Below are 144,179 nucleotides of genomic sequence, written 5' to 3'. Positions count from 1 at the left end.
TAGGACTTGTGTTGAAGAGACATTCGGCATCTGTCAAGCGTTGTAAGTATACAACCGGTTTCATCGATAACTTTACATCCAGCTTTTGAGAGTTTAAACATTCATAAACATCAAAGTGTCCACTACTGAAATCATCACCTGTCAATCTAAGATGTTTAAGAGGCATTGGCGGTTGTCAAAAGGTGTAAAATATTTGGCCATTTCGGTACACTTGAAAGCGACAACCAAACAATTCACCGGCAGCCATCAACTCACATGCAGAACCATAGGTGAAGTGCTTAAGCATTTCACTCTTCTAGTGCTCCTGTGTAGAATAATTATCTCCTGCACCGTCATCAGTCCAAACCTTGAACCTGTCCCAGTCATTCAATACATAAGACACAATGTTCCTCCGGATATATCAAGAGTGAACCTGATATGGCCGTGCAATATGTAACAAAGAGAATGGAAAAGGTAGGTGCCATCACCGGGCATGGAAACCACTCAGTAAGTGACAGTTCTTTGATCGATGGTGATCACCTCGATAGACATGTTAATGGGGGTACGGTTGGAATGATAAAGGAAATGGATACCTGAAAAATGCTAAGTAAGTCTAAAATACCTACACAATAACTATAATTGTAATAAATGAACAATAAAACAGCGAAGAAGCCGTGGATTAAATAAAAAGGCTGTAGTTATCAGCAGGGAGACGTGAACCCGTGGCGAAACAAGGAAGGGAATGTAGAGACTGGAGCGACGGACGGCCTTATATAGGCAGGCAGCCAACAACGTGGTCCCCCAACCCAACGCCACCTCACACGGTGACCGAGCTGCAGGCTATGGACGTATATATGTACGTAAGTAGGAATGAGTTAGTGTTAGGAACCCGCGTACCAAATTTCTTGAAGATGGGCCCATAAGTAACAAAGACCGTTGAAAAGTTCAATATGGTGCCTGACAGTGGCATCATACCACCGAAATAAGTACCAAATTTCAGCCTTCTACCTACACGGGAAGTTGGAGAATTAGTGACGTTGGAAAGTTCAATATGGCGGCTGACAGTGGCGTCATACCGCCGAAATAAGTTCGTACATTGGTTTTCGGTTAGCGCAGGGAAGCTGCCTACCAAATTTCGTGAAGATGGGGCCATGAATAAGAAAGTTCAACATGGCGGATGTTGTTGACCGTTATGACCGTTACGCGTAGAATTTCGAAATGAAACCTACTTAACTTTTGTAAGTAAGCTGTAAGGAATGAGCCTGCCAAATTTCAGCCTTCTACCTACACGGAAAGTTGGAGAATTAGTGACATTGGAAACTTCAATATGGCGGCCGACAGTGGCATCATACCACTGAAATAAGTACGTACATTGGGTTTGGTTAGCACAAGGAAGCCACCTACCAAATTTCGTGAAGATGGGGCCATAAATAAGAAGGTTCAACATGGCGGACTTTGTCGACCGTTATCGACCATTATGACCGTTATGTGTAGAATTTCGAAATGAAACCTTAACTTTTGTAAGTAAGCTGTAAGGAATAAGCCTGCCAAATTTCAGCCTTCTACCTACACGGGAAGTTGGAGAATTAGTGATGAGTGAGTGAGTGAGTGAGGGCTTTGCCTTTTTATTAGTATAGACTAGCAAAATACCAAGGCTTTCTCGCGGAGAAGTAGTGTGTTAAAGAAGTAATGAAAAAGAAAAGGAAACATTTTAAAAATAACATAACATGATTGACATTGTCATGAGTGTTGCTGTCATATATATACAGTGGAACCTCTAGATACGATCACCTCTGTATACGAGAAATTCAAGATAAGAGGAAAGTATGAGCGAAAAATTCGGATCTAAATATGAGCATTGGCACTCATCACTAATTCTCCAACTTCCCGTGTAGGTAGAAGGCTGAAATTTGGCAGGCTTATTCCTTACAGCTTACTTACACAAGTTAAGCAGGTTTCATTTCGAAATTCTACACATAACGGTCATAACGGTCGACAACGTCTGCCATGTTGAACTTTCTTATTTATGGCCCCATCTTCACGAAATTTGATAGGTGGCTTCCCCGCTAACCAAAATCGATGTAGGGCGCCTTCTCCCAACAGCAATTTTGAGATCTCTCCATAAGTGTTCAATCGGATTTAGATCCGGACTCATTGCTGGCCACTTCAGAACTCTCCAGTGCTTTGTCTTCAACCATTTCTGGGTGCTTTTAGAGGTATGTTTGGGGTCATTGTCCTGCTGGAACACCCATGACCTCTGACGCAGACCCAGCTTTCTGACACTGGGCCCTAAATTGCACCCCAATATCTTTTGGTAGTCTTCAGATTTCATGATGCTTTGCACACAGTCAAGGCATCCAGTGCCAGAGGCAGCAAAACTTCCCCAAAACATCTTCGAACCTCCACCGTGTTTGACTGTAGGTACTGTGTTCTTTTCTTCTTAGGCCTCATTCCATTTTCTGTAAACAGTAGAATGATGAGCTTTACTAAAAAGCTCTACCTTGACCTCATCTGTGCACAAGACGTTCGCCCAGAAGGATTTTGGTTTCCTCAAGTAAATTGTGACAACATCAAGTCTGGCTTTTTTATGTTTCTGTGTCAGCAGTGGAGTCCTCCTGGGTCTCCTGCAATAGCGTTTAATTTCATTCAGATGTCGACGGATAGTTTAAGCTGACACTGTTTCACCCTGAGTTTGCAGAACAGCTGGAATATGTTTTGAAGTTGAATGGGGCTATTTATCCACCATTCGGACTATCCTTCATTGCAGTCTTTTCTCATTTTTTCTCTTCCGTCCACGTCCAGAGAGATTAGGTACAGTGCCATGTGTTTTGAACTTCTTGATTATGTTGCGTACAGTGGACAAAGGAACATGAAGATCTCTGGAGATGGACTTGTAGTCTTGAGATTGTTGATATTTTTCCACATTTTTTGTTCTCAAGTCCTCAGACAATTCTCTGCTCTTCTTTCTGTTCTCCATGCTTAGTGTGGCACACTCAGACACACAACAATAAGGTTGAGTCAACTTTTCTCCATTTTAACTGGCTTCAGGTGTGATTGCTATATTACCAGCTCCTGTTTCTTGCCACAGGTGAGTTCAAATGAGCATCATATGCTTGAAATAAAACGATTTACCCACAATTTTGAAAAGGTGCCAATAATTTTGTCCAGCCCATTTTTGGAGTTCTGTGTGACATGATGTCAGATTTGGCTTTTTGTCTTTGTTTTTTTGTGATGTTCCAATGCACATAAAGGAAATAAACATGCGTATACCAAAACATTTGTAATTGCAATAATTTTCTGGGAGAAATGGCGCATTTTCTGGGAAAATTCCAGGGGTGCCAATAATTTCAACGATGACGGTACGTACTTATTTCGGTGGTGTGACGCCACTGTCAGCCGCCGTATTGAACTTTCCAACGTCACTAATTATCCAACTTCCCGTGTAGGTAGAAGGCTGAAATTTGGCAGGCTCATTCCTTACAGCTTACTTACAAAAGTTAAGCAGGTTTCATTTCGAAATTCTACGCGTAACAGTTCTAACGGTTGACAACGTTCGCCATGTTGAACTTTTTTATTTATGGCCCCATCTTCACGAAATTTGGTAGGTGGCTTCCCTGCGCTAACCAAAACCGATGTACGTATTTATTTCAGTAGTATGATGCCACTGTCGGCTGCCATATTGAAGTTTCCAATGTCACTAATTCTCCAACTTCCCATGTAGGTAGAAGGCTGAAATTTGGTACTTATTTCGGTGGTATGATGCCACTGTCGGCCGCCATATTGAGCTTTTCAACGGTCTTTGTTACTTATGGGCCCATCTTCAAGAAATTTGGTACACGGGTTCCCAACGCTAACTGAATCCTACTTACGTACATATATACGTCCATAGCCTGCAGCTCGGTCACCGTGTGAGGTGGCGTTGGGTCCTCCATCCCAACGCCTCCCACGTTGTTGGCTGCCTGCCTATATAAGGCCGTCCGCCCAGTCTCTACATTCCCTTCCTTGCTTCGCCACGGATTCACGTCTCCCTGCTGATAACTACAGCCTTTTTATTTAATCCACAGCTTCTCCGCTGTTTTATTGTTCATTTATTACGATTATAGTTATTGTGTAGGTATTTTAGACTTACTTAGCATTGTTCAGGTACCTATTTCCTTTATCATTCCAACCGTACCCCCATTAACATGTCTATCGAGGTGATCACCATCGATCAAAGAACTGTCACTTAACAAGTGGTTTCCATGCCCGGTGATGGCACCTACCTTTTCCATTATCTTTGTTACATATTGCACGGCCATATCAGGCTCACTCTTGATATATCCGGAGGAACATTGTGTCTTATGTATTGAATGACTGGGACAGGTTCAAGGTGTGGACTGATGACGGTACAGGAGATAATTATACTATACAGGACCACTATAAGAATGAAATGCTTAAGCCCTTCACCTATGCATCTGCATGTGAGTTGATGGCTGCCGGTGAATTGTTCGGTTGTCGCTTTCAAGTGTACCGAAATGGCCAAATATTTTACACATTTTGACAACCGCCAATGCCTCTTAAACATCTTAGATTGACAGGTGATGATTTCAGTAGTGGACTCCTTGATGTTTATGAATGTTTAAACTCTCAAAAGCTGGATGTAAAGTTATCGATGAAACCGGTTGTATACTTACAACGCTTGACAGATGCCGAATGTCTCTTCAACACAAGTCCTACAAACACTGTCGTAATTGAAACAAACCATGAAACTCAAACCGATTATGACAGCAGCAATCCAAGCTGTGAGATTTGAAACAGTATTACTGTTCACATGGCCAACTGTACGTTGCATGTCCAAGAGTAAGCTCAGCGCACAGCTTGGTCATACTACAACCGGAGGGCCGAACTCACAATGTGGTATACAAAGAGATCCTTAACAAATAATTATTGGTATATTTTCCCTCAGTTGAAAAAGGTTTCATTTTCTTCTTAATAAAAATTTTAAGGCAGTAGTTCGCCGCTGCGAAGCGCGGGTATTTTGCTAGTATACTAATAAAAGGCAAAGCCCTCACTGACTCAGTGACTCACTCATCACTAATTCTCCAACTTCGCGTGTAGGTAGAAGGCTGAAATTTGTCTGGCTCATTCCTTACAGGTTACTTTAAAAAGTTAAGCAGGTTTCATTTCGAAATTCTACGCGTAACGGTCATAACTGAATCCTACTTACTTACATATATACATCCATAGCCTGCAGGTCGGTCGCCGTTACGTCCCCCATCCCCATGCCTCCCACGTAGTTGGCTGCCTGCCTATATTGCGTCCCCCATCCCCACGCCTCCCACGTAATTGAGTGCCTGCCTATATTAGACCGTCTGTTGCTCCGGTCCCCTTCCTTGCTTCGCCACGATATTCATGTGCGTCCCCCTTCCCCAACATCTCCTACGTAGTTGGCTGCCTGCCTATATTGCGTCCCCCATCCCCACACCTCCCGCGTAATTGGCTGCCTGCCTATATAAGGCCATCCGTCACTCCCGTCTCTTCATTCCCTTCCTTTGCTTCGCCACGGTATTCATGTCTCCCTGCTGATAACTGCAGCCTTTTTATTTAATCCACCGCTTCTCCGCTGTTTTATTGTGCTGATAACTGCAGCCTTTTTATTTAATCCACGGCTTCTCCGCTGTTTTATTGTTCGTTTATTACGATTATAGTTATTGTGTAGGTATTTTAGACTTAGTTTACTTTGTTCAGGTACCCATTTCCTTTATCGTTCCAACCGTACCCCCATTAACATGTCTATCGAGATGATCACCATCGATCAAAGAACTGTCAGTTACCGAGTGGTTTTCATGCCCGGAGATGCCGCCTGCCTTTTCCATTTTCTGTGTTACATATTGCACGGCCATATCAGGCTCACTCTTGATATCTGGAGAAACATTGTGTCTTATGTATTGAATGACTGGGACAGGTTCAAGGTGTGGACTGATGACGGTACAGGAGATAATTATACTACACAGGAGCACTAGAAGAGTGAAATGCTTAAGCACTTCACCTATGGTTCTGCATGTGAGTTGATGGCTGCCGCTGAATTGTTCGGTTGTCGCTTTCAACTGTACTGAAATGGCCAAATATTTTACACCTTTGGAGAACCGCCAATGCCTCTTTCACAAGTGACGATTTGAGTAGTCTACGGTGGGCTGGCGCCCTGCCCGGGGTTTGTTCCCTGCCTTGCGCCCTGTGTTGGCTGGGATTGGCTCCAGCAGACCCCCGTGACCCTCTAGTTAGGATATAGCGGGTTGGATAATGGATGGATGGATGGATTTGAGTAGTGGACACTTTGGTGTTTATGAATGTTTCAACTCTCAAAAGCTGGATGCGAAGTTATCGATGAAACCAGTTGTATGTTTACAATGCTTGACAGATGCCGAATGTCACTTCAACACAACAAGTCCTGCAAATACTAACGTAAATGAAACAAACCATGAAACTCAAACCGATTATGACAGCAGCAATCCAAGCTGTGAGAAAACAGTAAAAATGAGGCGTGTCAGACGCAGTGGTACATTTTCTGATGCAGCTGGATGGAAACAACTTCGTGACGCTGCCGAAAAATACTCGCAGGCAAATCCACAAGTTCATAGAGACGCTGTCGCTTAATACTTGCAGGCAAATCCACAACTTAATAGAGACGCTGTCACTAAATACTCGCAGGCAAATCCACAACTTAATAGAGATGCTTTCGCTAAATACTCACAGGCAAATCCACAAGTTCATAGACACGCTGACGCTAAATATTTGCAGGCAAATCCACAAGTTAATACCGGGAATGCCTGTTAAACATCTTCGATTCACGAGTAGCGATTTGGGTAGTGAACACTTCGATGAATAAAACCTGTTATCTTTACAACGGTTGACAAACACGGAATGTAACTTGAACACAACACGTCCTCCAAATATGAACCTGATTGAAAGAAATAATGATAATCAAATCCTTGATGACAGCAACACTCATAACAGTGACAAAACAATTACATTGACAATCATGTTACGTTATTTTTAAAATGTTTCCTTTTCTTTTTCATAACTTCTTTAACACACTACTTCTCCGCTGTGAAGCGTGGGTATTTTGCTAGTATATATATATATATATATATATATATATATATACTGTATATAAATAAATATGCCTGGTGTGGTAATGGAACAGAGATGACTGTTAGGATCAGAGGAAAATCCCCAAGCACATTGTTTATGCTGCAAAGAATGTAAATTGGGTTTGTTGATCTTGATACAAAAGAGACATTTTTAAAATCTACATGCTATGAAAGTAAAAGAAGAAGTAGAAGACCTTGGTGCCTAGCTGCCTTTTAAAGCAATGTGTACTAGGCTAATACTGGTTTCAGGAAAAGGAGTAGAGTAAGCAAAAATTATACTGAGGATTGGAAGCAAAAAAGGATATGTAGGGGTGGAAACCCCAGCTAAACTAATGGAGGTAAGTTTGTCTATTGACAGAGGTGTGCCCTTCACAGCCCCAATGTTCATTTTGCCAAGTGAAAAGAACCTACTTGGCATGGACTTTTTGAAAGGTCAGAATATTTAGACGGAATGGGATCATTGAATGAGTGCTGTTAAAGAGATGAAGGGTGGACATGCCAATGGATATTTCTTGTAATTTCTCCTTCAGAGCAGGTGGTATGTAAAGCATACAGGAGAGACAGTGCAGGAATTATTAAGGGTACCCCTTATAAGACTTGCTACTCTCAGGTGAGGCTGGATGGCTCCTGACACATGAGTGTCTGATCATGAGAGCAGTACTATTGACTGCTGCTGTACCATACATCATGACTGCAGTGGAGAACATGATGGAGAGAGGCCAAGAGTGTCTCTCTTTTCTGCTCCACTAGATCCTGGAAATCAGGATCAATTTGCATTTATATGGTTCAACAAACTGTACACATTTCAAGTGCTACTACAGGAATATTTGCATAACCTGTGTTTGTGAAATTGCAAATTGACCAGGGTTCAGTGAAGGCTTGGAACAGGGTGAAGTGTTTGACTTGATTGATTCGATTTGATATAATTTGTTAATTTTCAAGGAGACATTGTGTTTTTGAATGACCCTTGAGGGTCAGAGAAATTATGGAGAAATTGTTTTTATAAATTGTCTTTGTTAAATTGCTACATGAGAAAAAGAGGATGGTTTGCTACTGAAGACAAAATGCAGGACTGTGCAGAAGAAGTGAAATTCCTAGAGGTGGTGCGTGAATAAAGAGAAGGGCATCCACAGAAAGTGACTGAGAGCATTTCTGAACGCACCAGTGCTAACTGACAAAGAGGTAGCTCAGTCTTTGAAGGACTGTTAGGCTATTGGGGAAATTTTATTCCTTTGCTAGTGATATTGTTGAGACTGAATTATGATGTGACTAGGAAAGAACTGGACTGGAAATGGGGCCCCGAGGAGAAAGTGGCTTTTGAGAAAGTATCAGGCATTATAGACAGCTGTAGGCAGGACAGCCTTTTGACTTGGAATTGCAGGAGCTGTCAAATGTCCCATCTGGAGTTGCAGTAAAGTAAGACACGAGGGTGCTGATTGGATTCTGAAGTGAACAATTGACTGGAGCATGATAAAGGTACAGAGCTTTGGAGAAGCAGTTGGTTGCAGCAAGGTTATCATCATAAATGAAAACTAAATCAAAGATGAAAACTATTAATAACAAATCATTTTCATAAGTCCTGTCCTTTTTCCCCCTTTACTGTTGTCTCTGAAATAACTCATCCAACATTAGTCACACACATATGTCATCCCAGACTTTATGCGTCTCTTGTGAACAGTGGTTAGTGATAGAGGTAGGCCATTTAAACAGCGTTTGTTGTGGCAGGAGAGCTGAATATGGGATATCACAGTGCAAAGAGCATGACAAAGAAAGATGTTTTTGTGTTTAATTAATAGTGATAGCTTTTTAGAAACTGAAAGTAACTGTGTGATAGTTTCTAGCTTCAGTGGTAGTAAAGGAAATGGAGTTTTGAGTTTGCTCAACCAGTTAATGGCCGTGGTGTAACAAGAGAGCTGGGCAACTTCCAAAGCTGCCATTCACAGGATTTCCAGAGTGCAAGGCAGATTTATCAAATTAAGGGATTCCTTTACAGGATTTCAGGCTACTTGAAAGTGATGGTAGGGGCAGACAGACATCCACAGCAACAGGTAAGCAGCGCACAATTTCAGGGTGCACATATGGTCTGATATTTCTTGTATATTACAGTTTAATTTAAAACCTTGAAGCTTGAATATATTAGTCAACAGAACATTTAGTTTCTGGACAAAAAATCACAAGTGAATTTTTTTTAGTTTAATTATTAGGAATGTAAATTTTCTGGGCAACAGCATGCTTGTCATTTTGCATAACAGAAATCCTTTTTCATAATAAAACCGTTCTTTAACATACTAATAAAGAGATTCACTAGAATTGACATACCTGATTTAGAAATGTCATGTTGTAGCAGCGCTACTTAAATGGCCTTCATATCCCAGCAGCCCTGGTAGTATCACAACATTGGGTACCTACAGAATGGCTCAAGGGTTGCCAGGAAGAAAGAGGATTTGGCACTATCTTTAAAAAGGAATCGAAAGATCCATCCATCCATCCATCCATTATCCAACCCACTATATCTTTACTACAGGGTCACGGGGGTCTGCAGGAGCCCCCCCAAGCCAACACAGGGCACAAGGCAGGAAACAAACCCTGGGCAGGACACCAGCCCACCACAGGAGCCGAAAGATGCCGAAACGATTCACAATTATCTGTATCTATTTATTTCTTTGCTTCTCATCTATTGGAATACAAATACAAACAAAGTGGATAACAGTTCTTTAATAGATTTATGGGCTTATCCGGTGTTTCCTAGTTCATGTCATTTTGTCTTGGTTAGATAGGTCTTCATTTCGAGAGCGCTCCCAATCATGCAGCAACTAGGACAAAATTATACGTTTAATTCAAAGGGCTGTTCACAGGGGTTTTTCATAGTCATCCGCACCTGCTGTACTTGACCGTGTTTGGACTGTGTGGGGCCTCCTATTCCTTAAGTACCACCTATACATTTTCGTGATCATTTCTGTAAAACTGGGGCGGCATGGTGGCGCAGTGGGTAGCGCTGCTGCCTCGCAGTTAGGAGATGATTCTCGGGTCCTCCCTGCGTGGAGTTTGCATGACTCCCCGTGTCTGCGTGGGTTTTCTCCGGGTGCTCTGGTTTTCTCCCACAGTCCAAAGACATACAGGTTAGGTGCATTGGCAATTCTAAATTGTCCTTAGTGTGTGCTTGGTGTGTGTGTGCCCTGCAGTGGGCTGGCACCCTGCCCGAGGTTTGTTTCCTACCTTGCGCCCTGTGTTGGCTGGGATTGGCTCCAGCTGACACCTGTGACCCTGTAGTTAGGATATAGCAAGTTGGATAATGGATTTCTGTAAAACATAGAAAATTCAATTTTCTTATTTATCCTAACTTTTCAGGTCTGCGAAAAGCAAAATAAACTTTCTCAACATGGTTGGTAGAAAACAACAAAGCCATATATGAGGTTTATATACTGTATATATATATATATATATATATATATATATATATATATATATATATATATATATATATATATATATATATATATATATATATATATATATAGTGTGTGTGTGTGTAATAGAATGTTTTTGTGGGGTAAATTCTAAATTAAAACTAAAAATACATTATGAACAAAAACTAAAGAATTATTTACAGGAAAAAAATACTTTTTTTATTATTTGGTTGACACCGTTTTTCAAGGCAACTTTCACATTTTTGAGAAACAATTGGTTACATTTCTTTTGTCTTTTTCCCAGTGGGAGCACAGGCAGGTGAAGTGACTTGCTCATGGTCACACAGTGTCAGCACCAGGATTTGAACCAACAGCCTGAGGGTCCAAAACATATGTTCAAAGCTTTAACCACTAAGCCACAATGCCTTCCTTCACTAGTCAAGACAGAGTAATTTATTGTGGATAATTTTCTGATACTAAGCACAGACCTTCTCATTTAGAGGTGGGTCAGGCATGTTACCCAGGTGGGAAGAACAGGTTCTAAAATGTTGCTAGAATGAAAATGGTATTTGCAAGCTAGGGCTAAACTGGAGGGAAAGCAGCCTAGTCTATTACAGTGAGCCATGGCAGTCACTGTGCAGTTCGAGGACCCAGATCATGTTGAAGGAGTATCATATCTATATAGAACACTCTTTAAAGAGGCTCCTAGTATTTTGAACCTCAGTGCAAAAAGGTTCACTGATGGGCCATTGCAATTGCATAAGAAAATGGAAGTCTGCTGCATTTTGTTCCATGACAGGTCAGAAAGAGACAGAGCAGGGGGACAGAAGCTTCAGCCAATGGGCTGCCAACTTTGGCAGCAAATACTGAAAGGAAACGGCTAGTGGATATTTACATTGACAGCTTGGCAGTGTATCATGGACTCAGAGTTTGGGTGAAAAAAATGGAAAAATCACAACTGGCAAATTACTAGGAATAAGTTTTGGGGAAGTGTCCATAGGTAGGAAGATGCGTGGTAAGAAAAGTAAATCAGGTAAAATCGACATTACTCATGTAAATGCACACATGAAAACAAATGTCAAATGGGAATAAAATAACAGCAAAGTGGACCAAATAGCTTAACAAATCAGGGCAGCCCATGAGGCCAGATCTAATTAGCATGATAGCACATGTAAGGTGCAGGTTGTTGGGGACCAGTGCATGAGCAGTCAGGACGTAGAGGGATAAAAGGCACAATTCAGTGGTGCAGACTGAAGAAGGCTCCTATCACAGACAGACAGGCAGAAGAAACAGTAACTCAGTGACGCAGTGGGCCATACAAACAGGAAAAAGACACATTAAGAAAGGCGTGAAGCCAGTGTAGGTCTGCCAGATTGATTATGTGGAACACAGGCAAAGGAAATGACAAGTTTCTTAAGACAATTGTGGACATGTATGCTGGAATAACGCATTTAATTACCTCAGTGCAATTCAACAAAGCACTCTTAAGCAGTATTATATACTGCTTAATACTGCTGAAGTATTAAAAGTCAAAATAACAGAATACAATAACACTGTCCGTCTTGAGAGGCGCTGCTATTTCTCCAAGATTATAAATAACAATGCTAGTAATCCCAGAGTCTTATTTTCTAAAATTGATCGCCTACTAAACCCAGGTAACTCAAAGGAATGCCTCCTAAGTACTTCCAGTAAAACCTGTGAGGCTATCGCTGTATTTTTCAATCAAAAAATTAATGATATTAGAAATAACATAGTATATCCCTCCAACACTAAGGATCCTCCTAAACCCCAGCATCCTGTTATAAACAAATTAAACTCTTTCACTAGGATAGATTTACCTGATTTACAAAAAATAATCTCTCAATTAAAACCTCCACCTCGTCCTTGACCCGATACCAACAAGGTTTTTCAAAGAAGTATCAGGCGTGCTAATTGATAATGTTCTGGACATAGTAAATTCGTCACTAGATACGGGGGTCTTCCCAGACTGTCTTAAGACTGCTGTAGTTAAACCCCTTCTTAAGAAACATAATCTTGACCCCTTGGCTCTTGAAAATTTTAGACCCATCTCTAACCTGCCTTTCTTAAGTAAAGTTCTGGAGAAGGCAGTCATTATGCAGTTAAATGACCACCTCAATAAACATGCTATTCTTGATAAATTTCAGTCGGGTTTTAGAACAAATCACAGCACAGAAACTGCACTCGTTAAAGTAGTAAATGACTTGCGAGTGAATGCAGACAGAGGCCATTTATCTGTTCTCATCCTCTTAGATCTGAGTGCTGCATTTGACACCATTGATCACAACATTCTTAGAAATCGCCTTAGTCAATGGGTGGGCCTCTCTGGCAGGTCTTAAATTGGTTTGAATCCTACCTGACAGGGAGAAAATTTTTGTTAGTTGTGGGAATTACAACTCGAAGACACATGATATCCAATATGGTGTTCCACAAGGCTCTATCCTGGGTCCGCTGTTCTTCTCAATCTACATGCTTCCGTTAGGTCAGATTATCTCAGGGCACAACGTGAGCTACCACAGCTATGCTGATGACACACAGCTGTACTTATCAATAGCACCTGATGACCCTGATTCTATTGATTCACTAACACAATGTCTGACTTGTATCTCAGAATGGATGAATAGTAACTTTCTCAAGTTAAATAAAGAGAAAACTGAAATCTTAGTGATCAGCAATAATGGATACAATGAGGCTATTAGAAATAAACTGGATACATTAGGATTAAAAGTCAAGACGGAGGTAAAAAGCTTAGGGGTGATTGTTGACTGTAATCTGAATTTTAAATCACATATTAATCAGATCATTAGGACAGCATTTTTTCACTTAAGAAACATAAGTAAAGTTAGACCTCTTATATCACTGAAAGATGCTGAGAAATTAGTTCACGCGTTTGTTTTCAGTCGACTAGATTACTGTAACGCACTCCTCTCAGGACTACCCAAAAAAGATATAAATCGTTTGCAACTAGTGCAGAATGCAGCTGCTAGAATCCTAACTAGGAAAAGAAAATCCAAACACATTTCTCCAGTTTTAATGTCACTACACTGGTTACCTGTGTCATTCAGGATTGACTTTAAAATTCTGCTTATGGTTTATAAAGCCTTAAATAATCTCACCCCATCTTATATATCGGAATGTCTGACACCTTATTTTCCAAATCGGAACCTCAGATCCTCAAATGAGTGTCTCCTTAGAATTCCAAGAACAAAACTTAAAAGAAGTGGTGAGGCGGCCTTCTGCTGCTATGCACCTAAAATCTGGAATAGCCTGCCAATAGGAATTCGCCAGGCTGATACAGTAGAGCACTTTAAAACACTGCTGAAAACATATTACTTTAACATGGCCTTTTTATAACTTCAATTTAACTTAATTTAACTTAATCCTGATACTCTATATGTTCAATTTCCTCATAATAACTATTCATGGTGGCTCTAAAATCCGTACTGACCCCTACTCTCTCTTCTGTTTCTTTTTCCGGTGCCTGCGCCACCACCACCTACTCAAAGCTTCATGATGCTCCAACAATGATGGACGGATTAAAAGGCAGAATTCTACGTGACCATCTTCATCAAGCCCTTCCGTGAGAACCCTAAATCCAAAGAGGACTGTTTCATTTATGTTAGGTAGAATGCCCAGAGGGGACTGGGCGGTCTCATGGTCTGGAATCCCTACAGATTTTATTTTTTCTCCAGCCGTCTGGAGTTTTTGTTTTTTCTGTCCTCCCTGGCCATTGAACCTTACTCTTATTCGATGTTAATTAATGTTGATTTATTTTGTTTTATTATTGTGTCTTTTATTTTTCTATTCTTTAATATGTAAAGCACTTTGAGCTACTGTTTGTATGAAAATGTGCTATATAAATAAAATGTTGTTGTTGTTGTTGTTATACTGTACAGTGCATGCTCCCCAACTTGACTTGACTTGACTTGACTATTAAGGCATTGTCCCTGTTGATTAAGATGTATGCAGTTCTGCAAGTGTTTAATCATGTTATTAGATCACCAGTGACATGCACCTAACACCGAAGGTACCAACTGACCTCTTAGGTTCTATTCTTAATGAAGAATAGGAAGAAATATCAAAGCCAGCTATATACTTGCTACCTTACCAGCCTCTAGGCCTATCATAAATTAAATGGCGCGTATTAAGAATAACAACAAGAGAATTCCATTTTACCATTTATTTTATAGGTCTATGATAGAATAAAACACTGTAATGCATAATCATAATAATATACACATTTATTAGTTCTGCCCAGGCGCGAACCCCGATCTCCTGGCTTAGAAAATGACAGCTCTATGCGTGCCGTGCCAGCAGCCAACATACGTATCAAATGCGCCGGTTCTTTTTTCTTATTCTTATTTTAAGGCACAAGTTAATCATACCAGGGCTGAAAAGACTAATTAAACGTACGCACCATCATGACCCATATATACATGGATATTAACGCGTTACCGGTTTGTTTTTATTTATTTATTTATTTTACAAGACCGTCTGCCCTGCCGTGTCTTACCAACTTCTAGGCGTATCATAAATTAAATTGCGCGTATTAAGAATGACAACAAGAGCATTCCATTTTACCTTTTCATTTATGGGTCTATAATAGAATAAAACACTGTAATGCACAATCATGATAATATACAGAATTTAAAAGTACATGCCTTACTTTTGCTCTCTTGGTCGGCGCTAACCCAGATCTCCTGGCTTAGAAAAATGACCGCCCGAATACTCCATTGTATGTGTTACGATATTTTTTTCTGTTACTGTTTAATTCATATGCTAATACATTTTTTCCATGGCCATAGTGGTTCATACATTTTTGACAGTAGCGCCATGTTGTTTTTTCACTCATAGACTCTTCACAGCCCTTCCGCCCTGTCTGTATCCTGATTGGCTGTTATGAACATGGGAAGCGCTCGATGCAGTCAGCGCATGCCCAAATTGACATGGTGTAATTCCATTGGATAGCTCAACATGAGGCCTGTGTTTGTTGATTGGTTAAAAATATGTTGGTGGGTTATCTGAAAAATCTTATCTTTAAACATTTTGATTGACCCTAACGTTGCAAAGCTTCACCCAAAAGCATATTTAAAGATGGATAATCGGACCCAAAGCCTCAGGCCTCCTCAATAACAAGAATTGGGTATGTTGTGGTAAGCGCTGGTGGTCATCTCCTTATGACCGAGACCTAGCAGGCTGGCAGTGTCCGCCGCTATTAAGGTCAGAAAGGAGACGCTAACGCTTGTTCTACAGCTGACAATTCTTTTGACCGAGCTGAAGTAGGCTGGCTCAGTTCGCCACTTTGCAAGGTTTTAACTGGCAGCTTACCCAGTGTCTGTGTGGGGCTAGGCCAGTGGAGCATTATCGCTGGTTCATCGCGGCATCGGAGCTTGCCACCTGGCAGCTTACCCAGTGTCCGTGTGTAGTTTGGCCAGTCGAGCGTTCTCGCTGATCCATTGCGGCATCGGAGCTTGGCGCCCCAGCAGCTCACCTGTGTCCGTGTGTGGCTGAGCCAGTTGAGCATTCTTGCTGGTCCATCGCGGATACAGGCTGAAAAGTCAGAGCCAAAGTGCAGCATCTACCCTTGCCGCCCGGCAGCTTACCCAATGCCTGTGTGAGGCTGGGCCAGTCGAGCGTTCTCGCTGGTCCATCGCGGCATCAGAGCTTGCCGTCCAGCAGCTTACCCAGTGTCCGTGTGTCGCTGGGCCAGTCGAGCATTCTCGCTGGTCCATCGCGTCATCGGAGCCTTAAACATTTTATTTTAGGTGTATCACCGGCTCACTGATGGGTTTGGACCTGGTTTGCAATTTGATTTGTGTTCTCATACATGTATACATTTCTTGTGTTTTTGTTGCTTTTCAAATGAATTGCTAATCTGTATACAAACAAGCTTGTGTGAATATTTTACTGCTGTTTCTCCTGCTTTTTATTCATACTTTTAAACAATGTATAACACACAGTGTGTAACCCTGAAAAAGAAGACCATGTCTTATTTTGCTATGTTTGGAATTTTGCTTCAATAAAACATGTTTTAAGACACTTTTTGGTATCTTTTTGATTCATTCAATAAACCTTGTTGTTTTAAGACACTTTGGTATCTATTACATTATGATTTACTTTATAAAGGGCTTGGTTTTGCAAGGTGGCCGAGGTAACGGGATGCCCATGGTGTGTTTGGGCTGTACAGCCAGCTTTCCTTGCCTGTGTCATAGATTCTCTCTAAAACTTTCTTGTATATCCACTCTGAAAGCTATTGTTTTAAAACACCTTGGTATCATCTACTATATGCCTTGCTTTATAAAGGGCATGATTTTACAAGGTGGGTGAGGTAACGGAATGCCCAGGGTGTGTTTGGGCTGTACAGCCAGCTTTCCTTGCCCGTGTCATAGATTCTCCCTAAAACTTTTCTTGTACATCCTCTTTGAAAGCTATTGTTTTAAGACACTTTGGTATCTATTACATTATGATTTACTTGATAAAGGGATTGGTTTTGCAAGGTGGGCGAGGTAAAGGGATGCCCATGACTTGTTTGGGCTGTACTGCCAGGTTCCTTGGGTGTGTAATAGATTCTCTCTAAAGTTTTCTTGTACATCCTCTTGCTAGGTCTGTCATTTATGCTCTCTGTACTCTCTGTACACACAACGGCTCTGTACGCAGATAGGAGCAGGATGCCTGCTCTGCCCCATTGCTGACTTACCTTTTTTTGACACCTTACAAGTCCCCGAAGCTCCATCTCGGCTTACAAAACCGATCACCCCATTTTTAGGACCAAGGCCAAGATCGGCCAACCCATTTTTCTTTACAAACGACTGACAAAAGGGCTGATGCCGGTGAAACATCGCGCCCCACGACAACGGGGCTGAGACCCCCAGAGAGCGTGGGGAAACGCCCGCCCCATTAACCAAGTTGGCACCAGGTGGGTACCGGAAATGCCATGGGGGTGGGACATACACCTGTTAAAATTTTATGATGTATAATGGTGATGCACCTTTACTACTGTCACACCTTCCTCTCCTAGAGGCACCGATAGTCTTCCTCCAAACTCCTCCCATGCTCAAGCTTTTGGTTTCTAAATAACGTTTGCATCAGTACTCTTTGCCTGTCAATACTCCTAAACAAGCCAAGAGATCTCACAGAAAGCATTTCTCTGAATACCAGTTTGATAGCTTCTCTCATCTCTAGTGTCCACCATTCGGTCCTTGGGTTGCACCATGAGATGCCCCAACCACTTGAAGACAACACTTTCAACAGCAACTTCCACAACTGAAGTCTTATACTGGATCCATTTGCACACAATGTCCCTGACCTGACTCTGTACATGGAAGAAGTTATTTTGAGGATAATGGAAGCCTCAGGCAGACATTCTCAGGAGACCCTAACTGCTGACAGCTCTACCCCTCTCTATGCTTCCAAAGCTGTTCTTACAAAATCCACCTTTGGTGCAAGTTGCTCTGGATCTAGGTACACTTATGTGCCTTCTTGTGTTTAAACAAGGATTTTGTTATAGAAAATCTATGACTAGCACAGAAATCCAATAACAACTTACCATTCAGGTCTGATCCAATCACACTCCTCCTGGTACCTCTGTCATTCCTAACATGAGCATTGATGTCACCCAATAAGAGTACTCAAACACTTTATCCACCTTCTATAAAAAGGCTGAATACTCCAGACAGATAATTGGTTCATAGGAACAAATAATAATTAGAATTTTCTTCTCTGTGGCTCTTAGCTGCATTGAGACAACCCCCTCGTTCACTGAAGAAAACTTCAACTGCACAGTCCTGAGCTGGGGTCTTGTGAGCATTCCCTGGCCCACCCAATGTCTTTCACACATTGGACCTCCAAAACCGTAAAGAGACCGCCTCCGAGTAAGAGGTCTCGTTCCGGAAGAAATGATACACGTGGAGGTGATACCAACTGTACCTATTTAGTTCTTTTCCACTTCCAGTACCAGCTCAGGCTCCTTCTCCACCAGGGAAGTAAATGTTCCAAGTTCCCAAGCCAATCTCCAGTATCAGAATCTAGTCCATGTATGTCTTTCCCACCTGTGCCCAACACTAAACTGGCATCTCACCCGACCCACACAATTCGTTTAGAAGGTGGTGATAACTTGTTATCTTTAACCTCTTAATCTCTTACCTGTCTCAGTATCCATAATGTACTACAAATATGCACCCTGATAGGCTCTACAGCAGGCTGCTTGCTGAGTGGTACTGCTTTTACTTTGAAACCTTTACTGTAACCCTCTTTTATAACCATTAGAAGGCATCTCAAAAATGTCTTTTTAAACCTTTAAGGGACTATAGCTACAAGGAATGAACAATCCAGCTCTTAGCCCACGAACAGCAATCAGACAGAGGCACTGATTTAAGCCTTTACTTAAAAATCATTTGTATATGAATATTCAAAACTAGCTTCTGGGGAGCAGAATCATGGGGAAGCTGAACCATGATCCATCAAGCATTAGGTGAAAGGCTGTAACAAACCCTGGACAAGGTATCAGTGATACATGGTGAACACATACACTCAAACAAACATTAGGGCCAATTTAGCATCCACCTAATCCAGATACCTTTAGGCACAGAGAGAACATGAAGGGAATATCCAGGGGCCTCATGCATAACGCAGTGTGCAGAATTCACACTAAAACATGGCATACGGACAAAAGTGGAAATGTGCGTATGCACAAAAAAAATCCAGATAAATAAATGTGGGCGTATGCCAACTTCCACTTTCTTCCGCTCCATAAATCTCGGTCAGCGTGAAAAGTAACGCATGTGCACACTCCTGCTGCCACTCCCCAACTCTTCCCAGAATTACGTCTCTTTGAACATGCAAATCAATATAAATAGCCCTTAAGATCAGCGTTCTGTGAAAGACAATGGCAAAAGCACAAGGAAAAATAGATGAATTTCAGTGAATACCAAGTGGAGGCAAGGAAAAATGTACTATTTGTTGGTTTAAACAGTGGAATAAACAACTAAAGGAAGTTGATTGAGTGACATGGAGTGTTGGAGAAACTCGAAAGCTCAAGTTCACAAAGTCGCACAGTGTCTGAAATAAAAAAGAAGCTGTCAGATATCAAAGTCACCATGAGAAGGCGAGTTGTAGCCCAGTGTCTGAGTGTCATATGGAAGCTTATTAGGGTACAGAGAAAAAAAAAAAAATAGGCACACAGTGGGAAAAAAGTACAGAACTTTAATCTCAAAATTTCCACTTTAATCAGTACTGTCTCTTTCAAACATACTAACCCCCAATTCCTGTCCTTCCTTTTCTTTCTCCAAGTACCCATTTGCCACACAATCAGCTCTGTAATAGATGTCAAGCCATCTTTTACAGCTTAGAACGTGATTCTTCAAAACTTTTAAATAATATTGAAATATGTCCATAGTACATGTTTAATTATTCTATTCATCTATCCCTCCAGTGTCGCACCAGCACCAGCAAGAATACAGCGTGAGGCAGGAACAATCTCTGAACTAGCTATCGCTGCGCCACCATGTCCTCACATGTTTAATTATAACAATATAGATTATTTAAATGATGTTAACATTTTATCTGTATAATGTAATAAACATATTTTGCTGCATTTCCTCCTTGAACCGTCACCTTATCGTGGTGGAGGGGTTTGCGTGTCCCAATGATCCTAGGAGCTATGTTGTCCGGGGCTTTATGCCCGGTAGAACCACCAAGGCAAACTGGTCCTAGGTGAGGGATGAGACAAAGAGCGGTTCAACAAACCTCCAATGAAGAATAAAACTTGGACAGCGTTTTCCCTTGCCGACGCTGGTCACGGGCCCCCTCTGGAGCCAGGCCTGGAGGTGGGGCTCGATGGCGGCGCCTGGTGGCGGGCCTGCACCCATGGGGCTCGGCGGGCACAGCCGAAGAGGTAGCGTGGGTCCTCCTCCCATGGGCTCACCACCTATGGGAGGGGCCAAGGAGGTTGGGTGCAGTGTGAGTTGGGTGGTGGCCGAAGGCGGGGACCTTGGCGGTCTGATCCTCGGCTACAGAAACTGGCTCTTGGGGCGTGGAATGTCACCTCTCTGAAGGGAAGGAGCCTGAGCTAGTGCGCGAGGTGAGAGGTTCGGCTAGATATAGTGGACTCACCTCGACGCACAGCTTGGACTCTGGAACCAATCTCCTTGAGAGGGGCTGGACTCTCTACCACTCTGGAGTTGCCCGGTGAGGCGCCGAGCAGGTGTGGGCATACTTATTGCCCCGACTGGAGCCTGTGCATTGGGGTTTACCCGGTGGGAGAGGGTGGCCTCCCTCCGCCTTGGGTGGGGAAGGGTCCTGACTGTTGTTTGTGCGTATGCCGAACAGCAGTTTGGAGTATCCACCCTTTTGGAGTCTCTGGAGGGTTGCTAGAGGGCATACCTTCTGGGGATTCCCTCGTTTTGCTGGGAGACTTCAATGCTCCGTGGGCAATGACAGTGAGACCTGGAAGGGCGTGATTGGGAGGAATGGCCCCCCCGATCTGAACCCGAGCGGCGTTTTGTTATTGGACTTCTGTGCTCGTCACGGATTGTCCATAACGAACACCATGTTCAAGCATAAGGGTGTTCATATGTGCACTTGGCACCAGGACACCCTAGGCCTCAGGTCGATGATCGACTTTGTGGTATGTCGTGGACTTGCGGCCATATGTCTTGGACACTCGGGTGAAGAGAGGGGCGAGCTGTCAACTGATCACCACCTGGTGGTGAGTTGGCCGATGGTGGGGAAGATGCGGTCAGACCTGGTAGGCCCAAGCGTGTTGTGAGGGTCTGCTGGGAACGGCTGGCAGAGTCCCCTGTCAGAAGTAGCTTCAACTCCCACCTCCGGCAGAACTTCAACCCGCCCCGAGGGAGGTGGGGACATTGAGTCGAATGGGCCATGTTCCGTGCCTCTATTGTTGAGGCGGCTGACGGAGCTGTGGCCGCAAGGTGGTGGTGCCTGTCGTGGCGGCAATCCCGAACCCGTTGGTGGACACGGCGTGAGGGATGCCGTCAAGCTGAAGAAGGAGTCCTATAGGACTTTTTGTCCTGTGGGTCTCTGGAGGCAGCTGATAGGTACCGGCAGGCCAAGCGAACGGCCGGTTGTTGCTGAGGCAAAACTTCGGGCATGGGAGGAGTTTGAGAGGCCATGGAGAGCGACTTTGGACGGCTTCGAGGAGATTCTGGTCCACCGTCCGGCGTCTCAGGAGGGAAGCAGTGCAGTGTCAACACCGTATATGGTGGGGATGGTGCGCTGCTGACCTCACTTCGGACGTTGTAGGGTCGGTGGGAGGAGTACTTGAAGACCTCCTCAATCCCACTAACATGCCTTCCAATGAGGAAGCAGAGCCTGGGGACTCTGAGGTGGGCTCTCCCATCTCTGGGACTGAAGTCACCGAGGTGGTCAAAAACTCCTTGGTGGCAGGGCCCGGGGTGGATGAGATGCCCGGAGTTCCTTAAGGCTCTGGATGTTGTAGGACTGTCTTGGTTGACACGTCTCTGCAACATCGCATGGACATCGGGACAGTGCCTCTGGATTGGCAGACCGGGGTGGTGGTCCCCTCTTTAAAAGGGGACGGAGGGTGTGTTCCAACTATAGAGGGATCACACTCCTCAGCCTCCCTGGAAAAGTCTATTCGGGGTTCTGGAGAGGAGGGTCCGTCGGATAGTGAACCTCGGATTCAGGAGGAACAGTGTGGTTTTAGTCCTGGTGCGGAACAGTGGACCAGCTCTTCACCCTTAGCAGAGTCCTGGAGGGTGCATGGGAGTTTGCCCGACCGGTCTACATGTGTTTTGTGGACTTGGAAAGGCATTGACCGTGTCCCTCGGGAATCCTGTGGGGGTGCTCGGGAGTATGGGGTACGGACCCCTGATAAGAGCTGTTCGGTCTCTGTACAACCGTGTCAGAGCTTGGTCCGCATTGCGGCAGTAAGTCGAGCCCGTTTCCAGTGAGAGTTGGACTCCGCCAGGGCTGCCCTTTGTCACCGATTCTGTTCATAACTTTTATGGACAGAATTTCTAAGCGCAGCCAGGGTGTTGAAGGGGTCGGTTTGGTGGACTCAGGATTGGGTCACTGCTTTTGCAGATGATGTTGTCCTGTTTGCTTCATCAGGCCGTGATCTTCAGCTCTCTCTGGATCGGTTCGCAGCTGAGTGTGAAGCGGCTGGGATGAGAATCAGCACCTCCAAATCCGAGCATGGTCCTCAGCGGAAAAGGGTGGAGTGCCCTCTCAGGGTTGGGGGAGAGATCCTGCCCCAAGTGGAGGAGTTCAAGTATCTCGGGGTCTTGTTCACGAGTGAGGGAAGAATGGAGCGTGAGATCGACAGGCGGATCGGTGCGGCATCCGCAGTGATCGCGGGCTCTGCATCGGTCTGTCGTGGTGAAAAAGGAGCTGAGCCATAAGGCAAAGCTCTCAATTTACCAGTCGATCTACGCTCCTATCCTCACCTATGGTCATGAGCTATGGGTAGTGACGAAAGAACGAGATCGCGAATACAAGCGGCTGAAATGAGTTTCCTCCGCAGGGTGTCTGGGCTTTCCCTTAAAGATAGGGTGAGAAGCTCAGTCATCCGGGAGGGGCTCAGAGTAGAGCCACTGCTCCTCCGCATCGAGAGGAGTCAGATGAGGTGGCTCGGGCATCTGATCAGGATGCCTCCTGGACGCCTCCCTGGTGAGGTGTTCGGCACGTCCAACGGGAGGAGGCCCGGGGAAGACCCAGGACACGCTGGAGGGACTATGTCTCCGGCTGGCCTGGGAAGCCTTTGGGATTCTCCGGAAGAGCTGGAAGAAGTAGCCGGGAGAGGGAAGTCTGGGCCTCTCTGCTTAAGCTGCTGCCCCCGCGACCCGACCTCGGATAAGCAGAAGAGGATGGATGGATGGATGGATGCTGCATTTCATATTAAAAATTATATCATCATCATATGTAAATGCGCGCTTTATAAAGTGGCTCAGGTTGTGTAATATTATAGCTGTATCGTAAGTTTACATTGAGGTAATTGTATTTATAAGTACAAACAGTTCTACAAGGAGCACTTGATGGACTGATTGATTGCGTTTATAGTTCTTGGGATAAAACTGTTTCTGAACTGCAAGGTCCATACATGACTCTCTGAAGCATTTGTCGTGAGAGCAGTTCAATAAACAGTGTGCATGGCTGAGCCAGCGTGTGTTTGATGCTGTATCCTGATAATTCTCTTTCCAATCACCTGATGTAGAGCTGTGATTCCACACTCAGAAACAGTGGGATAAATACTTGAGAGTAACGATACTAAAGCAGCTATGGTATTTGGAATAGTGTGGCCATTCTGTGGACCATTATATTGTTACAGGTTAATTACAATCAGATGCCTTAAACTAATAAGTAATATGTGGTTAATTTCATTATATTTGATAAAGCTGTGTCAGGGATGTGGATCTTAAAAAAGAAAGGGAAACCACACAGGAACAAAAACACTGCTTTGATGCTGGGTGCTGCCTATTTGCAAAATCGAGCAGAGAACTTGCATACGGCAAGGATTTGACTGCCGTGAAAATGTGCGTGGCTTTACGCTAAGTTTAGATCACAGAAGTTTCAGAAAAGCTACTGAGACCTCCATTTTTTGCAAAAAGCACTAAGTGACCTGAAATGAGTGAATCATTTTTGAAAAAAGGTCTAACAAATGGCACACACTTTCTCTCCAACCCCAAGTCCAAATAAAGCATGCACACTTGGCATTCTCTGTGTTAGAAAGATGGACCGTTTCTCAAAACACATAAAATAGTACAAAGTCATCATTATCACATGGTCATTTTCACATAGGAATCAAAAGCTGCAGTTTCTGACTGCAGAATACTCTTAATCCTAGTTTGAAAAGCAAAGAGAAGGACTTTGATAAAATACCTGACAATGCCAATCAAAACCCCAATAAAACTATGCCAAGCAAGACGGAATTGCGATTAAGTACATCATTGCATGACCTAATGAAAAGTAACAAGTGATCTGTAGGCTCTATTATGGGATAATCATTATTTGTTGTGAAATGAAACTAATACTGGAGCAGAGGTTGTATTATGATTTGCTGTTTTCAATGATCAGCACAATTTCAGAAGCATTTGTGATGGATTTTGGAATTAGTGCTGGTCACTGGTGACTTCACACTCTGCCCTACCACCTGAAGTGTAACATCTTATGATGTTGGGAGTTATGTAAAGAAGAGCCAATTGCCCCATTAAGGTCCTACATGAGAGTGACAGGTAACATCTGTATGTATTTCAACACTCTCTGGTACCAGTGTGTGTTTTCTACTATTTGCCGGGAAGTTGGAAGACTGATGCTGTTGCAAAAGAAGACACTATTCAGAGGACCTGCCACTTCCCTACTCATTCTCCTGGCAAATTAAACTCTCTGAACCTCTAATGGCAGGCTGCTCCCTGACTGGGACTGTCTTTACTTCAATTCAGTTTTACAACCAATAGAGAGAGGAATTCTCAAGAGTGTCCTTCTGAGCCCTTTAGGGACATCAACTAGACAAGAAATGGAAAATCAGCCCCTTGACTCACTGGTTAGACAAAAGAATTGGACATAAGATTTACTTTTATTAGACAAAGGAATTTACTTTTATGCAAAAATTAAATTTATTTGAAGAAAAACTATGGACAGTATATGTAAGATGATTCACTAAATCCTAAATATTTAACTCTTTATTCGGTCAAGTAGAAGTAATACGATACTAAAGACCAATGCATTCACAGATGGCTTTTTTCATGCAGTTTGTGAGTTCTCAAGCAAAGCACAGATATAGCAACAGATAAACAGATACATCTGTGCAAGTTTTAAAAGGGATTTGAGTCCTCCATCATCAGTCTTTCCCTTCTCCCCAAACAGAAGCAAACACACATTGGAAACTGGGCATGCTGACATTATCTCCTAAAGTTTCTCACAGCTCAGACAGTTTTACAGGCATTGTTATCACAAAGTCCAAGGTCAGTTCTGAGATTGCCAGTTAAGAAAGAAAAAAGTATGAAAAAGAAAAAAAACTCTCAGGTCTTACTTTGTGTTCCAACTCCCCCAGCATGCATTGCACTCCTGCACAACTCAACAAGACTTCAGACTAAATGCAGGAATACCTGAAAAGTTCTTGTACAACAAGTAACAGATACATTGTTGGTTTTGACTTGTCTTCCTATCTCCTCTTAAGAAAAGAACCTAAGAGGTTAGCTGGTACCTTTCTAAGTAGGTGAACTGATAACACAATAAAACACTTTACCATTATTTCAGACATTTTCAAATGCTATAGAATCACAAAAAAATTTTCACTTACTGATCTTCTCCACTTTCTGTATAATACTGAAAATGTTTGCAGTGTTTTCACTGAGGTAAAATGTAAGTGAAACACATTTTTCCACAGGTTTTAAGTAGAGAGGAAGTGACATAAGTCAATGTGTTCACACATTCAGAGGAAAAAAATGTTTTCAGGTTATCATGAAAATAGGATGAAAGTATTTTGCTAAAGACCCAATGGTTGGAGAAGCAGATATTTATCTACTGAGACTCATAAGTTTTAAGAGTAGAATCAATTACTTTTATAATTTACTGTATATATTGAGTTGAATAAATACAGGATAATCACTTAAACTTGTCACCAACACACTTGTAAGCATGTTGCAGGAACGTCACTTACTCCATCAGTGACAATTGCTACTTTAGGGACTGTTGGACAGCCATTCATACTTTCTTCTCATGTTAGGTGTTTTGTAATTTGTACTTTTGCACTGTCATGTATGTCAGAGCTGATGGAAATGTGTCTTAGTGTGCTGTAGTAGCTGAAGTCAGAAATAAAGCAAGGGTGATTACCAGAATATCTGTCACAGAAAACAAATGGAGGAAGAAAGAAAAACAATGTAATAGGCAAGCATATGACAAAACCAGCAATGCACTAAAATACTTAAAATAATACTCTGATATGACGTAGATACCAATCTAATAACTTGAAAGGTTCCAAATTAGGATTTCTAGCAGTCTTCCATGCAGCCTCTTGACTGGGGCTGCATGCTCCACAAATTTAGGTTGCCAGCAGAAAAGATCAGGAAGACAGAAAATTAAAATTGTTGTTGTTAGACCAAGTCAGAGGGCCACACAGATAATCTGATGTCTCTGTCAAAAAAAGAAGCAGACAAGCAGCTGTGTTTAGGTGGGATAGTCTAGTGACACAGGTGAGAAAGAAATGGCTGCCATTTGGTTGGAGGCGATACCTGTGTTATCAGCTAAGGACATTGCACCTGTCAATAGGTTGTGATCTGATCATCTTAAGAAACAAGACTAGAACCAACACTTCAGCCTTCTATGATGGGGTTTAGCAAGCTATGCAGAAAAGAAATATAGTATTGCATATGGTGATCTGTGGTGGGCTGACGCCCTGTCCGGGGTTTGTTTCCTGCCATGCGCCCTGTGTTGGCTGAGATTGCTCCAGCAGACCTCCTTGACCCTGTAGTTACGATATAGCGGGTTGGAAAATGGATGGGTTGGGTAATGGATGGATGGATATATGGTGATTGTCAGCTCTTTAGATTCAACTGCCATGCAGACAAAACAAGGATAGAAAGAACAGAAAATAAGAACCTCAAAAAATCAAAAGTGACAGTTATAATCTGCTCCTTGTGCTAAACATAGTTATAGATTACTACTACTGTACTACTATACTAATGCTATAGATTATATAGCATGGATTACTGCCAAATGTGAGCAAAGACTGCACATTATAAACTGAAAGGAAATAACACATTACTGCATGCATGTCTTCTATCTGTGAAAAAATTAGTTGTGACTCAATAACATAGTAAACACAACTAATAAAAGATTTTTGAAACAAGCATTTCCTTCAACCCCATACAGCAAAGCTTTACTTTGAGATGGCAAATACTTTTTTTCAGAACAAGAAGACATTAGAAAAACTTTGAGGAGAACAGGCCATTCTGCTATTCAACTAACGTATCCCTACACTCCCACTCTTCACTACATTACTTGGTCATTTACTCCAGGTGTGTATGGTTCTCTGTGTGAGGAGACACTTTTTAACATTTGTGCAAAATTTACCCTTAAATCGTTTTCAACTTGAACCAATTCCAATCATAATTTTAAATACTGTGATTGTGTAAAACTGAAACTGAAAATGTTTAACTCCTTATCTTTTTTCCTCATAACTCGCTCTTCTTTTTTTCCAGCTCTGCTTTGTCCTTATTGTTGCCTGGAAACCAAATCTGCACCCAGCACTCCTGGTGATGCCTCACCAGTATTTTATAAAGCTTCAGCAGAACCTTCTTTCAGTTGTGCTCTGCACATCATGCTGTATAACCTTACATCTGTACATTCTGGTAACTTTCTTAATGGCTGCTGAGCAATGCCTGGATGTAGATAGTGATGAATCCATTCTGACTCTCAGGTCCTTTTCATAAGAGGTACTTTTAAGTTTCAGATCTCCCATTGTGTATTCAAATCTAACATTTTTGCTTTCTATATTTAATAGTTTAGATTTACTACATTAAAATTCATCTGCCACAAATCTGCTCAATCCTGAATGCTGTCCAAGTCCCACTGTAATGATTCAACTAATTCTACATCATCAGCTATTCCACCTAGTTTGGTATCATCTGCAGACTTACAGTAACTAGCTTGCTATTTATGTGCTTATCCAGATCAATTATATATATTAAAAAATAACAGTGTTCCCAGCACTGACCCCTGAGGAACACCACTGTAATATCATCTAATTGTGATAAGGTTCCTCACACAATAACCCTGTGTTTCTGTAGTTCAGTCAGTTTTGCATCCATCTACACACTACACTCTGAACTCCCATTTTTTAGCTTGGTACCCAATCTCTTATGTGTATTCTGAAAATCAAGACAAATACTCTAATAGGAACCACTTTGATTGTATCCTTTTGTTGCTTCCCTTACAACATTTAGATTAGTAAAGCTCCAGTGCAAACTGGTCATTATCACTCATGCTGCTGACACGTGTTGCTAGACCTTCAAGTTAATAATTCCTTCCATTAGATCCTAACTGGCCTATAGCTACTTGGATCAGCCTGATCACTCTTTATTACAACAGGATGATGTTTGCTAGCCCCCATTCATCATGAATATCTTCAGTGTCCAATGACTTTCAAAATATGGGTGTCAAGGATTTGTACTTTTAAGGTTCAAATTTCAGACTGCAGTTTAAGATGTCAAGAGTGGCCAATAAAATGTAAAGAAAATGATGAAAAGCTGAGTGTTGTTTCAACTGGGGATGATTACAAATGACCCCAGTATGCAACTGGGTTTGAGCTAATGTAAAACTTAAAAACTACTCTAAAAGCACAATTCAGAAGTATTGGTTTTCGTTCTTCTTTATACAGACTTTTTTTGTTATTAACTTACTAAAATAAAATGTGTAACTGATGGAGGGTTTTGAGAACCTTCTACTCATGATAAGCTAATGAGTGAAAATGCAAGAGTCTTTAACATTAAGAATATTTCTACTCTCCATCAACACATCAGTGAATCTTAATTTTGAGTGCAAGCTTCAGTTTATGTGTTCCTTGTGTTCCTGTATGTTACTGACAAGCCTTTTTCGATTTGCACCCTCGCTCACCATAACCTATCATCTATAGGGGAAGAGCGAAAGCTTTAGATTCATCAGTAATTTTGATTTCTGGTTTTCGACAGATCTCAATGTTTTGGGGATCCCTGATGCTGAAAACATTGATGTCTTGATGATGGGTGTGTGCCTGTGTGGTGTGTGTCATTGAGGATTAGAGCTAAAACAGCTGGATGGAAAAATACCAAACTCGAAACTTTTATGAGATGATGACGTGCTGATTAGTTTTTGAGCCAAATCGTGCAAGAGAAAGAGGCACTCTAGAGGAACCCTCAAATACTGTAATTCCTCAATTAATTATGAATTCTTCTCGCAAATTGCTATCATAATGACCTATTGTATGATCAGAAAGATCAGCATTGGAATGGTAAATAATTGCTGAAATGCTATAGAATAGTTTCGATAACCTGGTTCCAAGGGTGCGAAGCCTACTGATACTCACGTCTAAATTTTTTTTTCTTTTCTATTTTTTCTTCCTGCAGTGCTCCGACTTGCTGTTTTATCGTGTTATCAAATCACCCAACACAAAAAGTACCAACTTACCTCTTAGGATCCTTTCTAAATGGGGGACAGTATGAAATGTCAAAACCAGCCATGTAACTGCTACCTGTAATATATTAGGTTTATCACGGTCCACATTTTACCCCAGGAATTCAATCTGGAGATCTTTAATGACAGGGCGGCACAGTGGCACAGTGGTGGCATTGCTGCCTCGCAGTAAGGAGACGTGGGTTCGCTTCCCAGGTCCTCCATGCATGGAGTTTGCATGTTCTCCCCGTGTCTGCGTGGGTTTTCTCCGGGTGCTCCGGTTTCCACCCACAGTCCAAAGACATGCAGGTTATGTGGATTGGCAATTCTAAATTGTCCCTAGTGTGTGTGTGTCCTGCGGTGGGTTGGTGCCCTGCCCGGGATTGGTTCCTGCCTTGCACCCTGTGTTGGCTGGGATTGGCTCCAGCAGACCCCCGTGACCCTGTTTTGGGATATAGCGGGTTGGAAAGTGGATGGATGGATGGATCTTTAATGACAGGCTAATTGTTGACTGGGAATGTTGAATTAGCCTGTCATTAAAGATCCATCCATTCATCCACTTTTGGGAACTACTAATTTTTTTCAGTGGGTGGTAATTATTATTAAATGGTCCACAGAGAAAAGTATAGGGATGTGTTTTATGTAGGTGGTTTTATAGCTAAGTTTATTTACATCTCATCCCTTCTAAAGTCTCATAGTCCATATAGTTCAACATAGTAGCAGAATTTAAAGTTAGGTAGTGTTGGACGTCCAAAATAGTGCTAAGAAGTGTGCGTGTCATTAAAAAATGGAGGAGGAGATGAAAGTGTAATCTGTCTTTGTAACATGCAGAACTGTAGCTTGGCAAATTTTGTGGCTTGTGCGAGAGGAAGACAAAATTTAGAAGTAAGAGAATGCTTCTTGCTTAGCATATGCTAGTGTATAAATTTTACAAAGTTTTCCCTCAATATGTAACAATTCCTTGCATTTATATAGCGCTTTTCTCACTACTCAAAGCACTTCGCAATTGCAGGTTAAGGGCCTTGCTTAAGAGACCAACAGAGCAGAGTCCCTTTTGGCATTTACGGGATTTGAACCGGCAACATTCCGATTGCTAGTGCAGATCCCTAGCCTCAGAGCCACCACTCCGCCTTATTTGAGTAAAATGGCCTTGTTTGTTAAATAAAAAAACTCTGCCTGAACTAATCATAAGGCTTAATCATTGTGAAACATTTTTTTGAAAACATGTTGTTGTCATTGTAGGGTTCAAAGTGCTTTTTTCTTTGTTCTACAGAAGTAGAGTGCTGGTTAACCTGACTTTGAGCTTCTGCGTTAACCATCATTTGCACTGCTGTTATAGAAATACGGTGCTTACAGTAGCACCTTAACCACCTCTGCCTTCAGTCTCTTAAGAATTCATTTTTGTATCTGTCACCTCCTTGTATTCCAAAATAACAAATTTAAAAATGCATTTATGTTTTAAAGAAGTACTTCTTAAATATATTGTTCATATAATAATGAAATGTAATGAAAAAGGCATCAAAGTTTCAGGAAAGTGTTCATTTTAACAATTGTATTTCTAAATTTGGTTTATTTTGGCTGTGCTCTTCAATGAGCGTAGGCTCAGGGCACTGTAACAAGCTCACAGATACATAATATTAAATAATTAAATAATGCTTCCCAGGGAGCATGTGAGTGGCTTTGGTTTCATATAAGACAAGCACAAAAGCTGGTGTGTACAACAACATTTCTTCCTTTAGCACATTTTCATACAAAGGATGTAGCTGAAAGTGCTTTACATGAAGTCTGAGAAATAAAGAGTACGCTAATTATGCCGACAAACCTGTTTTAGTCTGTCAAGCATTTCATAGTTGAACAAAATGCATTCCACTGACATTATACCAAAAATAAAATGAAGAAGTAGTTGATAAAACACTGTGAAGCTGCACAGCAGAGCTGACTGAGGATCATTGTAGCACACTACTGTACCTGAGCTCACCGTGGGTGACAAATTGCACATTAGTGTTTACTGAAAGTGTCACAGGGCAGGACAGTTTAATACTTTGACACCACAGCCTGACCTTTCTTGTTATTTTGACTTGTTTTGCCTTAAGTGAATTTTTTTTTTTTATAATCCTTTATTCGCCATATACAATTTCTTGTATTTGGAATTTGTCATTTTTAGCATAACCTAACTTACTCTCCAGAGACACACACACAGAGTTTTTTGGGGCCAGAATGCAGGGTCAGCTATTTGTATAGTGCCCTAGGAGCAATTGCAGGTTAATTGCAGGTGGCCTTGCTCGGGACCCAAAAGAGTACAATACCTTCATTCACTGCCAGGATTCGAACCAACAACCTTCGAGTTACCAGGCCAAATCCTTTAGACAGAGAGCCGCCGCTCTACTCCTCTAAATAAGAATCATTAATTTTAGCATAAAATACAAATATAAATTCAGTTTTTGAAGTGTTTGGTCTTCAAAGCTGATGTAATGAGCAAAAACAAACAACTTTTTTAAAGCGTTCCATATATTATGACATGACTGCACTTACTGAGCAGACATCCAAATGGAAAACAATTGTATTCGGAGCAAAAAGTTAAACAAAATCAAAACTGTATTTGTGCTGCACACATCTACAAGTGCAATATACAAAGCAAACAAATTGACATTAGGCCCGTGTAGGCCCAGTGTGGGTAAACATATTGAACCAATTGGGCAGCCAACAATGGCCCAATTGAGATTTGCACATTGGGGCAACTTTGGCCCCATAACCCTGGCTTAATGTGGGCAAACAGACAGGGAGCCTAACTTTAGTCACAAAACTGAAAAATGTCCATAGTTTACTAGCCCATCCATCTACAGGTTTATTCATCAGATGCTAAGTATATTTGGCCCCGGCCAGTTTTTGGATGGGAGAACATCAAGGGAAAGCATGGGATTCTACTGGAAGAGGTGTTGGCGTGGCCAGCATGGGGCACTTACCCTGTGGTCTGAATGTGGATCCCAATGCCCCAGTTCAGTGATGGGGACACTGTGCTGTAAAAATGGAGCCACACTTCAGATGAGATGTAAAACTGAGGTCCTGACTCTCTGTGATCTTTAAAGATCCCTGACCATCTTCTGAAAAGATTTGGGTCTATCCCAATGTCCCAACTAAATTGCCCATCACAGTGCTCTGTCCATTCTGGCCCCCTAATCATCCCCTGACTCTAACTGGCTGTCTTTCTTATGCCTTTACCACCTAATAGTTAATGTGTCATGAGCATACTGGTGCAATAGGTGGTGGTTCATTGGTGGTGGTTCACTCTGTCTAAACAAGTTTCTTATTATACTGTAAGTTTTTCATTAGGCTTACACACTATTAGAACTTAAAGAAATAATTAGGGGAAAAGTTATTTTTCATTCATTTCTTTTCTCATACTCAAAAGTATTCAGACATTTTCACTGCAGCCTTATGGTAACTTCATTTCAAGTTTTTTTTTCTTTGTTTTTAAAATAATAAATTTCCAAAAATTGCTAAAATCCCATTTTTAGTTTGTCATTCCGCAGTATTGAGTCTTTTTTTGAGAGAAAAACATAAATTGAAATAATTTTATCACAAGGCTGCAACATAAAATGTAAACAAAGTGAAAGGGTCTGAATAATTTTTGGATCCACGGTATGTATTATACTTTTGATCCACACATGCTGTTTTTTATAACGCAATGAGCCTTTAATAATTGTACTATATTTGTATAATAATTCACAGCACATTTTCAATGGTCCTGTGATCATCTCACATAACCATTGTTTTTTTTTTTTTGTGGCACTCTGGGAAATTTTAAGGCCATCAATTGTTAGTATTGCACAGCCTCTGGATGAGTTACTGATATCCAAATGAAAACAGTGAAGAGAGATAAGAGTGACCATGAGACATTAGGGGAGATGGGACAGTGGCTCTAGGTTGAGAACAAGAAGTCCAGCACTGTAAAACCAATGAGGTCCAATCCATCCAGTGTCAGCCTGATTCAGTGTGTAACGGCCCTTAACCAGCCAGCAGCTACACCTCCAAGACCTGTGGCCTGAATAATTTACTGAGACTGAATCTAACTATCAAGCCGTACCTCTAACAAAGTACACTTTTCTCCATTATCGACGGTGTAAATATAAAACTCACAAAAGCAGATATGTAAAATTATACTGATTAAATGTATTAAATGAAACAACAAGACAAATGTAAAAAATAGAAAGAAACTTAAATATAAATATCCCTCCACCACATCAACAACGAGACACCAGCATATATAAATACAACAAAACCCTCCCTTGTCCCTGTAACATATAACAAACAACACAAATAACAAAAATGAATGAAATACGGAAATGATCATGAACTTGAGTCCGGTTATAAAAACTGCCCTGAATACGGTTGACTCAACTAATGATAAATGAATTGTTTGATTTTCCCGAAACAAAATAGAACAGCCTCACCTTGGATTCTCAGTGCGTGGTGGATGAAGAAGTCCGACCCCGGGGTCTCTCGTGATGAGGATATTTAAGTCAGTCCAGCAAATTGAAAAACAAACTGGATGAAATGCACGTGGTGGAATACGGCAGGTGTAGATGGCTCGTGGTCGTGAAATGAAAGTCTCCTTCTCTTCCTCCTCTCTTCCTCCTCTCTTCTTCCTCTCTCTTCCTTTCTCCCTCCTGATGGCTTAAATAGTCCTGTGATGGCTGTAATTGATTAATAGCGAACAGGTGTTTTCCAGGTTTGAGGCTGTGGTCTTCTTCCATTATCCATCCCCCTTTACAGGGACGGCATTTACTGATACACACACAAACAGCAAACGGGACAATGAAACGAGACGCACTCAGTACTGACATTTGACAACACAACCTATGTAGCCCCGCTACATCCCCCCGAAGTACGGCTTGAGGTTGGCCACATGGAATGTGTCTAACTTGGAGTCAGTGCCGATACCCCTTTGAATCTGGAAATTGACTGGACCCGTTTGAGAAATGACTTTGGCTGGACCTAATCATTTAGGCGCTAGAGAACCTTTTGCTGGCATCCGAGAGATGGTGAGCTCTAATCCAGACCAAATCACCCGGCTGAAAGTGCACTTCCTTAGCCGGGCATTATATAACTTGGCATGTCTGGATGTCGAACTCACCAACCTCTGTTGGATTCTCCGCCGTAATTCCTCAATTTTAAATAAATTACTGTAACTGGTGGTTTCTGGATTAGGGGCTCTGGACAGGAGGGAAGGCCCTTCAGCTGTTTGCCCAGCGCAACCAAAGCAAGCATCTCACCTGTGGCTTCATGCACAGCGGTGTTCAGGGTAAACCGGAGCTCGGGGAGCCATTTATCCCAATCCTGATGGCGTTCACCCATATAGGAGGCGATCATGTTCTTCAGGGTCCGATTCACTCATTCTGTCATGTTGGCCTGGGGATGGTAAGCTGTTGACAGGTTTCTCTTTACTCCCCAGGCTGTATAAAGTTCATCTAATACAGAGCTCGTAAACTGCGGACCCCGATCTGAGACGATGTTCTTCGGCACCCCAAGCAAGTGAAAATTTCGTTCTTCAGGGTGGAGCATATTTTGTTGGTTTTAGCATCCATTAATGCAAACAGCTCCACCCACTTTAAAAATAATCGATCAAAACTATCAGGACGGTTTTCCTCGAGCTAGTCACAGGAAATGGCCCCATCAGGTCGACTCCCAAAATCTCCCCCGGTCCATCAGCGATGGTCGATTGCAAAAATCCTGCCGGTTTACCAGCTGGGTTTTTGAGCTGCTGGCAGGTCAGGCACTTCTTCACATGGTGGCAAACATCTTTCCGGACAGACAGCCACCAGGCAACCCCCAGGATCTTCAGTAAAGTTTTTGTCCTTCCAAGGTGACCACCTAAAGGACTGTCATGATAGTAACTCAGAAAATCGGGGATGAGCTCTTCCGGGACCACTAGTTGGTGCTGTAGACCCCCAAGGGAGGATGGAGTGGTCCTAAACAGAACCCCCTGGAGGTCCATGAAGTGTACCCGGTCAGTACGCTGCTGCTCCAGTCCCTTCCTGATGTTCAGGCAGAATGGACTGGTGGCTTGTGTTTGAGCCAGGTCTTCAAGGCTTCTTGGCAGAGGGAGGACCATCTTCTTTGCCTCTGCCAAACACACCATCCCCGGTGGCTCCGACGCCCTGGACAGAGCATCAGGCACAATATTTCCACAACCCTTCCGATAGGTCACATTGAAAGAAAAGTTCTGGAGGCGGAGTACCCACCTGGTTAGACGGGAGGAGGTCTTCGGGTGATTAAATACCCAGGTCAGAGCGTGATGGTCTGTGTACACTTCAAACTCAACCCCCTCCAGATAGTGTCTCCATTTTTCCACAGCCCACACGACAGCCAAACACTCTTTTTCAGCCGTCGAATAACTAAGCTCAGCGCCGTGCAATGCTCGAGAGGTGTAAGCGATGACATATTCAGCCTGGTGGTTTTTCTGCGTGAGCACTGCGCCAAGCCCCAGGTTGCTGCCATCCGTTTGTACCTGGAAAGTGAGCTGAGGATCTGGCTGGGCCAGAACGGGCGGCTTTTGAAAATGGTTCTTTAGTTGCTCAACCGCGTCCTGGCACTCCGCTGTCCACTCCCACGGGACATCTTTTTTTCGTAAGTGGTTTAAGGAAGCCGCTATATCAGCCATCCTGGGGATGAACTTATGATACCACCCCACTAACCCAAGGAAACGTTATAAAGATTTCAAATCCGTGGGCGTGTGGTAGTCTCGGATGGCTAAGGTCTTCTCGGGATCTACAGCGACCCCCTCCGATGAAAGAATGTGCCAGAGGAAGCGGATGTGGGGTTGAATGAAGGTACATTTCTTCGTGTTTAGCCTGAGGTGCGCCTGATGAAATCGATGGAAGATGGTGTCCAAGTCCCGGAGATGTTGTTGAATAGAAGGGGAGTAAACAATGACGTTGTCGATGTAAACAAAGCAGATCTTACCTATCAACCCCCTCAGTACTTGTTCCCATGAGCCGCTGGAAGGTGGCCCCAGCATTTTAAGCCCAAAAGGCATGACTTTGAACTGGAACAAGCCTTCAGGGGTGATGACTGCTGTCTTCCTCTTACTCCCCTCGTCCATCGCACCTGCCAATAGCCACTGCGGAGGTCCAGTGTGCTGAAAACCGCAGCTTCATGCAATGACTCCAGAATCTCATGAACCAGGGGCATGGGATATGCATCCAGGCTCGTCTTTCCGTTAACCCCCCTGTAGTCCACGCAGAAACGATAGGTGTCATCCGTCTTCTTCACAAGGACCACAGGGGATGCCCAGGAGGAGGAAGATGGTTCGATTATTCCCTCGGTGAGCATTCGATCTAGGTGTTCTTTAATTATTCCCTTTTTTAGTGGAGAAACACGGTAGGCACGGTGTCTTACTGGAATTTCGACCGAGGTGTGGATCACATGGGTAACCCCACGGGCAACTCCTAATTTTTCAGTCCACACCTCGGGCCACTTCTTCAGCACCGGCCTCACCTCTTTCGGGCTGTTCCTCCACAGGGGCTGCCGCCGAGGTGCTTGGTCACTCCTCACTGACGCATAGAAACCAATGAATTCTGAGCCCAGATCTTCTTTTGATTTATGTATGAATTCGCATACCCCTTCCCATGGCACATCAACAACGAGACACCGCCATATATAAATACAACAAAACCCTCCCTTGCCCCTGTAACATATAACAAACAACACAAATAACAAAAATGAATGAGATACGGAAATGATCATGAACTTGAGTCCAGTTATAAAAACTGACCTGAATACAGTTGGATGAACTAATGATAAATGAGTTGTTTGATTTTCCTGGAACAAAATAGAACAGCCTCACCGTGGCTCCTCGGTGCGTGGTGGATGAAGAAATCCGACCCCGGGGTCTCTCGTGATGAGGATATTGAAGTCAGTCCGGCAGAAAACAAATGGATGAAATGGTCGTGAAATGAAAGTCTCCTTCTCTTCCTCCTCTCTTCCTCCTCTCTTCTCCTCTCTCTTCCTTTCTCCCTCCTGATGGCTTAAATTGTCCTGTGACGGCTGTAATTGATTAATAGCGAACAGGTGTTTTCCAGGTTTGAGGCTGCGATCTTCTTCCATTATCCGTCCCCTCTTTATGGGGACGGCATTAACTTATACACACACAAAAAGCAAAAGGAAAGGGGACGGCATTTATTGATACACACACAAACAGCAAACGGGACAATGAAACGAGACTCACCACAGTACTGACATTTGACAGCACAACCTATGTAGCCTCGCTACAAGTGTTATTTATTTTGGTCCAATCCAGTAGCTGCCTGCCATTGTGTGAGTCTTGATGTGACTTTTGCCTTTGTCATGCAGAAAAAAAAGAGTGATGTCATAATCATAATGGACTGAACAGCTGATACTGGCAGCAACTGGAAAAACTGTGGATGACACCGGAGTGCGAGAGCATTAGATACTGGTGCACATTGTGATATATTGGTGTCTTCTGTGATCCACAAATCTCAATACCACTTTCCTTTCTTAGGCTGTGCTTTGTGAGCTGAAGATGGATAAACTTGAACCTGAGGTGGTACAGTGGAGAATGACAGTTCAACTTGTTTGTACATCAACAGTTAATTTAACCCTCCAAATGAGCTCAGACTAGTCCTCTGAATTATTGATTTCACTGTTTAATTGTACAGTACCTGTCAATGAGGATCATTCTCTTTCAACAAAAATTTGTTCAAATGCTAACATCTGCATTTCAAGTTTGAATTTCGTGTGTTCATCTTTGTCTGAATGACCTTTGTCCATTCTAGACAAATAGAGACAGGTGCTTACTAAACTGATTAAAATGAGCGAGGAGGACAAGGTAAAGCTGAAAAGAAAGAAGAGCGAGGCTGTGCGTAAATTCAGTTTATTTGGTGTCAGGATGGTTCACACAGTATATGATGGTTAGGTCTGAGTCATCTTTTGTTATGGTTTCTGTGCTTTTTTAAATAGATTGTGGTAAATAACCAAGCCTTGACACAAAAAAGAGGTGTGAGGCAGCTTCCTATATACTTGAGAATTGGCTGCAAATGCAAAAAAGTTTGAGAAAAAATGGTCTTTACAGACAAGAGTCCAAAAAAGAGCTGAAGAGGTTAGGAAACATGACAGATATAAAGTTGAAAAGCAGGGAGAGGAGGAATTTTGGGGCCAGAACCGGAAATGAGGTCATTAGGAGGTGGGCTCTTCTGTTGGTATGGAAGTGATGTCTTCTGGGCTGGAACCGAAAGTCACATCATGGGAGTCATGCAGAATTTCCCACATTTGGTCTGTGGGGCGATAAGAGAAATGATTGATGCCCTCTGCCAACACTGGTCTGACCAGGAATTACTTTTCTTTTGTGCCCTTTAGCTGCCTCCCATGAAAATGACCAGTGGAACGTGAGCAAGACTGAGAGCAGCAGGCTTCATTGTCCACCTTAAGACACCTCTCAAGACACTGTACAGTAATGAAGGAGAGAGCTTTTCTCTCTTCAGTCCTCACTGCCTTGGCTCATCCCTTGGTTATGTTACAGGCAGTGGTAGGTTCAAGAGGCTCCCAGAAGGGACCAGTAGTATGGCGCCAGCCTGCACCATTACATGGCCATGGTCCTTAATCTTAAAATTGCTCCCTGGGTACTGTACAATGGCTGAGCCTGTACTCTGACCTCCAAAGGCCATGCAAAAAGACAATTTCCCTCAAGGATAAATATAGTGTACCAAATACCTGACTCATTTTTACTGCACTTTGGCATCTCCCGATCCTGCCTGCTCCGTCATTCTTTCCATTAATGTCCATCTCTTCCCATCACTTCCTTCTTTCTCTTTGTTATGTTTTTCTAATCTTTATCGTTTTTTGTTTTCCTCCTCTTTGCCATGCAAGCTCCCTATTAAGCCCCGATAGGATGCAGGTTCTGTCCTCATCCTACTCCAAGGTAATGAAGACCCACTCGCATTTGCACAAGAATGCACGATCAACCAAGCATCCCATTCAACCTCAGAGTGGCTCACACATGCACCCGATCACAGCCTGCACATTCGGTTTCGTGATTATTTAAAATACGGCACAACACAAATCTCTCTCATCACAATCCCTGTGTGGGTAAAGTAGTACACATGGGATGCTATAAAGCATCCATACCTAGCACTCACTCTTACACACACACACACAATTGTGCTAAAACTATGTGGTGTCGATAAACTGAAATAAGCAGAAAGTGAAATGTATGATAATACAGAAAGGTCCATTTTAATGTAACAAGCATATTTTAGTTTCTTGAAATGAATAATAAACCACCACTATAAGCACCAACATTTATGAAAGAGGTAATCATTTGAAAATTACACAAGAAATGGAGAAAAGAAAAGCTTGATTTACCAGAAAGGTAAGCGATGCATTAAGGCCTTACTGAAATTATTATTTCATATGTTTACAATTTCAAAAACGTCCATCCATGTACCCAAATCCAATTATACAATAAAACAGGTGGAAGTTTATCATGGCTGTCTTTGGATGGGGCACTGCTCTTCTGCAGGGAACACTCAGTCACTCATGGCCTGTCATGCTGGGACAATCCAGAGTCACCAGTTATCTCAGCAGGCATCTCTTTAGGGTGAAAGTTTGTCATTGATCTGAACCCTGTCTTCTGGATTTGGGAGGAAGCAGCTCTAACCAGTGAGACCCTTTCATAAACCTCAAAAAAAAAAATGAAAAAGATACAATCACCAATGCTCAAACATCAGATTCAGTCAGCTCCCTGAGTTAATGCAAATCTTAAAATAATGAAAGCTTCTTTGAGATTGGAAAGTGTTTAAAAATGCAAAGCACATGGACAAGGTTAGTAGTGCAATGCTTCTACCAAATGGCAATACATTCATGTAAATGTATCTTAACTAATGACCTACAATGATCTTTTCAATTCATTTTGCACCCTAAAACACTGTAAGTCCTGGACAGATTCACTTGGAGTTTTGGCGTAAAGGGGTACACAAGGTTACACCCCCTCTATGATGGTCCTGTGTCACTCCCAGTTCTGCTCCTCTCACAGATCCATTTGTTTTCTGTGGCACAACGGGAGGTTTTAAGGCCGTAACTTATTATCATGGAACATTCTAGAGATGGGTCACTTTTGTCCAAACTGAAACTATAAAGAGAGAAAAGAGTGAGTGTAAGACACCTGAGAGATGACACAACAGGTCTGTCTGATAACAAGGCTGAGAACAAGAAGACCACCTGATTGAATGCAGTGGGGTCCCATACACCCAGTGCCAGTCTAACCTGGTGTCATCTCTACTCATTCCAATCCAGTAGTTGTGTTTGCTGTGAGTCTTGATGTGCTTCTGTACTCTTTCCTGGAGAAGAAATGGTGATGTCAAATCACAATGCACTGAATAGATGATATTAAACACCTCACTGTCATTGTGTTGGAGTGAATAGAAGGGACTGAAGGTGGCATATGTGGCACTAAAATGAGAGAGTGAGACATTGCAGCACCCTGTAGTTTTTTTCATAGTCTTAGGTGCTACATGCATGTCAATGGCACTAAACCGTGAGACTTTATAAGTATCACTTTTTTTGTCACAGTTTAACCAATTCAGTCACAGACAGAGGTCTGCTGAAGATATTTCTAAGTGACGTTTCTTTCAAAATGAGAGGGCTGTTAAACAAATAAAAATGTACAGCCGTGGCCAAAAGTTTTAAGAATGACACAAATATTAATTTTCACAAAGTTTGCTGCCTCAGTTTTTATGATGGCAATTTGCATTTACTCCTGAATGTTATGAAGAGTGATCAGATGAATTGCAAATAAAATCAATCATTTATCGGATCATCAAGAACTTCAAGGAGAGAGGTTCTATTGTTGTGAAGAAGGCTTCAGGGCACCCAAGAAAGTCCAGCATGCATCAGGACCTTCTCCTAAATTTGATTCATGGCTCGGGATCAGGGGCACCACCAGTGCAGAGCGTGCTCAGGAATGGTAGGGCAGCAGGCAGGTGTTAGTGCATCTGCATGCACAGTGAGGGAGGTGAAGACATTTGGAGGATGGTGTGATGGGTGTCAAGAAGGACAACAAAGAAGCCAAGAAAAACATCAGGGACAGACTGATATTCTGCAAAAGGTACAGGGACTGGACTGCTGAGGACTGCTGGGGGAAAGTCCTTTTCTCTGGTGAACCCCCTTTCTGATTGTTTGGGGCATCTGGAAAAAAAATAGGTGAGCACTACCATCAGTCCTGTGTTATGCCAGTAAAGCATCCTGAGACCATTCATGTGTGGGGTTGCTTGTCAGTCAAGGCAGTGGTCTCACTCACAATTTGGCCTAAGAACACAGCCCTATATAAAGAATGGGACCAAACCATCCTTCCAACCTTCCATGAACAGTTTGGTGACAAACAATGCCTTTTCCAGCATGATGGAGCATGATGGAGCACTGAGCCTTCAGGCAAAAGTGATAACTAAGGGGCTCAGGAAACAAAACATCAAAATGTTGGGTTTATGGCCAGGAAGCTCCTCAGACCTTAATCCCATTGAGAACTTGTGGTCAATCCTCAAGAAGTGTGTGGACAAACAAAAACCCACCAATTGTGACAACCTCTAAGCATTGATCATGCAAGACTGGGCTACCGTCAGTCAGGATTTGACCCAGAAGTTGATTGACAGCATGCCAAGGAAAATTGCAGAAATCTTGAAAAAGAAAGAAGGGCCAACACTTCAAATATTAACTTGGTGCAATATTTTAATAGTTTAATTCTTAAACTTCATGTAATTGTCAATAAATGCCTTTGAAACTTATGAAATGCTTATAATTCTACTTCAATATGCCATAGAAACATTTGACAAAAAGATCTAAAACTCTGAAGCAGCAAACTTTCTGAAAACCAACACTTGGGTCATTCTCAAAACTTTTGGCCATGACTGTAGAGTGGGCTGTGAGGTCTGTGTGAAACAAATGAAAATAAAACCCAAACCCAGATGTGCTTTATGAAGTGGTGTGTGCAGAACCAGCCACTCAAGATGAAATGCTAATCACTAAGTGGAATTCTACTGACCTGCTTGACAGAGACTGCACACAGCTGGATAAGTTTGATGTTTTCAATGCTGATGTCTTTTATGTTTAATTTATTTTTACATTAATACACAGAACAGAATACACTGCTCTGGGCAACACGGGGATGGAAGACAAAAAAAGTCTCATGGAGGTCACAAAGAGTTCACATTTCTTACTCTCCACTTTTGTGTCTTGTTATATCAAAGATCCATTAGCCCCACTCCCATTCATCAACTCATTAATGACACGTCATGGCTGCTCTTTACCATCTTGGCTTTATCCTTAAATACAGCGAGGATCAACTGATGTCATGCACAGAGCTCCATGCTGCTCCTCCAGGCTTTCTTCACATTTGAAAAACAGTAAAAGTGTCCTCCCAAAGTCGTAAATGTGATCTGTGAACCTGCAAAGATACAGTTTGATGGCAGAGTCTTGTGCAGTGTTTAATATTCAGTTCTCTCTACAATTCCAAAGATCAGGTGACACACATGAGCTTATGTCATAGTGTCTTTCCACATAAATGAAGCACAGAAGAATTGGGTTGGCAGAAGACTCACTGGGATGGCAAAACTAAAATTAATCTGTACTGAGAAAGAAATGAGACTGAAATCTTATCAGAGGATGCTGTGTGTGCTCCAGATGAACAAATTTGACCCCATGGTGCTACTGTGGTCTTGGGGAATTAAAACTGAGCCAGTCTGTCCATCAACAGTTAAACCATGTTAAAAAATTAACTTTGACCAGTCCAGTGACTAATGTGTTTCATTTTTTAAACATACCTAGCAGTAATGATTGTTCTGTTTTAAAATAAATTGTGCCAATTCATGATTAAATATGATCAGTAACAATACTACTCAGACAATATAGACGAGAACAGGCCAGTCAGCCCAACAAAGCTCGTCAGTCCTATCTATTTAATTCTTCTACAAAAACATTGAGTTTTGAAAGTCTCTAAAGTCTTACTGTCTACCACACTACTTGGTCTCTTATTCCAAGTGTCTATGGTTCTTTGTGTAAAGAAAAACTTCCTAATGTTTGTGTGGATTTTACCCTTAACAAGTTTCCAACTGTATGTCTGTGTTCTTGATGATGTCATTTTGAAGTCATGGTCTCGGTCCACTGTTCTAATTCCCTTCATAATTTTAAACACTTAAATCATGTCACCGGCAGGGAGAAAATTCTCTTAAATCCTGGGTCCGCTGCTCTTTCTTTACAACATGCTTAAACGATTCACTAACACAATGTCTTACTGGTATTTCTGAATGTTGTGATGGATTGGCAATAATGGATTCGGGATCCTGCCTGGATGGGGCGTCCTTTTCAGGAGAAGACCGGGGGAATGGGCATACTAACAAGAGTACCTCCCCTGGGACATGAGGGCAGACCCCTTGGTTTACATTGAGGCCACGGAATTGGAGCTTAGAAGCTTAACCCTGTGGGGGTCTGTGGCCACCACCAGGGGGCACCTGGACAGCTCCAGAGTCTGGATATGCAGCACTTCCACCGCACCCGGAAGTGCTGCCAGAAGAGGCACTTTGAGCTACATTTTTTGGTTCTATATAAATAAATGTTGATTGATTGATTGATTGTGCAGCACTTCTGCCGCACTATAAGGGAGGCCGTCTCACTCCATTCCTGTGCCAGAGTCGGGAGGATGAGGATGAAGCTTGGGAAGACAGGAGTAGAGGCAGCAAAAGCGAGAGAAGGACTGAATACTGTGTGGAGCACTGTGTTGTGTGCAGGATATTAGAGTAATAAAAACGTGTGTGTTTTGGACATACAGTGTCTGTCTGTTTGTGTCCAGGGCCAGGCTTCTACACTGTATAGGCTCAGCTCTTTTAATCTTTCTTCATAACTCATCCCCTGTAGCCCTGGAATCAGCCTAGTTGCTCTTCTCTGGACCTTTTCTAGCGCTATTATGTCCATTTGTATCCGGGAGACCAAAACTGCACTCAGTGCTCCAGATGAGGCCTCACCAGTGCGTTATAAAGTTTGAGCAGAACCTCCTGTGACTTGTACTGCACACATCAAGGCGCTATATAACCTGACATTCTGTTAGACTTCTTAATGGCTTTTGAACACTGTCAACTGGAAGTTGATAGCGTAGAGTGCACACGACTTCTAAATCCTTCTCATAAGTTGTACTTTTGATTTTCAGACCTTCCATTGTTCAAAAATGAGTTGTTAAAATGAGTGAGGGGAACCTGCAGTTGAAAAATAATACATGGAAGATTTACACAATGTTTGATGGTCATGTTTGGTTTGTTTTTAGGATATCTTCACAGATGTATGGATGAGACAATATACTCAGTCAGTAGGTGAAAATGTAAAATCTTCTGATATACTCATAAGATAATGTAGCATTTTTAATCTGCCGACTTATACTTCACGCTCAGAACGCGTACGTGCCCGCATCATGGCTGCTACACGTTCCCAGTGTTCATTTCACGCATCCTCTGAGCAGGTCTTCAGAAATTAGCGCGACACGTGTGCAGGTTGCAGTACCAGCAAAAAGTTGGGGGGGGCGCCATTGTGCTAAAAGTCGGAATGTGACGACAGTGTCTCTGTTTACTATCTACATGTGACAGAAAGCCTCTATGCAGATCCTACGGGATGAATGCTTCGATGTGGTGAAACAAAATGCCGACATACAGATGCATTTGTGGTGCTTTTATATTCAAGCGTCGCATATTCCCGATCGTAATGACACGATACATTTTAAAAGTCTCACATACCATCTTTTTTGCCGTCTTTTTTTTTTAACAACAGCAACATAGTGTATAGCACTGTATTTAAGCCACTGAGAAAAAAATAAAGGTAAAACGTGTATTTTGTGTTTAAAGTGGAAATTTCGGCTTTAATCTCGAAATGTCCACTTTAACTTCGTAGTTTACTTTATCATTAATGCAGACCATTGTAAACGTCATCCCAGTTTTTAATCGCTACGAGCTTCTTGGACCTGACAGCAGCAGCAAGCAGCAATAGATCACCACACAGAACACATGACATGTATGATATTCCAACTCTCTGCACATTTAGAATCTTTAGATTTGTACTTGATACCACTTTCATGATGAAAGTGTGTATGTTACATTTTACATATAATTTTGTTTAAATAATGAATACTGTTAATAATTACACACATGGGGGTGTCACGTTGGTGGAGCGATAGCACTGCTGTCTCGCAGGGAGTTATGTTGCTGATATTTCCTGCTTGTATTCCACACTGTGCTCCGGTTTCCTTCCAAAGATATGCAGATTTGGGGATTTGGTGCCGCTAAAATGACACTAGTGTATGCGAGTGCTTGTATTTACCTTGCGATGAGCTGAGGCCTCGTCCAGGGATTGTTTCTCACTCTTGCCCAATGCTTGCTGGAATGGGCACATCCCTGGATTGATGGATTTAATCAATAAACATAATTTTCAGAGATATTGCGGTAAGGTGTCCTCAGAATTTAATGAGTGTTCTAGGCAATTCACAACACAGACAAGCCGTACATGTTCTCACCATGATAATATCTCGCACTACCACCTGGTGGATTCCTCCAGATTTACGTAAAGTACGTGCACAAGTATGAACACTACAACGCTTGTGTAGCAGGAGCGTCCGCTGCAGCATGCGTCGCATCGCGTGAAGTATAACTCCGGCCTTAGGGGTTAAGGAGACTTCTTTTAAAATGCTTGTCTAAATGTTTAGTCTTAGCATGGTTGTGCACCTATAGCTTTTCAATATCTGCTGAAGGGGCCTATTCTAGTTTATCTATGATTTCTTCTGACAGAAGCTGTTGTCCCTTCATGATCAAAAGGACAAGAAGTCTCCCTGTGCTTAAAAAATACAAAAGTGGACTATCCAAATTACTAGACCAGTGGTATTCACTCTAACAGACTGGTGCTGGAACACATTAAACCAAATATTCCAGATAGTTCTGATCACCTACAGTTTGCTTATTGTCACAACTATTCCAAAGAGGATGCCATACTCTTCGCATTTCATAAAATTGACATCACATTGACATCTGCATGATTTAAACTGTTATCTCAGAGTCCTGTTTACAGATTACAGGTCAGCACTTAAGGCCATTGTAGCATCAAAGCTGACCACCAAACACATCAAATTAGGACTCAGTGCCACCCTGTTAAAGTGGATTTTGGAGTTCCAAACAAATGGACCTCAACATGTATGGATTAGCAGTATCACACTGACTTTTAACAAAGGCTCTCCACAGGTCAATATGCTACTTCTTGTGTGAACAGACACAACTGTAACTCTGTTATTAAGTAAATGAACAATGACAACACCACTGCAGAGAAGATGTTTATCTGCTGACTCAGTGGTGCTAGGTAAATACTCTCACCTTTAACGTCAGCAAAACCAAGGAGTTGTTCATTGACTTCAGTAAGCAAAAGGCAGACCACATTGACATCTACATCAAAGGGCATGTTGCTTAGAGGTTAAGCAGCCCTTGTGTGAAAACAGCACCCCCAACTTAAGACAGAACTTCAAGTATTAACATAAGTATGTCAAGAATGTTGATGGCCAAATGATTTTCAAATTCATTTTCAAAGTTTAAATTTAATTAAGCTTTGTCCTGTTCAAATTGTATTTCTTTTAAACTCTTGTTGATTAAGGAATGGACGATAATAAGTAAATATATAAATAGGCAGATGTACTACACCTTCAGGATTTGATGTCTTAGAAGTGACTTCATCTTGTGTTTCTGCATCACTTTTGTTTCCTAAAATGCAAAGTAACACACCATCAAATCAATAAACAGACTTACTCCCTTTACACGGCTGATAACTTTAGAAACACAGATAAAGAGGAAAGAGTAACCAGAGACTAAAATCACACCAATACAAAAGAATGAGTGCATGCTAGGAAGCACATAAAAATTAAATGTTCAGTTTTATCTTGAAACCTGTGGTGTACAAACCAAAGAATGCTACAGTTACATGCAAAAACAGAGTTGACATAGAAACCGTGGAATGTGTGTAAGAGATAATTTTGTTTAAAATAAGACCACATTTCAATATAAGAAGAATTGAAAAGACTAAAACACTTATTTCAACAGCTTTAGGACATTCCAAAAGGACAGGTTCATCATTGTCATCACCTCATCTTCCACAGTAGTTTCAACTACTAATCTTTTAGTATATTATTTGTGGTCACCCTAATCATCTGCATATTCATTTCTTCATAGCCAGCTTCAAAGTAGTAGTGCATTGTCTTCATCTTCTGGTCTCTCCAGAGGTTTGCGACAATCTCCATGCCAAGGTTGAGGCACCAAGTTGATTTTACATAGTTCAATAGAAAGAAGCACTCTTGACCTTTGAGGTGGACATAGGTACAAAGTGAACAATTACTGTCAAGTGGAGTACTTTGTCGAACTCCAAAACAAAGAAAATAAAGATCTGAGATCAACTCTCAGTCCCTTCTCAGGCATGCCTACTTATGGCACACTCCAGGTCAGAGCCATTTTTGATGAGTGCAATGTTGAAATGTTTTAGGAACATCTTAATGTCATTGTTTTCATACCAGACCATTGTTTGGGGTCCTGTTTGCTGTTGGCCATGGGGTTTCTCTCAATCTCACATCTCCCTTATAACAGGCTTGATTTGCATGCCAATTCCTTTGCTTTGGTCCTCCAATGACTCAACAGCACATTTTGTGCTTATAGAATTATGGTTTTGGTTTCATTTTTGTTACTTTGAGCCAGGTAATGATCAAAGCCAGACTTTTTCATTCAACAAGAAGTGTGAAAATGGGAAAAATCAGATGGAAGCAACCCCTGAAAAGTTTTCAAGTGTTTATGCTGACACAGCTTTCTCATTATCCAAGCAATACACCAAACCGATTGAAAAGGTAGTCATTATGTTGTTATATTGTAAAATGTTTTGGAAAAAAATTATATAAAAAATATACACAGACTTCCTAAATCACTTGTGAGTCCACATCTGCAGTCTTGGGTGTTGTTCTAGGTGCTATACCATAAAAAGACATTGAAGCTTTAAAACTGTACACAAACAAGCACATTATGGACATAACGCTTGGATAGGGAACTGTGGGAAAATGGAAATAATGCTGATAGCGGGCTGCATGCAGCAATGCTGATAGCAGAAATTTTGCAGGTAGGGAATACTAGAATTAAAAAAATATATGTATTTTAATTTTGTGCTAAAGAAACAGAATTGTGCAAACATCTAAAAAAATCTGAAAAATCTTAAAACTAAAAGCTTAACAGATGGGATAATGTGGCAATTAAAAATTGTAAATATTGTCATTCAAAATGTAATACAAGTTTACATATTTAGTTACATCCTTAGGCCCTCTCAATTCAATATTAAAATAGCTGGTTGCCAATTTTAACTTTTATCATCATTTTCCTGAGTATTGTTATCATTTTTGTCAGATTTTCTTTTTACTTTATTAAAGTGAAAACAAGTGAATCTTGTTTAAAGTATGTTTATGATGCAGTTCAGATGCATTTTGATATCTTTTCTTCTGAGTAATATAACAATACAAGAGTCAAACATTTCAATTAAAGATTCCACCTGTCAGAAGTAAAGTCCTTAGTTTAATTGAACCTTACAAGTGAAATGAAAAGCACACACAACATCAAACATACCCACGTAACTGAAATCTTCTGCAGAGAAAACAAGAAACTGTCAGAATCACTGCAAATGTACTGTGCTAACATGCAAGTCCACACGTGCAAAGTGTACGCTGTTAAGAAGCAGAGCAGTATTTAAAAGCTGTATTAACTTCCGATGTCAAATTTTTAAAAGATAAAGTATTTTTAGTATATAGAGTAAGTTTAAAGTTTGCTATATAGCTTCTGTTGTAGAAAAAGCTGCACAAATGTCTTTACGACTCACAAGCACAACTGCTGTGTGAACCCCTTGTGTGGATCGACGCCATTCATCCTAAGTTATCAGACGTGATGTTACTGGGATGTAATTCAATACAATTTATTTTTGTATAGCCCAAAATCACATAAAGAGTGCCGCAATGGGCTTTAACAGGCCCTGCCTCTTGACAGACCCCAGCCTTGACGGTCTAAGAAGACAAGGAAAATATCCCAAAAAAAACCTTGTAGGGAAAAAATGGAAGAAACCTTAGGAAAGGAAGTTCCCCCTTTCCAGGTAGGCTAGACGTGCAGTGGATGTCAAAAAGAAGGGGGTCAATACAATACAATACAAAGAACAGAACAAATCCTCAATACAGTATACAAATAAAAATTTTAGAAGTATGTAGCAGAATTTAATAGTAGATAAATTCACATAATAGGATTTGGATTTGTTTAAAGTCCTGGAGACCTCATCCATCAAGCTGCCTCCCCCATTTGGCCATTCCACAGCTGAAACAATGCTGGACCAGCTAATCCGATGAAAGGACCCCTCTTTCCCACGATTCCTGCGATCCTCCATCAGGGATGACTTTACCATAGGCAGGCAAAATAACGTGGCAGATGGGCTGTGGCACCAAGTGCCACATTTGAGTACAGCCCTTGAAGATATAATACAGTACAGTCCTTGAATATCATGCATCACATCTCTGAGCAGCTCTGCCAGCATTACCAAACAACTGTTTGATTTCAAATTTTGTTTGATTGTAAATTCTAAGTAAGAAAATATCAGAGAAAAAATTTGTTTGATGTTATCACGTTCTTTGGTTTCATTTGATGGGTCACATTGCAGAAACCAGCACTTCCTATGACAATGTACTGACAGGGATCCTTGAAAATAAAACAGGCAATGAACTTTTTAAGCTTAAAATTGTATGCATGTTTTGTTCTCTAGTCAATTTTGTTGCAATTTGGCTTTGTCCCAGCTTATCTCTGATTGGTGTTAAGTGAGACATGCATGTATATTAGTGGTCTTTCCATAATACCCTTTTTCTAGAGGATGGTATTCCCAGATTTTTTTTTTCCAAGTTCTTAGTTGATAATTTAAAATTCAAAGTAAGCCCATGCTTTAGATTTGAAATAAGAAGGTGCTGTGGATAATCCTTTCCTAGCTGTGACACAGGCAAGACCTTTATGGGGTAGTAGTCGAAGTTGGCATAAGTGTATCAATACAGACTGCAATAGAATGAACAACTGGTTATACAAAGTATACAGCGGTGCATTTACTTTTTTTGGTGTGATGGAAATAATTTAATAATGGAATTCTGTTGGCTATGTTACATGCACTGTTCTTATCATGCACAGTTTAAAAGGTTTTCTTCTTTAATTGAAAAATGTACTTTTTAAACATCTGTATCAATTTTTGATCAACATGGCACTCAGAAACACTCTCCTCATGAAAACAATTGGTCAATGAATCAATTATTTTTCCCACCTCTACTTTTCAGTATATTCAGTGTCACATGTGTGCACAGGGGACAGTTTAAAGGGCCTTGGGGATGGTAATTCTCTGTGTGATACGAGTTTTTGATGAAAAGCGATTTTAAATAAATAAGTGTGAATCCTGGAGTGTGCAGGCTCTAAATGGGTGCAGGTGCATGTGTGAACGTGCACATGCTGCTCCAAGGTTGATTGGGGTGCTTGGCTGATCACATCTTCACATGTAAATGCAAGCAGGTCAGTCAGGTGCTGCATTCACACTTCGGAGCAGGTGGAAGTCCACATCTGCACCCAATCAGGGCTGTATAGGAAGCTTGCATGGCAAAGTGATAATAAAAATAAATTACATTAAACTAAAATAATTATTGAAGGACAATTAGGAGGCAATTGAATGAGAATAAAATAAAAAAGACAGACCGGAGTATAGCTGGACAGACACATGGTTGGGAGTAAACCAGATAGCAACAGCAGCATTAGAGCATGAGACAGGAGGCAGAGCAACCAGGGAGCAAAGTGAATGGCACTCCGGATGTCCCTGTTGATCAGTGTTGGAGCGGGGACAACAAACAAACCTCCCAAGATTCCTGGTAGCACTGCATTGGCATATGGGATATAAGAGGTCTGGCAGTTCATGTCACAAAAGATGCTGGTCGAGGCAGGTGGGATGGGAATCTGTAGAGGTGGTTGTTTCTGTCGGTATCTCCGTCAGTTGGAAGACCTACTGGGGTGAGCTCTGGAGACATGTGGTGAAGGGCGCACTGAGCTGGCTGAGGAGGACATTACTGTCGATATGGCTTTACTGGAATTGACCAACTCTTTTATCTGGATTTTAGAATAGGTTTTTACCCTCCAGGATACTCTGGATGTTATGGATTATTTAGGTTTTTTTTATTATTTATTTATGGATACACACACTTTGAACACTTTGTTTGTTTAGTCTTTTGAATAAAAGCACTGAACACTTTGCCCAAACCCTTTGACGACTCTGTTCATCCTCATTCTCCCTGATCATATTCGTTTACGACTATCGTCATTTCTGGGTCCAAGAGGCTCCTGGTAGTGACCAGAGAGCATAGACCCAGCCCAGACCATCACACTCTGCTGCTCCAGAAGTTCACACTGTGTGATAAGGTAGCATTTCTCAACCTTTATATTTTTGCGACCCGAGTTTTCATAACATTTTTTTGAAATGTAGATGCATATTTTATTATAACTACTTAATTTTTATCGACATTTATCTAACTCTATATTTATTGTTCTAGTATCAGAATGTAGTTTAAGTTAATTTGTTTTGGTTTCAATAGATTTTTTTTCATATTTTTGATTCTTATATTCTTTTTTTCACATCTTCGCACCCCCCTTTTTCATTAATTCGCGCACCCCTAGGGGGGCCCGCCCCACAGGTTGAGAACCACTTTGATAAGACATTCTCTTTTCCTCTCTGTAGACTGGAAGAGTGATAGCTTTTCCAGTACCAACGTCACTTCTTGGTGACTGTTAGCCTGGACTGATTTTTACGGCCGGAAGTCCACTGTTTTCTGAATAGTCAGAACCACACTCTCATCTGAAAAGAAGTCTCCCTTTAATGTTGGTCATCATGTTTTGTGTTTATTTTTAAATTCAGTTATACATGGTTTGCCCACAGGTGTCCCAACACCCCTTAATGTGTTGCTACAGCAGACTACTCAAGAGTTGGCATGGGCTGGCATGTTTATGTCTGTCCCACTCCTGACTGTCTCTTACTGTATATTACATTACATCCAATTCTCGTCCTTTACCTTGTGAGTGAGGGGTCCAGATGAAAGCTCCGTGTCACAGGCCTGGGGCCTCATGTATAACGCCGTGCGTAGAACTCGCACTATAACATGGCGTAAGCACAAAAGCCGAAATGTGCTTACGCACAGAAAAATTCAGATGCAGGAATCAGTGCGTACTCCAACTTCCACGTTCTTCCGCTACATAAATCCTGATCAGCGTGAAAACTAACGCTCGTGCACGCGCATCATGTAATGCCCCAAATCCTCCCAGAATTACGCCTATTTGAATATGCAAATCAATATAAATCGCCCTTAAGTGCAGCCTTCTGTGAAAAGACAATGGGAAAAGCACGGAGAAAACATAAGAATTTCAGCGAATACCAAGTGGAGGCAAAGTAAAAACATACTATTTGTGCAAATAAACAGTGGTATAATCAACAAAATGAAGTTGATCGAGTGACATAGCGTGTTGGAGAAACTTGAAAGCTCACATTCACAAATCGCACAGTGCCAGAAATAAAAAAGAAGTCACATATCAAAGTCGCAGTGAAAAGCCGAGTTGTAAGCCCACTGTCTGAGTGTCATATGAAAGCTTATTAGGGTACAGAGAAGAAAGGCACACAGTGAGGAAAAAGCACGAAATGTCAACTTCAATCTCGACATTTTCACTTTAATCACGTAGTTTATTTTGTCATTAAAGTAGAACATCATAAACTTCATCTTAAAATCGTTTAATTAACCAGTTTCTCAAATCATATCGTAATTAAAGTAGCACGTTAAATGCTTTGTTTTGTATTTGATCTTCTACTCGTAAGTGCTCTATGTGTGTGAATCACTACTTGCTTTTTAAACCGGCTCTCTTCCTCCAACTGGACACAGAATCAATTACATTCTCTCTGAATAACTAAAATACTGAGATGTATACGTGATATCATTTTCATGATGATAGGAGTTAAAGCACGTTATTAAACCTGTGTTTCACTTCGATGAAATAATTTATTGCAGCAGTACAATCAGGGGGCTCTAGGCTTGTGGTGGCACTGGGCAGAGGAAGAATCGGTGGCTCCTTCGCCCGCCCGTCAGTAAGGTAGCTTATGCACAGTGGATGGCTGCATAGCCGCCTCGTGCTCATGACACAAGCATTTAACTTTTGCCGAAGTCTGTCACTGTGTTTTTAGCTGTGTTGTTATTTTCTCTTTCTGTTTTATATTCAATATATATTGGCGTAGCCGTCACTGCAGTCAGTGCTTTTTTTTTCTCCAAGTAATCGATCGCCATACAATCAGCTCTGTAATAGACATTAAGCCATCTGTAAGCTTAGCACTGATTCTTCAAAACGTTTAAAGAACATTGAAATGTCTTCGTAGTACATGTTTAATTATTCTATCCTTAACGACACTCCCAGTGAAGAATATAGATTATTTAAATGAAGTTAAAGTTTTATCTGTATAATTTAATAAACATATTTTGCTGAATTTCACCTTATAAATGATATCGTTTCTGTTTCTGAACCACGAGGTCCGTACAGGAAAGGCTTTAAAACATTTTGCAGTGGCTGAGACAGCGTGTCCTTGAAGCTGTATACCGATAATTCCCTTTCCGATCAGCTGCTGCTGTGATTCACACTCAGATACAGTGATATAAATACTCTGAGTGGTGCAGTGAGAGAAATATTGAAAAAAATGATCCGCTGTGCAACTCCTAACAAGAGGAGCTGAAAGAAGAAGAAGAAGAAGTGAGAGTAACAACGCTTAAGCAGTTATGGTATTTGGAATACTATGGCTGTTCCCTCTACCATTATATTGTTACAAGTTAATTACAATCAGATGCATTATACTAATAAACAATATGCGGTTAGTTTCGGTGTATTTATAAAGCCGCGTCAGGAAAATAAGGTGTAACCACACAGGAACAGTAGCACTGCTTTGACGCTGGGTGCCGCCAGTCTGCAAAACCGAGCGGAGAACTTGCGTACGACAAGGCATGAGGTACCGTGGAAAAGTGCGTGGATTTACGCCAAGTGTAGGTTTTATACATCGCGATTTGAACGTGGAAAAGTTCTTACGCAACATTTCTGTGCGTACGCACGGCCTTATACATGAGGCACCTAGTCCGACAGCATATTTTTTGTTCCCAGCAAGATTAATTTAGACTTATTTATTTATTCTCTTTATTTAGAACCAACATGAGAGGTACTGTGAACAGTTTATGCCTGTCTGTTCTCCATGAGCCATAAATAATTCTATCAGGAACGCCACAAAACAAGCAGGAAGGATCTTTGAGGCTCACACGCCTCTTCAATCATTAGTGAATTAATAATGAGAACTTTAAAGTGCTGTCAGAACAAGAAGTACTGACCCTAGGAGGATCATATAAAATCTTTATACTTACTTATTACAAACCGATAGACCACTGCAGTTGCAAGGCCAAGCATTATGAGAGTGAGGAGTGCATCGAGTCTACAGCGTAATATAAAGTTTTTATGTCCAGAGCCTGTAGAGAAAAAAATGGGAAATTTAATCAAAGTGGACAGTGGTGACATCACCAGATGTGTTATTAATGGGGATTAATGACAGGAGGACAGATTGGTATACTTGTACAATGAGACCTTTTATTTTATTAACATCTATTAGCAAAAGGCATCAGACTTCAGAAAACACAAAAATACATAACCATGGAGACAAATATATCCATTCACTGACACAAAAATCATAAATTTATAATGTAAAGATTTAGCCAAGTATAAAGTTATTATCAAAGTTTAAACCAAACCAAAATATTGTGACGCCACAGCTTCTTCATCAAGATCCATAGCCAAAAATACAAATACTATTTTGCATTTTCGAAATAAGCTCTTGTTGACCGCTACCAATTCTGGTCAGTCTCCTAGCCAAAGGTGAGCCACTTTTGAAACATTCTGAACTGTTGCCACAAATTAAAGGATACGAAAAGAAAATGTTTTGTTTTTCATTGATTTTTGTTTTGCCAGGTCGTTCCATTGCAAAGATTTATTGAGTTAAAATATACCATCTACAGTACTCTAAATCGATAAATAAGCCACCATTCTCTCACCTGCTTAATCCACTTCAGAGTCATGTGGGAGCTGGGGTCTATCCCATTAGCACTGGATGCAAGGCAGGACACAAACCTGGATGGGACACTAATATGCTACAAGACCCACACACACTCACACCCGATGCAAACTGAGAGATAATGTTATTAGGGAGTTGGAAGGAAAACTTGTGCACCTGAAACAAAACAAGCAAAGTCATGGGGCAAATGGCACACAATTATTGGGCACATAATCTGAACCCAGGATTGTAGATCTGTTCAATGCTGTTGAGTTCTGCTCTGTACTTGTAATTTGTGAATTGACACTCTGCCCCCAGTCTTTTCCAATGCTGCCTTTAGCTACTCACGTTTGTGTCTATTGAGTAGCAGCTTTTATCATAAGGCAGTCATAGGATGGATGGTCAGCAAAGATAAAAATGAAGCCTCAGGTAGTATGTTTGTTCTAGTTTTTGCATTTTTCCTTTTCTAACATCCATAATATAGACTATTCTATTTTTGCATTTGCTTTTTTTTAGAGCTGTTAATTATTTTACATTTCTGTATATTTGTGTTTTGGTAGTCTGAGGGGACACAGTGTGTGATGGTTCCTTAGTCTGTTCTCACCTACTGGAGATCTGATGCAATGAGTCTACACAGTGCTCAGTCTCATGGTGGGGGCTATGGCACCAGGCCAAAGGATTACCTCTGTTACTTTTTTCCTAGATATTTATTCTACTATTTCTAAAGCCAATTATGCCGTGCCATGGTGTTAGGCTGAACTGTCATTTGGTGCAAATTTGCCAGAAATTCTATCAAATACAAGTGAAGCAGTTTAATCTAGTCATTAATGACCATAATTATGAAATAAAAAAAAACTAAAGCTTAGAAATGGGAATTAAGAGCTCATCTAAAGTGGAAAATAATAGCTACCACATCCTATCAGTAAGAAAGCTTAATCTAGATGTTCCAAACTCAAGTATAGTAAGAAATTCTGCAATTTCATCATGCAAGCCTCTGAAAATCTGCTTTGTTGAGTTTATGCTATTAACAGTAAAGTCATTTGGATTGCCATACAACTGTTTGTTACAGTGGCAAATAATACAAGTATTTTAACAAGTGGTATATAGAAACTGGGAATAACTGTAGATGTGAGTGGTGTTTTGAGACAATGGAACTGGACATTCTTTGATCTGGAGGGATAAAAGCTGGCACACAAACGTTGGAGAATCTGCCTTCTTCGTATCTCACCGTGACTTGATTTTTTTTGTTATTCAGTTTTATTGAGTGTTCCTGCTCAGGCAGAATTAGTAGTCACCTTATGGCTTATGATGTAAAAAAAAAAAAAAACACAGGCGTAGGTATATATGATATTTGGAATTATTCATTTTATGACCTTTTATGAGGTCAGTTCATCGCTATATGCAATCATCAAACAGTTCACACACAGTTGTGTGTCATCAGCATAGCTGTGGTGGCTCATGTTATGCCCCAAGATAATCTGACCTTATGGAAGCATGGAGATGAAAAGGAGCAGCAGTTCCAGGAGAGACCCTTTTGGACCACCATATAGAATATCAGAGGTCTTCAAAGTATAATTACCACAACTAACAAAGAATTTTCTACCTGTCAAATAAGACTCAAACCAATTGAAGACCCTGCCAGACAGGCCCACCCACTGACTAAGGCGATTTCTAAGAATATTGTGATCAATGGTATCAAATGCAGCACTCAGATCTAAGAGGATGAGAACAGATAAATGGCCTCTGTCTGCATTTACCTGCAAGTCATTTACTACTTTAATGAGTGCAGTTTTTGTGCTGTAATTTGTTCTGAAACCCGACTGAAACTTATTAAGAATAGCAAATTTAATCAGGTGATCAGTGAGCTGCGTAATGACTGCCTTTTCTAGGATTTTACTTAAGAAAGGCAGGTTAGAAATGGGTCTGAAATTGTCAAAAACAGAGGAGTTGAGATTATGTTTCTTGATTAGGGGTTTAACTACAGCAGTCTTAAGTCAGTCTGGGAAGACCCCCATATCTAATAATGAGTTTAATATGTCAAGCACACTATCAGTTAACACGTCAGATACTTCCGTGAAAAAGCTTGTTGGTATTGGGTCAAGGACACAGGTGGAAGGTCTCAGTTGAGAGATTAGATCGGCCAGGAGCTATGGGGTTTATTTTCTTAGTGAAATATTCAATTATTGTTCATGTTTTATTGAATGAAAGGAAGCCGACACCAGTTGATAATAAACATTGAAATCGCCCTGTAAAGCAGCGAGACAGGACTGGCATTCAACGAGTCTGCAGAGACCTTTGAGATGTACGAGTACAGTAAGGTGGGAGCAGGCGCTGATATACAACACATTGAGCTCCCACCACACACAGGGGGTCCCCAAGATGGATTTTAGGAACCACCGCCATATGGTATAGTCAGTGCGCCTCCGTCTTTCAGTGCACTATGGATCAGGTCTTGATGGTACTGTGTGTTTTTAGATGACAATTGAATCCCTGGAGAGGACACACAGGAGCACTTACTAAATGTAGAGAGAGTTTTGAGAAGGGTACAGCAGTACGGTCTGTGGGTGAATAAAGAAATATGTCCTTTTTTTCAGAAGCAGGTGTGCTACTTGTGCCACGTGATTGAATCTGAAGGGCTGCATACTCAAAAGACGAAATCCAATGCAGTGGAAAGAGCACCAGTTCCTAAAAATGTAGCAGAGTTTAGGTCACACCAAGCACGTTAAGTTACTGTGGCAAGCTTCTTCCATACAAGTCTAGCGAAATTAACCAAGTGACGGAACTAAAAAGATAAGAAATGGGATTGGACAAAGAAGTGACAGTAAGCCTTTAAGGACACAAACAATTCCTAAGTTTCTACACCTGTATTATGCCATTATGACCCAATGGTATCCCTCACAGTGGCAAGTGATGCTTCCCATTAAGGAGTAGGAGCAGTCGGTCCTTTCACATCACTTTCCAGATGGTCAGGAAAGACCTACTGCTTATGTGTCACACACTTTATCCAAAGCAGAATTTAATTATTCTCAAATTGAAAAGAGACTTTGAATATTATTTTTGGGGTGACGAAATTTAATGAATGTTTGTATGGGCAAAAATTTAATGTGTGTACTGATTACAACCCATTAGTCAAACTACTGGGTGAAAAGACTGGAATTTCTGGAGTGAGTTGGATGAAGTGATGAACAGAGAGTGCTGATTGGAGTGGATTTCAATGGACATGTTGGTGAAGGGAACACAGGAGACAAGGAGGTGATGGGTAGGTATGGTGTCAGGGAGAGGAATGAAGAAGGTCAGAGGATAGTGGATTTTGTCAAAAGGATGGACATGGCTGTGGTGAATACGTATTTTAAGAAGAGGGAGGAACACAGGATGACATACAAGAGTGGAGGAAGATGCACACAGGTAGATTACATCTTATGCAGAAGAGTCAATCTGAAGGAGATTGAAGACTGTAAAGTGATGGCAGAGGAAAGTGTAGTTAAGCAACATAGGATGGTGGTCTGTAGGATGACATTGGAGATCAAGAAGAGGAAGAGAGTGAGGGCAGAGCTAAGGATCAAATGGTGGAAGTTGAAAAAGGAAGACTGCAAGGTTTAGTTTAGTGAGATGGTGAGACAGTCACTGGGTGTTAGTGAAGAATTACCAGACAGCTGGGAAACTACAGCAGAAGTAGGAAGGGTGACAGCAAGAAGGGAGTGACATCTGGGAAGAGGAAGGAGGAAAAGGAAACCTGTTGGTGGAATAAGGAAATACAGGGGAGCATACAGAGGAAGAGGACGGCAAGAAGAAGTGGGATAGTCAGAGAGATGCAGAAAGTAGACAAGAGTACAAGGAGATAAGGTGCAAGGTAAAGAGAGAGGTGGCAAATGCCAAAGAAAAGGCGTATGATGAGTTGTATGAGAGGCTGGACATTAAGGAGTGAGAAAAGGACCGTTGGGCTTAACAGAGGGACCGAGCTGGGGAAGATGTGCAGCAGGTTATGGTAATAATAGATAAAGATGGAAACCTACTCACAAGCGAGGAGAGTGTGTTAAGCAGATGGAAAGAGTACTTTGAGAGGCTGATGAATGAAGAGAACGAGAGAGAGAAGAGGTTGGATGATGTGGAGATAGTGAATCATGAAGTGCAAGAGATTAGCAAGGAGGAAGTAAGGACAGGAGGATGAAAAATGGAAAAGCCGTTGGTCCAGATGACATAACTGTGGAAGCATGGCGGCGTTTAGGACAGATGGCAGTGGAGTTTTTAACCAGATTGTTTAACGAAATCTTGGAAAGTGAGAGGATGATGAGGAGTGGAGAAGAAGTGTACTGGTGCAGATATTTAAGAATAAGGGGGATGTGCAGGACTGCAGTAACTACAGGGGAATAAAACTGATGAGCCACAGTAAGACGTTATGGGAAAGAGCAGTGGAAGCTAGGTTAAGAAGTGAGGTGAGGATTAATGAGCAGCAGTATGGTTTCATGCCAAGAAAGACCACCACAGATGTGTTGTTTGCTCTGAGGATGTTTATGGAGAAGTATAGAGAAGGTCAGAAGGAGTTGCATTGCGTCTTTGTGGACCTGGAGAAAGCATATGACTGGGTGCCTTGAGAGGAGCTGTGGTATTGTATGAGGAAGTCGGGAGTGTCAGAGAAGTACGTAAGAGTTGTACAGGATATGTACGAGGGAAATGTGACTGTGGTGAGGACTGAGGTAGGAGTGACGAAAGTGAGATTACATCAGGGATTGGCTCTGAGCCCTTTCTTATTTGCAATGGTGATGGACAGGTTGACAGACGAGATTAGACAGGAGTCCCCGTGGACTATGATATTTGCTGATGACACTGTGATCTGTATCAAGAGTAGGGAGCAGGTTGAGGAGACCCTGGAGAGGTTGAGATATGCTTTAGAGAGGAGAGGAATGAAGGTCAGTAGGACCACCAAGACAGAATACATGTGTATGAATGAGAGGGAGGTCAGTGAAATGGTGAGGATGAGGGGAATAGAGTAGGCGAAGGTGGATGAGTTTAAATACTTGGAATCAACAGTACAGAGTAACAGGGATTGTGAAAGAGAAGTGATTTGTGACAGACGGGTATCAGCAAGAGTGAAGAAGGTCTACAGGACGGTAGTGAGACCAGCTGTTTTATATGGATTGGAGATGGTGGCACTGACCAGAAAGCAGGAGACAGATCTGGAGGTGGCAGGGTTAAAGATGCTAAGATTTGTATTGGGTGTGATGAGGATGGACAGGATTAGAAATGAGGACATTAGAGGGTCAGCTCAAATTGGACAGTTGGGAGACAAAATCAGAGAGGTGAGATTGCGATGGTTTGGCCATGTGCAAAGGAGAGATGCTGAGTATATTGGGAGAATGATGCTAACAATAGAGCTGCAAAAGAAGAGGAAAAGAGGAAGGCCTGTGTTGAGGGAGGACATGCCGGTGGTGGGTGTGACAGAGCAAGAGGACAAGGACAGGAAGATATGAAAAAATATGATCCACTGTGGTGATGCCTAACGGGACTAGACAAAGGATGAAGATGAGCAATTTCTGATTCACACTAAGAAAAAAGTTCAGATGGTCCAAGTAGTTAAAGTAAGGCGCCAGAACAATGAGAGATGAAGAAAGTGCTGGACCAGAAGTAGCAGTAAAATGAAGACCAAAAAGAAAGATACGTCCCCCTGAGAGGCTGAAGTTTTAAATAGGCTCAGTATTTTTAGGAAAACAGAGTTACTGATTTAGGGGGAGGAGTGATATGTATAGGGAAAAATAACTAATGTATATATATTTAAATATTTTGACAATGTTAAATATAATAATTATAGAAATGTCTCTTTTACTTATCTGTGTTTGTTTTAACTATTTAAAGAAAAGTTTAGTTTAAGTGAAGTTGTTTTGTGAAGGGTGAAAGGTCAAAGGAGAGGATATAAAAGAGGAAATTGCAGGGGATCATATCAGTTCAGATCAGACAATAGGGTGATCCAGGGAAGACCAATAGCCTGGAAGCTACAGGGTTTCTTTTTGTGTTGTAGGATGTTCAATTATTGCTCATGGAATATTAAATAAAGGAATATGACACCTGTTGTTAATCTGAATAGTGCTAAGACATAACAGTTACAAGCATTTAGAAAGTATAGACATTTTCAAGGTGAATAAATAAGGAGATGGATCATACAAAGGCAAAATGAGACCAATAAGACTAGTAACTATAGTGCTAACCATGGGGCGTATGAGAGCAACAGTTCAAAAGAGTATTAGGAAGGAAAGGTGAGAGGCGACCCAAAGAGATTCTTTCAGTATTTTAGTAATAAAAGGACAGTCAAGGAGGAGGTGAAGTGCATCAGGAATAGTAAAGTGAAATTAAAAAACATGCATTTTTCTGAGAATGTTCACCCTTGAAGAAAACGATAAACCCATCAAAGGTAACAGGGACTACCAAGGAGTGATTTGGAAATTGCTTGGATTAAAGGTTTTATGGAGTGTTTAAGGAGGTTGGTGAGAGCAAAAACATACCCTTGACACAAATTTTGTGAAAATGATAGATAGATAGATAGATAGATAGATAGATAGATAGATAGATAGATAGATAGATAGATAGATAGATAGATAGATAGATAGATAGATAGATACTTTATTAATCCCAAGGGGAAATTCACATAATCCAGCAGCAGTATACTGATACAAAGAAACAATATTAAATTAAATAGTAATAAAATGAAAAAATTAAAATAAAATTAATGTTAGCATTTACTCCCCCGGGTGGAATTGAAGAGTCGCATAGTGTGGGGGAGGAACGATCTCCTCAGTCTGTCAGTGGAGCAGGACAGTGACAAAAGTCTGTCACTGAAGCTACTCCTCTGCCTGGAGATGACACTGTTAAGTGGATGCAGTGGATTCTTCATGATTGACAGGAGTTTGCTTAGTGCCCGTCGCTCTGCCACAGATGTTAAACTGTCCAACTTTAATCCTACAATAGAGCCTGCCTTCTTAACAAGTTTGTCCAGGCGTGAGGCGTCTTTCATCTTTATGCTGCCACCCCAGCACACCACCGCGTAGAAGAGGGCACTCGCCACAACCGTCTGGTAGAACATCTGCAGCATCTTACTGCAGATGTTGAAGGATGCCAACCTTCTCAGAAAGTATAGTCTGCTCTGACCTTACATAGAGCATCAGTATTGGCAGTCCAGTCCAATTTGTCATCCAGCTGCACTCCCAGATATTTAAAGGTCTGCACCCTCTGCACACAGTCACCTCTGATGATCACAGGGTCCATGAGGGGCCTGGGCCTCCTAAAATCCACCACCAGCTCCTTGGTCTTGCTGGTGTTAAGGTGTAAGTGGTTTGAGTCGCACCATTTAACAAAGTCTTTGATTAACTTTCTGTACTCCTCCTCCTGCCCACTCCTGATGCAGCCCACAATAGCAGTGTCATCAGCGAACTTTTGCACGTGGCAGGACTCGAGTCATATTGGAAGTCTGATGTATATAGATTGAACAGGACCGGAGAAAGTACAGTCCCCTGCGGCGCCCCTGTATTGCTGCACACAATGTCAGACCTGCAGTTCCCAAGACGCACATATTGAGGTCTGTCTGTAAGATAGTCCACAATCCATGCCACCAGGTGTGAGTCTACTCCCATCTCAGTCAGCTTGTCTCTAAGGAGCAGAGGTTGGATGGTGTTGAAGGCGCTAGAGAAGTCCAAAACATAATTCTTACAGCACCACTGCCTCTGTCCAGGTGGGAGAGGGATCGTGAAGCATATAGATGATGGCATCCTCCGCTCCCACCTTCTCCTGGTATGCAACTGCAGAGGGTCGAGGGTGGCGGACCTGTGGCCTCAGGTGGTGAAGCAGCAGCCTCCATGGTCTTCATCAGATGTGACGTCAGAGCAACAGGCCGGAAGTCATTCAGCTCACTAGGACGTGATACCTTTGGGACAGGAGTGATACAAGATGTTTTCCAAAGCCTTGGAACTCTCCCTGTTCCAGGCTCAGGTTGAAGATGCGCTGTAGAGGACTCCCCAGTTCCAACGCACAGGCCTTCAGCAATCGTGGCGATACACCATCTGGACCCGCTGCTTTGCTGGCACAAAGTCTTTTCAGCTCTCTGCTCACCTGGGCTGCTGTAATTGTGGGTGGGGATGTCTCACCTATGCTGGTATCAGCAGAAGGATGGTTGGAGGATGCAGTACTCGAGGTGAGAGTGGGTTACTGTGATCAAACCTATTAAAGAAGTTGTTCATTTGGTTTGCTCTCTCCACGTCTGTCTCGATGGCGGCACCCGCTTGAGCTGCAGCCAGTGATAATCTTCATCCCATCCCACACTTCCTTCATGCTGTTGTTCTGCAACTTCTGCTCCAGCTTTCTCCTGTACTGCTCTTTCGCCCTGAGCTGGACTCGGAGTTCCTTCTGCAGCACTTGAGCTCATGCTTATCACCACCTTTAAAAGCCCTTTTCTTCTGGTTCAAAAGGCCCTTGATGTCACTTGTAATCCATGGCTTGTTGTTAGCATAGCAGCATACTGTTCTTACTGGAACTACAATGTCCATACAGAAGTTGATGTAATCAGTTGTGCATTCAACAGCCTCTTCAATGTTCTCACTATGTGACCCAAGCAATATATCCCAGTCTGTAGTTCCAAAGCAGTCTCTCAGAGCTTGCTCTGCCTCAGGGGACCACTTCCTGAATGAGCGTGTGGGTGTAGGGAGCGCCCTCACTCTTGGTTTGTATTGAGGCTGAAGCAGAACCAGGTTATGATCTGCTTTCCCAAGCGCAGGCAGCGGGGGTGGCTGTATGCGTCTTTAACGCTTGCATACAGTAGGTCGATAGTCCTGTTTCCCCGAGTGTTACAATCCACATACTGGGAGAAGGCAGGTAATGTTTTGTCCAGCGTTACATGGTTAAAGTCTCCAGCGATTAGCACAAGTGCCTCAGGGTGCTGCGTTTGTAACTTAGCAACTGCGGAATGGATGATGTCACTCGCCATCTCGCGTCGCTTGAGGGGATGTAAACAATAACAGCAATCACGTGTCCAAACTCTCTGGGCAAGTAATAGGGGCAGACTTACGGCCAACAGTTCGATGTCCCTGCAGCAAGTGGAGATTTTAACGTTTACATGTCCTGAGTTGCACCACTTTGTATTGACATAGAGAGCGAGTCCTCCTCCTTTCTTCTTTCCGCAGGTACTTGCGTCTCTGTCCGCTCTAACTGTGCTAAACCCGGGTAGCTCCACGTTAGCATCTGGGATGGTAGTTAGCCATGTTTCACTAAAACACAGCAAGCTGCATTCTCTGTAGGTTCTGACATTTTTCACCAGCACAGCCAGTTCGTCGATCTTATTTGGTAGTGAGTTTACATTTCCTAGGATCACAGAAGGCACCGACGGTTTATAACGCCATTTTCTCTCAAGTTGTCTCGATTTAATCTTATTTTTTATCTTTGCCGCTCGGCTGCCCGATATCGTCTTCTTACCTCGTCAGGTAAATAAGGAACCCCACCGGCATAAGCATTTCTTCTCAGTGCTTTATGCTGACTACTTGAATAGGAGATTCTCGGAGTGTAAAAATCCATGTCAAATAGTAAAATAGTAAAAAGTGTCCAGGGAGCAATTTCACATAAAAGAAAGTGGTAGAAGTGATCAGTGAAGTAGAGAAAAATAGAGATAAAAAGGTAAAAGATAAAGTCATATACGGAGCTGCTGGAAAGGCTGCCACTTGGATGCGGCGCCGGAAATGTAAATGTCAGCACACTGGAAAAATTTGTAAGGACTGGAGGCTAGCAAATGTTATCCCATTGTATAAGAAGGTGAATTGGGCAAATCCAAGTAATAAGCTTAATGTTTATAACAGCAAAATTAATAGATGTCATTATTAACATTAGAATCCTTAAAGCCTACAAATAATCTTGTAATATTGGGACATCTCAAATTCCTCATCAGCGTCTTTTGTTTTGTAAATGTGTCGATCAGCACAAGCAGCCTGCTGTCTCATCTCCCTCCCAAATTGGAGCTGACATCAGTTGTAAAATCCTCAGTGTTCAAGTGTGTTTATCGTGGTGTGCGGTGCCTGGAGTTGTGTATGGTAAATAATATCTCCTTATTTGGAATACGTACATTTCACGTGTGTTACGTGCCTACAAAGATCTATGTAAGGTATGATAACATGAAATGCGAGGCAAGAAATACTGAACACAAACCTGAAACAGAAACGTTTTCCTTGTTATAGTAATAATAATCCATCCATCCATTTTCTAACCCGCTGAATCCGAACACAGGGGTCTGCTGGAGCCAAACCCAGCCAACACAGGGCAGGAAACAATCCCGGGCAGGGTGCCAACCCACCGCAGGACACACACAAACACACCAGGGCCAATTTAGAATCGCCAATCCACCTAACCTGCATGTCTTTGGACTGTGGGAGGAAACCGGAGCGCCGGAAGAAACCCACGCGGATGCGGGGAGAACATGCAAACTCCACGCAGGGAGGTCCCGGGAAGCGAACCCAGATCTCCTAACTGCGAGGCAGCAGCGCTACCACTGCGCCACCGTGGCGCCAGTAATAATAATGTGAAGTGTATAATGTATGAAGACTTTAGTCCAAAAATAAAACAAACACGTACGATTTTATTCAAGAATATAACCAAAATAAAAAAATAACTATTCAATTCACATGTTGCTGTCAATGAGTTACAAACCCAAAGATCAAATGTCAATTGACAATTCATGGATGGTGCAGAGGTAAGAACTGCTGCTGTATAGCCAAAAGGATCCAGGCACTCCACATTTTGAGTAGTGAGCTGCTATTATTATTATTATTATTATTATTATTACTATTATTATTATTATTATTATTATTTCTACAATATGAGATGAGACACAAAAATAACTTGATTGGTAAAAAAAATATATATATATATATATATATATATATATTAATATATATATTGTGAAGGACAGCGGGTCCCATGCCCGGTAGGGACGCCTCTGTTGCTTATGTTCCGGGGGAGCCGCCATGGGAAGTCCAATACCTCCCGGGACGCTTGGTGGCAGCCTCCTGGCGTCGGTGATTCCCCAACCACCCGCAGGGCTCCATGGGAGATGGAGTCCTCCACAGCTTGGTTGGGGCCGGCGTGGCGCTAGGGGAGCTGCCTGCTTCCACAGCCCGGCTGGACGAGCTTTCAGCCCCACCCGGAGGTGCAATCGGGACCAGGTGGTTAATCACCTGGAATGCTTCCGGTGGGCTATAAAGGCCCAGCCACCACCACCGGAGAGCCAGAGTTGGGAGGAAGAAGGAGACGAAGCTTGCCTGGGAGGAGTGGTGGAAAATTGTAAGATTGTGTTTTTGGGACTGTGTTTGGGACTGTGTTGGGCCTGTGGGACACGGGGAAGGCGTGTGCCCACGGCTGAAGAAAATAAAACCTGTGTGTTTTTGTACACGTTGCCTCTGCGTGATCTGTGCCGGGTCGGGCGCTATATAGCGCCTTTACATCTGGCGTAGCGGCAGGATTCGGGCCGTCCATTTGGACCGGGACCTGCATAAAATTGTGTGTAACGGCCCGGCACAACACCTGGGGCACGTAGCTCAGCGCAGGAGCGCACACCGCACCGCAGTGCCGAGCGCGCTCCCGAGGCAGAGAGCGTGCTCTATTGTGAGTACAGCGCTGAGAGCGGCCTTTGGACTGCAGCAGGGCACGCTCCCGACGAGAGCGCGCCACCGAGGCCGAAGCGCGAGGCACGCGCCTGCACGACTTGCCGGCGGACACGCGCAGCACAGCGCTGAGAGAACGCGGCCGCAGCTGCAAGCAAGCCAGCCAGCCAGCGCAGCACAGCACAGCACAGAGCAACTGAGGCCGCAAAACCCCACCTACAGGCACAGCGCCATGGGGAAAAAGAAAGCCGGGCGGACACAGAAGCCAGCCTCCAGACGCCGGCATGCCGGCCGCTCCACGGGTCACAACCGGAGGTAGGTGACGGGCTCAAGAGGGAAGGGCCACGGGAAGGGTTTTCCGCGTTTGCGTCAGCCTACCTCCTGGACCCCGAGGGACGAACCACCTGTTGGTGGGCAGATGGCCGCTGTTCGTGGCGTGACGGCGCAGAGAGCGACGGGGAGAGCGAGGCTGGGCTGTGTCTTCCCTTTGGGCCGGCCAGTGAGCCGGAGGAGGAGAACCCGGAGGAGTTTCCCGATGCGGTGGCTCAGCTAGAGGAGCAGGAGCTCCTCTCCGAAACAGGTAAAGGGGAGTGTGTCAGCCGCCGCCGAGGACAGTTCGCAGGCGGGGTGACGGACCTTCTCCCGAGCCTCTCGGACTCCCAAACGGACCTGCGGAGGGTCCGCAGGGTCTTGTTGGCTCGCGGTCGGTGGGAGGAAACAAGGGGACTTCAAGTCCAGCGCCGACCGAACGCATTAACTTTTCTTGGGCTGTAGAGGAGTTGAAACATGTTCTCCTTCCTCTGCAGTCCTTGGTTAAGGTTTTTCAGGTCCTGCAGGAGACGAAGGAGGACTTGGACTGGAAGATCGGCGCCCCGATGGCGGCCGTTGTTAAATGGCTGGAGAGACGGGGCGTCAACCTCCTGCCTGCAGGACACAGCGGTTCAGGTAGGTGAAGCCTGGGCCGTGAGGAAAGGGGCGGAGCGCAACGGCTGCGGATATGATCAGTGCTGCTTGCCAGGTCGCCCGCCCACCACACAAGACGCCGCCCGTGTGGACCGATCTGTGGCAGAGGAACGTGTGGAGAGGCAGCTGGTGGATGTTGGCTGCCAAACAACCCCGTCCCCTCTGCCTGCACCGGTCTCGCGGTCGTCTAAAGGGGTGCAGGCGGCACAGGGTCTCTCTTCTTCCCATAAGGGGACCCAGACCGTCCGTGCACCCCAGAAGAAGAGGAGGACCCGGACAAAGAGGTGGGGACTCCTGACAAGGTGCAGCGTAAGCCCGCTAGTGTGGCACTGCAGGAGGGCTACGCTGCGGAGGGGCGAACACGTCACCAGCCCTCCCCGGAGTGGGCGAGGGGGCAGGAGTTTCCTGCCTGCTTCCGCTCCCGCAAGGGTCGAGCTGGAGGGGTGGTTGTGCTTTTCTTGTGGTCACGCTGGTCATGTCTGGAGGGTTTGTCCAAGGAGGACGTCCGAGTGGCAGGGGCGTCGGGCAGCCACCCCAGACCTGTTCATTATGTTTTTACAGGGCGCAGCCGTGGAGCCAAGGATGCCGACTCCCTGTCCTGGAGAGGACCGGCCCTCGCGGGGCAGGCGATGATCCCCACAAGCCTCATCTGAGGGAGGGAACTGTGAAGGACAGCCGGGTCCCATGCCCGGTAGGGACGCCTCTGTTGCTTATGTTCCGGGGGAGCCGCCATGGGAAGTCCAATACCTCCCCCGGGACGCTTGGTGGCAGCCTCCCTGGCCGTCGGTGATTCCCCAACCACCCGCAGGGCTCCATGGGAGATGGAGTCCTCCACAGCTTGGTTGGGGCCCGGCGTGGCCGCTAGGGGGAGCTGCCTGCTTCCCACAGCCCGGCTGGACGAGCTTTCAGCCCCACCCGGAGGTGCAATCGGGACCAGGTGGTTAATCACCTGGAATGCTTCCGGGTGGGCTATAAAAGGGCCCAGCCACCACCACTCGGAGAGCCAGAGTTGGGAGGAAGAAGGAGACGAAGCTTGCCTGGGAGGAGTGGTGGAAAATTGTAAGATTGTGTTTTTGGGACTGTGTTTGGGACTGTGTTGGGCCTGTGGGACACGGGGAAGGCGTGTGCCCACGGCTGAAGAAAATAAAACCTGTGTGTTTTGTACACGTTGCCTCTGCGTGATCTGTGCGGGTCGGGCGCTATATAAGCGCCTTTACACATATATATATATATATATATATATATATATATATATATATATATATATATATATATATATATATATATATTTATTGCTGACTTACAGCCTTCTAAACATTGTCACCTTCTCTATTCTCCCCTCCCGATCTCCACACCGCTCCAGACGTATCTTCCATTGATTGAAACAGAGCTGGAAGTCTTCTTGCTTGATGCTCTTCAACAGGCTTGCTGTTTCTGTCTACACTTCATCCATCGAAGAAAAATGTCTTCCCTTCAGGTCACTTTTGATTTTCGGGAACAAGTAAAAATCACAGGGAGCTAAATCGGGAAACTAGGGAGGAAAGAAATGTTTTTGTCAGTCAAAAACTGCTTTACAGAAGAAGAATCGCCAGCAGGAGAGTTGTCTTGTCCTGATTCGCTGTTCACCCGACATTGTTGCGGCACCTCGTGTAGCGATTGTGCAAATACCGACTGGGCTCTTCACAGTATATACCTGGGTGGTCGGCACTTTGAGAGGGCCAGTAGGAGGGGATGATGAAGTTCTAGGATTCACATCCAGCCGACCTCCAGACGGTTTTTCAGGAAAGCCCCAAGCCCAGCCCGGTGATTTTTGTGTCTTACCTCTTATAATAAAAACATACATTTGATTTGAGTCTGTAACAGCCGGCGTCAATTTTGGCTACTTGTAAAAGTCAGCGCTTGTTTTTATTGTTCAGTTTTATTCTCTCAGTGACATTCACATGGTACAACAAACTCACCTCTCCCTCTTTGAGTTGATGGCGTTTATCTCCATTCCTTTCACACAAGCAGCGCTGTTGCCTGTTCAGAACTATTTGTTGTACCGGCAATCAAAGATACGATGTCCCGTGTCAGTTATCTGACTATCATGCAGCATTTGCACTTTGAAAACAAAGACACCCATGAGAACGTCTAGAAACGACAGATATGCTGCTATTTTGGACATCTGGCAATGTTTTATTGAGAACTGTGTTTTGAATTACAACCCAAGGCAAAGACTTTCTGAGGCTGTGGTCATAAAGCTTATGGAACTGTTTCTGGACAAAGGCAGAGCCGTAACAACAGACAGTTTCTTCACAGCGCTTTCACTCGCTAATAGACTGCAGCACTATGCTTGGCACCATAAAGTAAAATGGGACTTCCACCGGCAGCTAAAGTCACTTCAGTACAAGAGAGAGCAATTTGCCACGTTAGTGTTTAGATCTGGTAGGGCCATGCTGACCATTTTATCATTTGCAGGCTGAAACAGCCCCTCCTTTAATAGGCAAAGGTCTGCCTGTCAAAATGGATGTTCAAGAAGCAATTGGTTGACAGCAGATGTTGAATTTGATGAAACAAAAGCATTGCCAGGTGGTGTTGGGGTATGCAATACAACATTTTAATGACAAGACACAGTACTTTAATTATAGCAATGAGGAAATAAAAGGTTTTATGCAATTTGTGTTAAATATTTGCATTATTGTTTGGTGGCCCCAAAACAATGGAGCTGAGCTTAAAGGGTTAATAAGACCTTCTCTGCAATTCAGACTTAGGGTGCCTAACAGGACAGGGGGCTACCGTCTCACACTTTGCCATTGCTTTAAAAAAGCAGATGTAATGAACCCCCTTTAGCCCCCCTTAACCTTCCTGTTCGACACTACAAAGGAGGTCTCAACTTATTCAAGAACCAAACAGGGACACAAATGGAGACTTAATGTCAGAAACAAAGCCTTCTGGGAAAGATGAAGACAGCCAGTCTTGATAGAGTCCCAGCAATGGACAACAACAGGTTAGATTCAGGTGACACCTTAAGAAGACTTTAGGAGATCAGGACAATTCTGTCACTCTGTGCTCCTACATCACATGTCAATGGCCCTTAATGCTAAGTCTTTATAGTGCCTTTCAGTACCGCTGCTCCAGTAGGACCACATGATTGTCTGACTTATCAGGTGACATTCAGTGACAGTCAGAGGCCACAGCAGTTGTTCTGACATGTAGCTGTGAATCAACAGTGACCCCTGCTGGTCAGACAGGTACTCGTGGGTCTGACATGTCTCCACCACTCACTGATATGAGGGCAGCTACCAATATCTGAGCTGCAATTGCTGACATTTCTTTTGTGTTTCCAATGGGAGTCCAGGCAGGTGAAGTGACTTGCTCAGGTCACAGGGTGTCAGTGGTGGGATTTGAACCCATGACCTCAGGGTTTGAAGTCTAAAGCCATAACCACACACACACACACACACACACCTGATGGGTTATGCATGGCTAAAATCAAACCCAATGATAATGGGGACCCTGACAGATGCACTTTACACAGACTGGTATCAGCTGGCACACCGCTCCTTCAGGGGTCCTTAGGGAATTGAAAATGAATCCTGGGAAAGTGTGAGTGTGTCCCTGGAAACATAAAAGTGTCCCCAAGTCTCAAATGAACCTGACAGTGATGGCGAGGTCAGTCGGCTGACTCATCTGTTTGAGTTTGGGTGATGGTGACAAATCTGAGACCAGAAAGGAGGAGGTGCAGTTTAATGTCTAACGTGACATCAAGTGACTCAGTAAAACACCAAACTGTCAGAATGGGTGACATCTGACTGACCAGTGAGTCCTCGTCTTCAATGGGGGGCACAGAATGTCTGGTGAGTGGACGACACTCCAGTCCCATCTGTCACTCTCTGCTCCTACATATAGTCACTATTCAAGAGCTCTCCATACCGAGTCTGTATAGCGCCTTTCAGTTGTGCTGATCGAGCAGGACCACATGCCTGTCCTACTTAACAGGTGACATTCAATGACACTTGGGGGCCTCAGTGTTTGTTGGGGTGTCACTCTGAAGGGCATGTGGCTGTGAATCAACAGTGACCCCTGCTGGTCCGACTGGTATTTGCATGTCTGAGGTGTCTCCGCCCCTCACTATGACACACACACCTGATTGGCTTCTCAAACCCAATAATAATGGAGACCCTGACAGCCACACTCTCCCCGCATTCTCATCCACAAATTCAGTCACAGAGGTGCTGATCCTGTAAATTAAATTTCACACCAAGCTACAAACACAAAGAGGACCTGCGCTTTTGGGGACATCAAGTGACCGGTGGAGGGTACTGGTCAGTGGTCACCTGGGGCCTCATGTATAACGCCGTGCGTAGAACTCGCACTATAACATGGCGTAAGCACAAAAGCCGAAATGTGCTTACGCACAGAAAAATCCAGATGCAGGAATCTGTGCGTACTCCAACTTCCACGTTCTTCTGCTACATAAATCCTGATCAGCGTGAAAACTAACGCTCGTGCACGCGCATTATGTAACGCCCCAAATCCTCCCAGAATTACGCCTATTTGAATATGCAAATCAATATAAATCGCCCTTAAGCGATTTGAAAAGACAATGGGAAAAGCACAGGGAAAATATAAGAATTTCAGCGAATACCAAGTGGAGGCAAAGGAAAAACATACTATTTGTTCAAATAAACCGTGGTATAATCAACAAAATGAAGTTGATCGAGTGACATAGCGTGTTGGAGAAACATGAAAGCTCACATCCACAAAATCGCACAGTGCCGGAAATAAAAAAGAAGTCACATATCAAAGTCGCTGTGGAAAGCCGAGTTGTAGCCCACTGTCTGAGTGTCATATGAAAGCTTATTAGGGTACAGAGAAAAAAAGGCACACAGTGGGGAAAAAGCACGAAATGTCAACTTCAATCTCGACATTTCCACTTTAATCACGTAGTTTATTTTGTCATTAAAGTAGAACATCATAAAATTCATCTTAAAATTGTTTAATTAACCAGTTTCTAAAATCACATCGTAATTAAAGTAGCACGTTAAATGCTTTGTTTTGTATTTGATTTTCTATGTGCTCTATGTGTGTGAATCACTACTTGCTTCTTAAACCGGCTCTCTTCCTCCAACTGGACACAGAGTCCATTACATTTGTGATATTACAGCTCTCTGAATAACTAAAATACTGAGATGTATACGTGATGTCATTTTCATGATGATAGGAGTTAAAGAACGTTTGTGCTCATGACACAAGCATTTAACTTTTGCCGAAATTTGTCGCTGCGTTTTTAGCTGTGTTGTTATTTTATCTTTCTGTTTTCTGCAGTCAGTGCTTTTCTTTCCCCAAGTAACCGATCGCCATACAATCAGCTCTGTAATAGACGTTTAGCCATCTGTAAGCTTAGCGCCGATTCTTCAAAACGTTTAAAGAACATTGAAATATCTTCATAGTACATGTTTAATTATTCTATCCTTAAAGACACACCCAGTGAAGAATATAGATTATTTAAATGAAGTTAAAGTTTTATCTGTATAATTTAACAAACATATTTTGCTGCATTTCACCTTAAAAATGATATTGTCATCATATGTAAATACGCGCTTTATAAAGTGGCTCAGGTTGTGAGATATTATAACTATAGTGCAAGTTTACAGTGGGGTGATTGTACTTATAAGTACAAACAGTTCTACAAGGAGCACTTGATTGGCTGCATTTAAAGTTCTTGGGATTAAACTGTTTTGAACCTGAGGTCCGTACAGGAAAGGCTTTAAAACATTTTGCAGTGGCTGAGGGCGTGTCCTTAAACTGTATACCGATAATTCTCTTTCCGATCAGCTGCTGCTGTGATTCACACTCAGATACAGTGATATAAATACTCTGAGTGGTGCAGTGAGAGAAATATGGAAAAAGATGATCCGCTGTGGCAACTCCTAACGGGAGGAGCTGAAAGAAGAAGAAGAAGAAGAAGAAGAAGAAGAAGAAGAAGGAGGAGTGAGAGTAACAACGCTAAAGCAGTTATGGTATTTGGAATACTATAGCTGTTCCCTGGACCATTATATTGTTATGAGTTAATTACAATCAGATGCATTACACTAATAAACAATATGCGGTTAGTTTCTGTGTATTTATAAAGCCGTGTCATGAAAATAATGAGTAATCACACAAGAACAGTACCATTGCTTTGACGCTGGGTGCCGCCAGTTTGCAAAACCGGCGGAGAACTGCGTCGACAAGGCATGAGGTACCGTGGAAAAGTGCGTGGCTTTACGCCAAGTGTAGGTTTTATACATCGCGATTTGAACGTGGAAAAGTTCTTACGCAACATTTCTGTGCGTACGCACCGTTTATACATGAGGCCCCTGGTGTCAGATGTCTGATAGTTACGCTGGAGTCAAGACCAACACTAAACCCTGGATAGAGGGGCTCAGTGAAGGAGGTGTTGAACCTGTGCAGGAGGGTCATTGTGTGTGAGACGCTATAAAATGACAGAGAGCCAGCAGGCCAGTCCAGATACACACCTATTCTGGGGCTGTAGGGGGCGCTGATTACAGAGTGCTTGTCATTGTGACGCACAAAGTACTGGAAAAGAGACCACCGCAAACTCCAGGACTTGTCATTGTTTCCAAGGCCGCACTTCCTGCCAGCTCCTTTCCTGCTCAATCCTTTATATGCGACTCCAATCACCATGAAGAGTCCACTGCACTCCACCTCCCAGTAACAGCGAGTCCCAGTCAGAGCCTCTCTGCACAGAACTTGGATGCAGCGGTCAAATCTGTCAGGATGATCAGGATATTCGGCTTTTGTCCCCTCACGTGTCACCTTCTTGTTCCCTTCAGACAGACAGAGGTCTCTGTGTGCTGTGTTTATGTCCAGTGTGAGGGTACAGAAGTCTGAAAGGAGAGAAAAGAAAACGAGTGAGGAAATCTGGGAGTGTGTATCGGGACTGGGGACGGAGCACAACACAGACAATTAACAGGAACCAATCAGGATCTGCGTTGACAAGATTGTAGTAGATAGTAAAGAGCTCATATGATTGGACAGAATCTGTGAGGATTTAAAATAAAATTCTGGAAGTAAGATAAACACCATAAGGTCACCGTCAAGGTCAGAGTTCAAATGGACTGTCCACACGGACCGCTGGCTTTATTAAATGACACTTTTTATTGTCACAGTCAACCTCTTTAAATTAAAATCAATCCACTGTCACACTTCATCAACAAACTGATTTTCCTTTCCTCACAATAAGTTTCTGATCCTTGATCTCCTATCTCCCATCTCTCATATCATTTCTTTCCCATCTCTTACAGTATATTGTGACTTTAATATCTCTATATTATATGTCACCTGTCACGTCTGTCTTTCTACTGTTTGTGTCACCGACAGGCCCCCAGTAGTTTTTGTCCCTTTCCACTTTTTAAACAAGAATCCTAATTTTCTGTCAAATAAGTGTAAACTGACCATAGTGATTGTCATCCGACATTCTTTATTCCACAGAGCAGACTCTTTGTTTTAAATTTCAGACGCACCATAAAATAAAAGACAATGGTGTGAAAACAATTATTGAGACCCTCACCTAATATTCTCTGACCGACTGTTTTAGGTGAGACCTGCCATCAAGCACTTCCTGTGGCTCTGGATGAGACTTCTACTCCTCTCAATGCCCACTCAGCCCACTGTTCTTGAGCTTTGATAGACTTCTTCTCCCAACTGTGACTTCCAGCTCTTCTCACGGATGTTGATTTGGATTCATTTTAGGGCACATGGCAGACACTTCACAACATTCTGATGCCCTTTTGACAAATATTAGGGTGGTCATACTTGGATGTTTTGGAGGACCTGTGACCTGCACACAAGACAGAGCTTTGTGATGTTTGCTCCAGAATGTCTTGATGATCTTCTGATTTTACATTAATGAGCCTCCTCCATGCTTCATGTTTTTATACAGCTGTGACTCATCATAGAGCTCTCATTTAGTTTCATCACTTCAATGGACCTTCATGGACCTTCTCTGGCACATTGTCTTGTCAACATGCATTTTAGACAAAATTTTTTTTTTTTTTTTTTACATCTCTCTTTCAGAAGTGGGGTCTTCTACCACGGAGCCCATTTTCATGCAGAAAGTGATGGATGTTGTGACTTGAAGTTGTTGTACCTTAATCTTTGAGGTCCTGATAGTTTCTGGGTTCTCCAGCTCTTCAACTGTCCTTCTATTCAATGGGGTCAATTCTCCATCTGCAGCAACATCCAGAGAGTTTGGCTGTGGTCCACTGGACCTTAAATGTCTTGATATTAGCAACATGACCACAGGAACATGAAGCTCTTTGGAGGTGGTCTTATAGTCTTCACCTTGACCATGCTTGGCTGCTTGTGATTCTCATTAGAGGATTGTTTCTCATCCGGTGATGTCTTTTAACATCTAAGTGCTCCCAAATATTTTCCCTACCATCTTCTTTTGGTTTTATTCCTACAATACAGTAAGCCATGAATCAAAAACAAATTGTTTTCTCTATGGAGAAAAGAATGGCAGATGCTGAGTGCTGCTGTCAGCTTCAATTTATTTCACAAAAAATGTGATTCTTTTTAAAATTAATCCTTTTGGCTACATCTGTATATACAGTGGTGTGAAAAACTATTTGCCCCCTTCCTGATTTCTTATTCTTTTGCATGTTTGTCACACAAAATGTTTCTGATCATCAAACACATTTAACCATTAGTCAAATATAACACAAGTAAACACAAAATGCACTTTTTAAATGATGGTTTTTATTATTTAGGGAGAAATAAAATACAAACCTACATGGTCCTGTGTGAAAAGTAATTGCCCCCTGAACCTAATAACTGGTTGGGCCACCCTTAGCAGCAATAACTGCAATCAAGCGTTTGCGATAACTTGCAATGAGTCTTTTACAGCCTGGAGGAATTTTGGCCCCTCATCTTTGCAGAATTGTTGTAATTCAGCTTTATTTGAGGTTTTCTAGCATGAACCGCCTTTTTAAGGTCATGCCATAGCATCTCAATTGGATTCAGGTCAGGACTTTGACTAGGCCACTCCAAAGTCTTCATTTTGTTTTTCTTCAGCCATTCAGAGGTGGATTTGCTGGTGTGTTTTGGGTCATTGTCCTGTTGCAGCACTCAAGATCGCTTCAGCTGGAGTTGATGAACAGATGGCGGACATTCTCCTTCAGGATTTTTTGGTAGACAGTAGAATTCATGGTTCCATCTATCACAGCAAGCCTTCCAGGTCCTGAAGCAGCAAAACAACCCCAGACCATCACACTACCACCACCATATTTTACTGTTGGTATGATGTTCTTTTCTGAAATGCTGTGTTCCTTTTATGCCAGATGTAGCGGGACATTTGCCTTCCAAAAGTTCAACTTTTGTCTCATCAGTCCACAAGGTATTTTCCCAAAAGTCTTGGCAATCATTGAGATGTTTCTTAACAAAATTGAGATGAGCCCTAATGTTCTTTTTGCTTAACAGTGGTTTGCGTCTTGGAAATCTGCCATGCAGGCCGTTTTTGCCCAGTCTCTTTCTTATGGTGGAGTCGTGAACACTGACCTTAATTGAGGCAAGTTAGGCCTGCAGTTCTTTAGACATTGTCCTGGGGTCTTTTGTGACCTCTAGAATGAGTCGTCTCTGCGCTCTTGGGGTAATTTTGGTCGGCCGGCCACTCCTGGGAAGGTTCACCACTGTTCCATGTTTTTGCCATTTGTGGATAATGGCTCTCACTGTGGTTCGCTGGAGTCCCAAAGCTTTAGAAATGGCTTTATAGCCTTTACCAGACTGATAGATCTCAATTACTTCTGTTCTCATTTGTTCCTGAATTTCTTTGGATCTTGGCATGATGTCTAGCTTTTGAGGTGCTTTTGGTCTACTTCTCTGTGTCAGGCAGCTCCTATTTAAGTGATTTCTTGATTGAAACAGGTGTGGCTACGGAAATTGAACTCAGGTGTGATACACCACAGTTAGGTTATTTTTAACAAGGGGGCAATTACTTTTTCACACAGGGCCATGTAGGTTTGGATTTTTTTTCCCTAAATAATAAAAACCATCATTTAAAAACTGCATTTTGTGTTTACTTGTGTTATATTTGACTAATGGTTAAATGTGTTTGATGATCAGAAACATTTTGTGTGACAAACATGCAAAAAAATAAGAAATCAGGAAGGGAGCAAATAGTTTTTCACACCACTGTAAATAAACTTTATATATATATATATCTGGATAGGAGTGGACTTTTTTATGTGAAGCACACTGAGCTGCTTTCATTGTGTGCCGTGTGCTGCATAAATAAATTATTATTATCAATATTATAAAGGAATGACTGAAGAAGAAAAGCAACAGAAAGGAGAAAACAGAAAACAAAAATAGAAAACAGCACGAAAAAAATAAGAAAAAAGTAAAAGGAAAAAGACCAATGGAGGTAGGACTTGTGTGAGAGGTGGATGTGGCGTAGTTGGCGGGATTTCATTTTTATTTTCTGTGAGGTCATTTGACACACACAAAATACACAATGGGCAGTCGGAAAATAGAAAGTCCACCTTATGAGAAGGATTTAGGTGTCATAGTGGACTCTAAGCTATCGACTTCCAGACAGTGTGCAGAAGCCATTAAGAAGGCTAACAGAATGTCAGGTTATATAGTGCCTTGATGTGTTCAGTACAAGTCACAGGAGGTTCTGCTCAAGCTTTATAACACACTGATGAGGCCTCATCTGGAGTCCTGGGTGTAGTTTGGGTCTCCAGGCTACAAAAAGGCCATAGCAGCACAAGAGAAGGTCCAGAGAAGAATGACTAGGCTGATTCAGGGCTACAGGGGATGAGTGATGAGGAAAGATTAAAAGAGCTGAGCCTTTACAGTTTAACAAAAGGAGGTTAAGAGGAGACCTAACTGAAGTGCTTAAAATTAGGAAGGGAATTAGTCCAGTGGATCAAGACTGTTATTTTAAAATGAGTTCATCAAGAACACGGGGACACAGTTGGAAATTTCACTCAAACATTAGGAAGTTTTTCTTTACACAAAGAATAATAGACACTTGGAATAAGCGACCAAGTAGTGTGGTGGACAGTAAGATGTAAAACTCGACTTGATGTTATTTTAGAAGAATTAAGTGGACAGGACTGGTGAGCTTTGTTGGGCTGAATGGCCTGTTCTCGTCACGAGTGTTCTAATGTTCTAATGATACTTAAGAGACTCCAATCCAACAGACTGCTTTGGTGCCTCCCTGTCCTGTATCTCAATATCCCATAATGCACCAGTCACAGGACCCCCGTCACTTTGAGGTCATCAGTCCCACCACACTCACATAATGCTTTCCTATCATAAGCCTGGCCTGAGATATTAAAAGTGAAATGATAAAAACTCCATGAATTGACAGACTCACATTGTAAAAACTCCTCTCTGCTCTGAGGTTCAGGAGGCCGTAGGGTGAAGATTGGAGCTTCACAACCTGAGAATACAAAGAAAAGAGAAGAATGGAAAATGTTAAGATGGAGTTTGATAATGTTACATTCTTAGACACTTATTTCAAATGCAGTGTAGTTGAATAAAACAAGAAGACATGCGGATCAAGGTTGTGTACTGAGCCCACCGGTGTGTGGATGATGCTGTGAGTTTTATTTACCAACACCTTGATCAGCAGTACAGATGTGAGGGTCTCGACTGTGGACTTGACCTCTGCTTTAGACACCAACATCTCAGAGTTCCATGATAAGAAACTGACTGAGTTCAGCCTGCCCAGTCCAATCCACCATTGGATCTCAGACTTTCTTCCAGGTAGTAAACAGTGCCGGTGCAGTTGGGCGCAAACATGTCTGACCTGTTAACCCTCGTCACCTCACTTTTTGTTCTCTCCTGTGTTGTCAGTTGCCCACAGCTGAGCAGTTCTGTTCATGGGCAGACATTGTTAGGTTCCATTTATGTTCATCAGTGCAGAACTGCTTTAGCTTACAGATTTGTTTAAACACACAGTATCACAATATGTAGACATTATATAGTTTATAATTTATAAAGTCTGTTAATGTGTTTCACCTGTGAACTTGTTATGTGCACTCAGTGGAGTGTTCAGGTGTTCCTGAAGTGGTCAGGGTTTTCTAATGCACCCCTATAATTTGTTTAGAAGGGTCCTGAGTTGCCTCGACAGCTCACATATTGTAATCTTTATAGTTGTAGTTTGCTTGACTCCTCACGACATCCATAATGGCTAATGCGATGCAACACCCTCGTAGTACCACCAAAACACAGAAACTAAAATGCTTTGATCAGTAAAACAATTTTTTTAGTGGAAATTAGTCTGAGTATCGGACACCATACACTCACCGGCCACTTTATTAGGGTACACCTTACTAGTGCCAGGTTGGACCCCCTTTTGCCTTCAGCATGGTGCTGGAAACATTCCCCATGGATTTGGCTCCATATTCACATGACATCACGCAGTTGCTGCAGATTTTTCGGCTGCACATCCATGATGCGAATCTCCCATTCCACCTCATCCCAATTGGATTGAGATCTGGTGACTGTGGAGGCCATTTGAGTGCAGTGAACTCATTGCCATGTACAAGAGACCAGTTTGAGATGATCTGAACTTTCTGACAGGGTTCATTATCTGGCAGGAAGGAGCCATCAGAAGATGGGTATATGCGGTCATAAAGGTATGGACATGGTCAGTAACAATACTGTCCCTTTTTCAGATCCTTCTCTGTAAACCATAGAGATGGCTGTGCTTGAATATCCCGGCAGCTCAACAGTTTCTCAAATACTCGCATCGGCCTGTCTTGCATCAACACCCATGCCACATTCAAAGTCACTTCAGTCCCCTTTCTTCCCCATTGTGATGCTCGGTTTGAACTTCGGCAGGTCATCTTGACAACGTCTACAGGCCAAAAGGCATTGAGCTGCTACCATGTGATTGGCTGATTAGACATTTGCATTAACAAGCAGTTGAACAGGTGTACCTAATAAAGAGGCCAGTGAGCCTGTGGCAGCATGGCTGAAACGGATTAATGTGAATTTTAAAAAGGGAGCCCATCTGATAGAATGGAAAGGACAGAGAAGATAGCAGAAGCTCATTCAGATTTCATGATATGACAAAGCACTGAATTTGATCCCAATTCAATTTCATTTATGTCGTCACTGCTTTCAAGTTCACTTCATTTGTACACCGAACATGCCCTGCCAGCTTAGCACAACTTCCTGTTTTTATTTTATGTTGGTTGTTATGCAAAGAAAATGCAAAGAATCACAATGTCAAATGAAGGAGAATCTTTTAAGAGAGTAAACAGAAAAAATATCTGTAAATACATAAAGAAATAAACTGTCTAATGTCTGACGTCTGTGCCAGGACATCTAGTGTCCACCAGAGGGCAGCAATAATTGATGAACAGAGGAAACTAAAGAACAAAAAGAAAAACTGAGAATCATAAATATACAACATGACCAAAACAGATAGACGTGCCATTGTACCATCAACCCTGTTTAAAAATGCTATACATTATTTACCTTAAAAATTCAAGAACTCTGTCTAAAATGAGAGTGTGATATCACTAAACAGGTCACTGTAAGAGACATTATAAGATATTCTTAACAGTAAAGGCTTAGAGATAAATATGAAAGAGCGGGCCTTCTTCATGTATCTCCCTTTCCCTGTGATTGTCACTCTGCTCCTCCTAATGAAGTTTAACAAACCATGAGGAGTCACAGTACCTGATGGAGTCAATGGCAGGATGCCCCACTGGTTGATCTTCTCCAGACTCTTTTTCAGACCTGACAGCTCCTTTAGCAGGTCCTCAGAAGAAAAGTCAGCAGTGACAGTGAAGCTGAGCGAGTCTCCATTAGCAGGAAGAACACAGCGAGATGAGAAAGCCTGCATCAGGAGAGAAGAGGGGACAAGGTGAAATAAAAAGTAATATTAATAAGAAGTACATCCTCTGAACAAAACATCAGTGTGGTGGACATTCATCTTTGGTTTAGACAGAGAGATTACTTTTCATTCATTTATTATTTATTTATAGAGAATGTTTCATTATAATGGACCATTAGATGTCATCGGTCTTGACTTTCAAAAAGCTTTTTACACAGAAGTCAATATGAGGCGATTCATCAGACTGAAGATAAGTGGGGGCAACAGACAGGCAGGAGAAGAACTGACTTAGCAGACAAAACAAAGCATTGGGCTCTTTAATGTACTAAGAAGATAGATAGATAGATAGATAGATAGATAGATAGATAGATAGATAGATAGATAGATAGATAGATAGATAGATAGATAGATAGATAGATAGATAGATAGATGTGAATGGCATCATTTAAAATGACTCTTACTAAGAATACATTTCATGCAAATTTACTTCCTCAAACAAACAACTGTAGATTCATCTCCCTATCATACTGGTGAAGGCAGAAACTTTGATTTTTTTGCTCAAATTCAGGAAATTTTAAGGCAAATAAGAAATAGGACTGAGTGGTCTGTTCTTAACATTTGTAAAAACTCCTCAGAACTCTTGATTTTGAAGTTTCTCAGTTGCTACACACCCCGGTCTCATCAGACTCCCTGTGAAGTGTCGCTCTCACCTGTAGGAAGTAGAGATGGTCCTTAGTTTCTGAAAGCTCCTTCAGCTCAGCTTCTCTCCTCTTCAGCTCCTCAATCTCCTTCTCCAGTTGCTCCATCACTCCTTCAGCCTTCTCCATTTCTTTCTTTTCTTGTTCTTTGATCCTCTCAGTCAGTTTCTTGTGGGCTCCCTCAATGCAGTGAATCAGATCAGTGAAGCTCTTCTCATGTTCCTCCATCTCTCTTTCCATAGAGATCTGATTGCATAAGGGAAAAATATTGAACTGAGTCACCAAATACAAAAAACAGTCAGAAGACACTTTTGTTGGTATTTTAATGGTGTAAAGGAGAGTTTGAATTAGGAGAAGGGCCATAGCAGACTGCCTTCCAGTCAGTATATCCCCTTGGTAACTCTGGGTAGGAGCATCTTCTTAAGAAACCTGCAGGTCTGTATGGAGTATTCAGTTTTAATATGGATCTATGAGAGCCATTGGCACAAGCTGATAGGGGACAGCACTGTTGTCCTGTGAGGACCCTGGTAGTGTTACACAGGGTGGTCTTTAAAAAAAGCTTCTCCTCGTCAAGAAGAAGAATGGGTAATGGGAAAAAACTGGTTTATTGTAATTTAATTGTGTGAAAATAAAAGAATATGCATATGTATAAAGCTGGAATAAGAAAAGTCCATTAGGGAATGTTGTGTCGACTGATCCAACTCGGACCATCAGTGCCAACCTTTGTTATGAGTTATTCTTAGGGGAGTGAAGTCACTTTTAAGTGGAGGAAAGAGAAACCTGAGGACATGAGGGTCCTGTTGTCTGAATTCCTAACGACTAAAACATGAAATGCTGTCAGCAGTGATACGCCATGAAGAACACAATAAACCATCTTCTCTCCTTCTCCCTGTCCTCACACGTCATCACCACAAACTCTCACAACCCTTTTAGTTTTTATCCTCTGTTATGAAGTGTTATCTTAATTCCACTCACCTTCATCTGGTCCATTGCTATCCTCGTCTCCCTCAGTTTCTTCTCTTTCTCTTCAAGTCTCCTCCTAATTTCACTCCGCGTCACCCCCAGCTGTTTCTGTTTGGACACACAAGAGGACACATGGGGGTCTTATCAGAATTCTCTTCCACTTTCTGGGTTCTTAGTGTCATTCTGAGTGTCATTTGTTTCACATTCAATGACACAACTCACTTTTTTGTCGCACTTGTCTTTAAATTGGCACAGTACATGCAGATTTAATTAAAGAAACATGAATATCACAAAAACATTAAAAGAAAGGTTTAATTTACCAGTTGTGATAAAGAAGAGTCTTCACAAAATAGAAAAAGGTTTGGGGATTGTCCCCATATATTGTCGTCCAGACAATTAAAATAAAGAAGTGATTCAGAATTACTTTGCAGTACAAAATGAATGAAACACTGTAGACAAGATGGTGTTTATATAGCAGAATGTATGATGGGAAAGGAAATGGTTGGCAGGAAGTGACGATCAGAGGTGGGAACACGGAACCAGCGTCATCAGGAGTAGACAGAAGTAATGGATTGTGGAACCGGAAGTGACATCATTTTAGTGGACCGGAAGTGACGTCATTGCGGCCATTTTGAAGCCGGAAATGGAGAGGTTTAATTTTTCTTCCAGTTTTCTGCAGGTAGAAAGAGATTCAGGTAAGTACCACGTGATATTCCCTTGTCTTGCGAGATTTCACTCACCTTTAGGCTCTTTGACTGTCTCCAACTCGCACGTGTGTGACACAGTTCAATTCAAAATGGAGTTTGGGCTTGAAGAGAGCTACAAATAAAGGAGACAGTCTGAAGGCCCACTGGTGTACAAGTCAGTCCTTGTGATTTAGAGGACATCACATCGACAACCAGGATATCAGAGCTTCACACATAAAAACTGAAGAAACCTGCAAACCCAGGAGACCTCGGATAGCTAAGGACTGCAATTGTAGGACCAACAAGGCCATTGTGGAGTTGAGACTTGTGAGAACTTTGTCAAGTGTTTGGTCATTTTATGGAGTCAAGTGAGAAAACTGAGGCAGAGAAGACATTAGTGAGTCTGAGGAATTCAGGAAAAAGTGAAATCTGAAGAGGAGTTTAATGAGCTCACAGGAATCTGATCATAAATCAAATGAATAACTACTGGAAATACTTAAACAAAACATTATACAGTTGCACTCAAAGTTATTCAAACTCCATTGCATATTAGATTTTTTGGCAACATTTACAAAATTCTAGCTGTTTGCAATAAACATATCAAACAAGAACAATTTAAATAGCTCAACACAGCTAATAGTATAAGTTGTTCTCCACATTAGGCACAAAATTCCACTTTTAAGGAATACTGCAGTGTCAAAATTATTCAATCCCTTGAACAGAATCTCACATAAGGGCAGATGAGGCTGAAAAAGTCAGAAAACATGGAAGCATTAAGGAATTTTAATAAAGATGTAATGTGGATGAATAATGTCCGGTGTGGATCTGCGATAAAGCGCACCAGGTCAGTATGAAGACGTTGTTTTTCATCACCTTTCTATATGAAGTCTTTTATCTCTGACTGCTTCTGGATATGAACAGTTAAGGGTTCAATAGCAACTACAAGAAGCATTGGTGATAATGGACATCCCTGTCTGGCTCCATATTCTAAACTGAAAGAGTCACAATGGATCTTTTTATACAAACCAAGACTCGTGAACTACATACAGTAACTTACGCAACACACAAGCACAGATCTGCACACTTCAGTATACAAGTATCCTCATTCAACTACGTCAAAAGCTTCATCATCTACAAACACGACAGAACCTTTGAACACTCAGACCCTTTAGGGTAAATAAATCAAATTGGACAGCTGCTGAAAATTTAAAAGTAGATGTTTATCTTTAGGGTACCTCATTAATTGACTTATTTAAAAAAAATGTAAACAATAGGTAACATAAATATACAAGGAATGAAAAGCACATCCTCCAGAGGCATTGATAAAGCAGATCTGACAAAACGTTTACAGCTAAATGGTAAATCACAAACTTGAAGACACCAGAGGAAGTTAAGTGTAAGTGTATTTAATACTGAAGCCAGAAGCACTTCTCTACACAAAAACTTGTGGGACTCTGGGACAAACTAAAAGACATGGAGTTGAAGCAGAAACCTTGAGAACCTTCAAGAAGAACCTGGATGAGATATTGGGGCAGCCTAGCTCAGGGGTCCTCAATCCCAGTCCTGGAGAGCCGCAGTGGCTGCAGGTTTTTGTTCTGACCTGGTTGCTTAATTACAAAGCAATTCTTGCCAATAAAGCACTAACAAGCTATGAAATTAAATTGACTCTGCTATGTCAGGTCATTCTCATATCCTAGATTTTCTTTCCCTTTCTATCATGCAAATGATTTGAAGGCTAAAATGGACGAGTAATTCTCAGTCCTTCACTTTTTCTCTTCATTTTTCTTCCAAGTATTTAATTAAACCCAATAGTGCAGATAAATACACACAGGTGTAAATGTAAATAAGCTAAATGGAGAAATGCTGCTCTCACTTGTCACTTGCATGTTATTGATAATAAGGAGCAATTAAAATAGCTGTTTAAGACAAAATTAAGCAATAAGGGCTCAAAATCACTAAAGTGAAGCAGAAGTGTTACTTTAGCAATAAGTGCTTTTTATTAAGCAACTGGGTTGGAGCAAAAACCTGCAGCCACTGTGGCTCTCCAGGACCGTGATTAAGGACCCCTGGCCTAGCTATTAGCTGGATTGAATGATCTCCTCTTGTTTGTCAGGTTTTCGGCAATATTCAGCTATTCATTTTCAGACCTTCTGGGCCATATTCCCTCTTCACAACTGAATTTATCCTCCTTTTATCTGACCTCATTATATGATGATCATGTAGTTTGGAATGTGGAAATGCAAACATTTAACAAATATTTTCCACAAATGCTGGAGTTGGTACATGTCACAATCATCCATCCATCCATCCATTATCCAACCCGCTATATCCTAACTACAGGGTCTACTGGAGCCAATCCCAGCCAACACAGGGCGCAAGGCAGGAAATAAACCCCGGGTAGGGTGCCAGCCCACTGCAGGGCACACACACACATACACACAAAGCATGCACTAGGGACAATTTAGAATCACCAATGCACCTAACCTGCATGTCTTTGGACTGTGGGAGGAAACCGGAGTACCCGGAGGAAACCCACGCAGACATGGGGAGAACATGCAAACTCCATGCAGGGAGGACCCGGGAAGCGAACCTAGGTCTGTCACAATCATGCAGTGTGATTATCACTCAAGGAATTGACTAAATGACATTATGACTGATCACTAATTAGGTACAGAATTACTGAATTACTTAAACTGAGAACATCTGTATTAAAAAGTCACTTTTTGCATATTATAAGAATTTTAGATCAAATCTCAAACATCAATATTAATTCACATGTGACTGTAATGTGTCTCTGAAAGAGGTCTGAGGTACTCCCTAAAGGAACTAACAGATTACTCTGCCAAACTACATTTACATGTTATTTAACTCATTTGTTTATTTCGCTTCCATTAAACACTAAACCCCACTCACTTGTTTTTCTTGTCTTTCCATCTCCAGCTTGACCTTTTCATGACCATCATGTTCAGTCACTCCACACATCAAGCAAATACACGTCTCGTCAGTTTTACAAAACATCTCCAGACTTTTCTGATGTTCCACACAGAGTTTCTCCTTCACATCTCTATCTGGATCAGTCAGCTCGTGGTGCTTCAGGGCCGCTACTTCATAGTGAGGCTGCAGGTGAGTCTGACAGTAGGAGGCCATGCAGGTGAGACAGGACTTCACCGCTCTGAACTTCTTCCCAGTACAGAAGTCACACTCCACGTCTCCAGGGCCGGCATAATTCTGAGATGAAGGAGAACTGATTTCTGTCTTCTTTAACTTCTGGATGATTTCATTCAGCAGAGTGTTTCTTCGCAGAGCAGGCCTTGTGGTGAAGTTCTCTCTGCACTGAGGACAGCTGAACTCTTGGCTCTGATCCCAGCAGACCGTGAGGCACTTCAGACAGAAATTATGACCACAGGGAATGGTGACAGGGTCAGTCAGGGTGTCCAGACACACCGAGCAGATAAACTCATCCTGTAATCCACACAGCCGGAATTCAGCCATTGTCAGTCTGAGGAGAGGTAGGCAGAGAGAATCAGTCAGACAAACAAGAAATCGACTTATGATGAAACAAAAGTGAAAGTTTCTCTGTGCTCAGTGAGAAGGAGGGGGAGATTTAAAGAGAAATCAGAGAATTCACAGAGAGAACATCTGAGGAGACACTTAGAATCAATTGAGATTTAATGAAACCACTCCCCATAGAATACCCCAAATAATGTGTTTCTGACGCATCAAATTTATTCTTCTTATGGTTAGCTGTCAATCCAGTCAGTCAAACAGTCAATCACTGCTTGCTTGTTGTTGAGATGTGACTACCAATCATTACTGACAATGACTATGTCATCAAGATACGTTCCAGTATACGTGGAATGGGGTCGCAGAATCTGATCCATCATCCACTAATAAGTCAACGGTGTGCCATGAAGACCAAAGAGGGGGTCTGGTGAATTCAAACAACCCATCCGCGGTGGTGATTTTGGTCTTTTTGCAGCTGAATTCCTCCATGGATGCCTGCCAGTACCCATTCATGAGATACAGGGTGGAAATGTACAAGGCTTGCTTAAGTCTCTCCAGTATGTCATCAAAAGCGACATCAGGTAGGCATCACTGTAGTTAAACCCCTGCTAAAGAAAAATAATCTCGACTGCTTTTGAAAATTTTAGTCCCATTTCTAACCTGCCTTTCGTAAGTAAAATTCTAAAGAAGGCAGTCGTTATGCTGCTAAATGACCAACTCAATAAACTTGCTACTCTTGATAAGTTTCAGTCAGGTTTCAGAGCAAATTACAGCACAGAAACTGCACTCGTTAAAGTAGTAAATGACTTGCGGGTAAATGCAGACAGAGGCCATTTATCTGTTCTCATCCACTTAGATATGAGTGCCGCATTTGATACCATTGATCACAATATTCTTAGAAATCACCTTAGTCAGTGGGTGGGCCTCTCTGATAGTGTCTTAAATTGGTTTGAATCCTACCTGGCACGTAGAAAATTCTTTGTTAGTTGTGGTAATTATACTTCAAAGACACATGATATACTATATGTTTTTCCACAAGGCTCTATGCTGGGTCTGCTGCTCTTTTTGATTTACATGCTTCCGTTAGGTTAGATTATCTCAGGGCATAACGTGAGCTACCACAGCTTAGCTGATGACACACAGCTGTATTTATCAACAGCACCTGATGACCTTGACTGTGTTGTTTCACTAACACAATGTCTTACTTGTGTTTCTGAGTGGATGAGTAGTAATTTTCTCAAGCTAAATAAAGGAAAAAATGAAATTTTAGTGATTGGCAATAATGGATATAATGAGGTTATTAGAAATAAACTTGATGCATCAGGATTAAAAATCAAGACGGAGGTGAAGAATTTAGGGGTGACTGTTGACTGTGACATGAATTTTAAATTGCATATTAATCAGATTACTAGGACAGCATTTTTTTACTTAAGAAATATTGCAAAAGTTAAACCTCTTATATCATTGAAAGATGCTGAGAAATTAGTTTACGCTTTTGTTTTCAGTCGACTAAAACGCACTCCTCTCAGGACTACCCAAAAAAGACATAAATCGTTTGCAACGAGTGCAGAATGGAGCTGCTAGAATCTTAACAAGGAAAAGAAAATCCGAGCACATTTCTCCAGCTTTGATGTCACTACACTGGTTACCTGTGTCATTCAGAATTGACTTTAAAATACTGCTTATGGTTTACAAAGCCTTAAATAATCTCACTCCATCTTATATATCGGAATGTCTGACATCTTATATTCCAAATCGTAACCTTAGATCCTCAAATGAGTGTCTGCTTAGAATTCCAAGAGCTAAACTTAAAAGAAGTGGTGAGGCGGGCGGCCTTTTGCTGTTATGCACCTCAAATCTGGAATAACCTGTCAATAGGAATTCAACACTATAAAAAACCGCTAAAATCTCATTACTTTAACATGGCTTTCTCATAACTTCATTTTAAATTTAATCCTGATGCCCTGTATATTCAATTAATTATCATGATTATTCATGGTGGCTCCAAAATCTGTGCTAAATCCTACTCTCTCTTCTGTTATTTTTCCATTTTTTTGTGGTGGCGACCTGCACCACCACCATCTGATCAAAGCACCGGGATGTACCTCCATTGACGGATTAAAGGCCAGAAGTCCATGTGACCGTCATCATCAAGTCCTTCCATGAGAACCCTGAATACAATGAGGACTAATCATTAATGTTAGTTGGAATACCTAGAGTGGGATGGGCGTTCTCATGGCCCGGAACCCCTGCAGATTTTATTTTTTCTCTAGCCGTCTGGAGTTTTTTGTTTTTTTCTGTCCTCCCTGGCCATCGGACCTTACTTTTATTCTATGTTAATTAGTTTTCTCTGATTTTAATTCTTACTTTGTCTTTTTTTCTCTTTCTTCATCATGTAGAGCACTTTGAGCTACATTATTTGTATGAAAATGTGCTATATAATTAAATGTTGCTGTTGTTGCTGATGCTCCACAGTAATGGATGACAATTTTAAAATATGTCCTCAAAGCGAGAGAGAAGTGACCTGATTAACAATGTTTGCCCTGTCAGTGCAAACTCAAATTCATTCTTCCCGAAAAAGGTACAAGACCATTCATTGCCTCCTATGAAATAATAGTTCTAATGGACTTAACACTAGAATAACCAAAGCCTACGAGAAAACTCCTAAATGCAGCCCATCTTAAATCGGTTCGCACCTCTCCGTCAGCATCTTTTGTCCTTTAAATGTGCCGATAAAGACAAGCAGCAAGCAGCCTGCTATTTCATCCCCCCATTGTCGAAGAACGTTCACAAAGTTCTCCCAGCTCGTGCCTTGTTTGATTATCTGGGAGTGAAGTCCTGGGGCCTCATGTATAACGTCGTGCGTAGAACTCGCACTATAACATGGCGTAAGCACAAAAGCCGAAATGTGCTTACGCTCAGAAAAATCCAGATGCAGGAATCTGTGCGTACTCCAACTTCCACGTTCTTCCGCTACATAAATCCCGATCAGCGTGAAAAGTAACGCTCATGCACGTTCTTTATATAACGCCCCAACTCCTCCCAGAATTACGCCTCTTTGCAAATCAATATAAATCGCCCTTAAGCTCAGCCTTCTGTGAAAAGACAATGGGAAAAGCATGGGAGAAAATATAAGAATTTCAGCGAATACCAAGTGGAGGCAAAGGAAAAACATACTATTTGTTTAATTAAACCGTGGTATAATCAAGAAAAGGAAGTTGAGCGAGTGACATAGCGTGTTGGAGAAACTTGAAAGCTCATGTTCACAAAATCGCACAGTGCCGGAAATAAAAAAGAAGTCACATATCAAAGTCGCCATGAAAAGGCGAGTTGTAGCCCACTGTCTGAGTGTCATATGAAAGCTTATTAGGGTACAGAGAAAAAAAGGCACACAGTGGGGAAAAAGCACGAAATGTCAACTTCAATCTCGAAATTTCCACTTTAATCATGTAGTTTATTTTGTCATTAAAGTAGAGCATCATAAACTTCATCTTAAAATCGTTTAATTAACCAGTTTCTCAAATCACATCGTAATTAAAGTAGCACGTTAAATGCTTTGTTTTGTATGTGATCTTCTATGTGCTCTATGTGTGTGAATCACTACTTGCTTCTTAAACCGGCTCTCTTCCTCCGACTGGACACAGAGTCCATTACATTTGTGATAGTACAGCTCTCTGAATAACTAAAATGCTGAGATGTATACATGATATCATTTTCATGATGATAGGAGTTAAAGCACGTTATTAAACATGGGTTTCACAGTGCAGTGATTGTGTGCAACCTTCGATGAAATAATTTATTGCAGCAGTACTCAGGGGTGGCTCTAGGCTTGTGGTGGCCCTGGGCAGAGGAAGAATCGGTGGCTCCTTCGCCCACCAATGTCAATAAGGTAGCTTATGCACAGTGGATGGCCACGTCCGTTGTGGACACTGCATAGCCGCCTCGTGCTCATGACACAAGCATTTAACTTTTGCTGAAATTTGAAACTGCGTTTTTAGCTGTGTTGTTATTTTCTCTTTCTGTTTTATATTCAGTATATATTGGCGTAGCCGCCCCTGCAGTCCTTGCTTTTCTTTCTCCAAGTAACCGATCGCCACACAATCAGCTCTGTAATAGACGTTAAGCCATCTGTAAGCTTAGAGTGCCGATTCTTCAAAATGTTTAAGGAACATTGAAATATCTTCATAGTACATGTTTAATTATTCTATCCTTCATGACAGTCCCAGTGAAGAATATAGATTATTTAAATGAAGTTAAAGTTTTATCTGTATAATATAATAAACATATTTTGCTGCATTTCATCTTAAAAATGATATCGTCATCATATGTAAATCGTGCTTTATAAAGTGGCTCAGGTTGTGCGATATTATAACTGTAGTGCAAGTTTACAGTGGGGTGATTGTACTTATAAGTACAAACAGTTCTACAAGGTGCAATTGATTGAGTGCGTTTGTAGTTCTTGGGATGAAACTGTTTCTGAACCGCGAGGTCCGTACAGGAAAGGCTTTGAAACGTTTTGCTGTGGCTGAGACAGCGTGTGCTTGAAGCTGTATACCGATAATTCTCTTTCCGATCAGCTGCTGCTGTGATTCACACTCAGATACAGTGATATAAATACTCTGAGTGGTGCAGTGAGAGTAATATGGAAAAAGATGATCCGCTGTGGCAACTCCTAACGGGAGCAGCTGAAAGAAGAAGAAGGTGCAGTGAGAGTAACAAAGCAGTTATGGTATTTGGAATACTATGGCTATTCCCTGGACCATTATATTGTTACAAGTTAATTACAATCAGATGCATTACACTAATAAACAATATGCGGTTAGTTTCAGTGTATTTATAAAGCCGCGTCAGGAAAATAAGGTGTAACCACACAGGAACAATAGCATTGCTTTGACGCTGGGTTCCGGCAGTCTGCAAAACCGAGCAGAGAACTTGCGTACGACAAGGTATGAGGTACCGTGGAAAAGAGCATGGTTTTATGCCAAGTGTAGGTTTTATACATCGTGATTTGAACGTGGAAAAGTTCTTACCCAACATTTCTGTGCATACGCACCGTTTATACATGAGGCCCCTGGAGTTTTAGAGTGGAAATAATAGATCGCTGTTTGGAACACATGCATTTCATTTTTGTTCCGTTTCTACAGTAATCTGTGTAAACACATTGTTAAAACAGAAACTTTTTTTATATTTTAGTAATAAATGTTACAAAATGTAGGCATAAGCTATACAATGTGTGAAGCCTGATGTCCAAAGATCAAATAAACACTTTCACAAAAGGTTCAAGGAAAAGACAAAAGCTTCTGTGGGGTAGCGGTAAGATTTGCTGGCATTTAATAAAGAGTTCCTGGTTCAATCCCCACTGCCTCCTGTATTTGCTGTTTTCAGTAGTGAGCTGCTCTTATTGTTAATATTATACAGTACACACATACATTTGGTTTGTGTCTGTAACAAACCGTGTACATTTATAGTACTGTACTTGGAAAAGTTACCTTTTTTTTCACTTTTATTCTCTCAGTCACGATCACGATATATAATACCGCCCTAGGGATCTGACGCTGTTAGTTTTTATTTGAAACTGGGAATAACTGTAGATGTGAGTGGTGTTTTGTGGCAATGGAACTGGACATTCTCTGATCTGCAGGGATAAAAGCTGACACACAAACGTTGGTGAATCTGCCTTCTTCGTATCTCACCGTCACTTGATTTTTTTTTTAATTCGGTTTTATTGAGTGTTCCTGTTCACGAAGAATTAGTAGTCACCTTTCCGTGATGCGTAATAAAGAGTAGACAAGGTAGTTAGTGGGGGCAGCACATCCTCTCGGCTCGGGATGGTATCACCTTCCTGTGAAGAGCCTGTAAGGTGACCCTCTGATGTGCATGTGTGACAATGGAGATACATTCATAGAGATAAGCACAAATTCTTCCACAGCTCACAGAATGTTGGGTTATGTAGTACAAGGTGGGTGATTGTAATAAGAATGTAAGTTTAATTTGACTGTGCTCTGTATAAGAAATAATTTTATAAATCCATTCACATGTACAGGCCAGACCAAAAAAGGCTCTCAGCATTTAGAAGTGCTTAGCCAAACATAGGACAAGATGGACGGAGACAGCTTGAGGAATGTGTAGTCAGCCTAAAGACAGGTGTATGCTATCTTGTCCTCTGTTAGAGTTGAAATTGAATCCTTTCCTTTCCTTGTTTGGAACCTAAGTGGGGGCCTACACGTGGAGGAACCAGTACAAAAAGGCTTGGACAACAGCCAAACACTTCGAAGCTGATAGATGGATGATGTCATCCGTCTGGAAAATCTTTTCAGCGCAGTGACGAAAATGACAAACTATACACAAAATGTTGACATGGCTTCCTTATGTCTGTTATGCCGCCGTAAATCGTCTTGAAAATGTTATAAGAGGGGCTCAAAGGTATGAGGATATGCATAATTTACCACCAATGATGTTAAATTGTAAATTGAAAGGGAATAGAACATCCGATAGTGAAGTTGGGGAGGATACAAATAATGTACAATTATGCAATAATACTAGTTAAGAACAATTAATAATCACAGCAATAGATCTAGAATAGCATCTGATTTATGTTACAAATATTGTAACTCATATAAAGGGATCAGACACCAAAGGGTGGGACACATATATCAACATAGCTAGATATGTTATGAGTGCCAAAAAATAGTGAAATCCATCAAGATGCTATATAGATTTATAATGTAATCTGAGGATATTAAACCCACTGCATGGACTCAGTGATATTTAGATACAACACTGACTATGTAAAACATAACAGGAGATCTCCACCTATACCACTGATGAGATACAATGATCACTACCTCATAACACCATGTTAAATGTAACTGTTCATCTAAGTGTACTGTAAATTGTTAATATTTATTTACGCTGGTATATTAGATAAATGAAATAGGAGCTATAGTGGCACTACATTTTACATTTCCAGACATGTTCTTGAATTGTCTACACTGTGAAGGGGGATTGAGTACCTTTTACCTTGTGGATAAGACCTTCAAATATTATTTTTGTCACAGATCCAGTGACAAAGGGTGGTTTGTAATAAGAATGTAAGTTTAATGTCACTGTGCTCTGTATAAGAAATAATTTTATAAATCCATTCACATGTACAGGCCAGACCAAGAGAGGCTCTCAGCATTTAGAAGTGCTTAGCCAAGCATAGGACAAGATGGATGGAGACAGCTTGAGGAATGTGTAGTCAGCCTAAAGACAGATATATACTATTTTGTCCTCTGTTAGAGATGAAATTTAATCCTTTCCTTTCCTTGTTTGGAACTTAAGTGGGGGCCTACACGTGGAGGAACCAGTATTAAAAGGCGTGGACAACAGCCAAACACTTCGAAGCCAATGGATGAATGATGTCATCCTTCTGGAAAATCTTTTCAGCGCAGTGACGAAAATGATAAACTATACACAAAGTGTTGTCATGGCTTCCTTTCGTCTGTTATGCTGCATAAATCGTCATCAATGAAAGCTAAGTTATTTTTCTCTTATGTGATTTTTACCTCCGTATCACTATGGGAGGGATATCACCTTTTACATTATATCTATATAGTTTCTGGTTACTTAAAATGCCACAATTTAAAAGAAATTCTTCCAACTAGGGAGCTATATTGCCCCTTAAAAGGAAACAGTGATATTACACTGAAGCTTCACAACACACTGGTGAGGTCTTACCTGAAGTACTGTGAGCAGTTTGGGTCTCCATCTTTCAGAAAAGCATCAGAGAAACTCCAGAGGAGGGAGGATTAATGGACAGAGTGGTCCAAGGTATTAGGAGAGACTGAAGGAGTTGAGAAGCTTAAGAAGTGACGGACTGAAGTTTGCAAAGGAAATCAGGACTGGTGATCTGAGACATGTCATGTAGGGGTAAACTTCACAATAAAGAAAAAAATGTTACAGTATGTTCTCACAAAGAACGACAGGCACGTGGAGTAAAGACCAAGTGATGTGGTGGACAGTAGAGTTCGACACTTTAAAGGACGTAAACAAGCAAATGCGGACACCAATGGAGAATAATGTCAGAAACAAAGCCTTCTGAGAAAGATGAACAGCCAGTCTTGATAGACATCAACAGGTCAGATTCAAGTGACACCCTAAGGAGACATGAGGAGATCAGGACACTTCTGCCACTCTGTGCTCCTACATCACGTGTCAATGGCCCTTAAAATGGAGGTGTAGAGGCTTTCTCCGTGGACAGAGCATGGTGATTACCTTAATAAAAATCTAAACTGAAACCACAAGGCTTTGGGACTCTGTGTTATTTCCTGGCTTTGGATAATATTATATAAGAAGGGACCTTGAAAAAGAGACAGCTAGACTTGTTACAGTTTGGACTGCATGAGCTGCACAATCAATGGCCACCAAGAGGTAAGCAAGATTTTGCTTTAATATACAAACGTTTGTGCAGCTCACCTCAGAAACTGCCTACACCCTGACATGTTTCTCCAAATTTAAAGAACTACAACTAAAGTCGCTGTTTTCAGGTGAGTGCATTTGAGCACTTAGTGTATGAAGAGTGTGTTTAGAACATGTCAAAGTCCAAAGGATAGCTAAATACTGTATAGCTAAAGTCTGAATAGGTAGGATAAAGTCCTATGAATACTGCTTTGTGAAAGGCACTATAAAAGGTGCTAAAGCTAAGGTATGAATAGGTAGGCAAATATCCTATGGATACCACTTTGTGAAAGGCGCTATAAAAGCAAAGGTGTCAAGAGGTATGCAAAAGTCCTATGGATAGCGCTTTCTGAAAGGTGCTATAACAAAGAATTTGTAGTCAAAGTCCCGTGGTACCATTTTACTATGGGACTGTAAGGTGCTATATATGGCACTACAGCAAAGGACTGAATTGGCAAGCAAAAAATTCCTCTTCATTACAGCTCTGTATGGCGCTATGCAGGGTACTGTAGCAAAGGTCTGAATGAGAAGGTATAAATCCTGTGAAGCACAGCTTTCTTTGTGTTGAGTTGAAATCATTGCAGTTTGTGATCATTTTTACTGAAATACCAGTTGAGCCTCAATTACTGATTGTGGAACAAAACGGCCTTGAGAAAGGAGTAGGAGTGACTGGTGGGAAGCTGAGCAGACCAGAAAATAGAAATCTCAGTACTGCTGAAATTAGTAAATTAGTTAGATGATAAGTAAAAGGCACAGCAGATTTATAGCAGCTGGCTGTGACTGAACTGATAGTAAGACAAATATTGGTGAGCAGGGCCATTGCTGACCTATTTTGGTGGCCAAGGCAAGAAAATCTGTCTCCCCCTTCACACCACTATACAGACGTGGCCAAAACTTTTGAGAATGACACAAATAAAGGTTTTCACAAAGTTTTCTACTTCACAAAGCCATAAATAAAGAATGGTACCAAAACATCCTCTGAGAGCAACCATCCAAGAACACTTTGGTGACCAACAAATGCCTTGTCCAGCATGATGGAGCACCGTGCCATAAGGCAAAAGTGAGAACTAAGTGGCTCAGGGACCAAAACATTAGAAATTTTGGGTCCATGGCCAGAAAACTCCCCAGACCTTAATCCCATTGAGAACTTGTGGTCAGTTCTCAAGAGGCGGGTGGACAAACAAAAACCCACCAATTCTGACAAAGTCCAGGCATTGATTTTGCAAGAATGGGCTGCCATCAGTCAGGATCTGACCCAGAAGTTGATTGACAGCATGCCAGGGCAAATTGCAGAGGTCTTGAAAAAGAAAGAATGGCCAACACTGGAAATATTAACTCTCAAACTTAATGGAATTGTCAACAAAAACCTTTGAAACAATGAAAGTTTGGACCTATGGCCAGGAAACTCCCCAGATCTTAATCTCATTGAGAAATTGTGGTTAATTTTCAAAAAGCAAGTGGACAAGCAGAAGCCCACAAATTGTGATCAACTCCTAGCACTAAAAAGGCAACAATGGCTCACCATCAGTCAGGATTTGACCCAGAAGCTGATTGATAGAATGCCAAGGTGAACTGCAGAGGTCTTGAAAAAAGAAGGGCCCTCCTCCCTCACGTGCCAGCCTCAGTATGTATCTTACATCCGCTTAGCTAGCGAACAAGAGAACTACTTAACGGATTTAGATCTGTTGTTTTTTCTATAATTTGCTTGAACATTCCAGTTGATTTTGGGACTTCTCTCATCACGCTAAGTATCATAGTTCACTCACAGGAGCAATTTATTTGCACTAATCCCAGACAGAGGCTGTGGGCTGAGAGGAGGGAGAAGCGTGTCGTCAGGAGTAGGGAGCTGGATGGGTCCTCCTCACTCACGTGCAAGCCTCGGTTCAAGTCGGTCTACCTGTCGCCACGTTTTGGAGCATACTTTGCCTTCACTTAGCTAGCAATACCTGTTTGTTTATTGATTTTTAAAGTTTGCCCTCTTTCACTACTACGCTGGCGGAGCTGCGGGGGACAGCTAGTAAATAATATTAGAAACACATGGCTGGTTAATGGAGGTACTTAACATTGCAAATAAAAGTCTTTCTAAAATCAGACATGCCTTGACTTTCTTGCAGCAAAATCATTTCTAACATCACCATATGATTATTTATTTCTAGGCACGTCTCTGTCAATGCTCATTATTGCAAGGCCATTGAGACGGTCTTGTGTGTCCTTGTGTAATGTACCCCTGGAGCGTATACATTGTTTAACCTCCTTGGTGGTGAAGTGGCCACAGTGTCCCTGCTGCCGTGCCAGTGCTCCTGCCTCAAAGACCTCCTCTCCTCATGCTCACTCTCTCACCTCAGCAGCAAGCCAAGCAGGCAGTGGCGATGCCAGGAGGAAGCTGCCTGGACTCATTCACTCACTGCAGGGGGAGAGTCCCGCGTCCTGGTCCTGGCAGTGGCTAACTGCAGAAGTTGAAGTGGCTCTGCTTAATGGTCATGTGCGCAGTGCACAGTTAGCAAGGAGTCACACGTGACACGACTACCATACTGCCCACACTAGTGTCTCCAACAGTACACTGATTGAACTGTGCATAGTGAATACAGTGCAGGAGCTGCTGAGGCACGCAAAAATAACATTTCTTTGTGTTCTAGTTCAGTCTGGACAAATATTTCTAAACAAAATTAAGACAGGGTTCTCTACTGAGGGTGGCAGTAATGCATGCTGACCACTAGGGGGCATTGCCTTGACAGCCCGTGCCCAGAAACAGACCTGTTGGTGAGCGGTTATTTCCAGACAAAGAAAAAGGAGCTGTCCTTGAGATCTACAATAGGCAAACTGCAAAAAGATGAATTAAGCTGCTGTTGACAACCCGAAGTGTGCCAAACATCCGTTGCACAAACAAAGAGATAGAGAGCCTTTCTGAAAAGTGGGAGAATAGGAAACTGGGCACCAAATCACCAAAAGCAAGAACATGTGTGGAGAAATGGCAGCCTTGATTAAAAATTATAAACTGAATGAGACAATTGAAAAGAGGCAGGAAAAGAGAAAACGAGGTTCTGCAGTTGTTTCAGGAGGAAGGACAAATAACGTTGGGGAATGTAAAGTGAAAATGCAATGTACTAAAAGAAAAATGAGGTGATTGAAAAATATGGGTGTATGTATATACTGTATATAGAATGTAAAATAATATGTGTGTATGTACAGGTATATGTATATCTGCATGTATATATTTGTGAGGAAAAAGTACAATTAGATGGAGTAGAAAGAAACGTGTAACTTTTTTTTTTCTTTTAAATCTGCCAGCTCGGGGCTTGGTAGAGTAAGCTGCTAACTTAGAAGTTTTTGCTTTAGCTCCTCCTGGTGTGTGTGTGCTTAAAGCAGGCACCTCTTTTGCAGCTTTTGGACTCTTCTTTTTGTTGACCTCCTAACCTTGGTGTCTGTACTTGGTTTCAGAGGTATACAGTGTGTGTTACTTGTTCTGTGGGTTCTTGTGTGTGTGTGTGTGTTTGTGCTGAGGTGTGTGTTTAATCAAGCAGAGGGAGGAGACAAAGTGTTCTCATTAAACTGTACTTGGTAGCCTTGTACAGACTTCTCCCAACCCCAACCACAGATTCTCTCTTCCTGAGCTGTGGTTTCTCCTCTCCCACACATAGCGCTGTGGGCTTACTGTAAAGTCACCTCTGACCTCCTTATTTTATCAGTGGTGCTGGCTGTGTGAACTGCATGCAGCTTGTTGGAATGTGTTGTGTGTGAGCTTCGACTGAGCTGTGTGTGTGTGTGGTGAGAAAAAAAAAGAGGGACATGGAAAATTCTGGTTAGTGTAGATTATATGTAAAGCAAACATTTTAAAAATAGCATTAAGATGATTGTTAATGTAATTGTTTTGTCATTGATATGAGTGTTGTTGTCATATCTATCTATTTATATTATATATGTATATAGCAAAATACCTGCGATTGGCAGCGGAGAAGTAAAAAGAAAAATATATATATATAAAAAAATATATATATATAAACACACAGACACATATATAAACATATATATACATATAAACATATATATAAATATATATATATATATATACACATCTATACACATATATATATATACAGTTATATATATATACATATATACACATACTGTATATATACACACACACATATATACATACTGTACAGATGGAGCCACGTCAAATAGCCGCGGCCGTGTGAATGGCGTGCGAATGGCGCGACGGCTGCCCTATGCAAGCCGTGATCCCCCCCTCCCTCTACTGATAGAAGGCGTGTCAAGATTTCACAGTAAACACGCCCATTCATGCCCTATTTATTCATTTACCTGGTTCCACCACTAGATGGCGCTTTGTTCTCAAGAACACGTTAACACACGCCAGCAATTTAGCTGCGCTGAGTTGCAATCACGTGATTTTAACATTATATTTTATTATTATAATTATAATATTATATTATATTATTATATAGGAGCTTCCTGTCTGCCTATCATATAGTGCCTTTCCTTCCTACCTACCTATCTATATATCTATCCCCTTAGCTGTTTTTTATATATCTATTATACAGTGCCTTCCCTGTTTATTTATATATCTAGTGCCTTCTCTGTCTGTCTGATTGCATATAGCGCTGAACTTACTGCTCTGTACTATTCTGTCCTCTGCATGTCCTGGAGTACAAAAGAAACAGCACCATACAGCAACATGTGCGAACTGGCAAGATCGGGGAAAAAACACGCGGTCACTGATTACAAACCGCAAGATGAATGAAAGCGATAATATATGTAAAAACATCATCGCACTAATGCAATATTATTTGAAAACGAATAGAGTCAGATCGGGTTTGAATATGCCTACATATTGCATGTACTGTGCGTTGAAAGTGCTGCACTGAATAAGCTGACTCCTTCTGTAACAGCGTGTATTCAAACCCGATCTGACGCTAATATTGCATGTACTTAACTATTTTAGAATAAAAACATACATTTTATTTCAGTCAGTCTGTAAGAGCCAGTGTAAATGCATGATAATTGTAACGGTTAGCTTTTTTTAAATTCAGTTCCATTCTCTCAGTCGCGTTCACGAAACCCCCTCCCCTCTGACAATGCTGTTTTCACATAAAGACGCTATAACTCAAATGTGATTTATTTGGAGACGCGCTATAGCTCGAATGTGATTTATTTGGAGACGCGCTATACTCGAATGTGATTTATTTGGAGACGCGCTATAACTCGAATGTGATTTATTTGGAGCGCTATACTGAATGTTATTTAAACAGGGAAGAAAGTACAATGTCAGGTGCTCATTCAGTGTAATAGGAACCATAGCACAGAGAGATGTGTACACTGCAACAAGTACACATGTCGTGAATGTAGGAAGGGTGTGTGGGAATTGTTAATATTTGAATGTGATGATTTTATACAGCACGGATCGGAAATCAGCAATTCTTAGCATTGCACCACGCAAGCTGTCGTATCAACCGCCTACTGTAACTTGCTTTATTTTTCTTCACTTATAGTCTAGAATAAAAGTGCACTTGTTTTTATTCTTGTACACCAACATATGTTCCTGTGTTTGAGCGACATGGGCATGCTCAAAAATAGACGTGTAATGCCACGAAAACTGCATGCAGGCACTTCAGTTCGCAAGCATTGGTACGAGAATGCAGTCACAAGTACACTGCAGAGCTACAGCGCATCTTTATGTGAAAACAGCATTCTCAGATGGGGGGGTAGGGAAGGATCCTGAACACGACTGAGAGAATGAAAAGTGAATAAAAAAACTAACCTTTACAAGTATCATAAATTACACTGTTACACACTGAAATCAAATGCATGTTTTTATTCTAAAATAGTAAGAATAAGAGCAGTTTACTTCTCAAAACAAAGTGGTGCAGGATCGAACTCACGGTCTTCTGACTCGCAGTCGGAGCTGATTCAATTGCGCTTACGGAGGCAGTCGCGATAAACAAGTGTCAATGTCGCATGTTAAGGCGGTTTTTTCTGCAGTTATATTTTTTTGAATAAAAGCATACTTGTTCTGTTATATTTGTTCCTTTTGTGAAAGTGTTTGATATTTGGACTTCAGGCTTCATACATTATATAGTTTATGCTTACATTTTGTCATTTACTACTACAATATGAAAAACGTTTCTGTTTTAAAAATGTGTTTACACGGATTACTGTAGAAACGGAACACACGTGAAAAGCGTGTATTCCAAATAATGATCTATTATTTCCTCTCTAAAACTCCACTTCACTCCCAGATAATCCAACAAGGCATGAGCTGGGAGAAGTTTGTGCACGTTCTAAGTCGTTCGGGGGATGGAATAGCGGCTACTTGCAGCTTTTCTTTTATCAGCACATTTAGATTAACAAAAGACACTGGCGGAGAGGTGAGAACGGTTTTAAGAAGCGATTGACTAGTTTTGGAAGAATACATTTTATTTCTAAAGTCGTGTGTGCGTGTTTTAATTGTTGGGGGATTGTTTGGGTATTTAAAAAAAACATTTACTTGAACCAACTACTTACAGTAAATGGGCAAAAAATGGGAGACGCTTTTGTTTTAAATAGTCAAAGAGTTGGGCTAACAATAATAATTATTATTAATATTATTACTGGTCATAGAAACAAATGAAAACAATAGTTAAACACTTGATCATATGTATCTGTGCTAGTTTGTGTTTGTGATTATGTGACCCATAATAATTTTTCTCAGTATAAATAATTTTTGGGTTTTAAGAACTCCATCAAAAGAGCAAACACAAACTTAGGTGAGAAACCTCAGTGGAGAATCCTGACTATGACATGGTGCTAATTGCTCTGTGTGTGTTTTTTTGGCGGGGAGGGTTCTTTAGACCTGTCTGCAAATGTGTTTGTGTTAAAGCCAACGGAGAAATGCAGGAGCGCACACACACACACACCTCTCATCCACAAATGCTTTAACTGTTGTCTTGTAAATCGTTGATTAAACCTATGAACACAGCTGTTCAGCAGTCCTAAACACAAGCGCATGGTCTATTTTTGTCCTTAATTAAAAGACATCAATACGTTAATAATTAACACAAAGATAACATTGTTTATTTTGCTGAATAAGGTAATAAGCTATATTTAAAATAAAACAAACCAGGAAGTTAGTGTTTTATACATTAAAGTACTCTGTATAACCAAGTGCCCTAACAAACAGCAACAGTGTACAGTACAGACAAAGAGTGTGTGTGCTGGTGGGGATTGGAAGGTGAATTAGGATACCTCATTTACAAGACAAAAGACGGTCTGAGGTGTGAATGCGAGCTCCGCTTTGCTCTTCGGTGTGTGTGTGTTTTTAGGTTACTAGGGGTGCATTCTTAAATTCAGTCTGTCTAAATCTTTATAAACGCCAAGTTGGAAAATCATGTTTGAGAAAATGACAACAACAATTAAAATCTTGATCATTTGCGTCCGTGCTATTTCGTGCTTAAGTGACCCAAAATATTTTTCTTAGTTTTCTTAGAACTTCATTAAAAGACAAACTTAGGAGGAGTGGAATGTGAGAAATCTCAACGGAGAATGTACTGACTTCTCCTTATTACTGACTGTTAGATGGTGCTAAAATGTTTTTTTTCGTCCTGCTGGCGCGCAAATGTGTTTGTGTTAAAGCCAGCTCAGACAAACCTGACGAATGCGGGCGCGCACACACACACACACACACACACGCTGGCACTTTGGCAGTTAGTGCTTCAACGTTAAACGAAGCCCGTAAACTTGATCCTGAACAGCAGACTGACTTTAACAATAATAGTTGATTGTTTTATATTTATGTTTTTGTATATACTGTATTTTTAAATGTTCAAATGAACGTTTCAGAGTATATAATTTGTTGTGTCATCTGTTTACAGTGTTGGCTGATTTTGTGATTGAGACCCATGGGTTACATTGAACTGGAGTGGGACAAACGGCAAAGCCAAATTGTCCAAGAATTTAAAAGAGAATGTGCACGAGACTGTCATGCAGAGATTTCCGGATCTGACAGCGCACCACTGGTTCCGAGTCGGCTATTCCATCCCCCCAACGACTTAAAACGTGCACAAACTTCTCCCAGCTCATGCCTTGATTGATTATCTGGGAGTGAAGTGGAGTTTTAGAGTGGAAAGAATAGATCATTATTTGGAATACACGCATTTCACGTGTGTTCCGTTTCTACAGTAATCCGTGTAAACACAACTTAACTGGGTCGGGAACACTTAATATAAAGCATTTAATGTGCTACATTAATTAATGACGGGTTTGAGAAAATCTAGTAAATTAAACATTCATTTTAAGATTTAGTTTAGTTTGCGACATTCTACTGACAAAATAAACTATTAGAATAAAGTGGAAAATGTCGACTTTAATCTCGACATAATTGGCGACAATAAAGTGGAAATGTCGAGAATAAAGTCAACATGTCGACTTTAATCTCGACATTTAGATTTTTTTCTTCACTGTGTCCGTATTTTTTTCACCGTGGCCCTAATACGCTTCCGTAATGTACACTGGCTCTTACAGACTGACTGAAATCAAATTTATGTTTTATTCTAAAATAGTTAAGTACATGCAATATTAGCGTCAGATCGGGTTTGAATACACGCTGTTACAGAAGGAGTCAGCTTATTCAGTGCAGCACTTTCAACGCACAGTACATGCAATATTATTTGAAAGCGAACAGCGTCAGATCGCGCATATTCAAACCCGATCTGACGCTATTCTTTCAAATAATATTGCATTAGTGCTGATGATGTTTTACATATATTGTCTCTTTCATTCATCTTGCGGTTTGTAATCAGTGACGCGTGTTTTTCCCGAACTTGCCAGTTCGCACATGTTGCTGTATGGTGCTGTTTCTTTTATACTCCAGGACATGCAGGGGACAGAATAGTACAGAGCAGTGAGTTTAGCGCTATATGCAATCAGGCAGAAAGACAGACAGGCAGAGAAGGCACTAGATATATAAATAAACAGGGAAGGCACTGTATAATAGATATATAAAAAACAGCTAAGGGGATAGATATATAGATAGGTAGGAAGGAAAGGCACTATATGATAGGCAGACAGGGAAGCTCCTATATAATAATGCAATATTGTTTGAAAACGAATATGTAAATGCATGATAATTGTAAAGGTTAGCTTTTTTTAAATTCAGTTCCATTCTCTCAGTCGCGTTCACGACCCACCCCCAAATCTGACAATGCTGTTTTCACATAAAAGCGCTATAACTCAAATGTGATTTATTTGGAGACGCTATAGCTCGAATGTGATTTATTTGGAGACGCGCTATACTCGAATGTTATTTATATAGGGAAGAAAGTACAATGTCAGGTGCTAATGTAATAGGAACCATAGCACAGAGAGATGTGTACACTGCAACAAGTACACATGTCGTGAATGTAGGAAGGGTGTGTGGGAATTGTTAATATTTGAATGTGATGATTTTATATAGCACGGATCGAAATCAGCAGTTCTTAGCATTGCACCACGCAAGCTGTCGTATCAACCGCCTACTGTAACTTGCTTTATTTTTCTTCACTTATAGTCTAGAATAAAAATATTTTACTAACTAGTTTTATTAATTCATTATTTAATAATAAATAGCATAATCATCATGGGTTGTGTATTGAGTGATTTAACTAATCTGTTTTATTAATCGGTTTGTTGTTGTTTTTTTTACCACGTCATCTATTTATGAAACTATGTTGACAATACAAGAACTGCCTATACAGTATATTAAAGATACGGTATAGGGCTTCCTGACACTGCAGTTAACTGAAGCATTCAATGCTCCATCTGGCGGGATTATACAGCATTGCAACCATCTTTTAGAAAGCGCATGGGGCGTTTATGGGGCGGGCATCGTTAACTGCGTCATCGCTGGGATCACATTCCGCGCACGGATCGTGCATGGTCCTGTCATGGTCCTGTCATGGACCTGTCATGCTCCAGGCGGCTGTTTGACGTGGCTCCCACTGTATATACAACATATACATATCTACATATATACTGTATATACACATATATATACAAATCTACATATATATATCTACATATATATATATCAGGGGTGGGACTCGATTAAAAAATTAATCCAATTAATTAGAGGCTGTGTAAGAATTAATCTTGATTAATCGTATGTAATCGACACGTAAATTTGCCCCAAATCGCAAATGTTTTTTTTTTATTTAAAACGGTTTTAGTGGGCGACAGAATCAAATAATAGACATGGACATGAATATTGTAAACTGAAGCTGTTTTAATTTCTGAAAAAAAGCTTTTAAACTGCATTTGAATTCAAAACAGAAACAAAAATATCATCCCTGGTTAAAATTGGGCAGACTTAAAAATAAAGTGGTAGTTTAAGTACTTTAAGTACATTCTCAGAATAGTATTGTCTTTAAATAATAATAACCAAAATTTCAACATAAAGTGCAGTTTTCTTCTTAAAAAATAAGTCAGAAACATAAAAGGTAATTTGACCAGCTTACTCTTTAAACTCTGAGTAACATTAGCCAAAATTATTTTGTACATTAGGCTAAAACAGTGTGATCATTGAACATTTTGTAATTAGATGTATTTAGAATTACTAACGGTCACGAAAGTCCAATGATCCCCAGTAAGAGCCACAAAGTCCGCTTTCTGTAATGCATCTAATTTTGCTTGCTTTTCAGTGTGCACAAAACCATGCTTTTATCAAGGCTTCGCTCGGGTAGTCAAATGATCAGTCGTAGGAGCGCTTTATTCCGACTCTAACATTTTTGTAGCTGTGATGTGTGCATCAGTGTAATGGATGTACCAGGAAATCATGCATTGACAAAAGTTCCGTTTGCTTGGAATTGAAAGTGTGATTAAATCGTTATTTTTAAGCGTTATGGAGTACATGCATGAAGCTTCTCAGCTGTGCTTGTGCTAAGAAAGGGAAAATTTTAAAAATAGCGTAACATGATTCTGCGTTAACCTAATATTTTTCATACGTCCCAAACCAAGGAGATCGAAGGTAAAATGAATGGTAGCGCGCATATACTCAGTGCATCCCTCTCGGGAATTGAACCTCAATATCGGCGTTAGAGGCGAAGACTCTACAATTTGCCACAGCGTGTGGCTTGTCTATGCTAAAGTATGTATTGTAGATCGGGTATATATATACATATATATATATACCTGTGTACGCAGTGGAGAAGTAGAAGTTATGAAAAGAAAAGGGAACATTTTAAAAATAACGTAACATGATTGTCAATATACAGTAATTGTTTTGTGAGTGTTATTGAATGTTGCTGTCATCAAGGATTTGATTATCATTATTTCTTTCAATCAGGCTCGTATTTGTAGGATGTGTTCAAGTTACATTCCGTGTTTGTCAATCGTTGTAAAGATAAGAGGTTTCATTCATCGATTAGTTCCTTACTGCATCAATAAACAGCTCGTCTTCCTTTTATCTGTGATGTGACAAACTGCATGCACGTTTTTTTTACACTGTCTTCCTTTAGCAGGACATTCACTTTTTCCACCGTGTGCTTTGTTTCCTCAGTAGCTGCACTTATGAATATGATTGTATGTATAAGGCGCTTCATATTTTTGCTGCCTTCTCAATTGTGTAATTGTTTTTTGTTCAGCACTCTTTGGAACTGTTGCTTTTTGTCTGCGCATTGCGTCAGTTCACGTGAGCCGCTTGGTGTTCTTGCATCGAAGGTTCCCAGCTGTACTGGTGCCATCTCGTAATGTCAGCTAAGACCCGGCACTTAAAAGTTTCTCTCGCAGTTTCAATGAGTTTGTGCCAAACACCACCCTGACCATCTCATCTTCCTCTGCATAAGCACAGTCCTTCACCCGTGAACATTTACCGGCAGTGTTTGTATTGGATTGCCGCTGATGGACGGCCTTATATGGGCAGGCACTAAATTACAAACGCTAGTGGCAGCCTGTCTATGAACTTAATTTAATATAAACTTACGGTTTACGTCGTGCTTTGTTTCTGCATGTGCATCATTTGCTTCATAATGTTTTTCTGCCTTCTCAATTGTGAAATGGCGTTTTGTGCTTGGAGTTCTTCCTTGTTCTCTACGTACTTACGTAGGAGGCGTGATGATGTCACACGAAACTCCGCCCCCCACGGCCATCTCCAACTCAAGACTCCATTACATTATATGGGGAAAAATAGCTTCCAGTTATGACCCTTATGCGTAGAATTTCGAAATGAAACCTGCCCAACTTTTGTAAGTAAGCTGTAAGGAATAAGCCTGCCAAATTTCAGCCTTCTACCTACACGGCAAGTTGGAGAATTAGTGATGAGTCAGTGAGTGAGTGAGTCAGTGAGTCAGTGAGTGAGTGAGTGAGGGCTTTGCCTTTTATTAGTATAGATGACTGTTCTTAGGCTGAATCAAAGGTCTTAGGGAGTTGAGAAAAGTGTTATTTTTTATCCACTGATGCCTTTATCCAAAGTGACATATGATTTGAGTAATACAATTGAGTATATTTCTTTCTTTATTTTATTTTATTTTTTTTTCAAATTGGCACACAGGAAGGTCAATTGACTTGCTGAGGGCCATACAGGGCTAGCGGGGATTTGAACACACAACCTTAGGGTTTGAGGTCCAAACCATAACCACTACACCACACTGGCATCTTGAAAACTTACACACTTTGAGCCAGTGTTGTTTGAATGAACAGAAAGTTGTTGAGAATGCTAAGTACATCATTTTTTTTTTTAATCTTAAAAGGAAGATGAGCATGCTCTGAAAATTATTTGTTTTAACACCTTTTAATTTTAAAATTGAAATAAATAAATTTTGGACAAGCAATAGCTGAAGATTGGTAAATATTGTCACCGCTGCTGTAGGAGGACGCAGCCACCCTTCAGAAAGCCCCTCTTAAACAAACTCCCTCTCACTCGTCCTCTTTGCGCGATCAGCTGCAGGCTTGCTGCCACATCATAAAGGGCTTCAAACGTTTAAAACACCAAGTTGCAGCCTTATTGTGGCCTCACTCTCCTGTCCCACTTCCCCAGACTCCCTCTGCTCCAGTCGCTGATTCCGTGCTGCTGTATCCCCTTGATGATGAAGACTTTGTGTTCTTTTGAGCAGGAGTTGGGGCTGAGGCGTCACGTCTGACAGCTGTTCCTTGTAAGCACTAATCGCCTCTGAAAGAGACTTGCGTTTGTATCTGGCAGAACAGCAATAAAGTTTTTACTACTTGGGAAACCTTCGGTATTCTCCTGTGCAACTTTGTGACTCAAGCTTGACAATATATCTTAACCCCTTTAAACAGGGCCCTGAGGTTAAAACCAATTTGTGGCCCAGGGCCCTGATGTTAAAGTTTGTGTTTCCTTTATGTCTATTGTCTACCCCATCCCCTTTCCTAATCTTAACCCCTTTAAACAGGGCCCTGAGGTTAAAAACTGATCAGTTACCCAGGTCCCTGAGGTTAAAGTGTATGTTTCTGTCTGTTTATGGTCTACCTTAGCCCTTACCCTTATCCTAAACCCTTTAAACAGGTCCCTGAGGTTAAAAACAATATTGTTGCCCAGAGCCCTAATGTTAAAGTTTGTGTTTCTAATGTTGGATTGTCTTCCCCTTCCCTTTTCCTAATCTTAACCCCTTTAAACAGGGCCCTGAGGTTAAAAACAATATTGTTGCCCAGAGCCCTAATGTTAAAGTTTGTGTTTCTAATGTTGGATTGTTTTCCCCTTCCCTTTTCCTTATCTTAAACCCTTTAAACAGGGCCCTGAGGTTAAAGATGGATTCATCACTCAGGTCCCTGATGTTAACGTTTTGTTTCTTGTCTATTGTGTATTTGTAGTATTTTGTAGTTTTTGTATGTTAGTATGTGATGTTAAGTGTTTTGATTTATGTTAGTATGTGATGTTAAGTGTTTTGATTTATATTTTTAGCACAGGGAACCTATGATGGCCTTCAGGGATAATAAAGACAAGAACTCAGTATTATTGGTTCCTAATATTTATTTTTAGTGTTTAGGGTTTTATTAAAAATAGTGTTATGATTTTAGGGATTTTTTTAGTCTGTTGTTTTTGTTCTTTTTTTATCTATTTTGAAAAATATTTTTAAATGTCCATATTTATTACTGGTTTTAAATATTTTAGTTTTGACTAATGGGGGAAATTATTTATTTTTTAACCCTCTATTAAAAAACAGAAAATTTAAATAATTGATTTTAGTAATTATTTGGACAGATTTGAAATTATTATATGGATATTTTAGAACAGATTTATAGACTTTTTATTTAAATTATGATTTTACAATTGGTAGGATGGGTTGGGATTGTAAAATAAAAAATTTATAATTGGGGTGATGTGTGCCAATGCAATTTCGATAAAGCTTTCGGGCTATTATCCCCTACCCTAAACTTGACAATATATTGTGTGCACAAGATAAAAAATATCTTTAGCTTTGCTGACAGATTTCTAAATTAAATTATAGGACAAATGTTAGTTACTTACGAAAATGTCTACTGTTTGGTAAAATGAAGATGCCTCCACATTTATGAATTTATGGTGTCTTTTTACAGAGTTCTGGCCAAACTTCATTACTTTTAAGTGCAAAAGAGACACATTTTCTAAAACACAAAAATGCGGCTTATTGTGGAATGTGTTGTTTCCTTTAGAAGCAAAAGCTTCCTAATTGGAATAAGTTCTTTTAAATTGCTGCATTTTAAGTAACCAAAAAATATAGAGATATGATATTAAAATGCGATATATCCCTCCCATAGTGATACGGCGGTACAAATCACATAAGAGAAATTAACTTAGCTTTCTTTACTGTCAATTTACACAGCATTACAAACAGAGGAAGCCATAGCAGACAATACATAAGGTGGGAACTTGAAGTATACAGTCTGCCATTTTCCGTTGCTGTGCTTAAAGGATTTTGCTGGACGGATGACATCATCCATCCATCGGCTTCAAAGTGTTTTGGCAGTAGTCCAAGCCTTATATACTGTCTGCTCCACGTGCCGGTCCTCTCTGGTCACCAAACAAGGAAAGGAAAGGACTCAACCCCACCTCCAAAAATACAAGAATAGCACAATGCCTACCCTCGCAGTTGTTCCCTTCATTTTCCAAACTGCTAAACTAGCGGTTTCTAAATGCAGCGCCTAGCTCCTGTGTGCCAAACTTGGCCTGCGCAAGTGAATTAATCATTTAAAAGTGTTTTACAGAGACAGTGACATTAACCTTAATATTATAACAAACTTATTATAACATGTGTGTGAATGTGTGTTACACTGAGTACTCATAATGCGTATGATGCGTGTGTGTGTTCTTATGTGTATTTAGGCATATCATGTTTTCTTACGAATAATGGCTAATTTGTGATTAAGGGATTTGGAAATATAACGCACACATTCATAAAGCAGTAAAATTTACAATCAAAAAGAAAATTAATTTGTTAGACTGATTTGATAAGTTTTTTTCTCACAGCACTCCTTTTAACTACAAGGGGCAGTCAAAACGTTCCTGGATTTGAGATACAGCGGGAGAGCAAGAGATCAGATTACGCACACATTATTGTGGAGCGGAGGGCAGCATGTCTGCAGACCACTTACAACAGATCTAGATGCCACTGTTTATTAGACATTGGTTTATTGATTAATAAACTGCACAAAGCATGTCTGAGCCAATTTGTTTTTTGTGTGCCCTTATTGCACTCATCCATCTTGATACATGACTGTTGACATCCCAGTGTGACAATGCCGGTCCTCTACAGACTCTCACTTCCCACATGGGAGTCTGTTGAACCAACACCGTCGATAGTTATGACCGAGATGAGCTGACAAATGAGGACTGGCATCGTCACAATTTGGTGGCAGTGGTGGGATGAGCTGACAGTGGGGACCAAAGAGCAGGAGACCAGTCAACCAGAAGGATTGGTGCTGGATGGTTTGGAAACAAAAGAACCCACGGTTCCAAGCCGGAGGAGGACATTTTAAAGGACTGAGCTTTTTAATGGACATTTATTTATTGTTAGATTTTTTATGGTCTTTTAAAAGTTCTCATTCTTTTATTGTCCTGTTTTAACAAGGGGGGGCTTGGGTTGTTTTTAGTGTGGGATTGTTTATAGTGCTTTTATTATTTATTGGTGGTTTTAGTGCAGTGGTAGTGTGGCTGAGCCGCGGACCTGGGCCACCAGTTACACTAGGTTGGTAGTGACCTGGAACCTGCCCATGCAACTGGGGCTTAAGGGGGGAGGTATGTGGTATAGTGGACCCATGGCTTCAAAAAAATATGGCCAGTTTTTAAATTCAGTTAGCCGTGTCTGTCTCCGTGGGTATGATTGCACGACCATGGAGAGTTGATTAGGTAATTGGGGCAAGTCGCACCTGCATGTGCGGGTATGATCATTCTTAATTGTTTCATTGGCTTCCTGTGGCATGTGATTAAGGTCTGTTGTGCATGGAGACGTATATGTATGGGCTGGCAGAAGGGGGAGAAAAGGAGAGAGAAAAGATAGAACAGAAGGAGGTTAAAGAACGGAAAAAGCAGTGATGGGAGACAATCCAGACATCTGGAAGGAGCACGAGCTGGGGCTCTGTGAGAGAGTGCAGGCTCTGACGCTCTAGGAGCTGGTTCGCCCCACTGGATAATTGAGTAGAGGGGGGAAAGCAGGACTCAAGACCTCCCAATGGATCCAAGGGGCAACCGAGTGAGCGTGAAGGAAGACAGGAGGTGAGCCAACCTCAGACGGTCTTGCTGTGCAATGTTGAGGCGGCCAAGACAAGGGTCAACAGAAAGGAGTTTGTGCTTCAGGGTCTCCACTGGCAACGTGAGTGTGAGAGGTGAGCCGGGGAGACAGAAGGAGGTGGGCTGCGATCATTTGGAGAGAGAGACTGCATTTTTAACCTCTATTTTAACAGATTTATTTATTATGGATTTTATCCCCACTTTCACTGTTTTTATGGATTTATCTGTGTACTGTATTTTTTTTTTCGAGAACACTGCACCCTGTGGCACTTTTGGTTTTACTTTTGACTGTTTTTAATAAAAGCACTCAAACACATTCCACCATCCCATGGCTTCAATGAGATTTGTCCACATTTGTCAGCTCATCTCGGTCATAACTATCAATGTTGTGGGCAGTGGGAGTCTGTAGAGGACCGGCATCGTCACACCCAGGAAACAGATAATGCCAAGGCAGTTGGCACCTGGGACATCACTATGGTGGCAGCAGTGAGGAAAAAAGACAGCAGCAAGAAGCACCTTGAACATGAGAAAGATGATATATAAATAAAATGTATTATTATTATTGTTTTTAAAAATGTATGGAATTTCACTATATTATCAAAAAAGTATGCATTAAAACCATGTCAAATCTGTGGAACATGTAATGCGGTGTCATACACGTGTGTTTAGGAGACAGCTAAAGGGCTTGAATACATGTAATTCCATGCCAGACCAGGGGGTGGCGAAGTGCACTAATTTTCCCTCTCAATCTTTTGCAGACCATTCTAAGGAAATCCCACCTGGCTCTGGAGCAGCCAATGACGGCACTTCCGGTTCCGGTATTGATGACATCAGTTCCTGTACTGGCCTTTAAAGTCACCATTTTGTCTCCAGAGAATCAGTTCTGTTTTGGACTCAGTTGAACGAACATGTCTTTGATAATTAATCAGATTTGCAGCCGGGAACAATTATACGGGTGGCTGCCCCAAACCTTCTCAGTGTTTGATGGTCATTTTTGTGACATCAGGTAGAACAAAAGAAGGGGTTATTTGGTGCTTTTAAACCTACAAGCCCATTTCAAAGGCTGCAAATGGATTTTATCCAAATGCCACCTGGCATGAGTTTCTCTTATGTACTGGTAATAATGGTCATGTCCTCTAGATGAGCAAAAGCAGTGCCCCATAAGAGAAATGATGCAGCTGCAGTAGTAAAGACACTATTAAAAGAAATCATCACTGCTTTGGGATTCACGTTCATATTTCTTCAGAGAGAGCTGATGTTAATAAACTTATACAGTGCCTTACTAAAGGATTACAAAGTTAGCTTTACTGTGCCTATTATTCACAGAGTGCAGGTCTAGTGGATCTCACCAATGGCATTATTTGGAAGAAGTTGCTGAAACTCTGTGCACAAGCACAGCTTAATTGGCCTTAAGTGCTGTCAATAAATTTAATGTCATTTAGGGGTACCTCAACAAATCTAAACTTTAGCCCTGATGCCTCATCAATTACTACTAAGATAACTAATGCAACATATCTCTTCTCTTTTGTTAGTTCAAACACTTGTTGATGAAATATTGTAATATTGTTTACTAATAAGAAAACTTCTTAAGTCTTTTATCAACAGATGCCTTACTTTCAGCACAAGAGAGACCCAACTGACCTGCCTGAGTCCACACATCCAACTGCTGTGAAAACATTCTGTCTCCAGAAGAGTAAAATCAAGCCTTTAACTGAATGCCAACTTAACCCTGAATTTATTGCAATGACTTCAAGTTCTAGTATCTAGTTGTAGCTGCCTCCCTGGTAGAGAAGGAAAAAGCAGATGGATCTTCCTGAAATGACGTGGGCTGAGGGAGAATCCACCCAGTGTGCAGATCAAGTAAGTCTTGAGAGAAAAGTCCATGCCTTAACAGCAGGACAAGGCGCACTCTGAGGCCTGCTTTAACATCTGAGCAATATTATTAATCAGTGGCATTTAATATAATCTAAATAATCTTATGAGTGAATATTGGGAGAGGAACCTTACCTATAAATAGTCCAAAAATAGCCTCCTGAAGACCACTTGCATGATAATAATAAATTACATTTATATAGATACATGGCATGCCTCTTCGGCCAATACCACTATAGCCAGAGGCACTCAAGTGTCTGCTGACTGTAATGATAACACAGCTATGTTTTTACAGGAAAAGACTCGAGAAGCAGAGTCTGCGAATCAGTGTACACAGATGGTAGGAACAAAGCTAAGAGGGAAGGCCCTTACTATTTGATTTGGGCTACTCCCATAGCTTTACAGGATATGGCTGGTGATTGGCAGCAAAAGATGGGTGAGCTGATGGCCTATGGGGAGAGCCTCATCATCCAATGTCTGATTGGTTGGCCTGAGGAACTTGGAAAAAGGACAGGACTGTGTGACGATGCGGGTTCGACTCCATGCTCCTATTGCTGTTCAGGAGCCCTTGAACCCAACACTGTCGATAATGTCACCAAGATGAGCTGACACATAGGGACAAATCTCTCAAGGCCAGGGGATATTCAATAAAGTGCTTTTATTCAAAACAATCAAAAACCAAAAAGTGCAAAGTCATAGTTCAATAAATAATTCCATAAAATTCAAGTGTCCAGTGGGATTAAAACCTTCAACAATAAATAAATCCTTTAAAATCTGAGGTTAAAAATGTAGCAGTTAAAAACGCAGTCTCACTCCCTTCTTGTTCTCTGGCACACCTCCATCACTATCCCCGGCTCACCATTACTTGCATCCGTGGAGACCCAACAGTCACAAACTCCTTCTGTCAACCTCCGTCTTGGCCTCCAAACGGACGTCACTGCCAGACTGACGAGGATGGCTCTCCTCCCGTGATCTTTCGCGCACCCGTAGTCGCTCCTCAGATCCAACGTGAGGACATCTCCTTGCTCATCCCACTCGCTAATTTTCAGTGGGGCGAACTAGCCCCAACAGCGCCACCATCTAACGCTCTTTTGCAGGGCCCCAGCTCGTTCTGTCTCTCTTTTAAAGGTGACCAGATCATCCAGCCTAGACTGCCATTGCCGTCCTTTAACCTCCTTCTTCATACATCTTTCTCTCCCACGATCTATCCTCCCCTTTTTTTTTTTTTTTCCTTCTTCATGATTTATCCTCCGATTTCTAATTTTTTTTTTTCCCCCACTCTGGTCTACCTCCGTTTATATATACACATATCCCCTCTCTGCCTCCGTGAGCACAGCGTCTTAATTACACACCGCAGGAAGCCAATGAGGCAAACAAGAACGACCGCATCCTCACGTGCAGGTGCGACTCGCTCCAATCACCCCATTAACTCCCAGCGGTTGTGCAATCGCGCCCACGGAGAACGACATGGCTATACGGATTTAAAAAAAAACCTGACTTTTTTTTGGAAGCCGTGGACCCGTTATATCACAGACTGGTGAGCCACAATTAATTATGTGGAATTATGAAGGTTCTTATGTCTGTGTTGTGTGGTGTGCCTCCTGTCTACTAGTCAAGTGCAGAGTCCCCATATGTAGCAAAACGATACGTTGCTTGAACTGAAAAACCCAGAGCCCAAGTGGTGGAGCTGTCACTCACCAAAGACACAGGACAATGGACAAAAAACAGGACACTTGTATCTGAAAGACACTTGGTAAAGATGGGCTTTCTATGCATTAAAAGGTTCTTCACACTAGTGGTGTGGTGAATTTCTTTTGACTGTGACAATGCCTGAGAGACACCCTGCCCCCAGGATAGAAAGAAATTTTGGTGCCCGGGTCCAGTAATTGTAAGAAATTAATATTGTAAAGTGGCTAGAAAATCATGACACTGCACCTAGAATTAAGAGAGCCCCTCAGCCGGACCACTATAAACCAGACCCAGGTGTTTATATTGATTTCATTGGACAGCCTTGTGGGATACCGAATCAGTACAAGGTGAGGAATGAGATTGCTACTGGTTTTGAATCCATCCATGTTTGGGTTACACCAAATGAAAATGATGAGTGGATAAACAATTTATTTGTGACGATGAAGATGCTCTAAGTGCATTAGGAGAACAAATGCATGCCACAAGTGCCATGACGCGACAAAATCGTATTGCCCTGGACTGGTTGTTACCTGAAAAAGGTGGGGTTTGTGTTCTGTTTAGTGCCCCAACATTGCCCCTGAAGACAAGCTCACTGAGGCTCTGAGCAAACTGAGAAGCTTTAGAGACGAACTCCAAGCAAATGAAGACACTGATATTTTCTGGTACTCGTTCACTTCTACTTTTGGGTGATAGAAAGTTATATGTACAAACTCACACTAAAATAATTAAACCACAGTATGCGTATAAATTACAATGCATAAAATGATGAAGTATTCATGCTAATGAAGCGCTCACTGTTTTACTTAATGATTCTGCATATTATAAGGTATTATTATGTTTATACCTAATTGTTGTCTCACTAATATAATTTTAACACTGTTAAGCACTGACTGTCATTGAACTTCTAGATAATCTAAAAAAAAAAAAAAACTGGAATGCACTTATATACACTGAATTCTGCAAGCGTCTACATCATTAATGACCTGGCAACCTGAAAACTGATGCCAAATACTGGGTGGAGGATTAAAGCAGTAAGGGGGCAAGGTTTACACAAGGTAAAGGGCAAAGATGACAAAATGCCAAGAGGTGATAATCATTAGCATAATGAATAAGGGGCATGGATAGACATAAGTTAATGAGGAGTGGGCACCAAGATAAAGATGGCAGAGTGCCAGTAGGTGTTGTCCTTTAGCATATTAGGAGTGTCAAATCATCTTATCTCTCTTAAAGTAATGTATAAAAATGCTTTAAAATGGAGGCCTAGCGGCTTTCTTCATGGACAGAGCACGGCAGTTTATTATCCTTAATAAACGTCTAAACTGACACCAGAAGGCTTTTGGACTCTGTTATTGTGCTTTGAATATTATTGGTTTGAGGTTGGCACCCTGCCCAGGATTGGTTCCTGCCTTGTGCCCTGTGTTGGCTGGGATTGGCTCCAGCAGACCCCCGTGACCCTGTGTTCGGATTCAGCGGATTAGAAAATGGATGGATGGATGGATTTTATTCTATGACATTTTGAATAAAATGCTTTTGCTTTAGTTCTCTGCACTTAAAATAATAGAAGATAAAATGTTCTATATTTTTTTTTTAGTTTTATTTGTGCCATGTTGGCAATATCCTATTCTATTCATACCAGTATAATACAAATCTTGATTTAAGCCATAATGAGTGTTAATCTATTGATAAAAAAAATCATACTTTCTAGATTGAGGTTGATTTTATTTTTAAGACCTGGCTTCTTCTGAAACAAATATCCTCCTTTTAAATAACTTTTACCAAAGACTTTCCTGCCAGTCCTTTAAACGTGTTTTTTTAATCAGACGTTTGAGCTCACCTTTGGTTAAACTTTTGAATTTAATTTAGTGCATGTTTTGCCATTTTATCTGTGTTTGAATAAATGTATATATTCCTTCATGTGCAGGAATCCACAAAAATGTTCTTGATATTATTCATATAAAAGCCAGTTACCAGTTTCCCCTTATTTATTAAATGTTAAATTCATCCTATTTGAAATTTACTTTGAGTCTTAACTCAAAAAAGATCGAAACAAATCTTTTTTTTTTTGTTGAAACCAACACTTTTCTAAGCTTCATCTCATATTCCAATTCCAAGGTGATAATAGTTACCGCCATTTCATCTGTGAAAATAGATCATTTATCTGAAGTTCTGACAGCATCCTCAGCACATCGTCTCCATGACACACAAATACGGAGGACTTTCAGCCAACGAATCATTCAGCAGAAGTGGGTCAAGAAACAACACTATGGGAGCTCCTTTACACCAACAGCAATAAACATGGAGGGTGCCTCACTGGGACTGGGACTGCCAAGTCAGAAGGTTTCTTTCTTTTTGGTCACTCTGGTATGTATTTGAGACAGGCTTGCTGTTTGTCAAAATATAAACATTTTATTTTTTCATTTATTAATCCATCCATTATCTTACCCACCATATCAACAACAACAACAACAACATTTATTTCTATAGCACATTTTCATACAAACAGTAGCTCAAAGTGCTTTACATATTAAAGAATAGAAAAATGAAAGACACAATTATAACACAAAATAAATCAACATTAATTAACATCGAATAAGAGTAAGGTTCACTGGCCAGGGGGGACAGAAAAAACAAAAAACTCCAGACGGCTGGAGAAAAAATAAAATCTGTAGGGATTCCAGACCATTAACCGCCCAGTCCCCTCAGTATCCAAACTACAGGATCACAGGGGTCTGCTGGAGACAATCCCAGCCAACACAGGGCAGAAGGCAGGAAACAAACCCCAGGCAGGGTGCGCACACACACACACAGGACAATTTAGGATCGCCAATGCACCTAACCTGTATGTCTCTTTGGACTGTAGGAGGAAACCAACGCAGACACGGGGAGAACATGCAAACTCCACGCAGGGAGGACCTGGGAAGCGAACCCGGGTGTCCTTACTGTGAGGCAGAAGCGCCACCGTGCTGCCCTTCATTTATTAAATTTCTGTAAAAAAACAAATTTCCCCTAGGGACAAATAAAGTTCTATCTATCTATCTATCTATCTATCTATCTATCTATCTATCTATCTATCTATCTATCTATCTATCTATCTATCTAACATGAAAGGTAGATGACAGCCTATTACAGGGTCTCAGTCTTTGCTCCTAGAAGGCTACTGTGGCTGCAAGTTTTCATTCTAACCCTTTTGTTCATTAGTGACCAGTTTTTGCTTCTAATTAACTCTTTTGCTTACTGTTTAAGATAAAGATCATTTAATTATTTATTTTTCCTTAATTAGCATCCAAACAATAATGACATACAAAACAAGCCAACACCTGACTAGCTAACCTGTTTCCATCATATAACATTTGAAAATAAAGAAAGGTGAAGGTCTCCATTATGCTGATGTGCTCAGGTCCCCAAAACATGTTGATGGTGTTCTTAGAACAAAGAAAATCAACGGTTTTAGAGATGTCTGCAGTGGCAAAAAGACAGCACAAACAAGCCATGAAATTAAATAACAGGTTTAATTAACAGCAAGAATTGGCATTGAATTAAGAAACTGGTTGAAGTGAAACTACTTGGAGGTTGAGGCCCCTACTGAGCTGGTCATCAGTTGGCTCACTCCATGTCTCATTTCTGTTTGGGTGCCATTTGAGGAAAAAAATGAAGTAAATCAGAGGATTGAATCTTAAAAAAATAACACATCAATTGAAAAGAAGAGAAAAGAAGCTGATGAGCAGAAAAAAGTGGTCACTAATTAAGATAAGGGTTAAAATGAAAGCCTGTAGTTACAGTAGCGCTCCAATTTGTATAAATCTTATTAAAATCTATCAATCACGATCCCCAAAATAATTTATCAAAAACTGACTCCATCATATCAATGGACTATCACAGCCTCTTTCCTTACTTTAAAATAAATGATTGATTTAATAAAATACAATGGAAGTTAAACAGGAAATCTCATTTTATACAGCAGAAGAGGATACTAACCTCTACCAGTTTTAGTACTAATTGAATCACCAAATATTCATACTGATATCCTTAAGAATCTTCTAATATAACCACTGTAGGATAATGTTAATATTCTTTATAATATTAACTGTAGTCAATAATTATATTATAGTATGTTTTTCTTAGATGTGCAGTAGTTCTCTCATTTATGTGCAATAGTAATAGTTGAGGTAAAAGTGCCTAACAAATTCAGAAAGTTCTGTATTGATAACAATAGATTTAATTTAATTTGGATTTGATTAGATTATATTTTATATTTCATTTAATTTAATTAGATTATGCTTTATATTTAATTTAATGTAGATTAGATTATACTTTATTTGTCCCTATTTCAATATGATAAAAGAACTGCTACTGTAAATTAATTTAATGTAATGATGCTAATATTGTTTATGCTCTCAAACCATATGCATAAATCCTTAGCTCAAATATTCTATTACAGACTTAAAGAACTTAAAGGGGCTCTTATCAGTCCTCAGATCTAATTATAGTTAATCTATTCTTGCATTTTTTAATTGTTGCCATAATTTGATTTTTCAATATCAATATCAAAGATCATTCCACCCAAAAAAATAATTAAAACAATTATAGAATAATAAATTTGTAATAATTGAAAGTTTCTTATAAAACATACAGCGACTCTTTTGATCTTGATGGTTTACATTCCCCTGCAGTTAGCTCCCTTTTAAACCTCTAGGACTACATGCTGCACTTTTTGGATGAAAATCAAACTTTCTGCCTATTTCCAACTCAGTCTTTTTTAATTAAGGAGACATCCACAGTCGACACTGCTTGAGGTAAATCATTCATCATTCAAGTTAAATCAGAATGGATCTAGTGCTACTGCTAATAAGTCAAACTGCCGGTGGTGTAACTTTTTCCACTGCTACAGCAGATGAGACACACTAACATTTTTTTTGCTTTTAACATTCTGGGATAAAAAGATGTCTTATTCAATAATACATCTTTCCTTTTCATCTCAATTTATATATCTTAATAAATAATCCTTCTTTTCATAGTATGCATATACTTTTTACTAATTAATACTCCTAATACTCCTATTACCATATTTATATTGATGTTTTAAATTATTAAATTCCAGCCTCAAATTATAATTTACAGTATTTTACATCTATTTTAAATTGCCTTACTTTGTGCTCTATCACATCATTTTTCTGTTAATTGAAATAAATTAAATAATGCGTCTGTATAAGTGAGGGGAGAAAATTATATATGAAAGTTTCACTCTGGGAATAATTAATGGATTCTATTATAGAAACTTTAATTTGATTGCATTATTTCATTACCTAAATGTTTAAAAACCTATTACAAATGTTGTCTAACCCAATAGCAGATTTTTTTTTTTTTTATCAATTGGTCCTTTCAGTTTTTTTAAGAGCAATTCAATATTCATACTTCAAATTATGTGTCAGGTCCCTCAGAAAGTAGCCATATATTTAAATTTGTTTGCCTCTGAATTGCTTAAAGTGGATCGTCATCCCAAGCTATATTCCGATAAGTATTTGCCTGCAAATTTGGATAGTCAGTTTCTGTTTCCAACTATCGTGTTTTCACTCATATTTACCTTACATTTTATTAATTTTATTCCACAGTTGCTTAAGAGTATATATATATATATATATATATATATATATATATATATATATATATATATATATATATATATATATATATATATATATAAAATTTCAAATAATTTAATTGCCTCAAATAATTTACTAATTTATGCACATTACATACCTTATTAATTATAAATATTATTTGAAAATGATTGCTCCCAATTATTTTATCTCTATTATTTAATATTATTAATATTTTGGTCACTCCATACAGCAGAATAATTGGGCATGGGAAGGTGCTGTATACATCAAATGTATTATTATTATTATTATTATTATTATTATTATTATTATTCAGTGTTTGTTTCCTCTCGCATTATGTCTTTTCGGTTTTAGCTGGTAAATCCAGGCTACAACAAGAAGCCAAAGTGATTAACCCTAACACTTTTCTAAGGATGTGTGCAGTGCCCATAAGTGCGATCTTTTGCACTTCACTAGGTGATAGATGGCCTGGGAGCATGTTCAAGTTTTCATCATGATCTTTCTTTAATGTACCTATTGTTGCAACTGTAACTGGTTTTACAGTTCCACATCCTGCTAATCTCGATTTCCAAATTGTTATATCTACCGATCAGTTTCTTTTAACGTGATGTTCAAGTCATCTGGGATGGCTATATCGATCAACAGGCAGGTTCTCTCTTTCTTATTATGCAGCACAATATCTGGACGATTTGATAGGATTGTTCTATCTGTTTGGTATTGGAACATCCCACATGATGGAGATATCGTTGATGTTCACAACCTTTTTTGGCTGGTGTTCATAATACTTGTCTGGCACTTGTACCCCTAGATTCAGTCCAGTGTACATAACTGGCTACTTTATTATGTGTCTGTGTATATTCAGTAGGTTCAAGTGCTGTGCAGCCTGCAACAATATGACTAATATGCTCTTCTGCCTTGTTGCATAGTCTACATTTCTTTACCTCAAAGATGTTCTTTTGGTGGTATCTGGTGTTAAGTGCCTGGCCCTGTGCTGCCATAATTAAGCTCTCTGTCTCTCCTTTTGGACTGGTACTGCAAAGCCATTGCATAGACGCCTGCTTATCAACAAATGATCTTTCCAAGTCTCAAAAGAATTTTCCATGTAGTGGTTTGCTCTTTAGGAGTTCTATTTGAACTTTATAGATGTTGTTTTTTAGCTGAAGTTTCATATTGTGTGCTTCTCTTTTTTCAGCTTTCTTTTGGAGAGAATATTTAGCTTTGCCAGCATCATGATTTTTTACTAGCCTATTAATCCTGTCTTTACCTAGCTTGATGTAGTCACTTATTATTATTATTTTAATTATTATTGTTATTATCTATTATTATTATTATTATTATTATTATTATTATTTCTATTATTATTGCAATTTCTATTATTATTATACAGGACTACTGATTTCTATAAATGTCAAGCCATGTTCTTCTACTCTCAAATAAACAAGTCAAATTCCTTGCTTTTTAAACATTCTGCATTTTTACTTTTATTTTACCTAAGTACCACAGTATAGTATGTGCATTGAAATAATAACAAAATAAAAATGAACATCTTGCAGTTTTAAAAGGTTTTTCTGTCTCCTCCTGTTCCAATATTTAACACTGAAATGCAAAAATTTAAAATACAGCATTTTCCCACCTGTACTTCTTACAGTCACCATATTACAATTTCTATATTACTATTTATTCGATGTTCCCCATATGAAACATGACACTCCAGCTTGTGTCAAGCAGTCCTTTCTAATCCAGTGATAACCCACAAAAGAACCTGGACATTTTCCTTAAGCCGTGTCTCTTGAACACACGTAACATCTGGCAAAATAATTTATATGAACTGACATTTTGAAACTTTAACTATCAAGCTTCATACATTGTATGGTACTGTTTGTATTCACTATTTTATTAATAAGGATCACACAGTATCAGATATAATTTCATGCATAATCCTCTATTATGTTCAAGTATTTAACCACTGGCCCCTTCTTTGCTGTGCCTCTCTTCTTGCACTCCCTGACTTTATACGCTAGTGCCCATCGGCGCTCGCTGACACCCGATTTTCATAAAGTCCCCACATTATAATTTGAAGTTGCTGCTGTCGGCACCAAGACACCCTAGGCCTCAGGTCGATGATCGACTTTGTGGTCGTGTCGTCAGACTTGCGGCCATATGTCTTGGACACTCGGGTGAAGAGAGGGGCGGAGCTGTCAACTGATCACCACCTGGTGGTGAGTTGGCTTCGATGGTGGGGGAAGATGCCGGTCAGACCTGGTAGGCTAAAACGTGTTGTGAGGGTCTGCTGGGAACGGCTGGCAGAGTCCCTTGTCAGAAGTAGCTTCAACTCCCACCTCCGCAGAACTTCAACCACGCCCCGAGGGAGGTGGGGGACATTGAGTCTGAATGGGCCATGTTCCGTGCCTCTATTGTTGAGGCGGCTGACCGGAGCTGTGGCCGCAAGGTGGTCGGTGCCTGTCGTGGCGGCAATCCCCGAACCCGTTGGTGGACACCGGCGGTGAGGGATGCCGTCAAGCTGAAGAAGGAGTCCTATAGGACTTTTTTGTCCTGTGGGTCTCTGGAGGCAGCTGATAGGTACCGGCAGGCCAAGCGAACGCGGCCGGTTGTTGCTGAGGCAAAACTCGGGCATGGGAGGAGTTTGAGAGGCCATGGAGAACGACTTTGGACGGCCGAGGAGATTCTGGTCCACCGTCCGCGTCTCAGGAGGGGAAGCAGTGCAGTGTCAACACCGTATATGGTGGGGATGGTGCGCTGCTGACCTCGACTGACGCTAGGGTCGGTGGGAGGAGTACTCGAAGACCTCCTCAATCCCACTAACATGCCTTCCATGAGGAAGCAGAGCCTGGGGACTCTGAGGTGGGCTCTCCCATCTCTGGGACTGAAGTCACCGAGGTGGTCAAAAACTCCTTGGTGGCAGGGCCCCGGGTGGATGAGATCGCCCGAGTTCCTTAAGGCTCTGGATGTTGTAGGACTGTCTTGGTTGACACGTCTCTGCAACATCGCATGGACATCGGGACAGTGCCTCTGGATTGGCAGACCGGGGTGGTGGTCCCCTCTTTAAAAGGGGACGGAGGGTGTGTTCCAACTATAGAGGGATCACACTCCTCAGCCTCCCTGGAAAAGTCTATTCGGGGGTTCTGGAGAGGAGGGTCCGTCGGATAGTGAACCTCGGATTCAGGAGGAACAGTGTGGTTTTAGCCCTGGTCGGAACAGTGGACCAGCTCTTCACCCTTAGCAGAGTCCTGGAGGGTGCATGGGAGTTGGCCCGAACGGTCTACATGTGTTTTGTGGACTTGGAAAAGGCATTCGACCGTGTCCCTCGGGAATCCTGTGGGGGTGCTCGGGAGTATGGGGTACGGACCCCTGATAAGAGCTGTTCGGTCTCTGTACAACCGGTGTCAGAGCTTGGTCCGCATTGCCGCAGTAAGTCGAGCCCGCTTCCAGTGAGAGTTGGACTCCGCCAGGGCTGCCCTTTGTCACCGATTCTGTTCATAACTTTTATGGACAGAATTTCTAGGGCAGCCAGGGTGTTGAAGGGGTCCGGTTTGGTGGACTCAGGATTGGGTCACTGCTTTTGCAGATGATGTTGTCCTGTTTGCTTCATCAGGCCGTGATCTTCAGCTCTCTCTGGATCGGTTCGCAGCTGAGTGTGAAGCGGCTGGGATGAGAATCAGCACCTCCAAATCCGAGAGCATGGTCCTCAGCCGGAAAAGGGTGGAGTGCCCTCTCAGGGTTGGGGAGAGATCCTGCCCCAAGTGGAGGAGTTCAAGTATCTCGGGGTCTTGTTCACGAGTGAGGGAAGAATGGAGCGTGAGATCGACAGGCGGATCGGTGCGGCATCCGCAGTGATGCGGGCTCTGCATCGGTCTGTCGTGGTGAAAAAGGTGCTGAGCCGTAAGGCAAAGCTCTCAATTTACCAGTCGATCTACGCTCCTACCCTCACCTATGGTCATGAGCTATGGGTAGTGACGAAAGAACGAGATCGAATACAAGCGGCTGAAATGAGTTTCCTCCGCAGGGTGTCTGGGCTTTCCCTTAAAGATAGGGTGAGAAGCTCAGTCATCCGGGAGGGGCTCAGAGTAGAGCCACTGCTCCTCCGCATCGAGAGGAGTCAGATGAGGTGGCTCGGGCATCTGATCAGGATGCCTCCTGACGCCTCCCTGGTGAGGTGTTCCGGCACGCCCAACCGGGAGGAGGCCCCGGGGAAGACCCAGGACACGCTGGAGACACTATGTCTCCCGGCTGGCCTGGGAACACCTTGGGATTCTCCCGGAAGAGCTGGAAGAAGTGGCCGGGAGAGGGAAGTCTGGGCCTCTGCTTGCTGCTGCCCCCGCGACCCGACCTCGGATAGGCGGAAGGATGGAGATGGATGGATGGATGCTGTCGGCTGTTTGCAGTTCCTTACCTGGAGTCCTCCTGCTGTTCTGTCATCTTCCATCAACTTTTGCGAGTCTCAGGTCAGAGTAGATGACTTCATTTTCTGTTATTTGCAAAAAGAAGGTAGAAACTTTGTGAATTGTCAGTCAGCACCTCATATTGTGTAAATACAAGGTGTGATGCAAGTCTGTAGTGCTGTGTGGACCAGTCTGTCCTCATAAGCTCACAACCATTCACAGTTTACAAAACTACAGGAATTTCAGTTTTCCAAATTGAATACAAACAAAAAATGTCAACTCTGGGGCAGTTACAGGTTTTAAAGATGGAAAGGAAGCTCCCATGTGTTGGATGACGCTCTGCCTGTTGAATTTTTCATACCTGGAATGTCCAGAGCCTTCTTTTTCTTCTTCTTTCCTTGTTTAGGTTTCACCACCCTGACATCAGAATACAGAACATCATCCTGGTGCGACATCTCACACATGCATCCAGTCACATCATCTCTACCAAGTGGCCAACATAATCTAGAGGAGCTCAGCTCAAGATCTTTGAACTCAGTGGTTGGTGAGATAAGATAGAAAACAGGAAGTGCTAGGTGTCACAAAAAAAAACCAAACATATTATTAGAATTAGAAGTTTAAAAAAAGCAAAATTCACTGCCACGGCCTTTTATAGAGTGTGAATGATTGCCTTCAAAAGCACTAACTGGCTGACTTCACGATCAGTCCATTCTGCCAATAGACCCCCATGTGCTATTCATTTTTTGTTTTTACTAAACATTTATTAAAATGTCAATGACAAAAATACACAAGCTATTTTTGTCACTTAATCATGATAATGACTATCCAGCTATATACTCACAGTGTCCAAAACACCTGTAATTTTTGCTAAAATATTGACATTCAATTTTTTTTGTCATCTATCACTTCAAACTGCAGAGGGTAATAACAGTAGTTTACACTTTTCTCACTATGCAAAAATGCTTTACATAGTGAGTGGGGAGCCATTTCTGCCACCACTTGTATCCACCCATTTTGTACCAATAAGCTCACCACACATTAGCTTAAAGGGCATGAAGGGGTGAGAGAGAGAGAGACAATTAGAAAGAGTGGATGATTAGGGGCTAGAATGACTAGGTTATGATGAGCAATTTAGCCAGGATACACCTTGCCCTTTATGAAGGATATCCAGGGATTTTTTCTGACCACAGAGAGGACAACGCCATTTTTACAGCACAGTGTCCCTGTCACTGCACTGAGGCATTGGGATTGACATTCAGACCACAAGGTAAGCGCCCCCTGCTGTCCTCGCCAAAACCTCTATCAGCAGCAAACCAAGCATTTTTTCTTAGATGGTCTCCCATCTGTACTAGATGGGCCCAAACATGCTTAGTTTAGGCTGAGTCACTGACATAAAATTATCATTTTTGGGAGTAGTATTGCTTTATGAATGCAAAATTCAATTACAAGAAGAATAGCATTTTTATAGCAATGATGTTTTTTATGACTAGCGGATTGAAAATGCAAATTCCCTAACCTCTAATGATCTGTCTCAACGCAACCAGTAAGAAAAGCCTTCCATCATGCAGGATCCCACTCATCCATCTCTACTCCATCTGGCTTTCTCCCCCATTCATATCACAGAGTGTGAAGTTTGTTTGCTCTTCTGGAGACAGAACTTTCGTATAGCAGCTGGCCCAGTCAACATCTCACCGCACTAAGACACTGTGCATATGAACATCAAGTTGTATTTAAAGACATTTTGGCTTTGGCTTAATAAAGGATATTTAACTCTTTAACAATGTCATAAAATATCCCAGTGTCCAAAATGACAAATAATTCCTCTTCTAATTATTACAGACTTGCACTGACTTCAATAAAACGTCTAATCCTTCAGAATCTCAAGTCTGTCCCTGATTCTCTTCTTGACCATTTTAGTTTGTTTACCATGTCAACAAGTCAGCTGAAGGTTCAATTTATTTGGCTCTCCATTTGATCTTGCAGCATTTAGACTCTCAAGGTACTAAGGCCAGGATCTTACCTGTGGATTTCAGTTGTGCATTTAAAACAAACAGACTTGAGTCTCTCCACAGAAAACTCTTCACTATGTGGGATAAACAGAGCAGCCACGTTTCATTTCCTATTCAATTTCACAAACTACAAAACTCAATAAAAATGTACATTAATATTGAACAGAAACATGAAAGAATTTATACATCTACATATATTGCTTTTATTGCCCATTGTCAGTGTTTTAATTGATTTTAAGCTAACTTTTTTCATTTTTTTAACATTTTATTTTCAAAAATAATATTATTTATTTATCATTTTGCCCATTGTTCCATGGATGTACTGTATGGTGGGAGTATTGTATTATGAACTCTTTATCACAATATATACAGTGCATCTGGAAAGTATTCACAGCACATCACTTTTTCCACATTTTGTTATGTTACAGCCTTATTCCAAAATGGATTAAATTCATTTTTTTCCTCAGAATTCTACACACAACACCCCATAATGACAACGTGAAAAAAGTTTACTTGAGGTTTTTGCAAATTTATTAAAAATAAAAAAAATGGAGAAATCACATGTACATAAGTATTCACGGCCTTTGCTCAATACTTTGTCGATGCACCTTTGGCAGCAATTCCAGCCTCAAGTCTTTTTGAATATGATGCCACAAGCTTGGCACACCTATCCTTTGCCAGTTTCGCCCATTCCTCTTTGCAGCACCTCTCATACTTCATCAGGTTGGATGGGAAGCGTCGGTGCACAGCCATTTTAAGATCTCTCCAGAGATGTTCAATCGGATTCAAGTCTGGGCTCTGGCTAGGCCACTCAAGGACATTCACAGAGTTGTCCTGAAGCCACTCCTTTGATATCTTGGCTGTGTGCTTAGGGTCGTTGTCCTGCTGAAAGATGAACCGTCGCCCCAGTCTGAGGTCAAGAGCACTTTGGAGCAGGTTTTCATCCAGGATGTCTCTGTGCATTGCTGCAGTTATCTTTCCCTTTATCCTGACTAGTCTCCCAGTTCCTGCCGCTGAAAAACATCACCACAGCATGATGCTGCCATCACCATGCTTCACTGTAGGGATGGTATTGGCATGATGATGAGCGGTGCCTGGTTTCCTCCAAACGTGACGCCTGGCATTCACACCAAAGAGTTCAATCTTTGTCTCATCAGACCAGAGAATTTTGTTTCTCATGGTCTGAGAGTCCTTCAGGTGCCTTTTGGCAAACTCCAGGTGGGCTGCCATGTGCCTTTTACTAAGGAGTGACTTCATACAGGCCTTATTGGTGGATTGCTGCAGAGATGATTGTCCTTCTGGAAGGTTCTCCTCTCTCCACAGAGGACCTCTGGAGCTCTGACAGAGTGACCATCAGGTTCTCGATCACCTCCCTGACTAAGGCCCTTCTCCCCCGATCACTCAGTTTAGATGGCCAGCCAGCTCTAGGAAGAGTCCTAGTGGTTTCAAACTTCTTCCACTTATGGATGATGAAGGCCACTGTGCTCATTGGGACCTTCAAAGCAGCAGAAATTTTTCTGTAACCTTCCCCAGATTTGTGCCTCAAGACAATCTTGTCTCGGAGGTCTACAGACAATTCCTTTGACTTCATGCTTGGTTTGTGCTCTGACATGAACTGTCACCTGTGGGACCTTCTATAGACAGGTGTGTGCCTTTCCAAATCATGTCCAATCAACTGAATTTACCACAGGTGGACTCAATGAAGCTGCAGAAACATCTCAAGGATGATCAGGGGAAACAGGATGCACCTGAACTCAATTTGGAGCTTCATGGCAAAGGCTGTGAATACTTATGTACATGTGCTTTCTCAATTTTTTTATTTTTAATAAATTTGCAAAAATCTCAAGTAAACTTTTTTCACATTGTCATTATGGGGTGTTGTGTGTAGAATTCTGACAAAAAAATGAATTTAATCCATTTTGGAATTAGGCTGTAACATAACAAAATGTGGAAAATTGATGCGCTGTGAATACTTTCTGGATGCACTGTTTATGGAGTAAGCATATCAACTCATGCCTAGTAAAGACACAAAGAGCACAAAACACGTGTTTGGCTCATCTGGGGTAAGCAGACCCACCTTAGGACAAGATGCCAAGTGAGGACAATCGATTCCACCTTTTATGGTCCTCTGACCATAAACAATGAAAAATCGACAGAAGGTGGCTTCTCATTAGGGACACCCACTCGTGAGAAAAGGAGCTCCAAACCATACCTGATCTAACAAAGACCACTTGCCAAAGGCATTTCTTTTTCATTATTAAACCAAAGTGTACCATTTTTGAATTTACAGTAATTAATATTAAACCAGGTGACACTCTTGGCGTCCCATCATTTCTTCAGTCCATTTGTCATACCTTACACGACCACTAAATATATATACTATATATGAATGAAAGTACAGTATTGGCCAAAAGTTTTGGCAGTGACACAAATGGGTATTGCAAAACTTGCGGCTTCAGTTTTTGTGGTGACCAATCACAATTTTTTATATTATTGTGCAGAGTGATCAGATGCATATTGATTCATTATAAAGAACTTTATTAGCATAAAATAGCATATTTAAGCACTTTGAGCTATTTTTTGTATGAAAATGTGCTATATAAATAAATGTTGTTGTTTTTGTTGTTGTAAAAAGTTAACAGAAAAAACATTTTAACTTATTTTGGCCCTGGCAAAAAATGATCAACTAAAAGTGTCCAGCAAGCACCAAGCCCGTCTCCTCCTGAGGAGTCCACTACAGAATCGTGTTGCCACCAGTGCAAAGCGTGCTCAAGAATGGCAGCAGGTGGATGTGAGGGCATCTGCACACACAGTGAGGTGAAGACTTTTGGACAACAGCCTTGTGTCAATAAGGGCAGCAAAGAAGCCCCTTCTTTCCAAGTACAACATCAAGGACAGTTTGACATTCTGCAGGAACTACAAGGATTGGACAGCACAAGACTAATACAAAGTTATTTTTTCAGACAAATCTTCCTCCTAAAAGTATGGGACATCTGGAAAATCAATTGTCCAGAGAAGGAAACAGTGAACGCTACCACGAGTCGTGTGTCACCATGCCAACAGTGAAGCCTCCTGAGACAAACCATGTGTGAAGTTGCTTCTCACCCAAGGGAGTTAGCCCACTTACAGTTCTGCCCAAGAACACTACCATAAATAAATTATGGTATCAAAATGCCCCGAAGAGCAACTTTTCTCAACAATCCAGGCGCAATTTGGTGATGATCTGTGTATATTCCAGTATAATGAGGCACCAAGTGATGATGATGTGGCTCGGAAATCATAACAATGAAAGTTTGGACCTGTGGCCACAAAACTCCCCAGATTTTAATCCCATTGAGAACTTGTGGTTAATTCTCAAAAAGCAGGTTGACAAGCAGAAGCCCACAAATTGGGATCAACTCCAAGCACAAAAACGCAAGTTTTCACCCAGAAGTTGATTGACAGCCTGCCAAGGTAAATTGCAGAGGTCTTGAAAAAGAAGGGCCAACACTGCAAATATTGACTCTTTGCATAAACGTAATTACATTGTCAATAAAAGCCTTTGAAACTTATGAAATGCTTGTAATTATACCACAGTGAACCATAGAAACATCTGACAAAAAGATCTAAAAACTGAAGCAGCAAACTTTGTGAAAACCAATGCTTGTGTCATTGTTAAAACTTTTGGCCACGACTGTACAGAGAGTTCCTTTGATTTCATGACTTGATTCTTGTGTTGCTATGCACTGTGGATTGTTGGGCCATATATACATAGGTGTGTGTGTTTCTAAAGGATGTCCAGTCAGTTCTGTTTGCTGCAGGTGAACTTCATTTAAATTTTAAACACAAATCAAAGATAAACAGGATACATCTGACTATCATTTGGAGTGCCACAGCAAAGGGTCTGAAAACCTCCATGAATGAGAGAGTTCAGTTTTTGATTTTTAATAAAATTGCAAACCTGTGAAAACATGCTTTCCGTTTGTCATTAAGAGTTATTGAGTGTAAATTGATGGGCAAACATGGCATATTTAAAATTAAAATTTATAACACAATAAAATTTGCAGAAAGTAAAGGAATCTGAAAACTTTCTGAATCCACTGCATATTCAAAAGTCTACCATTTATGCTAACCTTTTTTTGCCTTTTGAAATTCTTCTGTACATCGTCTTGATGATAAAAACATCTCTCTCTATAAAGTGTATCAGAACAATAGACAATCTCATTGTGACTTTGGTTTATAATGTCTAATGTGATGCTACGTGCCCACACATCAACACACACCTGATAATGTGCACATTTGATTTTCATGAGGCACAATCATTTTGAAACATTGAAGACAATTGGAGAAATAAAAATAACATGAAACAATAATGAAATAAAGGAAAAGGAAATCATCATGAACACACACTCAAACGGCTGCTGATCCGGACTCCAGATCTAAATGTTCTTAGTGCATGTGGAGATATACAGTATTAAGCAAACTGATATTACTGTAACAAAGGAGAACCACACAAATGTAGTCAGACAGCCACAGTCTGGAGAAACTTCCTATCCTGCTTTTTAATGTTTAGGTTTCAGTATTTCCTGATAAGACATATTTGCTCTGAGATAATGCAGGCCTCTTGTCTGACAGCTTCAAGTGAATGTGCCGTGTGCAGATCAGAGGAAAATAAAGCAAAAGGCAGTGAAGAGCAGATGGTGTGCAGAGCAGCAAAAACACACAATATGCTGTTATTTCATTCTTTCTCTGTTTCATTAGAAGGTTATGCAAAAAGCACAGAATCTCCATTTGATTATCTACAGTTTTCTTATTCTTATTTTTTCTTTGATAATTAAGAGCAGGCATACACAGAAATTAACCGTGTTAAAGGTCTGCACAAACTAAAGTCCTGTTTCACTTTGTTCCTGTGTGTTTGTAAAATCTAGCATTTTGTGTGATAATTGACTTAATGTCTTTAAAGGATGAGTTGGAACTGGATATTTCAAAGAAAGAAGCAGCTGCTTGACAGTAAGCATATATATTAAGTGAGAAGTGTAAAAATTGTAAAGACAGGCTTTGAAAGTTCACAATTTTTATGAAGGCTTTATTAATATGAACAATTGTGTTTTATGATGTTTTAGGCAGCTTTGCTATAACTCTTACCAGGATTGTTAAGATTCTTATCACAGATAAGCACTTCTGTTAAGTGCTGCTCTTGGGTGTGCAATTTGTGTCATGTGGTTGAAGGCAATCAGAAATACCCGTCAGCTTCTAACGGGTTACATAAGAGTGCCTCGCTATGATCCCCACCTCGGGTAAATGCAAAGCTGCTCTTTCTGACGTAGCTTATAAGGCGATGCTGCTAAATGCAAAGCTGCCACCTTAATGCTGTATCTGGGATGTAAGAAGTGTGAATTTAGTATTAGCTATGAATATCAGAGACAAGGACAGGTATAATTTTTGAGACTCAGGTGGTGGACAGCTTTTAGAAGCCTGAGCAGCCATTCCCCTGCCACCAGGAAGAAAGTTTAGGGATGAGAAGCAGGTTTTAGATTAAGGGGCCTAAATGAATAGGACAGGGTCACTAGTAAAATAAGCTGTATAAAGTCAGACAATGAGCTGCCTAGGTAAAGTTCTGACCCAATGTAGAGAAGATCAGAGAGAGAAGTCAAACTGAAACTTCTTGTAACTAAGATAAAGGTTGTCTGCTAATGACATACGCATACTGAATGTCTTTCTGATCTTCATCAGCTTTCAGAACTACAAGATGATCTAAGATGTGCAATATTAGATGACACATCTCTGCCTGCTTTCATTTATGGCACTAGCTATAATATTTAAAGATTCAAACTTATTTTAACCTGCTTTCTTGCTTTGATCTTAAATAGAACTGTATTTGTCCACATATATAATTCATTTATTTATTTAAAGAGCTTCTATAAAAATCCAAATTATATATATATATATATATATATATATATATATATATATATATATATATATATATATATATACACACTATTGTCTGAACAAACACCAGAATACATATTAAAAGAAAGAAGACATTTGACTTGGCAGTCCCAGGCTTTATACAGACATAATAATGTTGTTATAAAGGAGCCCCCATAATGCTACATGACACATTTCTGCTGAATGATTTGTTGGCTGAAAGTCCTCAGTGTTTTTGTGTCAGAGAGAGGATGTGCAGCATTGTTAATAATGACACTCAATTTTGTTTTAATTCACTCCTTTGCTATGACTTCCAGGGGGTCCAGAGTGCACCCCATAACAGACCCTGCCCTTTTAAGTTGATTATTAATTCAGTGGGCCTCTATTGAAATGATGTTACCAGCTCAGCACACCTGCCACAGCATAGAAAAATGCACTGGCCATCACAGAGTTATAAAAGATGTGAAGAATACTTGTAAATTTTGTGTTATTTTATCGCCAGGAGTTGAGAGTTCTTTTCTCAGCTAGGTCAATCAAAGGTGTAAGAGATAAAGTACACTGACAGTCATACCCAGATGAAGTCTGAAATTTAGTGGTCCATGGTCCTCGCTTCAAGTACATTGTAAATGTGAAAGGATGGTAACTGTAAGATTAGCAAAACAGCAGTAGTGACAGAAGTTTAACATATAATTGACAGTTTACAGGAAAAAAACACTGTGTATTTCATAACAGGGGATTTATTTTTAAAAGAAAGGTGTCCCCAAAAAAACTTTCCCACAATAAAACACCTCACCGCCTCTTAATACATGTTTAGAAATCAGCATTAAACTCCTCCGTCAATAACTCTAAACTGACCGGTGTTGTTAATTGGTTGTCCAGCAAAATAATAACATTCCTTTCATAATGAGTGTCAGATCATTTTATTTTGCATAAGGGTGATAAACCTAGACACGAGAATAAACACTGGATATAATATTCATTACATGTTATGAATGAGATTTTTGTCAGTTCAGTTTTTTCAGTTGGTTACATTGATTTTTGCTATCGTTCTGGTGACATCATCATCACATTGCCACGATTGTGTGTAGTGCATGACATCAGCACAACAACAGGATAAAAGATGGCAGAGATTTTTTTCTAACGAAGCTTAGTATTCAAGTGACAAAAACAAACAAAAAAAAATGATGAAAAATCTTTAACGTCTCTGCAGATTAAAATCTTTTTTCGCAATGACTCTCTATGTGTCTTACTGGACATGTCAATGATGAGCAGAATATACAGCGTATTACATAATCCTGCTTTACATATGCCAGTTCAATTCTCTCCTTTGACTCACTGCATGACCTTAGAAAGTCACTTATTCTGCTTGTGCTCCTACTATTAACAAAAAATGTGTGTGTGTAAACATTTGTAATAAATAAAGATCTTGTAAGCAAGCAGCACCTTCGATAAAAGTGTCAGCCAAAAATATAATAATAATTGAAAGCAGAAATCATACATTCTTTAATATCAAAACTCATTTGTTAGGAGAGCTTGATCAAGGTGTGTCTAGATGAACAAGTGTCATTATACTTTATACTACCCAGCCATTGTAAACAGAAAAATGTTGGGAATGAATCTGAACTGTCAAGATCCTGACAAAATCAGGTAAACCTACAGTAGTCACATCAACCACTAACATTATGATTAAATGAACAGGAAAATAAAAAAAGTTAAGGTTTACTTCCTTGATGAAAAGGAAAGGAAGTAAGAGACACAACGTTTCAGCTGAATAGCCAAAATCTTTTATTTCCTTTGCAGATGCATTTTGACGGAATAACCCCAATGATTAAATGAAGAGCTAATCGTGAGATATACTATCAATTAATTACTTTCTATTTTATGGTATATAGTGCTTTGCACGGAGCATAGTCCCACACAGGGCTTTACAATAAATATACATTTACGTATACACGAGTTATAGAGATGCTAATTCTCACCCTGCAAGAAATCTTTTCTGTCGTTGGATGTTGCCATCAAATTTAGGGATGGTTCCTGTTTTATGTCTGTAGTTTCTGATGTTGACTTGAGTTGGCTCTAACTGTCAGATTTAAAATTCATGCTGAGCAAATGAAGAAAAAGGAAGAAAACAATTACAAGTTTTCTCTGGTTGTTTCATTTCAACAGATGTTTCTAATAAGATGGATACAAATGAGCTCCCAAACTCATAAGTTACGTTTTCCAGTAAATCACACCCTCCTTCCCAAATGAAACTCACATTGAAACTCAAAACTGAGATTATAAGAGGGCCGCCCTTCGCTCCTCAGACACACTGCCGATCTCCGCACTCCTCGAGGTAAGCCGCTCCTCTTCCAGATGTGCTCACTTACGTAATGCTGCTGCCCGTTCAGCTTATTTCTTCACATGTTGCTTTCTTGCTTCGGCTCTTTCCAGATCACAATGGGGGATCTGAATGACAATCACAGGAAATTAGAATTAAAACTCACTTAACTAAGGCCTGCTTTTAAGTATGCAGTGTCAAAATAGTAAAAAAAAAAAAAAAAAAAGAAAAGTTACAGTCCTTCTTCAGTTTTGTCCTAGATGTGCATATATAATTCTTAATCAAAGGACACTGATGGTTTCTTATCATGAAGTATTATCGTATTTGTCCTGATTCAGCAGATGCATTTACAATCTGTAGTTACTAACTAGAAATAACTTTTAGTCTTAATTGTTTTTTAATTTACATTGTACTGAAGTTGCTTCAGAAAGATGCTGTGAAAAACTAAGTAGATTGATTCATTGACTGTTGAATAGAAATTTGATGGAAGTCGTTATTGCCTTACAGCTACAGGAATCTGGGCTCAGTTTCTAGCTCAGACAAGCCTGTGATTGATTGGCTTCCTTTTCCTGTTTTTTTCCCAAAGTTGTGTTTGAGGCCTCTGGGATAAACACACAGTTGCCAAGATTCTGTAATGAAGAAAGGGGGTTCAGGAAATAAATATATATATATATATATATATATGATTTTGTCTGGAATTCTAGATTTTTAGTTTCACCCTCATTTTCCACAATGTTGTTTAATTTTGAGCTTATATATCCTAAGTAACTAAATAGTTAATGTAAGATGTGGCCTACATATGTTGCTTTAATGTTGCAAATCCCAGCAAAAGTAATCAGTTACATTTTCCTGATAGCAAACCATCTGAGAAAATTAGTTGTTATTTTGAAGTTAAGACTGCGAGATTTGATGTTTTCCACCAAATGTTCAGAGCATTTCTTTGGAATAGAAGTGGATACCATTGGACTCTGATCATTTAGACCGTCTGGTCTGCCAGTCTTGTGTAATGAGGCAATAAATACCAAAGCTCAAGGACCAGTTAAAAAGCAAATGTAAAACTGGAGAGAGCAGCTTGAAACAGGACATCAGGAGATGACCCGATATGTCATTTTGCCCTTTTAGTTTTTACCTGCTGCAAAGATATCTTTACTTTAGCTGTGCTGACCTCCATCCCTATAATATTTATGGCTTTTTACAAAGGACCTATCTAACCTGTAAATTATTGTTACTGAAATCATTGGCTTAAAGTCTTGCAAAAAACTGTGTGCTCCTTGTCTATTGTAAAGGTCTCATTTTTGTAGAGCCTGATCCGCTGATATCTTTCACACCTTTCTTGACTTGCTTTGGTTTGTTATCATTAAACTGGCCCATTTTTTTTTCCTTCTATATTATTTTTTGTTTAATTGATGTATTTTTTTCTTTCATTTTTTAAAACCTGCCTTTCTTCTACCACATTTTTTCTGATGATGATGATGTTGTTTTTCCAAAAGCAGTGCTTTAATATCTTTGATGATGAGCTGCATGCTACTTGGATTCATTTTGGCATTTTCCTTTAGTTAATGATCAGTGATTCACAGAATTTTATATATACTCAGCAAAAAAAGAAACATCCCTTTTTCAGGACTGTGAATTTCAACAATAATGTTTTAAAAATCCAAATAACTTTACAGATCTTCATTGTAAAGGGTTTAAACAATGTATTCCATGCATGTTCAATTAACCATAATCAATTAATTAACATGCACCTGTGGAATGGTCGTTAAGACCTTAACAGCTTACAGAAAGTAGGCATTTAAGGTCACAGTTCTAAAAACGCAGGACACTAAAGAGACTTGTCTACCGACTGTGAAAAACACCCAAAGAAAGATGCCCAGGGTCCCTGCTCATCTGCGTGAACCTGCATTAGGCATGCTGCAGGGAGGCATGAGGACTGCTGATGTGGCTAGGGCAATAAATTGCCATGTCCGCACTGTGAGACGCCTAAGACAGAGCTACAGGGAGACAGGAAGGACAGCTGATCATCCTCGCAGTGGAAGAGCCCGGATCTCAATCCCATTGAGTACGTCTGGGACCTGTTGGATCGCAGGGTGAGGGCTAGGGCCATTCCCCCCAGAAATGTCCAGGAACTTGCAGATGCCTTGGTGGAAGAGTGGGGTAACATCTCACAGCAAGAACTGACAAATCTGGTCCAGTCCATGAGGAGGAGATGCACTGCAGTACTTCAAGCAGCTGGTGGCCACACCAGATACATACTGACTGGTACTTTTGATTTTGAGCCTCCCTTCATTCAGGGACACATTGTGAAACATTTTTAGTTTATGTCTTATGGTGTTGACTCTTTTAGTGTTCATACAAATATTTACACATTAAGTTTACTGAAAGTAAAAACAGTTGAAAGTCAGAGGACGTTTCTTTTTTTGCTGAGTATATTTAGTAACAGTATAAATGGCCTTATTTAGTGTTTGTGAGGATGTCAGTACATGTCACTGCTCCAGTTCTGTGTTTTCATATGACTTTTTTTTTTTCTTGTTTGGGATATGTAAGCCCCAGAGATGTTTACATTCTATTTATCCAGTATGTTAACCCTTCTAGTATTAATATTTGTGTACTGATGGTAGTGTGCAAATGAATGAATGAGCCAGGTGATTTGGATTCCAGTTTTTGTACTCATAATAAATTAGTCGAGCTGTGTCACCCACTTAGGCCTGTGGCAGTACATTAACAACCGTAACAATGGTCTGTATAAATTCACAAAGTAAATAGCACGGACAAAGTCCAACAACAGATGTGCTCTGTCACAGAGATATTATTACCCCATCTTTTATTAACGGATATGCAGACCCTGCCAACTGTCTGCTTACCAGATGTTGAGTTTTTGTCTGTTCTGGCTGTTCACAAAGTCACCCCAAGTCGGCCTTAAAAGTCAAGTAAAGCAGACTGGACAGCTTTCATGACACGCGTAGAAATACATTCACTTTATTCAATGAGGACTGTATGTTGCTTGTGATGATAGTTGGCAATGGTGGTTTAAAACTCACTCCAACTCAAAGTCCAATCATCTTTCCTTTTTCTTTTGGAGTTTTGGAGATTTTACTTCATCCCAGATAGTACCAGTACAGAGACTATTATTATTTGTAACTGGTCACACTGATAGCAGTGTAGGTACTGTGTAAGTGACCTGGTGAATTCCATAGGCAGTAACGATCAAAATCAATCAAGTTTCACATACATTCTTAAACATTTTTCTGAAAAGAAAACTACTGACAGAATGCCTGAGTAGAAATAGAAATGAAAAACATTATTTAAAAAAACAAGCACAAAAACACCAAGGTCTGCTGCAGTGCAGATTTAAATAAATTGTTTTTTTTGTAAGTGTGATTTCAAGATATTTGAACAGTTATGAAATAAGAGAAACTTAATAATCCAAGTGCAAAAGTATTGACTGTGAATAATATACACTTATGACACCTTAAATATTTGCTTGATTAGGAATGCGGATAGCAAGAGATTCAATAGCAATGGCAAATAACACTGGCAACAGAGGGCAGCCTTGTCCTGTATCTAAAGCAAAAAATCAGTTTATATTATTCACAAGACAGATGATTCTGGTTTAGAGTATGATACTGTAGTTTCATTCATACATTTAAAAATAAGCTTTCATAACTCTTTGATGTTAGTGTGGTGATAAGCCTGCATCCTTAATAAGAGGTGACTGCCTTTATTCTTATCTCAGTGCTCTCTTAATTAATTCTAAAGACAGGGTGCTTCTGTAAGCGCAGGGACAATGCTACATAGTACACCTAGATAACTAACTCCCTGTGCAGATGGCTGGTTGAACACAGAGAAGAACACATGTTCAATTAAAATTCAGAGAGTACTGACCACTACACACATTGGCAGTGTAGTTACGTTTTCCATGTTAATATAAGTGGGGTTAAAAAGACTAAAGAATAACACCACTCAATAAAGAAAGAAATATGGCTAGAGACAGCTAATAACTTGGGTGATGACAAATTCATTTTAAGTCTCTGTTTATGTAAATAGTTCTCTGTTCTATTTACCTTTCTTTGCTCCCTAAACCACTCTTCTTTTCTTATTTTAGGTTACATTCTCTCACAGCTCAGAACCAGCATGGCGTCTAACATTTGGGCAGAAGTTGACTCCCATGTTTACATTCCAGCTTGTCTCGGGAGTTATACTGAACCTGTGCAAGACAAAGTCTATATAATGTTCCATGGAACAACAAAGCAAAATGCAGAGCTAATCAAGAAGAATGGCTTCAGACCCTCTGCGGATGGCATGTTAGGACGGGGGGTATATGTTAGCCGTGACATTCAGAAGGCCAGCAGGTACCCCTTGCATGTTGATGAAAGTCAACGATATGTCCTGAAGCTCCTAGTCAATGTGGGAAAAGTTAAAAAGATTGACAGGCAGGGGCATCCCATGCAAAAAACATGGCATAACCATGGATATGATACAGCCTGGGTGCCACCTAACTGTGGAATGGTGCCAAGTGGCTTAGAAGAAGACTGTGTCTGGGATCCTAGGAGAATCCGCGTTAAGGAAGTCATGCGTCCATCTTCAGTTTTTCAGCCAACGTCATATGCTAACTATTACTGAATTTCCAATGGATCCTGAAATAAAGAGATGTTTTACTTTTTTTATGTGTTTCCTTTTCGTAGCAAGTCAGAATCGAAATGCTTGTGTCTGAAAGCCCATTTTTGCAACCATATTCAAAGAAAGGGGGCTTTAAATACTCTCCTTTGATCTCTTAATATCGTTATTAATGTAGATATCACACTGGTATAACAATGTGAATGTCCGGACCATTTCATTCTCAACCACCTTCACTACTGTAAGGGAAATCCTTGATAAGGACTGCCCTTGTTCACAAAGGCGCTTCAGACTCCAATATTATGCATATAAAAGATTTCTAGCTTTATAGGATTATTCAAATTACACAGAGAGGTGAATAACATGCTCTAAAAGGTAAAGTAGGATGGCCGAAACCTTTGGGTACCTGAGAGATTCATCATGTTGATCCAAAGCTGGAGGCTGCACTCTGGGGGCTACATTTTAGACAAGCACCAGCTTACTTTAAGGTAAACAGGCAAAAGCCAGTCTAAAGCACTTTGTTATATGGCAGTCTTTATTGGCACTTTATCAAGGACAAGTAAAAAGTAATTGTAATGGTTCATCTTGATTAATTGTTACAAAAAATCTCTCTAACACTACCAATTTACATGAAATTCCATTAGAGAATTCTATCTATCTATCTATCTATCTATCTATCTATCTATCTATCTATCTATTGTGGCAAGTGGCTGGGGGTGGCACCCAGCTGGGATGCCCGGAAGGACCGAAGGAGGGCTTACGCCTCCTCCAGACCATGAGGGGGCAACCGCCCTGGTGGCTTTGAGGACCACAGGAATGGAGTTTAGAAGTTCAACCCTATAGGGTCCTGTGGTCACCGCCAGGGGGCACCCCAATGCCTGTGGAGCCCTGGCCCTCAGCACTTCCGCCACACTGGGGTGTGCCGGTGGAAGCCAATCGGGCGGCACCTGTAGCATGTCCGGGTGTGTATAAAAGGGGCCGCCTCCCTCCATTCAATGGCTGGAGTTGAGTGAGGAGAGGACAAAGACTTGGTGGAGAGGAGTGGAGACGGCCAGAAGAGAGGCATTGGAAAGAGGCCTGGAAGTGGGTTATGTGTGTTTTCACTTTGTATTGTAAATAGTGTAAATAAACGTGTTGTGGTGCTTAAACGATGTCTACCTGTCTGTGTCCGGGATGCTTTCCACACAATCTATCTAACATGAAAGGTAGATGACACTTTATTACAAGGGTCTCAAACTACAGTCCCAGAAGACTACTGTGGCTGCAAGTTTTCATTCTAAGCCTTTTTTAATTTAGTGACCAGTTTTTGCTTCTTTTGCCTTAATTTCAATTGACTTGACCTGGTATTTAAGACTTCTTCTTTCGTCTGCTCCCGTTAGGGGTGGCCACAACAGATCATCTTCTCCCATATCTTTCTGTCCTCTGTATCTTGTTCTGTTATACTCATCACCTGCATGTCCTCTCTCACCACATCCATAAACCTCCTCTTAGGCCTTCAGCTTTTCCTCTTACCTGGCAGCTCTATCGTTAACATCTTAGAGAAGGTATGCAGACAACGGTATTTAAGACTAAGATCCATTAATTGTTTATTCTTTCCTTAACTAGCAGCCAAACAATACTGAGATACAAAACGAGCCAACACGTGAGCAGCTAACCTGTGTCCATCATACAATACCTGAAAATAAAGAAAGGTGAAGGTCTCCATAACGTTGATCTGCTCAGATCCATAAAACTTGTTGTTTTCTTAAAAAAAAAGAAAATCTTATCTCACTCAAATGGAAGAATCCCAGTCCACCTCTTTTAAGTCAGTGGTAACTGATATTATTACTATTTGAAATTGCAAAAAATCTAATTCTCATTTAGTGGATCTGTTCAAAACTATTTTAGCTTTAACATTTTTAGGATCTAATCAATAACATTTTAGAATAAGCTTTTATATTGGGGAGGGCGATCCTCCTCCCTCTTTTGTACTCTGTAAAGTTTTACTCTGGCTATTGGCCTTCCTCTCTTTCTCTTGTGTGGGGGTTGAATTGAATTTAGTTTTGTTAAGCTTGACTTGATTGTTTGGAATGTTACTTGGTTTTAATAAAATCAATACAATAAAAAAATAAAAATAAAAATTAACAGTTTTGGAAATACCTGCTATGGCAGAAAGACAGCACAAACAAGCCATTAGATTAAATAACAGATTTAATTAAGAAGAAACTGTTTGGAGTTTGATGCCCCAGCTTTACTGGCTATCTGTTGGCTCTCTCCCTGTCACATTTCTGTTTTGCCACCATTTAAGGAAAAAAATTAAGCAAATCAGAAGAATGAATTTTTAAAAAGTAACACATTAATTACAAAGACGGCAAAAAAAAGTTGATGAGCAGCAAAAACTGGTCACTATTGAGGTAAAGAGTTAGAATGAACACTTGCAGCCACAGTAGCTCTCTAGGACTGAAGGTTGAGACCCTAT

At 41.1% G+C, this 144,179-nt stretch overlaps 1 protein-coding gene across 1 annotated transcript; it reads right to left on the bottom strand.

Annotated features, from left to right (window-relative positions):
• Positions 1 to 39,930: 39,930 nt before the first annotated feature.
• Positions 39,931 to 137,104, bottom strand: LOC120528070 (E3 ubiquitin/ISG15 ligase TRIM25-like). The gene is made up of 12 exons (XM_039752063.1): positions 137,045 to 137,104; positions 136,767 to 136,888; positions 127,230 to 127,439; positions 126,880 to 126,954; positions 87,573 to 88,158; positions 83,986 to 84,081; positions 83,023 to 83,256; positions 82,156 to 82,315; positions 79,838 to 79,903; positions 55,203 to 55,304; positions 47,386 to 47,445; positions 39,931 to 40,355 (listed from the first exon to the last, which is right to left on the bottom strand). Exons 4-12 carry the CDS (start codon positions 126,903 to 126,905, stop codon positions 40,348 to 40,350), a joined length of 1,338 nt encoding a protein of 445 aa, XP_039607997.1. The 5' UTR covers positions 126,906 to 126,954; positions 127,230 to 127,439; positions 136,767 to 136,888; positions 137,045 to 137,104; the 3' UTR covers positions 39,931 to 40,347.
• Between the last annotated feature and the right edge of the window lie 7,075 nt (positions 137,105 to 144,179).

Source organism: Polypterus senegalus, chromosome 4 (genome assembly GCF_016835505.1).
Source record: "Polypterus senegalus isolate Bchr_013 chromosome 4, ASM1683550v1, whole genome shotgun sequence".
In the NCBI taxonomy this organism is placed as follows: domain Eukaryota; kingdom Metazoa; phylum Chordata; class Cladistia; order Polypteriformes; family Polypteridae; genus Polypterus; species Polypterus senegalus.
Note: the sequence above shows the minus strand (reverse complement) of the source record. Positions and strands in the feature narration are given on the sequence as shown.

Excerpts from the sequence above, each read along its gene's own strand:
- LOC120528070 (XM_039752063.1), bottom strand. The coding sequence starts at position 126,905 with ATGACAGAACAGCAGGAGGACTCCAG. Across the intron at positions 84,082-87,572 it reads TGGAAAGACAAGAAAAACAA|AAACAGCTGGGGGTGACGCG; the intron begins GTGAGTGGGGTT and ends GTGTCCAAACAG. Across the intron at positions 82,316-83,022 it reads ACCATCTCTACTTCCTACAG|GCTTTCTCATCTCGCTGTGT; the intron begins GTGAGAGCGACA and ends CTCCTGATGCAG.